The sequence below is a fragment of the Gallinula chloropus genome (assembly GCF_964237585.1).
Source record: "Gallinula chloropus genome assembly, chromosome: 2".
Classification (NCBI taxonomy): Eukaryota; Metazoa; Chordata; class Aves; order Gruiformes; family Rallidae; genus Gallinula; species Gallinula chloropus.
In genome coordinates this window covers 126,193,267-126,337,445 of record NC_140086.1, presented here as the reverse complement: position 1 = coordinate 126,337,445, position 144,179 = coordinate 126,193,267, and the positions used below count along the sequence as shown (strand labels likewise).

Genomic DNA, 144,179 nt, shown 5'->3' with positions numbered 1-144,179 from the left:
ATTTTTGAGTTTTCAACCTTCCACTTTCAAAGAACACACTTTTGTCAACCTTTTATCAAGACAGAAGACCGATCTACCTTCTGTCTACTGCTTCATTACCTAATCAATGATAAGATCCATCTCACTTCAAGCATTTCATACCCTGACTAAATATAGAACCCACATCTGCAGGAAAACAGGCTGGGTGAAGCAAGTTGGTTATTTCAATTCTGTTCCTGAGCAGAACTTTTTTCTGGTGGGTTTTTTGTTTGTTTAATAGAAAAAGAGATAGCTAATATTTATGGGGAAAAGAAACCACTTTGGTGGCTGTTCCTGTCCAGAATTCATACGGTTCAAAGCAACATCAAATCATGCTACCTTTGCCAATGATTAGCAGAGGCTGCTTGGAATGAGCAATGATAGACACTGCTTTGGATACAGCTGAGTGTTCAGCCGTGCTGATGGGAGGTGGCAGGCAGCATTCCACATACCTGGAAGTAAACAACATAAAAGGGGCTCTTTAAAAAATACAGAACAAGACATGTCGCAAGATAAAACCTATTGTTTGGCATAAAACCACAGTTGCTACACACCAGGTTACTCACAGCATTTAGCAAAACAGGATATATATATATATACACACACACACATTTAAAGCAGACTTTGAAGATTCCCTTGCATGTTTCTTTAATCTTATAGGTAGTGGTGTTCCAGAGATTTACAAAGTGACATCACTGTATTACCATCATATTAATTCATTCCTGGTTTGCACATTTCGTTGCCACGTGTTATGATGGAACTTTCCATTTACAGCATCTCAACCCTGTGGCAAATTATTTAATCTACTGCTCTTTTTCTTGTTTTAAGAAAATAGAGAAGAAACTACAATTTCTTTTATTCAGTGATTTGAATGAATATAATCTTTACGCACTTGACAGAGCTCTTATTCACCTGAAGAGTCACAAAATCCCCAGGTATGTCAATATAGCAGGAACCTGGACGACCATATATACTGGTTCTTACAGCCTAGAAAACAGATCAGCACAGTTTTTACCACTGTTTGAAAGGATTTGGAAAAAATCTTTATGCCTAAAAAAACCCAAGAAAACCCTTCTGTAGGCAGAGAGGGAACGTACTGCTGAGCCACTACAGGGGAAGCTCCCATGGACTGATTTATACCAATAAATTCAAGTTTTGATAGCTCTTTACATTCCCCCCTATACTCCAGCAGAAGTCTTTCTGTAGATGCACAGTATCAGACTGTAAATTCTTTGTCTAATTTACAGTAAGTGCATTATCAACTGTTGTGTCTGAAAATACTAAATTGAACTTTCATGCTGAATTCTTCTATTTCAAGTAGCACAAAGAAAACCCAAAAGAAGTAAAGTCTACATTTTCTACGACTTTTCATCACAGTTTATCTGTAATAGGGAGACGAATTTGCACTTATGGAAACAGTATTACTGTATGCTTAATTTATGTTGACATGGCTGAAGTGTTGCTGTAGCAGTAGCAAGAGACTTTTGTAACTCCTTCTGAAGCATTGAGATAATGATGTGTTTTCTCTCGCAAAAAACCCCAAACAAAACCCACCAAGCCACCAACCAAACCCCAAAAGCAAACACAACCATCTTCACTATCCCACCTCCAAATCCCCTTCAAATTATGAGAGAGCCAAAAGAGCTGAAGTTTGTAGAACTGCATTTCTAGTTATTACATCTCTCCCCAAAAAGCATTTATTTCATAAAAATTTCCCATCTCTGACTGAAGCTAACAGAAAACACAGCAAGGATCAGTTAGCATCAGGTTGTATCAGAACCTATTTCTAACCTGTCCCATAGCACAGTTCATAGGAAAAACTTCCCTGGTTGTTAATTTATTCAATCAGCCATCCTCTAACATCTGTAGGATCAAACTATTTACATAACAGCTATATAACCCCCCCTCAATTCTTATGTGGTAGGAAACAGTTGCTAATTTAGTGAGGTTTTGTACCTTTTCAATAACAGCAGGAATAACATCTAGACTGCTTGGGCGAACAGAGAGTTTGTTGTACAGCCTACCAGCTTCAACCTGAATAAATGCATAAGACCATTATATTGATTCATTAAAGCAATTTCCTCATTTCCATCTCTTTCCAACATGAATAAAACAGAAGAAAAATGCCAAATAGAAAGCAACAAGTTGAAAACTCCCACATTAAAAAAATGCAGTTCCTCAGCTGGTAGAAACTCAAAGCCATACTCATTTCTCTGAGCACTTAAGTGTTTTTTTTTCTAGAAAGTGGTGCTTCTTTTCTTAGAAAGCTTCTTGTGAATTCTTCCATCTCAGAAGAGACAGACAACAGGTGTACCACCCGAGAACTTAAAACAGAGAGAGCATGGACTCCAACATGACTGTGGACCAAGACATTCCAAATAATCTGCTGTGTCTCTGCAGTGTTAGCTCCAAACCGGTAGATGGAGCAAATGAACAGCATTATAAGATCTGTTACAGAACGTGAAGTGTGTGGGATTGTTATTCTTACAGTTACGGAGAAACAGCACCACTTACTTAACTGAAATATTTCTGTTCAAAATTGTATGTCTGCCTACCTGTGGAAATTCTTGGAAAGCTCCCATGGTTTCCTGATTTCTGTCAGAAGAGCCTCCAATAACAATCAAAGGCCTAGAAAAGCATGTAAAAAAAACCAACAAAAAAATCCCAACAGAAAAGGCAACCTTATGCATACATACATCTTTCATAACTGCAAATACATCTGTAAATTGTCCTGATGGTGAAGTCCCGGGGTGTTGTGCACCTCAGCATCCCCAGATCTCAAAAGTAATATAAAGAGACCGGTATGATACAGGAGCAGACTCTCAGTACCAGCGTGTCAGCTGGTAGACTTCCCAGCAGCTTTTGGCTCTCTCCTTTTAGGACAGTCTGGCTGTATTGTGATCTGCATCCAGCATAAAATTTTGGCTGGCTTGGTTTTTTATTCAGTTCAGAAAAACGAACTGAATGTGACCGTTGGGGCAGACAAGTGCTGGAGCTGTCAAGAGGACAAGGAGGAGGAGTGCCCGGCCAGGAGAAAGGTGTGGAGGTGACATGGGGCTACCTACGTCCCTTTTTGAGGTAGACTGTGCTAGATGGGTGTAACCAAACCCCTCAGTGTGGAGGGTAGTTTCATCTCCTTTCCTTTGCTTGGGCTACTCCTGCTCCTCCTTGCAACACTCCTGCTCTGTAGCGCATGCCCAGGTATTCATGCTGCTGTTGAGTGAAACAGGCACAGTTAACTCAACGGTACGAGCAGAGTTTCTACTCAAAGTAGCTCACACAGCTTTCTGAACAGCCCTCAGTGGCAGACCAGCTAGAGCTGCCATGTCTCAGCGCAGGCTCGTGGGAGCAAACGCTATCACTCCGTACATCACTGAATTCAATACTTAATCACCGCTCTAAACGTCTGCGTGGGGAGCAAATATGGATTTTAACAATGCAGTTGTCAATTTGTTCATATATGCAACACAGTAACTCAAATTACTGTGGATTTAAATTTAGAAGAATCCTCGGGGACTCTCCACAATCAATGAAGCGTTACAGGCTGAATATCGACTTCATTTTCAAACGTACCCATACAATCAGGTATACTGACAGAGTTTTCAATATATGGGGTAGGACAAAAAGGAGACTTTTATCCATGAGAACACAAAAAAACAACACTGATTATTTATAGATTAAGAATTCTCTTCATATTACCCACAAGAAAGAAAAAAGAGGTTCTATGGTAAATACTGCAGTGCTCAACAGCTCCAACAAGCAATTATTAGAATTTTAAAGGGAAAATGTAGTTAAATTACCAGCAGTTCATGGTTGCATTTGCCATCCCACCAAGGGCATGTAAAAAACCTGGGCCAGACACTACAAGACATACTCCTGGTCTAGGGCAGAACAAACACAAAAAAAGAGGAGACAGAGAAAAAAAAAAAGGGTATGTGAGCACAAAGAACATAAGTCACCAACAAAAAAGATACATGCTGAAATATAGAATATTGAAGTTTTACTCATGTCATCCAAATGCATGAATGGCAAGGGGCTTGTATGAAAGACTAAAGACAGACATGGGAATCAGAAGTCATTTAGGTGTATCAACCCAATTGAAAAACCAAGTGAACAGTTGTTACGTGCCACCCACATGTCTCTGACATATGCAGGCTCATCGTAGCAGCTCCTGACTTCTTTGATTGCATCTACCCCATCATCTAGCTTTTATATGGAGTTTGGAAAGCCACTTGAGAGAATTACAAACAGAACTCCACCTCAGCACTATGTACCAGTGAAGAAATCTCACAAAGGAAGAAGTGCATCTCATCGAACACAAATTTTATTGTAGTTTAATTCAGGCAGGGGCACTTGTTTTTTCAGATGATGCAAAAATGACAATTCTTAACATTCTTTAGTAGCTTTACAGACTTTATCAGAAAAAAAAAATATCAGCTTACTTCCAGAGGATTATTCAAAAGAAGAATTACAAGGCTGTGTAACACAGGCATCATGCTTGCTGACAGAATAAGGAGTGATCACTGGCCTGTGAGTGTGAGCGAGCAGATGCCAGATGTTGGCTTTAAAGAAGGATCCATGGGATACCCAAGAACTACAAGTCACAGGACACAGAGTACTTCCCAACATCAAGAGTAAAATGCGGTATAAAAGAGGAAAAAAACCCTGTATTTTCTATCAAAAGCAACACAGAGGAGACTGGAGGGCATATGATCAATCGATCAGTCTTTGCATTGATAAGGTATTTGCTGAGTAATACACCCAGGTGACCAGATTAAGATATAGCAGGACCACCAAGTTGCAACAAAAATCCTGGTGGTGTTATTTCTGCCCGTCATGCCAGCAGTGTTCAACTACCACTCAGAAATTAAAAGAGAAAATTAAGGAAATTATAAGAGGAAAACATATGAGCTTCAGCACCTTCTTGTTCCTTCCCTGAATCACAGCTATAGAAATATTGATAACTTCTATTGACAGTTATTTCAAAATGGGACATGAATTTTAACTGCTCTACATCTGCACACACTACAAAAACACCCAGCTCCCAAACAGAAAAACATTCCTAGCTTCTAACTGTTGAGTCTAACACAGCTAATATTATATTATTATAAATATTAATAAATATGGAATGTACCTGCCAGTCAAATATCCAACAGCAGATGCAGCATAACAGGCCTGTGGAAAATACTGGAGTTAATGATACAGTTATTGCTATATGTATTTCATTATATCTTGTACATAACTTTTAACAAAAATACTGAAAATAGACAGGTACAGATTTTGCCTGGATCATCAGAACTTAAGTGTAAGTAAAAGCAGCCCACCCCTTCAGCCTCCCAACCGTAAGGTGTGTTCACAAAGGCTTATATGAAAAATCTCAAAACTCATCTCCACAATCCAGGCTTCTGGTGATTCAGGATATTACATTAGGAATATTTATGTTTTAAAAAATAAACACACCCCCAACATAAAAGAAAACCCCCATAACCAGGGAAGCTAAATGAACAGAACAACTTAAGAAGCTTCTGCTCTCTGCTGCCTTCCTGGCTACGATGGAAGAAGGATTTACAAGAGAAAGGAAACGAGCAGAAATCCAGCCATGACTGGAATGACTCATCCTATTTCAGAAATTAAGGAGAAAGTTGAAATCACAGGCTGGAGAAAGATTAGGGATTTAAGATTAAGAAATTAAGGAGAAAGTTGAAATCACAGGCTGGAGAAAGATTAGGGATTGCCTTTTACAAGCTGAGCTGCTGAAGTGCTTCTCACTCCCATTTCTGGTATCACCCTTAGCTTTACCTCCTTTGATATTTTAAAGAGAAATTGCATTTTGAATGATTTTCACAACAGTAATGACTACAATGTGTGGAAGGTGTCCCTGCCCATGGCAGAAGTATTGGAACTAGATGATCTGTGAGGACCCTTCCAATCCAACCACTCATGATTCTATTGTGCTAATACAGCTTAGAAGCAGTACTATTACACAGTAAGTTTTTATGCTACTCCTGTAGTGATATTCAACTTTCAGATACACACTTCACCTGTAACAAGACAGTATGTGAATGAGTAGAAAAAGAAGTTGACCCAAGAACTCCAAATAATTTACACATGTGACATTCAGAATTCAGCAAGTTCTAACACTTAATGGAAAACAAGTAATTTTGAAAACTGTGGTTTGATTCTTCTTAAAGTAAGCTCCTGGCCTTATAGCCTGCCTTTCATTTTGAAACAGAGTAGGGATCTTGGTTTTTAGTTTTATTTAAGAACTATTGTGGTAGGAAGAATGAGTAGCATAAAAGCTCCTTCTAAAAGTTTACAAAGCTACTACAGATTTTCCCCCAGCCCAAAAATAATTCTAGGTAACACAGCACATTAGCAATCCCAGCTTAGATGAGAGAAAACACAGGCTTATTATGAGCTTTTACACAGAAGGAGAAACTGTCTTTAATATCCTCATGCTCCTACAAATACAGACCAGCTCTTTGAGAAAAACACGAGGCTCAGTAGGGGAATAACAATTAGCCCTTCTTTTCTTTGAGCATTAGGATAGGGAATTCTTGACCAAAAAGTACATTCTACTTCTTAGAAGTCTCTGACACGCTGAAGAAAATTGTCACTAATATTAAAGAATTAGGTAACAGTTTGATGACATATCTGTGTGCAAAAGTTTAGAAATACTTGGAGTAGGTGTTACTGAAAATCTTGTTAATGGAGATCAAAGCATGGTGTTGAGTTCCCATGGCAATCATTTTTTTAGAACTGAGTGGCAAAATAAAGCACAGAATTTGGGTTCATGTACAGTCATTGCCATTAAAACTTTTACTGCTTCATTCTGCAGTAAAGCAACACAACTAAATCTGCCTGTATCTAGAGGAAAGGTCATCAATAATTTGAAGGTATACTTAGAAGATTTTTTGGTGTGAACAGTAAGAATGAAACCTATTTTACTTATGAAATGTGCACCCCCATGATTAAAAGATGAACAATGGCTTTCATATTCACTGTTAAGGTCACACCACAGTTGACCAGCTGAAACCAGATCTTTATTTTCCTCAGACAGGCAAGAAGGATGCAGGCATATAAAACAGAAATGACCACCAAACCCACAATCAGCGTTAGGAAGAAATGTAGGAGGTCCAGATGCAACTCAAAAGTTGCAACCACCTGTGAGTGCTGGGTTTGAACTGTAGCCAAAGCAGGGGCTTGTTGCTCCCATACAAGTAGAAGCACACTAAGCAGGGTTTCATTAAATTATTCTGTTTTCACCTCAAGCATAAGCAAACCACCACAACACAGCTAGTAAACAGTTAAGTGTTTTTGTACTCAGCAGGGTCAGGTCTGAAACCCCTATGTTAACTGTACCTAATGCTAAATGTTCCTGTAGGGCTTGTCATGAGAACTTGTTGTATGAACCTGAGCTTGGTGCATGTGTGTTTTTTGTTACAGCATACATCTTCAGTGCCTTGCAAGCATGGCCACAAGTTGAAAGCAGCAGTCCCAGAAGAGTAAGCAACTTGCTGGTGGCCAATTACTGGTACTGCAAAAAGCACAACTTTGAGAGCTGGGAAGATGCTGCTTTTGCTTTAGGAAGAGCAGCAACAGCTAAGCAAGGGAGGGAAAAAACCCAACCAAACAACAACAACCAACCTAGAACAAAAAACAGGTATGCAACAGAGTAAGGCACCTGTCCTGTCCTGGGAACCAAACACCCATCCAGCACCACACAGTCCATAGTCCAGGCAAGGAGGGCAAGGGTAGGACCTGTTCAAAGACTGAAATGTCTCTTGGATCAGAGGGGTGGAGAAAAATGATCAGATTTTGCTAGAGCTGCCCTGATTCCCATGACAGCTAGCACCATTGGCACAAACTAGGCTGCACTGGCTCCAGCATACTGTATGCTCAGGACTTAGAATATGATTATTAAAAAAGAGACTGCTCTATGTCGTGATAATTGTTATTAGAGATTAAGAACTAAACATGAGCAATGTGTGTTGTTAATGAATAACAGTCTAGTAAAGGGTTTAACACAGAGCTGAGTTATCGTTCTAAACAATCACAGCAATCTCTCATTACCCAGGGACAGATACACAAAACACACACCCCTAACAAGTTGCAACAGAAACAGTGTTCAAGGGGCATGTGGGACACAGGTTAAACTGCCTCTGGCAAACTTATGCCATGGTGCAGGGCATGGGAGGTTAACTCTAGACAGATCTTGGTAGTACTACTCAGCTTTTAACTTCATGACTTAATTTGGTCTAGTCTAGCAGTTTATTCTGCAGCTTTATGGACTTTTGTTGTGTCTGGCCCAGAAATGAAGCAGAAATGCAATCCCTGGAAAACCACTGTTTTCCATATACATGAGACCATACACAGCTGCCTTCACCAATAAAGAAAGCAGCTGTATATGTATCTTCCACAGCTAGACCACACAACCAATAGTTTTAACTGTTGTAAGTTTATCACATGTAGTACTGAGAGTATCTTGAATATACTCTGTATAAAGTTTTACCCTCTCCCTTGCCAAGCAATTATTCCCATGTCTTCACAGAGGACAAAGAATAAAAGAAAACACACCACAAGATACATCTTCATTCACCATTTTCCATTCTTCAAAGAGAAACCCTGACATTTTGACATAACAACAAGTCTTCATGTTATTGTTATTCCCCTAAGAAAAGTACCTCATGATTTACACAGCAGAATTCTTCTTGTCTTCTTAAATTTAACAAAAAAGAGCCTAGTAAGAGTGATAAATAGGACAGCATGTTATTTGGTGGTGCAAAGAAATCTCTGTTAATTACAGACACACACACAAAAATATCAGCATTGGTGAGGCCACACCTCGAGTGCTGTGTCCAGTTCTGGGCTATCCACCATAAGAAGGACACTGAGGTCCTTGAACAAGTCCAGAGAAGGGCAACCAGGCTGGTGAAGGGGCTGGAGGGGAAATCCTATGAAGAGTGGCTGAGGGAGCTGGGGATGCTTAGCCTGGAGAAGAGGAGGCTGAGGGGAGACCTTATCACTGCCTACAATTACCTGAAAGGAGGTTGTACAGAGGTGGGTGATGGTCTCTTCAGCCAGGTGACAGGACAAGGGGAAATGGCACGAAGCTGCACCAGGGCAGGGTCAGATTAGATGTCAGGAAAAAAAATTTTCACTGAAAGAGTTGTCAGGCCTGACTTAGGGATATGGTTTAGCATAGGACAGGAGTGGTTGGACTTGATGATCTTAAAGGTCTTTTCCAACCTTGTGATTCTGTGAGTTTTTAAAACAGATTAAGGAAAAAAAGATACTATGATAATTGACAATAGGACAAGTTTATAGCCAGGAGAACTTTCCTTTTGGGGCACCTCAGGAAAGGAAAGGAAAAAAAAAATCTACCTTTTTGGGCCTGTACGTAATAACTTCCAAGTAAAACAGTCTTCTAAAGAAAAAGTAGCTAAGAAAGCTCTAAAAAAGGATTTAAAATACCAATCAGAGAGAGAATGATAATACTGCTGTAATATGGAAGGGAGGACAAGAAAATTATGGTAGGGAGAAGTATCTTGGAAAGTCTGTGGAAAGCTACAGTGCACAAAAATCCTGGATGAGCCTCCCCCAAAAGTGGAAGATAAAATCTGACAATATGTTTTTTGAAGCCAACAAAACTATCAAAATTGAAGTAGAATTCTGCAGTGGAATGCTTTGCTTAATTTTTTTTCTCCTTATTTTCATCCTATCTTCTCTCCCTTACTGAAGGAAAGCATCTAAAACTTCCCCAATGAGAAAAGGAGGGAGCACTTCGAAGTGGAGGCAGAAAAAAGCAGCACCCAACCCAAAGCCACCAGTGCTCTCCCTTATTCTAGAATGAAGTAACTGCTTCTCTGTCTTCAAAGGAACATTCAGAGACCACATTCTTCCAGGTAAGAAAATGTAAATTCGATTTTGTAAACAGCTAAAAGAAAGAATTGGTTCTACTGCAGGTTTATACTTACAGCTTGTTCATTTCTCATTCCTACATATTTTATTCCAACTGCTTGGGCTGCAATTGCGATTTCAGTGACCGGAATACCCACAATACCAAACATGTATTCAATTTTCTAGAAAGAAAAATGTTAGAAGAAATCAGAATGGTTTTCAAAGCACAACTTTAATAAACACAGGAAAGACAGCTGTACTAACTATACAGGCAACCTGACAGTTAATTGTAGCAATAGATATATTTGCAGAAGTTCACAGGTCACTGTGGGAACATACACAGTGACAGCTGGTGCTTGCAGCTCAGTTCTCTCTAGCTTTTCCACTGCCTGTAGGCCTCCGGAATCCAGCGCTTCCCCAGCTGTTCAGCCCAGCTTCTCAGCCAACGTACGTTCAGCTTTTTTAGTTGACTTGCTTTTCACCTGGGATGTCCCCACTACACCACCGTCCTGCCTCTCAGTACATCAGCTCTGCCTCCTCTGAAAACTCCTCCTGTTTCTTGGCTTTCACAAACAGGTACCAGGAAAGAAGGCCCAAGGGGCAGCTGGAAGAGCCCCAGGCCCAAGCAGCTTCTAGAGGAAAGCACTGTGCTCTGTATTACAGCTGAACTGTTTGCGCAGGGCAGAAAGCCTCCCGAGACCCGTCAGTACCGGCTGGGCACCACGGCCAGCTCAGGGGCAACACCGCCTTTTGGTAACGGGGCAGGAGGGCAGCCAGCAGTGCTCGCTGGCGAGGCAGGCGTCGGGGGAGCTCCTCCGAGGGGGACGACAGGGAAAGCGGCGCAGGGGTCACCACCCCGCGGCGGCACGGGCAGCACCTGCTCCGGCACCTCCCTCCCTCCCTCCCGCAGACCGCCCTGCCCGCCCCGGAAGCTCGGCAGCGGCACGCAGGTGAGTCCGGCGGCGCACACTCGCTTCTCTCCATCCCCGCGGGCACCCGTGGCCCGGCCCGGCCGACCCCTGCGCCGCAAAGGCGACGGGAACTGTCCCCTCCTGCTCGCCGTAGGGAAGCTGCTCGCTGGCTGCCCCGCCCACGCGCTCTTACTTGAGCCTTGAGGGACTCGGCGATGAGCTGGGCCCCGCTGACAGCCTCCCCCTCCGCACCGCTCCCTGACGCCATTCCGGCTCCGCGCGGCCCCGACCGCAGCACAGGCCGACAGCCGCCCACCGGGGAGGCGGACAGAGCCGGACCCCCGGGCGAAGGTCGGGTGCAGCAAACGGGCACGCCGCTCGGCCAATGAGGCAGCGGCAAGGGCGGGCCCGAAGGCCGCGAATAGCCGCCTCTGACCCCCTTGGCAGGCGGCGCGGGGACTGGCGCGGAGGCTTGGGGGGGGTCTCCCATTGGCTAGAGCAGACACCCAATCAGGGGAGGGGAAGCGCCTGCCCCTTCCCACGCAGCCGTAGGCCTGCGGTGGCGTCCAACGCGGGACAGCCGCCAGGGGGCGGGAGCGGCCCGGCTCGTCGAATGGCGTGGGGTCGCAGCGCGAGGCTGGCGGCGCGCGCGGCGCCGGGGCCGGCCGTCGAGCGGCGGCGCCGCTGCCAACCGCCGGCTGGCGCGCGTGCCTCGCCTCGCGGCCGGTCTCAGGGCGGGAGCGGGTGGTCCGAGTTCCCCGGGCGCGGCTCCCTTGAGGCCGCGTGTGGCAGCTCCGTCGGGAAGGGCGGCAGCCTCCGCCGTGTGACGCTCCGGCTTTGTGGAGCCGCTCCGAGCGCTCGCGCGGGGCAGGGTTTGGTGGAGATCACAGAATCACAGAATTGTAGGGGTTGGAAGGGACCCCGAGGGATCATCGGGTCCAACCCCCCTGCCAAAGCAGCTCCCTAGGACATATCACTCAGATAGGCGTCCAGATGGGTCTTGAATATCTCCAGAGATGGAGACTCCACCACCTCCCTGGGCAGCCTGTCCCAGGGCTCTGTCACCCTCACTGTGGAAAAGTTTTTCCACGTGTTGGTGCGGAACTTCCTGTGCTCCAACTTGCAGCCATTGCCCCTTGTCCTATCCCCACAGACCACTGAAAAGGGGCTGGCCAATTCCCCCTGCATCCCATGCTTCAGATAATTATAAACTTTAATTAGGTCCCCCTTTAGTCTTCTCAAGGCTGAAGAGTCCCAACTTACTCAGCCTTTCCTCACAGAGATGATCCAGGCCCTTAATCATCTTCATAGCCCTTCTCTGGACTCTCTCCAGATCTCTGTCCTTTTTATACCAAGGAGCCCAGAACTGGACACAATACTCTAGGTGGGGCCTGACCAGGGTAGAGTAGAGGGGGAGGATCACCTCCTTTGGCCTGCTGGCTATACTCCTCCGGATGCACCCCAGGATCCCATTGGCTCTCTTAGCCACCAGGGCACACTGCTGGCTCATGGCCAACCTGTCATCAACATAACCTGGCGCCAGCGTTTGAGAGGAGAAGCGGGAAGGTAGAGGAGACATGTCTCCAAAATCCCTCTCAGAAGCCCTCTCCGCAGGACGGTGATCACCATTTCACTTGGCTCTGCCCAGCCTGGCCATGCCAAGCTTGCACGTGTCCGGGATGTTGATAAACACCGTCCCCCCGCCTCTGACTCGGTGGCTTTGCTACCGTTGAGTTCTTGGAGCTGAACCACTAGTAACGGTGGCATTCAATTCACCCTCGCTCTGTCTGTAACTTGGGAGGCAAAGCCTACTTCAGAAATCCCCTGTAATGTGTACGTTTTGTAAAATGTTGTATTAGAACAGGCAGCATTCTTCAAAAATTCACTGCACCACTGGATAAAAGCCAGGAATCCAGAGCAAGGTTATATAATGCATTGCACTCGGAATAAGCGCTTTTTTTGTTGTTTTTTTTTTCTTTTCAGAAAAGGAAATGCAAGTTGCTGTTTACATTGAGCTATGACTCTTGCTTAAAAAATCTCTGTGAAAACCTATATAGTGAAATACTGTATTAAAATATAGTGCAGCGTATAAAAGCAATAGACAGGAGTGATCAGTGGAAAAACCTTGAATTTCACTGTGTTTTTACGTCTAAGTAGAGGTCTTTTGCTATATATATATATATTAGAATGGCAGCAACATCACAATTCATGGCTATCTCTCAATATAACAAAGGCTTTTAATTCTTTTTTCATAGCAGATACCATGCTTTGCCTAGTAATTACTATTTTTTATATGACTACAGCTAACCAGGCATTTGCTGTCAGTCACGTAAAAGGATCTTGACTAGTGCTGTGCTCCTTCTGGGGTTTTTTACAGTCTGTTGGATTCTTCTGAGTATAAAGTGCTAAGCAGCAGGATATCTTTGCCTTTTCCTGTGTATATATCTAGGTATGGTTAAAGTTGGGAAACTTCTAAATTTACAGAGTTTCTGAAAAGCGAGTGGATGCTGCACTTCCACAATGATGTACTGAGATTAGATGGTTCTGAAAAACTGAATAGGAAAGCAGTCTGACTCATGACTGGTGAAAAACTTGTCCAAATTGGCATCCAAACTTAACCACCAGTCTTTTTATCTGTTGTACAAAACTGTGACTAGAATACATGACAGTAATACTGTTCTGAGGTCCTTAAATTTTGGGTGAGACGATCTTCCTGAAGCATTATCTGCTGGGCAAAAGACCACATAAATCACAGGAAAGAAAAAGAGTTTAAATTATAAAGCATTTCAGTTCATGAAAATTCCTTTAAAAGTCACAGCTCCAGTGAGGTGACAGCTCTGTAGACACCAAACAAATTAATTTTTCTTCAAGGAAAGTGTAGCAATTTCTGTTAAGGGAAAAAAAAGCACAACAGAATGTGGCTGAGATTTATTTGGAGTCTCACAGCGTAAGGGCTAAGCCATAATTATATCCCCATTTTGTCTGGAAAGGTTACTATCCCCAAGCCCAGCCGTGGAGCTTGTCACAGCTCTCCTTGGTAGAAGCAATCCCCTTTAATTAGCAGGGTTCTGTTGTTCAAGCTGTCAAATAGGGAAAAGGCTGAGCATTTATCTGAGTGCACTCAGTCCCATTGACTGTGGGACTAGCAGTAATCCCAGTAAGAACTTGGAGGAGTTAATTTAATTATTATTTTAGTTGCCCAAGTTCAGACAGATGAAATTGTGTAGTTGGATATTCAGTGCTAAAACTCTGGTGGATCTAGAAGAGCAGGGGATTCAGGTTAGTACTTTGAATGTTTCTGACCACTGGAAAATAAACTGTGGCTGAAAAATGAAAACTCTCCAAGCATGTCTATAACATGTAACACTTAGTAGAAGCCCATTAGTTGTTAATATTTTTTTTTTTTTTAATGTTAGCATGTTTGGCTTAGAAGGCAAAAAAGGCTGTTATTCTGATGCATTGCAACTCCATCCTGTGATCTGGAACTCTCCAACTTTTTCCGTCACGCGTAATGATGAATTTAATTACATCTTAGTTGACAACTTTATTGAGGAATGGTTGACTAGAACCCATTCCTGTCCTAAATAGGCATTTCAGCTCTGAAGGGATGACAAATAGGAAAGTTTTGCCAGTGAAGTGCAACACTGGGTTTTCAGTGGCTTCCTTACAGTGAGAGGCTTCTCACCTCTACTTTCCCTTCCCCTACTACTGCTTTATATCTTCATGTGTACTTTAGTATTTCAGTTGCAAAGCTGAGCTGCACAGGACAAAGTAGAGTCCTCTGCTCTTGGTACACATTGCCAAATCACCCGTCCCCTCCCACCCCCCCCAAGTACTGAGTGTTTTCCTCAAGATGCAGACTAGCAAGGGAAGCTCATTGTACATCACCTCTCAAAACTGATTTATAACTTAATTACTTTCAACACTGCTGTTTTCAGAGATGCTTTATTCTGTTGTTATTGTGCTTTAGGTAACTTAAATTTACCCCAGAAGGCACATCTGTATGGACACATTGGCAAATTAAAGCTCAAGAAAAATACATAGTTGAGCTTAGCAGCATCTAATAAGTTAAGTTGCTCCTGGACCTTTAATAAGTGTTATTATGTATTAAAAGTTGTTGGTTGACCAAACAAATCTTCTGCCTCCTGTAAGCACTAAGGTTATGATGTTCCTGTCCTACACAGGATTGTGTTGCTATCAAACCAATGTTGGAAATAGCTCGTAGAGCTCATGGAAGTGAGTAAGTGGCTTAAACTAAGATACTACTTACGAAATTCACTCAACGTTTTTATAAATGTTGAGAAAAGCTGGACTGTATGAGACAAATGAGTCTATTAATTACATACTTAGAGTTGGAATAGAGTGAATCCATAATCTGTCATCAGGAGAGGCATTTTAATGATAGAAAGCTAGATAAATGCAGAAATAGTGTGTGGTGGAATTCTTTTGGCAATGATCTGTTTCTGTATTGATAAAATAAGTTAAATCACTACTTGACTCCTAAATATATTAGTCAAAATAACTTTAGGTAATGATATTTTAAAATACATTATTCATAACCACATAGGGGATTAACAGCAGATTTGTGAGCTGCTTTTAGTCAAAAAGTCATTTCCCAAAGATGTTTTGATATGTGGTATGAAAGAGCTATAAAGAAATAGTAAAGTTAACTGGAAAGCGAAACCAAGCAAGGAGATCAGTAGAACTATACATGAAGCTATAAATGTTTTAAACAGGGCAGCTATTTCAAGCACCAATGTAAATAGATGGAAGGTTTTCAAACAATATGCACGTGGTCATTCAGGAATTTAATACCACCACGCTCAGTTCAAACACTGCTAAGAATCTCTGTTACAGCCGGTGTTTAATTGTAAATTTAAATTCCTGGCACTGTTTCTTGCTCAAGTTTCCCCCCCACCTGTTGGGTTTTTTTCCCCCTCTAGATTCATGGCCTACACCATGGTGGATCTGTGCTGGAAACTGTCCCTCTGCTTCTTCTGCTACCAAGTTGTCTCAGGCAGAGTGAAGAGGGAGGGGCACTACGTTGCTGCCGTGTACGAGCACGAGTCCATCCTGAGCCCTAACCCCACAGCCCTGGTTGATCGACAGTCTGCGCTGGAGCTCATGGGCAGAAACCTCGACATCTATGAACAGCAGGCAGTGGCTGCTGCACGACAGGTATGCCACAGCCCAGTAGCACTGGGCAGTCAGTCTCCTATGTATGTATATATAGAGAGAGTAAGATGCTATTTGAGGATAATCTTTTGCATTTGTGTTCCCAGGCAACTAACCCCATATTTATATACATAACTATGGTCTGGTTTTTCAGACATTCTGACCTGCCAGCAGCTCTGAAAAAACTCAGGCCAATTAGCAGCTTGCCTGACCTGAGCTATTCCAAGCTCGGAAAAACACGCCTATAGTTAGTGCGTATAGGGAAATTAATGTTCCATTTTTGGTCTGAATGCATAGCTCCTTTCTGTTTTCTTAAATGGAATGTTTTTATTGAAAGATTGTCTTACAGGCAGCTGTCTTTGGGTTTGATTTTATTCCAGTGCTCTCTATGGAAATTTCTGAATGTTTCTAAAAACTAAGGAAGTTAGATGCTTTGGAAATGAACGTTCCACCATTAACAACTTTGTGGAAGTAAAGTTTTCCATTCCTTTCTCCTACCGTCCACAGAATGGCCCTCAAGTCTACATACATTTAGAGAGACAGATTAGTATTTCTGGCTGTTCTTATGCAGAGCTTCCTTTCTCTCCCTCCCCAAGAAAACCCAAAGCAGGTTCTAGTGAGAAGCAGCAGGCATTACTGTCCCTACACAGGGAACTCGATGATCTCAAAGGTCTTTTCCAACCTGGTGATTCTGTGAAGAATTGACTTGCAGGTTTCACAGGTGCCATTTTCAAATAGAAGAATGAGAATTTTTGTATAATGTGAAAAGTTCAGATAGCTGGGCATCACAGTCTGGAAGCATAATAGCTAGTCTTATGCAGCACTGCATCCAAGACACATAAATTATCCCAAAGCCATAGCACAGATAAGACATTTGAACTGACTTTTGAACAGTTGCAGGAATTTGAGTGATGAGTGATTTAAGAGGAATCACCCCATTTTGGGGAATAGACCTTCCTGAACTTCAGGTGGAGCCAGTCCACTTGTGTCTGAAAACAATACTGCCATAATCCTATCAAGCCAACACACCAAACTGTGGTATGTAACCCTAAGTGCTGCACAGGTACAGCATCTTTGACAGAGTTCATCTGCAAACAGCATAATTCTGAAAAAAAAAAGGAAAAAAAGACAAGTTTTAACATCATATCAGTCTTTGATGTCGTTCTCCTCACTCATGTGAATGGAACATACTTCTGGTAAGATTTGGGTGAGGTCTGCTCCTGTTTGAACATTCTTAAAATAATGTCAAATACGTTATTTTTCATGTATATGTGCCAGTTTAGATGAGCTTCTTTTGTACAGTTATACCTGCTGTGAAGTCAAAGAAAAGATTTTCCAGCCACATTCATAACAAAACATTCTTGGGTTATCCTTCCCTTTCCTTCCCTCTTTTACCCACAAGGTTCCCTGTTTTTCTCCCCGCCCCGCCCCGCTTTGTATGTCGGTTGTGCTTTGGCGACACAGCCTGGCTTTGTTTTACATGCAGGGGGCACAGATCATCGTTTTTCCTGAAGACGGAATCCACGGCTTCAACTTCACCAGAAGGTCCATTTACCCTTACCTGGATTTCGTGCTGCACTCACGCTCCATGAAGTGGAATCCATGCAGAGAGCCCCATTTGTTCAATGACACGGAGGTAAATGTAGGAGGGGTTTCTGCACAGAGGTGGAAGAACTGAATGCCAGATCTGTGCTCCAAGTGGGAAACTAGCTCTAGGAGTTTTGCTTTAGGGAAGTAAGGAAAGAGTTTAACAACATACAGTACCAGATTCTGTTTTCATAGACTCTCAGTTTATGCTGGTTTTATTCTTAGTAGAGGAAGATTTTAGATACATACATGCAAGAGGATTAGCTTGTCTATGAGCTTTCTGGACTTCTCATCTCCCACTCTTCAACCTGTGAAATGGTAATTACTTTCTACTAAGATACGTTGTTGGTAGTGTGGGGTTTGATTTTGAACAACATACTTGTATATGAAACAACATGGAAATACACTTTTGATGCCTTCTCATTACTCAGTTTTAATGACATCAGAACATTCTGACCCAGTGATTGTGTGCAAGATGATTAGCACAAGTAACAGGACTTGACCAACTTGGCACAGAGCAAGTGTGATTACAGACATGACCCACAAGTTAGGAACCCAGACTGTTCTGAACCCAATGTGAAACTAACCACGCTGAGTAATACAGGCTGTCTGTTCCTACTGGGGTTACAGTAGTCAGTGTAACGCCAGTTAAGTAATGCATGTGCCTATTAAGCAGAATTTGCATGGAGGCCTTACTTGCAGTCGTCAATGGTGACTGACTTTGGCATAGGAAGCATTACTACCAGTGACTGTGCACAAATGAGCAAAAACTTAGTTTGTCATTCAGACCCTATGTGGAGATTGCTGTACTGGCCCTTTGTGGTGTGAAAGAAACATCCCAGTAATACTGCAGTCTGTAACTTTTTTATTTCCCTTCTGTAACTAAGCCATATGTATCAGTTTACATTTCTGCTTCTCTAAGTTGGCGCTAGTAAACACTTTTTTAAAATTTAGACTAAAATCATCTAGTTCCAGGAACAAGTCATTGCAGGGCCTTCCTTGTTCACTATTCATCATTGTTCAGGGCTCATTATTAGAAGCCTGCTGTTCCAAAGGCATACACAGATCAGTGACGCATCTTTGTCAAAGCTTTCAGTTGACTTTCGGTGTTTTAAAGCCACTGGTGGCAGGAGCAAGAGCACCAGTGGCTTTAAAGAGTTTATTTTTTACTTCTCAGGGAAGAAAACACAGATACTAATTGCAAAATAGCTTTGAAAAAATTATCTGAAATACTTTTCAGGCTAGAAAACTACCAACTCCAATAGCTTGTATCACAAGACCCATCAGTACATTTAAGTTTTACAGAAATGGTCAAATGTGTTTTGACTTCCAGTTGAAAACAGTAATTTGAAAAGTATTAAATATGTCATAGCTGCTTAAGGAAAACTTCCTCCTCCATGCTCTGAAGCACTTGCATTTCTCCACGCTGTTCCCAGGTTCTTCAGCGCCTGAGCTGCATGGCACTGAAGAACAAAATATTCCTTGTGGCAAACTTAGGAACTAAGCAGCCCTGTGAGCAGCCCGATCCTCACTGCCCCTCTGATGGAAGATACCAGTTCAACACCAACGTGGCGTTCGATGGCGATGGCGCGCTGGTGGCCACCTACCGCAAACGCAATCTGTATTTCGAATACGCTTTTGATGCCCCTCCAGAGCCTGACTATCAGCTCTTTGATACCCCTTTTGCTGGCAAGTTTGGGATGTTCACTTGCTTCGACATACTCTTTTTTGAGCCTGCAGTGAACCTCATCAGACAGTACAATTTGAAACAAGTGGTATATCCAACTGCCTGGATGAACCAGCTCCCGCTCCTGTCTGCTGTAGAATTTCAACAAGCTTTTGCAACAGCTTTCAACATTAATATTTTAGCAGCTAATATCCATCACCCTACCTTGGGCATGACAGGGAGTGGCATATACACCCCAGTCAAGTCATTCATCTACCACAACATGGAAAGTTACGGTGGCAAGCTCATAGTAGCAGAGATTCCTGTGATTAGCACAGGCTACAAAACCAGCTTGGAGAGCAATGAGCGTTTCAGTGAGAACCTGCATCCTTCATGCAAGACTTTTACAAGTGCTCCAAGGGATGATCAAATTTGCTTGAAGGGAGGACAAGAAACCTGTGGCAGAGCATCAGAAAAAGGAAGTGAACAGTTACCTCCCACATTTCATGCAGAAATGATGTATGACAACTTCACTTTTGTTCCTGTCTGGGGGGAAAAAGGAGAGCTCCAGGTTTGTGCCAATACCCTTTGCTGCTACCTAAATTTTCAGAGAGCTGTTTTAACCGACGAGTTATATGCTTTGGGAGTTTTTGATGGGCTCCATACAGTGCATGGCACATACTATGTGCAGGCCTGTGCACTGGTTAAGTGCGGTGGTCTCAACTTCAGCACTTGTGGGCAGGAGGTTACAGATGCCACTGCTCTGATGGATTTCCAGCTCTGGGGAAATATGAGTACCCCTTATATCTTTCCTTTACTGCTGACATCTGGTATTACCTTGGACTTTGCTGATCACATGGGCTGGAAAAACAACCACTATTTCATGAGCAAAAATAGAACATCTTCTGGCCTACTGACAGCTGCTCTATATGGACGATGGTATGAAAAGGACTAGCACACATACTTGACTGAATCAGAAAACTGCCTGTATTTTCAGAGTGTGTATTTTAACATAAGTTGTACTGCCTAGACCTTAATGTGTGTTTGTCAGATGACTGACTAGATTCCATATTTGAAGTAAGCAAAGTACTTAAGAGGCTGTAAGTGCAGTCTATGCCTGGTAGCTTATGTCCTACTAGAAGTAAAAGAACTACTTTGCAAAGGTAAAGTCTTGTTGTAAAGTGTTGAAATGTTTTATATTGGGAAAATAATATTTCTTGTTTCAGCTGAATCTGTTCCTTCTAATACTTTGATTTTCTGAGTTCCTGTCAAGGAGTACAGCAACAAATGGAAACAGGTTGCAGAAGGAAGAAAAACAGGAAAGGGAACGAAGATACAAATACCATACATGACATGCATGAAAATATATCTGCATACGTACATATAGCTTGTGTATGGTGAGGTTCTGATTCCTGGTTAAGGTGCCATGCTTTGGGTTTTTTCTTAACCCTGCCAGCTGAAATCATTCCCATTTACTGGTTGTCTGTAATCCCATCAGAAAACTCCCCGAGTTCTCTCATACGCTGCCAACAGTAACTGAATGTTACAGTGGTGAACACCTATGGAACAGCTAAGCCTGGGGGAGAGGGTATCAAATGACTGTGGAAAAACTAGGCTGCATTAAGACATAATTTCCAGCCTACTGTGCAAGGAATTGGGTTTAAAAAAAAAAGTCATCAGTGAATTACCAACAACTACGTTATGTAGTGTTTAAGTACTTTAGCTTCCCCTGTTTAAAAGAGAGGTCATTTCCAGACTATTTTGACTTTAGGACATCTTACATATTATTCATAAATTAATTCAGTAAGAGCTATGAAAAGCACATAATGAATTGTGGGACAGCAAGGTTTTTACATAAATACTTTGTGTGCCAGATGGCAGGTTCCTGCTGCTAAATGAGTAAAACACACCATTGTTTCCAGAGCAGTAACTAGATTAAGTGCTATAAATACCGTACTGCAGTGACAAACTGTTCTACTGCAGTGAAGAAGCTGGGAAGAGAATATTCAAAGGATATTAAGTTGGGGTTAAATGCAAAGAAGATTACAACATTCAAGCATTGTAATTGTGCGTGGTCCTACTGGCTGTTGTGACTTCACCTGAGTAACAGCTGTTGAGTAACGGGATAAGCGCAGCCCGTCCTTTGGGGAGTCCTCACGGTGCAGGTGCTCAGGCTGCCAGGTAGATTCTGGGGACTGGGAGCAGCACTGGGGAGCAGAGTGCCAACGGGAGAGCTGAGACTCTCCATTTTGGTTGTCTCTGTCAGTTCAGAGATTTGTTCCAACTCAAACCATTATGGCAGCAACGTATATGTGTGCTGAAGGGTGCTCAGTGAGCTCCTGCTTTCAATAAAATCACTTTCAAAAAGCAAAAAACCCAAGAAACTGCTGAATTTATACCTCAAGGTTTCTTAAATATTTACACCAAGTGTATAAATATTTATGATCTTGGGCGTAGGCAATGCAGGTCCCAAGTCAGGGACAATAGTTCCTGGTACCCACAGCAGATCGGTCATGGCAGAAGAGATCAGAAAGTTTGAATCTGGTTAAGATGTTAACAGCTTCTCAGAAAGACTGTTAAAGTTTTAAGAAAACTGTGCAGACAACTTGAATAACAAAATTTAGCAAGAGTTAGGAAATAGATGACAGGACAGGATGTGAATCCATAGATCTTGCTTTAAAACTGTTTAAGGTATTAATACATTCTATTAACATAAAATTTGAGACCTTAGTGTCTTAGAGCTTTGTGAACTAAGGGGTGGGGGGAAGTAGAGGAGTTAAGATGTAGAGAAGGAAAGCAGCTTGTAAAGAACTGACCAAAACCCCATTCCCCCATTCCCTGTCCCTCCCTGAGCCATGGTAGTGGGTGGGAAGAAGGGAGCAAAATCATGACTAAAGTGAACTCTGCTAAGGAGGAAGGGGTGGGGAGAGGTGCTTTAAGATCTGGTCGCACTGGTTTCACTCTGTGTGCAGTGTAATAAATTAGAGAGTTTTCTTTCCTTTATTCTGTGTTGAGTCTGTTTTGCCCATGACACTGACTGTAGAGTGATCCCTCTCTGTCCTTATCTTGAATCCTAAGAAACAAAAAACTACGTCACTGAAGGAAGAAACCTCTATTTGTAATCTACAGATAGCATCTCTTGCATCCTTTTGGAATAGCTCCATGCTGGCAGACATATTAACCACAGCTTCTTCCAACTCACTCCAAGCAATGGGAGGAACCATCTTGCAAAACTGTGGAAAGCAGTTGGCTGTGCTACTAGGGGGTTTAGTCCCTGCTTATCTATTGTCCTCCAAGGGTTTCGTAGGATTCCTGGTGGAGGGTGCAAGTGATTAAATATTTGGTCTCCAGGAATTAGGTACCCTAAAGTACATGTTCTGCTGTATTGATGTGGTAATACTTTCCAAGCCTTTCCATCTCCACCATAATCCTTTAGGAATACAGTCAAATGAAAAATCTCCTCTTAATCCCTGAATTACAGGGAGTGGACACCCACTTGGTATGGAAGTGTTTTGACAAGGAGCTTTTCCTTTACATGGGTCAAAACACAAACTCCAATTTTGGGTTGTATAATTTACATTAAAGTCTCCTAATTTTAAGGCACCTGTATAATTTTTCATTATGATTACGGTTTTTCCCAGACTTTGTAGCTCAAATTTGGGACTGGTCCCATTCTTTGTTATTCTTACAACTAGATGATGTCAGGATACTTGACATCACTGTACCTGTCCCCCAGCACTGTGTTTTTCCACTAGGGAGCTGCACCGATTTTTGACCAGACAAACATTCAACTCCCTCAGTCTCTTGAGAACATACAGTCTTCTCTCTGCTATCTGGAACCAGGGAATCTTTTGAGGAGCTATAGGGCCAACTCCAATTAGTGTATGCCACTGGTGTTCCAAAGAGGGGCAGTTCCACGTTTTCCTTAGGCAGTGCTGCACATATCCAACAATCAGTTAAGTTCAAGGCTCGTCCACTAGCTTGTGTCAGTTGTACATACGCATTGTCCTTCCAGGCAGTTTGAAAGAACCGTATTATTAAATATGTACAGTCATTTTTCATGTTACCGTCTCTAGAGTTTCAGCCTTAAAGATCCTTGAGGTTCAGAGGTCCACTGCTCTCCTGGGGCTTTTACGCGGGAATGATGGATCCAGGTAAGTCACTCTCTACCCTTAGTGGCTGTGAAAGTTGTTAACAGCCCCTGGTACAGTCCATCACACTTTTCCTGAAGAGGATCACATGGTCAGTAGAGGTCACTAAGGATACCTTGCGGACAAAACTACTACTGTCTGTGAACCAGGAATCTTGAGCATCTTGTAAAGGTTCTTCCTTCAAATCGGGTCTGCTAGAATATACAGCTTCCATAGTATCCAAGCAATTGTGTGCCAGGGGGTTGGGTTGTAGTTTCGCTGAGGAAGGAAGCTGGATTCACAATGTTAGTTACTTCACTCAGACTCCACAAGAATAGCTGGGTATTTCAGAAATCTGGATGGGGAAAGCCAATGATTTCCCTTTTGTTCCAGAGCAGCAGGCACAGTATGAGAGACCATTCCCGTCATCTTCTGGCCCAAAGTGAATTTTCAGGCTTCTTCAATGTTAAGAATCACAGCAGCTCCTGCTTGTAAACACCCTGGCCATCCTCTGCTCACTTCATCCCGCTGTTTAGAGGAGGACACCACCGCTTTTCTATAAGGTCCCAAACGCTGAGCCAGGACTCCCAGAGCTACTCCTTGTTTTTCATGTGAAAAGAGCAAGGAGGGTTTAGTTACATCCAGCAGCCCCAAGGCTGGAGCTCTCATCAGTTCCTTTTTAAGTCTATTAAAAGCGTTCTGGGCCTCTTTTGTCCACACCAGTCAGACAGAATTAATTTTCAAGAGTTCATAAAGAAGCTTTGCTATTATTCCATAATTGTAAATCCACAGCTGACACCAGCCTGTCATTCCCCAAAAGTTCTGAGCTCTCTTACAGATGGCTTCTTTTCGCTCCGTACCCAACTCCCGTTGTCCTCCGGAAATTCCATGTCCCAGATAGGTTACTCATTGTTGTATCACTGGAGCTGTCTGTTGAGAGACTCAATACCCACTTAGTCCAAGACAATTCAATAAGCTGCCAGTCCACTGGATACATTCCACTTTGGTTTCCGTTGCTACCAGCAGAACATCTACATACTGCAGAAGAGTTCCTTCTTTAGAAGGAAGCTCCCATGTTTCCAATTCTTGTGCTGATTTCCAAAGATTGTTGGATTTATTTTTATTTTTTTAAACAAACGTGGGCTAACACTGTCCAGGTAAGCTGGGTTTTCCTACCAGTGGTAGGACCTTCCCATTCAAATGCAAGTAACTTTCGATTTTCTTTGGCCAATGGCAAGCAGAAGAAAGCATCTTTTAGATCTAGCACTGTACCACCATTCTTGGTTCTGAGAAATCAGAAGAACATTTTTATTACAGTGGGGTCGCTTGGGAGGTGGGCAAGGCAGATTCTTCAGTTAGCAACGTCCAGCACGTGCACTACCACAGGACACTCTAAAAGTAACAGCCCAGCCTGGGAGGTTAATTCCAACATGGCATTTTTCTCCTGCAGAAAATTCTGAGAGCTCAAAAACCCACAGAAGTTCCCAGAAGCCAGAATACACAGAAAGCTGAGCAGGGACGGTTGTTCTCATTACTAAACTCCGTTTGCCTTTGGATTCTTTGAGGATTAAAAGGGTTTGTCTTATTCTAATACACAGCTTCAGTGGTCCAGCCCAGGCTCACTGCTCTCTTGGTCAAATTCATTGTTTGGATGAAGGTTGTAACAACAACTGTGCTCTATTCGTCCCAACGAAGAGAGGATTTCTTTTGGAAGGATGGAGGTTCCAGTATAATTTTCTGGAGATTAAAAGGCTGAGGTACAAACACATTTGTATTTGATAAAACATCCCCACCAGCCACAGGCAGCATTATTTTACAGAAACAAGGAACCTTCTGTTCTTTGACCTCTCATTAAGAAAGTGCCCTCCGACCACAGTAGTGTGTTCCTCCAACAAATCACGCTCCCTTTCTGGAACAAGACCATACTCGAGCAACAGTCCCGTTACCACTTACAAGGCTCAATTAGTGTCCTGCCCATACTGTCAGGCAGTAACCAAGTTGTTTGGGTTTGTTTCGTTTGTTTTTAAACAGGAACAACCAAATACAAGCAAATTGCACTAACTGAGTAAGTTCGAATGATGAGATAAAGGAGATACACAAACCATTTAACTCAATTCCTAGAGGGAATTGACAATTTGTAATAAAAAGAAACAGACCTTCAGCTCTAAAAAGCTCACAAAACAAAGTAATGCAATTCAACGCAGCAAACAAGTTGTCTTCCTCAAGGGGTGAGCAGTAACGGAATGGGGGAGAGGCAGGATTTCTGGCTGACATAAGGAAACAAAGGTGTTCAGCAGCTGTTTTCTGTGTTTGCCTGGATCCAAACCTTTAACTTTTAAACCAACGCCTTTGCAGCCTTTTCTCCTCCATCACCCAGGCGCACAGGGCACACCAAGGATTCCCAGTCTTGCTGCCCTGCTGCTTTCTCAGAGATACAAGCATCCCCTCCTATGAACTGCCCTGGGGTTACAGACACCTCTCTCTGAGGTAACAGGTCACCCTGGAGTCAAACAGAAGTGAGCACAGATAGCAATGAACTGTATTTAATATCCTCTTCTCCCAGTTCCTCTGGAGCAACAGAAACCGGACAGCTTCATGAACTGAAAGAAGCGATTCTTACCTTTTAACTCACAGGAGCGCTGCTCAGCCTTCCCAGACAGGTGTTCCAGGAGAGAGAGAGGAGAAAGGAGTCTGTGCAGCTTCGGCCACTGCATCTGGACTGTATCTGGTGAGTCCCGAGACCGGCCAGTAGGATCTCCTGAGTGCTCCGCTGAGGGACGTACGTCTCTCCCACACAGCCCTGCACTTGGGAAGATTCAGAGAGAGGGAAGAAAACCCAGAAATCACCATCTCCCTGAGGTCACCTAATTGTGCTCACACGCAGACTGTGCATGGAAACAAAGAAGGCGGGCACAAACGGCTAAGGAAGTAACACTTGAATGCAATAACAAAGCAACTTAACATCTAGAATGACTTAAACAGCTCACCTGCACTTTAGAACTAAAATGCTGGCAAAGCCTTTGTGAAGGAGGTTTGATGAATTCTAGCAATTCGACAAAGGAGACATTGTTATTACTGCTTAGTAGATACAAATACATTATTCATCAGTAGAACTCACATTTGGGTTTTATTATACTCCATAAAATATACAGGAATCTTGAAGTACTGAAAGAGTGCAGGTAAATACAGTCTTCAAGCAGTCACTATTTCTATGTACATGCTCATTAATTCTTCAAAAAACCCACAAAGTTATCAAATAGATCAAAATATTGTCCCGTGTTTCCACACTATGTTCAGAAAAACCAGCTGATAATTTACAAGATCATAAAGATTTCCAGTTGCACAATACAAAAAGGATAAAAAGGAAATTGGAATCAGTTTGTAGTAATTTATTTGTACTTTACCAGGACATGCAAGGATTCCTTGCATGTACATAAACAAAGTCACTTGAAAAGTAACAGTTATAGTTAAAGCAGAGCCAAATAAAGTAAATATTCATATTTAACAGACAAAATTTCAGCTTACTCATGTCAGTTTTTCATTCTTCAGGCAATTAAAAAACCCATAGTAGTCTGTTATAAATAAAAAAAATAAATTCGGGCAAGTCTGAACTACATTACAGGGACCTGTTTCTGCTGTTTATTTTCTAAATGGAGCACAACAAAGATACACAGCTCTTCCCACAGACCAGACACTGTACTTGTTTTGTTTTTCTCTAATAGGGAAATATACTTTTTAAATTCACCTCCCCACCCCTTGCAACTCCAGGATTAAAGAAAAAAAAAAGTGATGGGGATATATCTATTTTAATCTTACATACAAATTCATGACGTAAGGGAGTGGACAAATTACTGAAAAGAACTCTCAGTCACAACAGGGCTATCAAGACATCTTCTTTCAATTTTTTTTTATGCAGTTTCATAGTTTCCAAGTTACTCATGGTTTCTTAAATAAAAAAATTCTCGATCCAAAACCCAAAAGTTTAAAACTGTGCAACAGTTTCTGCTTCCCTCCCCCATGTCCCACCCCTTCCCTTGTTTATTACACTGTACATTTTTCACCCTGACTTCACCTTGTTAGCTGGTTTAATTTTAGTCTTATAAAAGTATCACAAGTTTGTTTTCATTTTACCTAAAAGAAAAAGAAAACAAAACTTACAAAGCACATCTGCTTTCTTTCATGGTACACTTAACAGCGTCGGAAGGCTTTCAGATGATTAAAAAAAATAAATCAACATTTAAAACCAAATCTAAGCTCCTTTTCCAGAAGTAATTAAGGTTTGGTTGAAACAACTTCTCAAATAACCTATTCCAGTTTTCACAAAAATGTATTTAATTAAAAAAAAAAAAACAAAACCAACAAACTCTTTAAGTTATTTGGTCCTTTGGCAATTTGCAGCACAAACAATGCCTACTGTACCAAACTCATTTATTGCCTTCAAAATGGTTTTCTTTTTATTGATAGTATTTAAATCTAGCATCCTCTGCGTTGTACAAGAGCGTTGTTCCTTTACATCAAGTAGGGTGCCCAGTCTGCAGAAATTACTCCCGGCACCAGAAACAGAATGGTAGAATACAGTTAAATAAAAGTTTTGACATTCTTTATTTTATTTAATTTTTTTTTTTTTTGCCATGGATTCCAAGTACTTGTTCAAGAATTTACGCTTCTTCTGCAAAATATGCTCTTAAAAATCCTTCTAGAGTCTCACAGATTTTTTTTTTTAATATGCAACCACGATAAAAAAAAGCCCATCTTCTCAAAGGTCTGTCCTCTGTATTCCAACACTGATGGCTTTTTTCAAAAGTCTGACCTTCCAGCATGAGGGGTCACTCGTCGGACCTACAAAATGTGACTTCTAATAGGTCTCAGAATCCGAGTCATTGAGTTCATCTTCTTCTGTGTACGGGTAGCCACCTTCCCTGCCAATGTTGTTGAAAGTACAGTAGGAGCTGTGGTCACTCCTCATGATTGGCAAGGAGTCGAAGGTGACAGTTTTTGAGGTGTTGGTGTAATGATTAATGGCATTGAACGTAAGGGAAGGTATCGTGCTGCTCGATGAAACAGGCATCATCGTGGCCAGAATGAGAGCTAGGCAATCAGCCACGTCCTTGTTGGGTGCACAGGCCAAAGCTGGTGTGTAACCTAGAAAGTAAAACAGGAAACACAACCTTAAAGACAACGTACAAGCTTCTCTAAAATCATGTAATCTTTCAGCTACAGAAATTTTACATTGTTTAACTCTGCACTGTTTAAAAAAACCCAAACAAACATTAAGATGTAAAATTTAATGCCTTATCAATTTGTAATTTTTAACTTTAATTTACAAAACCATGCCAGAAGTCAGTGGGCTTTGGAACACAGATGGAATTTTGTTAAGCACAGTCAGACACTCCAGGCCATCAAGAAAATCTTGGGTATCAATACGGTGAGGAAGGCACCTGGCTGAGGAGAGACAACTAATGGCAGCCAACAGTGATGGGTGAAGGCACACGGTAGAGCGCTACCACAGAAACTACTGCCCAACATGGTAGATACTGCTTCACCCAGAAGCTTCCATCTATAGCTGTTCATCACAGTCATTTAAATAAGGCTGCCCTACCTCAGGAACAAGCTGGTGAGAGCATCAAGGCCAGTTAACTGAAAAGGCAGTGTGTGTATACATACATACTTTATGGCAAGGTACAGTAATCTAACTATAAAGCCATGTCAAACTTCTATTTGAGGGGTACCAATTAAGAAATCCATTGAAGTCTGAGGAAATGCCAGCTGGATTGATTAGCAGGCATGGGCTTGCAGAGAGAAACTATGCCTCTGGGTTGCCCAACTGGTCTGGCCAAACTCCTCCTGCCAGGCAATGCTATTGTGACAACCCTCAAATGCAGGAGGCCTTGAGCTGCGGAACGATGTGCAGTCAGGTCACGTAGCTGTGAGATCTCTTACCATGGCCCTAATAATGCTCCAACATTTCTCCTTTTGCAGCTTCCCTAGGTACTTGCCTCTCTACTCACGAAACATCAAGAAAACCCCTTCAAATGAGAATCTGTGCATTGCTCCTGGCTCAGGCTTAATCATTCAGCAAGGTGCCCGAGGGTAAGTTTTGGCACAGGTCTGGGTATATCCACAGCAGCGTGGCACTCCAAATGGTGGTGACAACAGTGGCTCTAGAAGCGCAGCAGTCGTGTAAGTACAACCACAGAGAACAGCTAATCCTGCTGCCAAGCCCAACCTAAGACCCCGATATCCTGCTCCCCACGGAAGTGGGTGGCTGGGTGACCTTGTAGGCCCCTTGCAGTACCTCACTGCACGCAACAGGCCACAATGGCCTGCAGAAGAAACCACGTATTTTGGTACATCTTGGGGGAGGGGGGGCTGAAGTCTGGCACTACCTGCACTCCACAACTTACAGGTGTACAACAGCCAGGTAAAAAGCACACACAGAGTTCTAAATAAGAGATGGCTTTAAAGCAAACCACACAACGGATTTCTATCCAGACCTCAGGAAGACATGGAGAACCAGGCAATGCCCATTCTACCAGCAGGTGTTTCAACTACAAAGGCATCATCTTTACTGCAGAAGCAGATCCAGAACCAAGTTTTAGGACAGAGCTCAGGAATAGTTGCGTTGTACAACTGCACAGATGTTTTAAACACGTAGTGGCATTACAGAAAACGTAGCTAGAACTTAAGAAAACAGCAAGCAGGGGTCAATCTTGCAGCTGAACTACTGCCTGCTCAGGACAGACTGTGCTTAATGCTTGAATGCTTGGAAGAGAGTAAGCCAACAGTCCCTGCCCAAAGGAGCACACAATCCAAGGAAACACACAGACAGTCCAAGCAACAGGGCCATACAGAGGTGCTGTGCAGCAGATGTTTTCATGTCAGTGAGGTATCACAGCACTTATTGGCTCAGAGTTAAGTGACAGTCTGCAGAAGAGATACATTTCCTGAGGATTCAGAAGGAAGGGTCAGAGTTGCTACTCTGGGATGAGACGGCATTTCAGGCATGTAAGGCAGAACAGAAGGCTCAGAATTGATACCCAAATGCACACAATTTATTATCTACAGCTGCTGGAGATTGTATGAACATGACACACAAAATAAATTTATTCAAGCTGGCCATATTCAACGTCATTCCTTTCACCAACATGGTCTGACAGAAGTTCAAAGAAGAAAAATGAGTGGTTACCAACTGCCTTTTCAGGGTTGGTTTTGGTCATCTCCATCCCGCCTCCCTTTTTTTAAAGGCTGCTTCTTGCTAAGATCTTGTACACTCATGTTCCTTCTGGAACTCAAACTTCTGTTTGAGGTCAACATCAAAAAAATTAAGTGCCAAGATATCGATCAAACAATTACTTGCATCTGTTAAAAGTTCTTTAAAAGCAGTGTTTATACTAATATTCCATTGTAGGTCTTAAGCTCTTGGCTTTCCTAAGTAGGAATGAAATACTATGTTTTTATTCTTGCCTTAAACATGCCAAGATGAAGCAACTGCGTGCACTACAAAAGACTGACATCTGCATCCTCCACCACTTTATTTTAGTCTGTATTATTTTAAAACTATAAGACCAAATGATCGTTTTATGTCCCTTAACCTCAAAGTGATCATTCACGTGAACGAATGGGCAACAAGAAGTACAAATACTTTAAATTTTCTTTGAAGATATTGGTAAATATACTGACTCTTTACTCAGTTCTCATATAATGTTCCCCATAATCTCTACTTGTATCCATGTGAGCCATCACACAACAACAGGGCCACTATCTTCACTTGTAGAAGGGGCAATAGAAGCAGAGTGAGGTGAAGCAGCTTCCTTGTACAACAGAAAACAGAGCCTGGGTGATGGACACTGACTTAGGAGCAGGGCTCCCACAGAACTAGGAGCCCCAAAGGCACCTACAGGGAAATCATGGGTTTATGAATGTGGTCAGTGTAAAGACAGTTCTCAAGATAAACTGAATCACGTCTTATGCTCGGGAAAGAGAAGACAATAATCGTAGGCATGAGTCATCTCACAAGCATTACAAGAAAAATTCCTTCCAGAAAACTAGAAATTCCTTCCAACATAAAGTAGAACACAAATACAAGGAAGGCTTGGAAAAGAACTAGACAAGAAAAGCCACCCACCCACCCCTTTTTTATAAAGAAAGGCTGGCAGGCCAATGATCACTGTAATCCAGAACGTAAGAGAAACCTCCATGCTCTGTCAGTCTTCAGAGTTGGAGAATGGCTCCTCTCACAGCCATGCTGGCACACTAATACAAGAAATAGAAGCCAGACCGTACCAAGAAATTTACTTAGCCTAGTAAGTGGGGACCCCCTCCCAAATAATTGAAATGTTGGCTGAGTAACCAAAAAAAAAAAGAAGTTCAGATGGTGTCAAATGAAAGAAACACCCAGTAATTTAAGACAGATAAATAAATAATGTCATATTCAACAGAAATGTTGTAAGTGTGGCAAAGGTTCATCCTGAGAGGTGTGGGAACATGGGAAAAGAACTGAAAGATCTGAGTGGGAAATGATACTGAGCTGAGAATGAGCTCTCCATGTGATTGCTGTTTGTAAGCAGTACACACTGGACAGTTAACTTGCTGTTTCAGTTGCATTTAATCTTTGAAGAATCCAGAGGGTTATGTTTTTCCTCCCAAACATCTCAAAAAGTGATTTTACCACATTGAGAGATGCTCTGTAACAAAAGGAGCATGAATTCAAAGCTAGTTTCAGATATCTTACAAACTATTTATAAGCTGAAATGCCGATCATTGGATTGCTGTTGGGTTTTTTCAAATTACTGTACGTTTTCCAGTAATTTTCTGTACCCAGGATCTAGCAGCAGAGAACCATTAAGTAGCTTTACCCAGATGTAGATACAAATAGAGACTGCTCACCAGGAAGTCAGTGCAGCCTTTACAGCAAAGAACAGCTGTAAAGACAAGGAGTGGATCAGGATCACCACTCTGTACCACTGAGGTTCTGCTGGTTACAGCTTCCATATATCAGGACATGCCTGCCTGTAAAACACTAACTAGAACTTTACTTCCAATTTAATCTAAGTCTATCTGAACTTATAAGAACTATGCTAAAGTAAGAGAACATCAGTGTTGCAATGCAAAATATTCCAGTGCCTATTTCTTCAGCTTGCTTTGCTAAATGGGTACCTTTCACCTCCCAAAGGCATGAGTCCTCCCCTTTCAAGCCTTTCTAATTAAAAAAAAAAAGAAAAAAAAAAAGAGTAAAAATCCAAGTGTCTCCCATATTTTCACTTTATTAGAATAAATCTGTGGGTTTTTTTTTTCTTTAGAAACACTTATGCTAAAATCAAAGACAAGGAGACTTAAAGCAGAACCTGGCTATCACAACTGCCAGCTTTTCCATATAATAGGAAGTGTACACTGTGGAAACAAAGAAGCCTTTTGCCACAGCTTTAGAAAGCCTGTTGACATATGAATACTTCTAAGAATTAAGGAAGAAACTACAGTGACAGGTGAAATAGTGGTAAGTCGCATGAAAGTTCCCCTTGCTCTCTCACAACTCAAAGTATTCATTGCTTTGATAGTCTGTGCTTTTAAAGGGCCACATGCACCCACCAGACAAGTAACTCACTATGAGTATTCTCCAGGCTGCCTGAAACGTTACAAACAAGCCAACTGCTATTAGGAAGAAAGAAGCACAGTGAGGAACAAGATTAGGTACTGCTGAAAATTTAAAATACAAGCAGAATTAAAGAGAAATGTTAACACGTTGCAGTTGGATCCCCAGGCTGGCAGAGAACTGTGACTTCTACCCAGGCAGCGTTTCTCTCTGTTATGGCAAAGCTCTGCCCTACCAAGGGACTGGCTGGCTGCACATGAAAAACCCACAGAAACATCTCCTGTCAGCATACTGGTGAAGAGAAACAGAAATAAAAAGAGAGATACGTTTTCCAATCTTTTCATTTCAGGGAGTTTCATTTAGCAGTTACCCCGTGACAGATTTTAGGCAAGGAATGATCTGTAATAATGAGGAATGATCAGCCATGTCACTTTTAAGCAGTGCAATTTGAGAAACACACAGAGAAAGTCACAGTAAACATCAAGAGAGGAAAAACTTTCCATGCTGGAAACACAATTGGAACTATTCATTAGGCACATCCCTTCTGGAAAAAAAAACCCACCAAACAAAACACCAACCCAAAAACCACAAAGCAAACCCAGCTTCAGAAGACCACAGATGTCTTAGATGAAAATATGCAACTAAGAAGTCAGGAGATTAATTTTCTTTCATTCTTGCAAAGTATGGGATTTATTCTCTGTGATAAAGCAGTTACTTTTCCTTACTTGTGTGTGCCAAAAATCTCAAAACAGCCAAAAGCTTGAGACCAGTAATTAAGACCTATAATGTCTACTTGCTTTTAAAAGCTAACACCAATAAACCTACTGGGACAAATGAATGGCAGTTCAATCCAGCTTCTTAACAGCTGAAAGTTATATCTTAGTTTGAGTGTTACATGTCTTTCTGACCATTTCCAGTATGGTCTGACCATTTCCAAAGCTAGTGGATTCATAGGGTATTCATTACTGAACTACAAATGCAAAACCAAACATTTCTATGCTGTAATCTGCATTACTCCAAAAGTCTTCTCTCTCCTTACAATTCTGCTGCTTGGCTAAAACATCCCATAACCAACACATCTTTTATTATGGGGGAAATTGCTTTTCAGTGAGTTGAGTTTAAAGCCACAGTTCCTTACGGGGAAACAAAGTGAATTTTTTCTTACCATTTTCATCTACAGCAAGTACACTTGCTCCCTTCCCTAAAAGCTCTTGAACTACAACCGTTAGTCCGTTCCGAGCAGCAACATGCAGAGGTCTGTGAAGACAAGAGAACTCAAATATAAACCTCAGAACAAGATATTTAATGAGAGGTGTCTTGCATCTAGTTACATTATGTTATTTACACATTATATAAATACTGTAGACGTAACTACTAAGACAGGAAAAACATCAGATCTCTTTTCTTATTGCAAAGAAACCGTACAACTGCACACTTTATTCTTTCCATGTCACCACACAGCAAGAAAGTAGCTACTAGAAAAGACTTGCCTGCTTATGAACTTTATCACATTAAAAACACCTAGTGCCCTACTGCTGATAGATCCTTCCCTGAACTGTTGTAACAGATACCATCACATCTGAGAGTTACTGCATACCACTGGCCATCGCTGTCGGTCGTATTTTATTGCACATAAATGCTTGTAAGAAACACAGAAGCATTTCATCAAGCTGCTTTTTAGAAACCACTATATTCCACTGGGACTACAGATAAAATAAATTATTTTGCAATATAATATATGAAGCAAGAAAAGCAGATTACTTTTCAAAGCCTCAAGCTATTAACCGTTGCCCTGGTTTACAGTGACCTGATCTATCAAGGAGAGTGTAGCTTTACCTCAAGTATCTAACTGTATCTTTTCCAAATGCAACAGTTTCTCATAATTGGTTCCCACAGGCTTAAATAAAACCCTGCCATCACTCAGCAGGAAACAGAATGATCAGCTTACTTCCCTTGTGCTTTACATTGCTCTTCATTCGTTTTGAGATTCTTAAAATTGTTTGAATTAACTGTGTACTATATTTTGATTTGGAAACAACTGTCTTACTTAGAGACCAGAAATGCAAAAGATGTAAACAGAAGCAGCTGTATCTGTGGTGCTCATATTAAAATATTAAAATTCAAGAACTACTGCACACGACAGATACAATGAAAAATGTACTGTAACTAAAATAATTGTAATACAGATGCTAAAACTTTTAATGCTTATCTTGCCACAAAGCAGGATGCTGTTTAAGCTCTTCAGAAAGTCAGTTTAGTTATTAAAAAGCATTTGCTAAACCAGGAATACTCCAAACAACTGTTACAAAATCTTGCAGTTTATATAAACACTTCATGGAGGTGTGAGTAGGTACCTATTTTTCCCCATGACATCTCTTGTTCAGACTATATGAGCCAAGGCATGTGGGTGGAATTACAGGAGCCTGTGGTAGCATGCTTTCCCACTTCTGTTCCCATTTCAGTTTTGCTTTTCCTTCTCTCAAGACATCCCTGCTTCAAGCCAGGAATGAGGCAATTGATCCCTTTCCTGCTTTCTGGTTATTTCACACTGCCTGAGGTGCACCATGGTGAGCAGCAAGAGCAGAGGAAGAAGTATTATTATCTTAACTCCTTAGTTCCAGTGGATCCCCAGGAATAGTTGAAGAACTGTAGGAGTCTGAATGAAACCTATTCCAGAAGGAATGCAGGGCCAGAGAAATACACAAGCTGCTTACAAGTAAAGGTGGTTTTTTTCCTAAATGATCTGTGATGGTGTTATTAAAGCAGTCTAGCAATTCATGTATGTAACTGGGCTACATAGGCAGCATTTGACACCTGGTATAACACAAATGCATTTGTTAAAAGGAAAAAAAATAAAAGAGTCATTTTAACAGCCCATCCTGATATAAATTCCCCAGTATGATATATCACTACCTTTTTAAAAGTTTTATTTATGACTGGCCTAAGAAAATAGGCTTAGTTCTGCTTGAGAGAAGATCTTCAGGAAGCATAAGAATACTGGATTCTCCATAATATTTAATAGAAAATAGTCTTTCATCCTAGTAGGAATAGGGGTGTCTTGCTAACAGAAAGCATACTTAAGAATAAATGCATACTTCAGATAGGGTTTTTTTTATTTTTTATTTTTTTATTAGCTAGCTCTTCAGTTTGCCTTGAATGAGCTGTTAACTGAAGTGAATGTTGGTTGAAAAAAATTAGATAATTTCTAAAATTGAAAAATATTGTTTTACTTGTAATCTTGATGGAGTACAGCAATTCCACACAGGATTCCCTGAATCACAGTACTGTGAGATTTATTTATCATCCCTTTCACCCAGCCAAAACTAGGGCTTCAAGTATGAGCGGAACACCATTTCACTTCAGGTTGCTTCAACTCTTGATGCCTATTAAGTGACTAAAATTCAACCAATTTTGAACCCCCCCCCCAAACTGAACTATACTCCCCTCTACAAGCCAGACTCACAATAAGAACTCATCTGTAAAACACACTCACTGCCAGTACGTACGTTTGCAAGGCTGCGTTGGTGGCATTGATGAGGTTTCTGTCCGTAATCTTCTCCAGTATTAACAAGGCACTAGTTTCATGACCCTTAATACAGAACAAACATCTGTCATCTATCAAATATTCTACAAAAATTGCTTTGAATGCCTTCAAAGTAGCGAGTTACTACTTGCAAACAGTGCTTGCTAACACAAAGCTCAGCGCGGGTAAGTCAGGCTAGGCACGCACCTTGCTGCAAGCCAAATGGAGTGCTGTGTTCTTAGAACTGTCTTGCAAAGTCAGATCGGCTTTAGCACTGCTAACCAGCACCTCTGGGGAAACAAAGATCTGTATTAACTAAAAACATATCTCTTAAAAGTCATAATGGCTTACATTTCTGCAAAATGAAAACATAACTTGACAAAATACATCCACAAGAACGTTAACTGTAAGGCAACTTTACCCCTCGTAAGATTAACAAAGAAAGAGCAGAAATACTGAAAGCTTTCTCTTTACCAACTGTGTTTGTCTGTCCATTTTCTGCAGCCATCATTAAAGGTGTTTTCCCAGTAGAATCTACAGCATTTACTTGAGCATTGTGACTGAGCAGAAGCTGTAGACACTCAACATGATCTGTAAAGGCTGCTGCATGAAGGGGAGTCCTACAACAGATCAAAAGACAATAGGGCCATGTTCAGCCATGCTCTCTACTTTATTCAAAGGGGCATCCTGACTGTGATCCTGCAACTACAAAAGACTTGGCAATCCCTCCCACTGATCCTTTGAAATCAGTACTGCTGAGCTGCGACTGCTGCCTTTAGAAAGACACCTCTGTGTTTCAAGTTATTCCCTCTATGTGGTTTACAGGAGATACAACAGACTCAGCAAAAATAAAACATGCATAAAATACTACCCACCAAGGGATACAACTTAAAACGTGCTCGAATTTGCCTATATAATGAAAAGTCACATCAAGTTTATTGAATCAGAACAAAATTTTTAAAACGACAAAATTTATTTCTAGTACAGAATATAAAAAATTCTGCAAAGAATAAAAGCAGATGGAAGGGAGAACCAATGTAAATAGCAAACACAACCCCTCCAAATGATCACAGAATTTAGCAGAGCACCTCTATTACATTACAAACATTCCTCCACCGTGTCTTTATACTCTTACCTTCCTTTTGAATCTGTAGAATTTACAATACCAGCACCTAGGGTATCAATTAACATTTCTGCAGCACCTTCATTGTCATTTATCCTATAAGGAATCAAACAGGCTGTTATTTACAGAATGATAAATCTTTTGTTGAATACAGCAATGAAATCTGTGAAGAATAATTTTGCACTTCCTTACACAGCACAATGCAACGGAGTGAAAGAATTTCCTTCCATTTTCTGGAAAACTTCCTGTTCCAGGAGGAGCTCTACACAACTGTCATGACCTACAGCAAACGTAAGGGGTAGGTATTAAAAAAAGGAAGAAGGTGTATTTATGGATTACAACAAAAAATATGTATCTAAATTAAATTAAGCAACAGTTTATTTGAAAGTTGCCAAGACACACTGGTTATATTTGATAGGGGCACATTTAGGAACTGACACATTTTTAGAATCCTGAAAATTAAACTGACATTTAACACTGTGAGCTCTGTGAAATTTAGAAGGAATCTCATGCTATGTGAATAACATCCAGAACACTTAATTTAGTTCTTTACACCTCCACATTTCAAACTCCTCTGTATAATCACCACTTGGGTCTACATGAAAACATCTCCACTATTAAAGTGTTACTTTTGTTACACTGTCTTGCCTAAACTCAAAGACTCAAGTCAACAGTCATAAGAAAAGCTTAAAAAGAACATGTGCAACCTATGATACCATTATTTTTGAAGTTCTACTGCTGTACAGGTAGTTAAAAACTGTAACTACCTGTTTGCTCTTTGATGCCCATACAGAGAGAGCCTTAGTTCATTATTCACTGATGTCTGGAGTATTTGTATTTTCACAAATCCTGTCAAATTTTCATTCTACAAAACCACGCAAATTTCAATTCTGCTTTATTTAGACACTGGATACTCTGAAAATGGACTAAGCTCTAAGAGTTTAGTTTTATGAATGTGATAGAGTTGTTTCTCTAGTTCAGATTATCAGTGTGTTTACCCAGTTGCCTTAGCTGTGAGGACAGCTTAGTTGGCAAAAATAAATGCTAAAATGAAGCTCTAAAACCTTCCTTTATCATGTGACTCAGGTGAAATAAAGGAGAACCTCTACTATGTCAGAAATGAACACAGAGAAAAATCTTTAGCCAAGAAGCTTAATGAATTTTCTACCTTTTAAGGGCTCCCTCACCGCCAAATCCAAGAAAAGTTATCAGTTAAAAAAAAAAAACCCCAAAACCTTACTGAATCACTTTTATCAACTTTGGCTTCTTATGCCTAGCAAGGCTGATTTGAAGCAAATTCTAAAAAAGATTTCATCTGAAACGGTTCCTCCCTAGACTCCCTGTGAAGGCTCTTTTGAAGGCTGTGCTGCACTTTTCTATTCACATGTACTATATGCTGAACTTCTTGAAAGACTCCGTGGGGCACAAAATTAAGAAAGCAGTTTCTAACAAAAATGTAGTAGAAAGATGAACATCTCATGTTATGTATTAGATGTTAATGCATTCCCCCAAGATAGCGTGTCCCTCGTATCGTCTCACTGAATAATATGAACTGAGAGAGAACAGGCTTCATGTATTGCTTTTGTAAGCAGTAACAAGTTCTGTCTCAGTATCAACGAATACATTTAGGTCCATATTTTAACTGGAACATATTTACCATTATAGCAGGCCCAATGCAGTGATGTATAGCCGTGATTGTCTGCTATTGCAGGTACTGCATCCGCGGATGTAGCTGACTGCAGGAGAGCTCCCAGAACACCTATATGTCCACACGCAGCTGACAAGTGTATAGGGGTTCGTCCCCTACAGTCTCGTAGTAAGGACTTAGCACCATGCTGGAGCAATGCCTCCACACACTCCTCGTGCCCGGTAACTGCCTGCCAGAGTCAGACAGGAAACAGCAATTTGCAAACAGGTATGTAAGCCAAGGTGTATAATACCTAAAACAAGGAAACTGCAGGCAATTTTACATTTTTAAGTAATAACAAAATAAGCAGCTATTATTTTTATTCATGGAAACAGTCATTCTGTTGGAAAAACAGCAATGTATTACCATATTGATGACAGACTAATTCCTTGGAACAACAATGACTGAACTGTTAATCTCTAGGGCTCATTCAATTGTCTTATTTCGCACAGACTATAAAAAAAGGAGTATTTGGCACATACTTTTATTCCCCCCATCAATATTACCCCCTCCCATAAGAAAAAGCGGTATTCTGGGACGTCTCCAGTCAACCCTTTACAGCAAGATTAAGGAGGTTCTATGAGTCCAAAATGATTCTATGAAAACGACAACAGGCAAAAGCTAGCCTTCTGGAAGCAACTCAAAAGACAACTAAGAAGGTCAAGATATGAATAATGAGAAATTCATTAACACTACATATTAAGCCTGTATTTGAAATCAATATGCATTAAAACTAGAAAGGACAGAATATTCTCTTACCCCTCTATGTAATGCCGTCCTTCCCCACTTATCTTTGGCATCGACATTTGCTCCTTTGTTAAGGAGTGAATAGACGCAGTCGGTGTGCCCGTTGAGAACTGACAACATCAGGGGCGTCCTAGGCAGACAGTGAAAGAAAGTGTAATCTACTGAGAAATTTAACAGACCAGCACTCAGCTGAAATATAACAAATACTTCTGGACAAGGCTGTTAAAATTTACATAAGCAATCATTTACTCTAGCACTACCTTCACTCGGAGAATGCCCTTCATATTTGTTTTTTGGTTCAAGAAAACAAATTGTAATTCAGAAGTCCTTATTAAATTACTAGCATCCATTTTTTTCAGCACTTGGGCAATAAGACACATTTTAGTTTCCTCCTAACTGAGAAAGAATATTTTTCACTGCCATTATTTGTTTGTTGCAAAATAGTTGCATTTGGCCTAGTTCAAATATCATCTCCTTTTAAAGTAATAGATTTATAATATTTAATAAAATAAAAACATTTAGGCTTTCCTTTTATAAAAAAAACCAGTAACTTGTGAAGAACAGAATGTGTATTGTTTAAACTCACTGTCCATTTCCATCTTGAATGTCCACTGCATTCTGTGGTTCTGCATTTCCTATCAATAGCCGCAAACATTCTGAGTGACCATTCGTAGCTGTAGAGCATCAGAAAGATACAGGGTTTCCATCAATTGCCTTTGAGTATAAAGCTCAGACTGGCAACCTGCTCAGACTAAAGCCTGTTAGTTTGAGAACCTACCATAGAACTTTACCACTGCTATGACTTAAAACCAAAAAAAAAATCTATGAACACAAGAAAACTATTTCAGAAATTCAGCACTCTCAGCTCTGTAGTGTTAAAAGTAATTGATTCCAACTGTCAAGAGCCAACTGGTATTTGGGTTTTTATATGTAAACAGGGTTGCACACATTAACCATAATTACAATATATATACATATACAATATCCACAAGAAGGAATAATGACCTATAGTATTTAGCATAACTGTTGCTTGTTTTAAGGCGCAGGTAAACACATACCTGGCTAACCATACAGAGATTTTGTTAGCAGGTGTAGCACGCGCATAGTTATGAAAGAATAACTGAAATGACATTTAAAAAGAGGGGAAGGAAATGTAATGCCTTGGAGTAATTAGCTAGTTAAACAAAATGAAAAGAAAAAAAATCACATTTAAATGCAACTCATGAGAGATAGTTGGAAGGGACATTATTTCTGATGCACAGCTGCTGCATTCAATCCGTGTAAGAACAGCAGCAATTCATGCTTCTCCAGCAGACAGAAATGCTAACAGAAGTTGGGAGAAGCTAAATCAAACAGAAGAATACAGTTTGTGCTCATGGACAACAAATTAAGTGGTTAGAATGATGGTGTTTTGTACATAACACTCTTTTTGCAGCAACATTTCTGTTAACACCATAGTTATAAATGTCAGTCTAAACAAGCCTATTTTCAGAGACAGGAAAAAATAATAGGAAGGTAGCATGAATGTTAGACTTTGAGAAAGGTAGGTATATAGAAATATTCTAGGAAAGGCAGCAAGAAAATATTGCAAAGGATTGCTGTTATTTTGAAAACACTTAGGAGTCATTAAAATCCTGGAAAAAACCCAAAATATACTTTTCATGTCTCTTCTCAAACTGACAGAATTCTCCAAGACTCCAGTCATTTTAGAAGTATTTTACTGCCAAGACAGGCAACACAATTCACATATCTAAATTTGGGCCTACAGTTTGGGCTGTGTGAAAGACGAGGAGAGAAATGGGAATGCGTCACTGGCACCTGTCAGTACAGCTAGTCTGGCTAGTTGAATGGACAAGGCCAATGCACCCTTCCAGACAGCAGTGTGGATCAGCATACCTTACGCCAAAATGATTTATTGGGATGGCACCAGTTGCTACCCACAACTACTTTCTTACACCTTTCTCAGCACAGTATGTATCTTAAAAGTCATCCTAAACACCACTTCTCAGAACATTAATGATGGAGACTTTGAAATGTAACAATGATCTACTTCAAAAGCCAAAATTTTAGATGTTAGTGATTAGCACATACCTGCAGCATGTATTGGTGTCCTCTTGACAACATAATCTTTCACCAAGATTGATGCTCCCTGATTAATGAGCACATCTACACATTCTACGTGTCCTTTAAAGGCAGCAAGATCCAGTGGTGTCCTTCCATTATTATTCCTCACATCAAGGTCCAGCAGCGACTGTACCAGCACCTCCAGAGCCTGATGGTGGCCATGATAGGCCTACAATGGTAAGAAAATTCTTCAGTGTTCCTGACCTTTGCATTTGCCCCTTTCTTACCAGGATTACATAAATAACACTGTGAAGGTAGTATGTTTGTTTTAACATGTGGAAGACCTGCTGATGCAGTGTGGAAGTAGTTACAGTAGCTACAACTAATTAAAAACCACTCCATAGTTTCAGTGAGAAGGTTGCTGGGTTTTTAAAATTTTATTCTTTCAGTCAGTGACTGAAACTGCTTTCAGAAAACTGCACGCCTCCAGTTTGCATAGCTACCAATATGTAGTTATAGTTACATCACCCTCAGATTATTTCAAGTGAGGAACATATGCAGAAGTCAATAAAATTTATAACTAAGAAGAATGCAGTATAAATTACAACTTTACAACACAATTAACATAACTGGTAAAACAGTAGAGACTTAGGGGGTGAAATGGTTGAGAGATCAGAATGAATACACAAGGATAAAAGACTGGCACAGAGAATACTCTGTAGGTATGTGCCAAGACAGATGTACGGAAAACAAACATCTACAACTACGGTTTTAGAATTTCCATCATAAATTTTAAACGTCTACTCACAGATACATCATCTCTGCCCCCAGACAAAACTAATTTCCAGTCTTTTCTGACTGCTGTCATTTGCCAGTATCGAGGATTACTTTTTACTTTGGCCATGTATATATGTATGTGCTGCATGAGACTTGCTAGAAGCCCAGTGAAAAGATGAAAGCTACATATCAAGCTGATTACTCTGTATGTTGAGTATATTTCTACAGACATTTTCATCAGGTCCTCTCCTACATTACTTTCTGTGCAAATCTTTCTTTCAGTATTAAGGTCAAACATTTCTCATGCTAAACAATGATGATGATAAAAAGAAGTCATCACCGCTTACAGAACAAGTCTTCTAAAAGTCTATTAGCATAAATGGTAATGTAAATCATAATCAGAAGATACCAAACAAAAGCTGTTCCATGAAGCAAGTCTCAAGTGAAATGCTAAAAATGACCTTCCATAGCTCATCTGGGAATATTATGGTATGTAATTTTGCATTTCATGTATTGTTGTTGACCTAGTTTTCAAAAAAATCCATTACGAATAAATCTATGTGTTTCCTCTCAGATGAGCAATCATCAATAAATAATTAAATACTCACAGCTAAATGCAGTGGACTTATAGGTGCTCTGTTGTCTGAATCATTCAGCATGTCAGTACCTGATGTTTCCATTAGCTTAGCAGAGAGAGAAAGTCAGAGTGAGTGCAAAACCCCCCTTCACCTCTACAAACATTCAGCAATAACCACTAGTTTCCAGTACACACAGATTGAAAAAATGAAGGATAAAAATAGCAATGATAGTAGAGGATTACCATTTCCTCAGGAATTCTAGATCCCCTTCAACCTTTTAAAGTTTGAATTGCAAAGACTGCAATCCCTCCGCTATGTTCACCTCCCCAGCACACTTGCTAACTGTTGTTTAACAATGAGATATTTAAGCCAGAAGCAAATCTAAAATTATTTTTCCTGCAGCAGCCATATGAAATACTATAGGTTAAATGAATACAAAGGCAATACAAGGACAGGTGAGAGGAGCTGTAGCAGGACCCGCCCCCACAAACAACAAGTAGGCATTTAGATCAGGTGAAAAGTCAGCAAGAAAACAAAACTCAAAGCCAGAAGGCAGGACTGATGTCTCAGAACAGAAAAAACACTTCCCAAGGGGAAGAAATGGACCCCAAAAGAAGCACAAGCATTATAAAATAGAATTAAAATCTGTATGCATACATTCCTATTTCTTACTTCCAGATGTGTCCCAAAGTTTTAATTCTGGGTCCTTTTCAAGACCGTATTTCACTTAGTACACTAGCAGAATTAAAACATTTGAAGTGTTTGAAGACGACCAAATATACTCAGATTGTTAAGTTCAGATCACACTTTTATCATATGGTCATATGAATGTTTAAATGAAAAAAAGGCTTAAAAATAACTTTCTATTTTACAATTCTGATTTGCGACTAAAACTAAATTGCGACCGAAATGAAAAAAATAGATCTATGCATTGAAGAAATGGTTGAATAAGTCTAAAAATAAGCAGGGTTTTTTAAATTACATGCTCCCTTTTGCCATACAGTAGTAATAACACAGTGAGAAATAATACACACTTACAACATCTAGAGGCGTTTCACTTGCAATCTGCAATTAAAAAAATTCAGAATTCACATCTGGATATAAAAGTATGATTTATGTAAAATTAACTAGTTGTATAACACAGAGAAGGTAAAATTAGCATATCAAATAACAAAGAGATTTTGCAATGGGATTAATAAAAAACTACCTGAGGTTTTATTATCTAAAACTCTGTTATGTGGCTGTTAGTTACTGTAACTACATGAAGTATTTTAAAAGGCACCCTTACTTTACGGGTTTTCCATACATTTCAATTTGTTCCTTCAGATGATACTTCTGAAATATCTTAACACTTCTGAGCGAGATAACCTGTAGTTATTTTATTTCAGCCATCAGGAAAAAAACTTAGCAGTGTATCTTAAGTTAAGAAACAAAACAAAACTAATATCCCACATCCTCAACCGGTTATCTCTTCATCTCAGCGCACTGTCTTTTTAAGCCAGTATCTACCATCTTAACTCCTCACCTTGCCCCTATTTTAAGAGTACTGAGGGCTTAAATATTTATCCTGACAGGGGCTGAGAACCACTACTGCCCTAGCTTACGGATGGAGAACCAAGGTGGAGGAATACCCTGGCCTCTGCATCATACCCTGTAAGAGCAGCTGTTACAGCTTTCATCTATGATATGTTTTCTTACCAATTCAAGACATAAGCGATGACCATAAGCAGCTGAATAATGAACTGCATTGTATCCTTGTTTGTCTCGGATCCCCGGATTGGCATCGTTTCTTAGCAAGTATTCCAGGCACCTATTTAAATTGACATACGCAACCATGTATCTAAATGTTCAACTTCAACTTCACACTAAGTGATAAATTGTTCCAATTCAATTGGAAAACAGAATACAGCACACAGGAACACTGATTTAACGTACAATATTGGCTAGGACTAGAGAACACCTAACCCATTACACCAAGCGTTAAGGTCAATGACAAAACTTCCCAACTTTGAAAGAATCCTTTGCTGCAGACTTCCTGCATCCTCTGCATTACCTGACTTAGTTAAAGCCAGCATTTCATGGCCATCTTCCTCTTCGTTGATACAATTGCTTTCACCTTTGTTAATACAAATGGTTAATAGTTCTGTATGTTTTTCTGTATGGGCACATTCTTCTGTACTTAATACAGAAGCAAGAGAACCAATAGCTGAGGTCTTCATGGCAGGTACGCAAGAGTCTTGGTATGTATACACACGTACAGTTCCACTGCCGGACACTATTTACTGATGTATTTATATAGTAACTGCACTTAGTTGTTGGCATGCTTACATCCTACCACTCCTTACTTACTTTACACAAAGTTGTAAGGCAGAACATGATCAGCACAGTTTCAACCACAGACACTCAGCCCAGGAGGATGAAAAATAAGGTAAAGTCAGGCCCCTCTCCTGATTTTTCTCTTTTAAGAAACTCCATGTATGCACACTAAATGATTCCAACCACTAACCCTACTTATTCATCATTTTATGTTGTCTACCATTCCAGCAACACTTTGCAAAGTCACCATTATTACCTTGAACTTGCTGGTGAAGCCATTTGTTTATTTGAAGTTTGCTATGGCTATGCTATGATGTCATGCAAAAAAACATGCAGTAGGCTATGGCAGGGTTAGGCTTGAGAAGCCGGAATCCTAACATGACCTCTGATCAGTGCTGTTACAAGTAGAAACTTGTATCATTCAAAACCCTGGAGAAGATTCAAACCTTGGAAAAAGAGAGGCAGAAACCCTACAAAAGCAGCCACCACCTGAGGCATGACCCTGCAACATCAAAACTCTTCTTGCAAGGAAGGGCCTGGAGTCAGCAGATGGAACAGAGTGAGTTCATCTGCTGAACAAGATCCAGTACCAGCTGTGATGAAATGGAAACACATTTCAACACAAGGCAGCTGTACGGGGTGAAGGGCTCAAGAGCCTCATGAGCAGCAATAGACCTGCATTTGCTTTTCCATCCCAAAGGTTGAAAATAACAAACCAGGTGAGTGAAGATGAAAGGGGCAAGAAACTGCAGGAAGATCTATGACAAGGAAGTGTCTAATTACTAAGTACTCTGTCTCATTTCAAAGTTGACAAGAACAGGAGCGATATCAACGTGCGCTCTCATGATTTTCTGCCCAGCATAAAAGGACTTAGATTGGTAGCAATAGAGGTAAGAATTCTCCAGGTTTAAAGAATAACATCTGTAACACAAGGGGTAAGTAACTTTAAGTTCAACTTATCTAATAAAAAGCTACCTGTAAAGTCTATCTATGTTTTTAACCAACTAATTGGTGTTTTACTTGCCCAGTAAACAAATGTCTGGATTTCATGAATGGCAACCAGGCCTGTAAGTTTTTATTTCAGTTGAAACAAGATGAGATTTCTGAGAATCCAAAGACAAGTCAATGTCTCCCATCGAATGAGAACTACTCTCCCTACATTTTAGTTGTCAGCTCATCTTTCTTTTTTTATCATCCATTTTGTATTAACATTCATGGCTCATTAATAAATATTGCTGGCCTTGGCTATCTAAACTTCTATACTTGTGTACTTTCTGTATTTGTGGGCTCACAAAAACCTCAATACACTAAATATACTGTGGGAAGAAAAAACCTACTAAAAATCCTTGAGTACCCAACGCAAACCACACAATTATGTTTGCTATTTCTTCTCATCCAGAAAAGAGATTAACCTTGCATTTTTTGCATACTTACCTGCCCTCAAAAGACCTCTTTAAAAGGAGATTGATCAAACGTTTTGAAAGCCCAGACCAGTTACTTTTGCGACCCATTTATTAACTGGTGTACTGTCCATTAAATAATTCTAACATAGAAAGTGGGTGAGTTTTCTCCTGTAGGATGCTGCTTAGTTTATCTCATTCTACACTCACATTTCTTTCTCAAGTCTTGTCAAAATAAGGCCTACTGGTGTTTGTTCCAGATCAGAAGCACGCGTTAAAGATATAAAAGAAACACTTCCAAACAGGAACACACAGGAAAATAATTTTCAAAAGAAACATCCCTGTCCCTAAAATCTGTCTTTAAAGATGTCTGAACAAAGACTATAAAAATGCACATAAATATCTTTGGAATGCCTATGAGGATAATTTCTTGACTTCTTTTTCTTGTTGCCCGGGCTTTATATTCCAACTCTGTGATAATTTTTAGCTTCTTTCCTATTTTGAATATGAGCTGAGCAGTACTGGTTTTCCAGCTGTTACTAATCATCCTCCTGCATCAATATAAAAAGCTGCTCCTCAGGCCATTCTGCTTTGCAGCCTGTCTTCCTGAGAGCCAACTGTTAATCAGGAGGGCGATATCGCACGGGTGCCAGAGACGATTCTTTGAGCTATCTCCCAAAGCTCTGCAGCGTTGCCATCATCATTCTTGCTCCTGCCTTTTTGTAAGACAGATGGCAAAACGATGTCATCTGAAGAACCATTATAGTTTGGAGGTTTTCAGAGCAACTGTGAAGCTAAAATTAATCCTAGCTCAACTTGTAAGAGGGCAATTAAAGTAAAATTATGGCAGCAAACTCCATTGGGAATTGAAAGTATATCTAAAAAGCAGCAGACAATTTTGTTTCAAAATCTGGCTTTACATAAAAAGACATGTACTTTAAATATTAGTTGAATGGCCATGAAAGTGTTCTTTCTTTATCCTTCAAAACCCACCTGCCAATTGTATGCCCCCTCATTCCTACTGCTACCCTCACCGTATAAAAAGCTGCTGCATTAAGGAAGATGGTACGGCACTAAGTGGCACCTGTCCAGCAGGGGTGTCACCACAATGCGACGCTGCACGCCAGCTTGTTTTGACCTGCTTATGTGAATGTGTGTGCACCCAAGTGATACTCATCTGCTCAATACAGACATTGCCTCGTGCTTTGGTAGCCCCATTAATTTTGTGCTGTCTCTATGAGCTTTACACATAAGCACTTCAGTCATTAATAATTGCATGAAATATAACCATTTACCACAAAACAAACACACTCAAGAGACATTTATGGATTTAAGAGAGTTTCTCGATGCATTTCATTAGTAAGGCAGTAATTACCTCACAAACATTTATACTAACAAGAGATAGAGTTGTGATGCCAAAGAAGAACTGTTTAATCAAACATCAAATGGATAAGGTACCTTATATTTGAAGTCGAGGTAATTTCTATCCTGATGTAGGCCTACTGTAACTCACAGTATAGTTTTACAGTGTATTTTTGTTTAACTACACAGATTTTAAGGCAACATCAAGAGCCCTCCACAAAATGCACCATCCCTCACCAGAATTTGATTTTAAAGCAAAATGACCCTACTGCTTGCAACTGTCGTAACAACCCCCACAAACGATATTTACTCAACCACTAGACAGCAGGTGGGCTTGAAAACTCTATTCCAAACAAATTCCTTAACTGGGGCACCTGCATTATAAGGCATAACAAGAAAATCACAATACATTTTACTACTGGTCATTTTTCTCAGAAATACTTGCTAGATAAAATATTTTAAATGCAGTGAATGACCCAACCCACTGAATGCTTCGTCTTTAAAAAACAACAACAAAAAAATGCATCTGGCAAATCTAAAGGCAGAACATACAGTTCCCAGCTCAAATGTTTCTAAGGACCAAGGCTTCAGGACAAAGCATGCCACTTACTTTCCATCTGTGTCTGATGCAGCTGCGTAGTGCAGAGGTGTACAACCCCTCTCATCAAGGTCGTTCACACTAGCTCCAGATCCCACAAGGGCAAACAGGCACTGATAATTACAATTGGCAGCAGCATAATGGAGTGGAGTTCTTTAGTACACATTTAAATAAAAAGTACAATGGTAAATAACAGCAAAATAATAGAGAGACAGAAAAAGCAAAATAAAATGAAACTTAAATCCTTCTTAAGTTTTTAAGCAAGTATTTGTGAAGAAGAATGCATCTTTACAATATTAAAAATTGGGGCCATGTTCTAGGGGCCATTTAATAGTGCAGAACAGTATCTAGGGGACCTATTTGCCAGCCAAAATATGAACAAACTTTGTCTTAAGGGAAGCTTAATATGAATTTTCTTGTGTAAATATATAGAGGAAGATCAAATTTACATCAGAAATACTATTTTTAGTTCAGTAAACTCAAGCCACATGGAAAAACATGGACAAATTTAAGAACTGCATGGCAACTAAACAAGGTAAAAAATCCCTACAACGAGTAAGTAGATGTTTTCAACAAACAGATCAGAATTTTATCTAAAACAAGCATTATTTGTTTAATTTTAACTATAGCAGATGTATTGTTAAATTAAACTTTTAAGAATATACCTTGCCTTCTTATTAAAACAAATGATAATCTCAGAGGAAACTTATTCCAGCTTCAAATACATAAACAATTCTCTAAAACTGGTTTGGATAAAATTTCAAAAGTTCCAAGGACTCAGAATGCTATTTTCTGTTTTTAAAATACCTCAATTTTGAGGAGGCAGAGAGGCACTTTATAGTATCCTACCTCTTCCTTCTCCCTTAAAATTCTTTTTCCCATTTCTCTCCATTTTTAACTATTGTAATCTTTTCCCTCTCCTGCCATTTTCCATATAACATGCATATTAAATCAAAACCACAATGAACATAGGAAAACTTTCAACGACAGGAGTTGTGACAGATAACTGTTCCTTTCTCAGGAAAGAATGGAAGTGGAATTTAGAGCAAAAAGCAACTTTGGATCCATAACATAGTCAAGGCCTACTCCTGCTGTCCACATCCTGGAAAAAAATCATATTTTCCATGATGTGATGCGGGAACTTACACAAAGTACTGATCATGCCATCTAAACTTAAATCATTCTATACTAAAAATAGAAATGTGATTCCAAGAGAGTTCAGAGCATGAATAAGGAAGCAGAAAGGGACAGATACAATGAAAGGAAGACAGTGAAGCAGTTATAATAAAACAATGGATTTTTTTGCTTTTAAAAGAAAGGTAGAAATAACAGATTTATAGATTTAAATAACGTATCATTTGGAGAACATCACTAATGTCCTTGGATGAGAGCAGTTTAAACTCATCAGATCCATGCAGTAAGCAAAAAAAGTCTCATAAATTGCAGCTGAACAAAAGTCAGCTTTAATAAACAAGGCTAGACACTTAACAAAACACAATAAACAAAACATGTTTGCAAGCTTTGATAGCATATGCTGAAGCACAGATTAGCAGAGACATGGCATCTTAAAAAAAACCAACATCTGAACTGGAACACACAGACTTGCCCACATAGCAATAAGCTACTTCCATAATACTTTTAACAGCCCTTTATGATACGCAAGTGTAGAATGTCTTACCTCCCAAATCTGTCCTTTTTGTTGAAGTCTGCACCAGTATTTAGCAGGAGATTTAGGCACTCCAAATTCCTATCAAATTAATGCATTATTACTTGTGATTGCAAATTTTATTTCCTTAATATTGGCCTCTGCAAATATCAGAACTGCTACACATATAAATCTCATACGTTGTTTTTAATGGAACTGAACTATCATATGAAAATTTTTGATAAATATATTTTTGTATGTAAAATAAATGTCATAATTGCAGAACCAAATTAGGAAAGAATATAAATTATTTCAAGTATCTCTAAATAAATTTTATTGATGTCAAATGGCATGCATACAGCACATAAACATTAACTTAATTTAATAGACATTTCAATTATTTAAGGCAAACAAACAATAACACCTGCATGCCACATGCTTTTTGCTACCAGGATTCCAGCACAGAGGCGAGTTTTTAAGGTGTGGATTTTTAAAGGCCAAATATAAGTTGCAACAGAAATATTTCAAGTATAATTCATTTTCAATACAACATGATCATCTTAATGCATGTACAAAACTGCTAATTGTTTAAATACTATCTAAGTAAATTTCCTAAACTGGAGATGAATGAGGGAATGTGTCACAAATTATGTGTTTTTATATGAAAAGATAACATTTTAACCTTAATCACTTGCAACATGGATTTGGATTCTTCCGACTTAGAATGATTACTTAACAGTATTACTTAAACAACATTGAAACAGAAAAATGAAAATATCAGTATCATGGAGTTCTTGTGTCCCACAAAGTGTATCATGAAATTTATTACCCAATTCTTCCAGGCAATTTTGAGTAGCTGCTATAGAAAACCTACAATACAATAACAATAATCAATACGGATCACAACTCAAGTGATGAGCAAGTAGTTCTGACTACTTCATCCACCTAAGCTCTGGAATTTAATTATGGATTTTAATTTAGTTAAGATTTATCTTTTGCTTTTGGATTTGGTAAAAACTTATTTCCCAAAGTTGCTGTTCTCCACCTCACATCCTACAGTGATCTTAGCTGGGCATGCCATCTTTGAATGCTGTAAATTCTAAAAATTGTATCACCATCCATGGGAATCTAAAATAAAAGTTCACTTCATCCCCAAGCATAAACCTAAGGTAAAGCTGATGATACTTGGACACTGTACTCCAATAATTACTTATTGAGCTGAATACTTAATTTAGATTTATTGTTTGTAGATAAGAATCCATCTTGAAATTATTTTGACGTTTACATAAATTCCACAGGGAGAGGGCAGGAAAAGCACAGAGAGGAAATAATAATAAAAGGAAAAGAACAGGAATGATCAGCAATTGAAAAAAGAGCACTAAATTTGAAAGCATGAATGCTTTTTTACATACCCTCCAGCTGCAGCTGCATGAAGACAAGTCCTGCCAAAGTCATCTGGTGTGTCAATGTCAAAACCTACAAATCAAGTATTTTGTAAAACCATTATGTAACACCACCTTCCACAAAGCTCCTCTCATCTACAAGATGAAAGAGAAATGCTTGCTAAGCAAACTTAACTGCTATTTGGAAGAAGGAAAAAAAAAAACAACAAGCACTTAAGCACTAAAAATTTACTTCATTTGAAACATGTCCTTGCTACTTGTAATAGTTTGAAAAACAGGCATTCAAGTAAAACTGAAAAGGATAAGTTGAAAGACAATTAGCTGCACTGAGGCAAGAGGCTATACACTTTTTCTTATCCTATTTGCCTGATAACATTTCTGCAGAAGTTAGTACTGAATATAAAATGTACGAAGGTAACAGGAAAATTTAAGGATATGCTAGAATTTATCAGTGTTATGCAGACATATATGTGTTTTTTAAATAAAGTGGGGATTCAGCACTACTAAATCCAGAAGCTACTTAAATTTCATCCTTGAGTTTAGCTCTTTAGTGCCTGAAAAAGAAATCTGTTAAGCTGAAGTCTGTAAACAGCAATTACTTACAGAGTAGCTCTTTACAGAACATTTTAGTTTTCTCTTCCCAAAATCTGTGAACTATGGAACTTCAAATTTGAGTCCACAAACATTAACTGTGCAATTCCACACCTAACCATGTATTTTGATAGGAAGATTAAGATTTGAACCAGGTTTCAAAGCTACATTTTCAGTTTGAGAAAACTACTATATTCTCCTTAGATTCTCTCTCTTGTGTAACAAGACTTACTCATTAAATCTCCAGTTTTGATACTTTTGCCTGGGAACACTATTATCCCCACCCCCCCGCCCCTTTAAGAATTATTCAACAACAATAAATAGAGAACAACACAGGATGTGTTATTCAAGATTGCTACTATTCCAGGCTGTTTTCCTACACCATATTCTCCAACACATTTTTAAGTGCCACTAATTTCTCCTTCTATTTCAATAGGCCGTGATATACAGGAAACAACTCATAGTTTACAGCTCTGATTTGAGAAGCAGTCTTTGATGCCTTTGCACATCCCTAGGGTGCTAACACCACTACATAAGCTTCGTTCAATACTGGGACAAAGCAGACTGATGACTCTTTTTCTCTCAAGGTCTGCATGTGAATATCAATGAATTTAAAAAGCTGATATTCTTATTTTACATAAATGAGACTCTTCCTCAGAAAACCAAGAAGGGCACAAAGCCCGCAGGTAGCAATCCCCACACCAAGAGCATGCACTAATAAGCTGTGAGCAGTATTCAGTCTTCCCAGTCTGCAGGCTAACCATGAAGTCCGTATCTGCCCCAGGCTGGATTTACATCCAAGTTTGCTCATCCTCTGCCAGACACCACTATCAAGCCTTCTGGGGGTATTCCTTTGCCACACGGAATCGCTTCCTTCTCCCCAACCCTCCGTCCCGTATTTTTCTCTTTCAGAAAACCTGAAGTGCCTTCAGATTAACGGGAGAACCATTCAGTTTATTCTTCTGTTCCTGAAGCTTTCACAGTCCTTCAGACAAATGTAACTTTTCAGAACTGCAATGGTTCAAACAGCTCAGGGTTCATACCAAAGCAAAGGGAAGTAATAACCTTACAACCCTCCTAAATTTAGGGGAGGAATCAAACAATGAAAGCAAAGTTCAGGTTGCATTTAATTACCAAAAATACCACCAATGCAACTGTTTCTTAATGTAGCAGTTCAGACTCTTCAGAGCTATTAGGTGACTATAGGAACCAATGGGAATAGACTGATCTGTACAAAGCTGAAGACAACAGAGAAGGGAAATGGGGGATTGCTTGATGAAGACTGGAAAGTCTTTCTCCTTCAAGTTGCATTATGGTTTGAACCAGTCATCCCACCTCTATTTCCAACTTAAAATGCACAAACACAACATTTTAAAAATTACAGATGCATTATTTCAGTTTGGATGATTTTTAATTACTTACAAAAAACATTGCATTTACTTTAACTACGTACTATCCATTAAAAAAGCAAGCACATGTCCCAGTCTACTAATAAATCATGGAGATTTTTATGTATTACTTAACTGTATTACTAAACTAAACTTAATTAAAAGCTATTCTATGGACTAAAACCCCCCCTTGAAGTACCACAAGATTTTTAAAGAGTATCCTACCTGATGAGAGGAGCTTTCTGCAGCAGTCTGAAAATCCACTTAATGCTGCCAAATGGAGAGGAAACATCCCATGTATACCCCGCCTAAGATACACCATAATCAGGTCTCACAGTTTCATTACAATTAAAATAAACCAAACATGATTGTGTGCCAAAATGGGTTCAGCAAACTACCTAATTAGAATACTGAGCCTCAGGAAAACTTCCCATATGAAATACTTTCTTACACGCTGCAGGATGCATTAATTCAGTGCAACAGTCTATTAAGGCTTTCAGAGCTTTCACTTCAAATACATTAGAGGAAAATCAAGGGTTTTTTTTGTAGAAATTGCAAATATAGCTACTTGAACCCACAGTATAGGATAACACACAAAGTATTACAAGCTGAAAACAACATTAAAGCAAATGTACTAGCCTTGTTAATATAATAAAAACAATTTGAAATTCTCTCAGCTTGTATTCATGTCACTGAAGTTACCTACTTTGCAGTGTCAGCACCACTCGTAATCAGAGTGTTGATTAAAAGCTCGTGGCCATATCTAGCTGCTATGTGCAAAGGAGTATTTCCATTCTTATCTTCACAGTCTATTTCAGCTCCTATAATAAAAAGCAATTTCTAAGTAAGAATATATGTAGGCATATTTTTTTAGAAAAACAGCAAAATAGAATAAATGTTAGAATATCCAAAACAGAGAGAAGCATTTTATTATGTAACCATATGGGACAAACTTTCTGCGACCTGGATTATGGAAGAAAGATTTATACATTTTTCTTGCATTCTGAAAAAAAAAAATCAGTTCTTCAATGTAAATTATCAAGCTTTATAAAGCAAATATGCCAGACTCCACCATTAACTTAACTACTTCTGGAGGCTGGATATGAAAAAAAATTCAGTACACTGTTATCAATACAGGATGAGGAATCTATTCATAATACTGGAAAGCTGATGGCAACACTACTCCCTCCCCCCCGCCCCCCATTTCCCCTTTTTACCATTCTGAATGATGGTTTGAGATCTTGAAAATCTACCATGGATTGCTGTCATGTGCAAAGGTGTTTTCCCATCTTTACTCTGGAAAACAAAAAGCAACCCAGTGTTTAATTATGGCCAGTAACAGTAATCCACCAGAGCTGACCAAAAAACCTCCAGGACATTCTTTTACTTTCTTCTCTCTCCTCTACTCCCTCCTTTAAATCCTTTCTATGCAATTCTGCAAGACAGATGCTGGCAGTGACAAGTCAGCTTGACATGACAAAGTTCTGAGAAAAGCTGCTCTTAATCACCCTTCCAGCTGTGGGGGACAGCTCAGTGATGCCCACTCACTCACTCACTCACTCACTCACTCACTCCTTTATGACAGTCACTCTCAAGAGAAGGACGACAGCACACGACTTTAGCAGCAAGCCCATGGCCAACTCCTCCCTTGCCCAAGACCAAAACAAAACAATGCTCTTTAAATTGAGTTTGTTTCTTGACAGTTCATAGCTGTATTTGCTATAGAGGTTTACACTTTATATTGGAAGACAATACATTAAAAGCTCACGTGTTTCATGGAAATTTCTGCAAAGTGGTATTTCTAAGCTATTTATCATAAACCACAGGAAATCCTAGGGTAGAACTACTCAACCATAATAGGTACCATACGTTTGACACACATACCAAATGTGCACTTAGTCACTCACCCAGTAAAGATGCCCTTCAAGTAGGCCAACCCTAATGCATAAGGGAATTGCAATTTTTGACAGCGCAAAATCAAGACCCTTACAAAAACAGTTTTCTGTTATTATTACTTCAGGATGATTCCTCTCCCCCACCCCCCCACCTTTATCATAGATAAGGGAAAGTTTGACTGGGGAAAAAGTTCCTACAAATGCACCCAGAAAACTGCAAACAAGACACAGAAAATAAAAGCACTCTTGGGGGCACATCCATACCACATCTTTAAATTTTAAACACTGCCTTTTGAAGAGTATAAAATGCTCACTAAAGACAAAGATGATAAGGGGAACATATGTTATGAACCATATGTACTGAAATATCATGAACTGCTGTCACGTAGAAAAGTATCTCCTCGTCTTTACTCTTTGGAACCAAATGGCAAAGCATCTATGGATGTGTTCCTGGAAGTCTGCTGGAGACCCTTTTAGACAGAGCTAGATGTGGAATTTTTACTTATGTTACTGCACAGAGCAGAAACACTAACTAGAACAATGCAATTCTGAGAAACATTGTCTTCTCAGAAAGAAACAAAGCACCTGATACTGAGAGCCAAGCTATGTCCAGATGTTTCATATACCAGATTTTTTTTACCATAAATAATCCAAAAGACACATCCACATATCAACAGCAGATGCAAAGAAACACAGAAAACAGGGTTGAAATCCACAAGAACCAGACAACTGATTTTACTCCTGTCACTGGACACTTTAAGATAAGGCCAAATAAACACATCATAAGTGACCACTGCCCCAAGCAATCTCTATGCTCTGATTTTCTTACCAACTTTATTCTGACGCCTGTGTTTTGTCTTTCTCCCCATGGTTCAGGTCTACTCTCTTTATCCAACTATTCATTTTCTCTGTGTCTAATTATTTTCCTCCTTTAAAGCAATTGCTTGTGTCTGTTTCCCTCACTCTTCATATCGTCTTTAATTTAAATGAAATTAATTAAAGAGAAATTTATTTCAGAATCAGAAATTTACATGAGAATCAGAAATCAATTAATTTAAAGAGAAATGATTGCATCAAATAAGCTTAGTTGGAGTGAGTGACCAAAAGCTTCTTTAGTAACTACCAGCAGTCTCACTGGCTCGGATATGCTATTACCAAAAAGGAAGGCTAATGAAGAGTAAGAAGATGGAGTGGGAAAAAGCAGACATAAATCTCACCAAGTACATTAATGAAGTACCTTAAAAGGACGGAAGAATGAGGTGACAGTATTAGAAACTGATGAGCATGGCAGTACAGTGAGAACCTTCAGAAGACAACTTGAGTAAGGCCTTGCAAGTAGTAAATCATAGAATCATAGAATGGCATGGGTTGGAAGGGACTCCAAGGATCACAGAGCTCCAACCCCCCTGCCACAGGCAGGGCCACCAACCTCCAGGCCTGGATCTACACAAGGATCTTCAACCTGGCCTTGAACACTTCCAGGAACGGGGCATCCACCACCTCTCTGGGCAGCCTGTTCCAGCACCTCAATAACAAACCACAGCATAATAATGGATTTTTCATGTTTACTCTGCTCAAAATTTCTTAAAAATTTATGTAATACACATTCCTAAAACAATGGATTTGATTATCCATGGTGCCTCTCTCCAGTCTGTCTCCTTTGCATGCCAGGAATAACTTTACACAGAACAGCAATAAAATTAAATGAAGATGATAATTTCTATGTTGAAGCTAAACTGCTAGGTATAGGATTCCATTCAGAATTCCCTTCTTGGACACCTCCAAGAGAAGCATGCACAGAATTGGAAATAGTAGCCGAAGCATTCCTTAAGTACTGAAACAGCAAGGTTCTACTCACTGAGAAAAGGGTTTGTAACACTGTTTCCTGAGATGCCAGGAGGTTGGACTGTGTAAGTAAAGAAGCATCTTCAAAACTTTTGTTTCAATTTCTTTTTTTTATACCCTTAAGGGCATAAAAAGTATCAAATACTAGCTACAGCTGTGGCATTTTACAAGATCAGATAGGAACAGAGCATAGCAGAATAGCTGTGGTCTAAAGATAATTGTGTTTCAGTAAAGGCAAAAGTCCTGTGTGGTAACAGGAAAGAAATCACCCAAATTTCCTCTGTCACTAGAGAAAACATACTTCACATCAGAGCAGTAATCGCTGTTGGACAGAAATAATTAACACACAGCACAAGGTATTCTTTTCAAGTGATTACTCAGATATTAACTGTACTCAGACCACCAAGCTTTAATGAGGGTCGGGGGAAATGTGGGTCTATCACGCCACTGCATTCCCCCAAGTGAAATCTCCCCCAACAACAACTCTCATGTCCCAGTATCACAGTGGAAGTAAAATATTTTCTCTGTTTAGGTCACTGAACTTTCCAGCAGGAAAGGAGCCCATCAAACAACTGATACAGTCATTACATACTGATTTCAATGCGTTACTCCATGCATGAACATCCTGAACAGTGAGAGCGTGCTGTTGCAATGAGCAATACTTAACAGGATTCACTGTTCTACAGTACTGCATGGACACTGAGAAGGCTAGAAAAACAAGTTTGAAATTATGTCCTCCACCTACAGAGGTGATAAAAAGTGTATTTATTAGAGGTTTAAAATGTCTACAGCTCATTATCTTCTGGTACACATTCCCTTATTGAGATGAGGCCAACATCCACAGATGCACCCAAGCATTCACCCCTCCATCTACCACCAGAATAAGAGTGTTTCCTTTTTACTTTCCCCACTAGGTCACCCACAGCCCAAACCACTCCAATGGTACTGTCTAGTTACACCAAGATTGCCATCCACACTGACTGTTAGCTCTAAAAACACAGAAACAGTTGCACAAGGCAGGGAACTACTGAATCAGATTGCAGGAATATAATTATGATGAAAAATAAATCTTATGACAATTTTAAGAATGACTTTGAACTTCAGACTCAGTATTTGGAAACTGAACAGGCCTGGCTTCAATAACTACTTACTAAGAATGCTCTAAAAGCACCCCACAAACTCTACATATTACTCTTAACTACACAACATAATCTAATTCAATTTTCACTTTTTTTGAAGAGGCTGTTACTCTGATTAAATCCAAGATTTGATTTATCCTCATAGGCCTTTCCAGGGAAACAGAATTTGACTTGGAAACAATTTTATTTTGCCTCAGTTCTAGCACTTTTCAACAGTGCAAGTGGTAAGTCTTCATATACCGAGTCAGGCTGTTCACAGCTCCAGGTGCGAAATCACAGGGCAAATGAAGTCCTACTGGTATAAATCCACAGAAATGCTATTAACAGAATTACAATGGGGACACATGTTGGTGTGGAAACAGGATAAATTCTGTTTTCAAGCCATAATTGCTTGAAATCCCTACATAACCCCTGCTTGCTTAATTTTGTACTTACCAGTTTTGATACTTATTAAATCAACACGTTTTAATTAAAGCCAAACTATACTATAGCTAAAGCTGCTAACCCATTCCACTGTAAAGACATTTTCTTCAGTAGCCAAATCTTTATTAAGCTCTTAGGCTTTAGCTGAAATTCTCAGCTCTTTGATATCCTTCAGGCTGCATTTCTCAGCCCCATCACTATCTCGTGTTTCAGAAAAAAATACTCTGTCATCTCAGAGTAAGCTGCAGAGGAAACCTGAGTTTACCCATACTAAATCTTCTAAGGATTTTTTTTTTTTTTACATTACGGGAACCACAAAACTTATACTTTGGATTTTGTAACTTAAAATTGAACAGGAAAGAAGGCAAAAATACCTTTCTCTGATAATAATGCATCTTTTGTCACTTCCAAACAAAAATTCACCCACAGTATAAACTTCAAAGAATTCAGGAACTCTGGCAGCCACTATGAAGATATTAGGCACTCTCTGCACAACTTATGAGGTTACTTAGTGTCATAACTGACTAAATACAGCCAGCATCCACAGCCTATACTATACACAAAGACTTGCATTTTAAGCTCAAACACAAAGATTCTAGTGATCTTTAATACTGTTTAATTATCCTAACAACATGTTGGAAGCATTGAATTTTCATTCCTAACCTACAATTAAGGTGTATTTGAAAACAAACAGCCCAAAATAAAAGCCCATTATTTGCTGCACATCTTTACAAAATGAACCCCCTCTACACTCCTCTCTTCTGCATTGGAAGTCACGAATCCTTCCAACCCATCATACAGGGAAACTCTAACTCTTTGCTCAGTAATATTTATGTTTCTTTTTGTGTAAGTAGCATATATACATAATCATTATATTTAACACTGTGGGACTAATTTCATGACAGAAGTCAGGGCAGGCCTGTAAGGCTAAACCCTCAGACAGGAGAAAAACCTGAAAGGAGGGTGTAGACAGCCAGGTGGGGGTTGGTCTCTTCTCCCAACTAACAAGCACTAGGATGTGAGGAAATTGCCTCAAGTTGTGCCAAGGGAGGTTTAGATTGGATTTTAGGAAAAAAATTCATCAAGAGGGTTGCCAAGCACTGAACAGGCTGCCCAGGGAAGTGCTGGAGTCACTGTTCCTGAAGGCATTTAAAAGATGTGTAGATGTGGTGTTTAGGGACATGGTTTAGTGGTTGGACTTGGCAGTGCTGGGTTAATGGTTGTGTCTGATGACCTTAAAGGTCTTTTCCAACCAAAATGATTCAATGATTCTAACTCCAGTCTGGAATATTACATAGAGCAGAAAGCTGGCAATGAAAATAAATGGACTGTGACCTGTGTATTTTAGGACAAGCTGGCTGTAAACCCTGTAGCACAGCTCCTGACTTCTCCAGGGCACTTTGATGATAAATTCTTCCACAGCTGAGTATAAGTATGTTTTCATTAAATGACATGGATGTTTACATATACGTAAAAGTGAGCAGGGAAACACTTCCCCCCACTTCCCCAAATCAAATAGCTTATTTTTAAAGTACAAATTTTCAGTGGGCCACATATTTTGTACTAACCATAGATATTTAACTGTATTTTAGAATTAGCAGAAAATCAGTGTGTGCATCTTACATGAAGTTAATTCCAAACCCCACAATTTTACTAGACATTTCAGCTATTCTAATATTGAACTCTTACCCCAATTGTGTGGAAATTAAAACTCTATTAAGCAAAAGGATAGATAATTCTCTCCCTACGAAATGCAAGCAACGGTACAGGCAATTAGATGCATTCTTAGAATGTTTGGACTCATCATTCCACATAATGATTTCCCCACTTCCCCCAGCCTGAAGCCATCAAGACACCAGATACTGACACTGAATATTTCTGAATCCAGTTAAGTTTTCATTACTACAATAAAAATCAACTTAATACAAAGCAGATGTCATCACATCTCTCTCACATCTTGGGACCTTTCTCTCTACCTGTGAGAAGATAATAGAAAATTTATGCCATATTTTGCTGTTGTGATGTGGATTAGAAATTCTGCCCACACCAAGACTGGATTCCAAGGAATCTTCTGCAGCCAAAGACTTCTGACCAAGCAGAGATGTAAAAGGCATACAGACTTTGCTCACAAAGTGTTTATGGAGTAATTAAAACCCCAGTTGTTTAAGACTTTTCACTGGCCTAATCTGCTTACTTTTGTATTGTAATACACCCTTCACAAATCTCCCATTAATTAGATTTTACATTATCAGCTCTTCAGCTGCTCCAGCATGTTCACACAAATTCGTCTAAATTTTTTTTTTTTTTAAATAAGCAACATAAAAGAAGTCAAACAAACACGTTCTTCAATTTTTTCCATATGATTTGCTCTTACTCATATAGACGGACTAGGGAGCCAAATAATATGGACTTCTGACATGTAGACACAGTCATGACTGACCAGACAGTATCGTCATCTTTCTTATTTAGCCTTTTGAGCTATTTACTACATCCCATTGAGGTTTTCAGATTCAGATCAAGTTTCCTGAAGCAACACACCATCTCATTTTTTCACAGAAGTACTCCATTGATCAGAGGAAACTTATAAACACTACGGTAACAAGGATTTTGAAAAATCACCTCTGATAAAGACATTCTCCACCTTTAAGAGTGGATGGATGGCTTTGGATTCACCTACCTTCATATTTACATCTGCTCCATTACAGACCAAAAGCTCTAAACACAACGCTCCATGTGTTGATGCAGCAGCAAAGTGCAAAGGCGTAAACCCCTTCTCGTTCATTTGATTCACATTAGCACCGCAGTCTATGAGTTCATTCACTACAACATCTTGCCCGTTGTAGCAAGCTACATGGAGAGGAGTATTTCCATAGGCATTTGGTTCATTCATCTACCAGAGGAAAAAAACCACCAAGATTAGTTACCAGGCAAAACCCTGTATTACTGTAACAAGCACAAAGAAAAATCTCAATGTCATGAGACGACTTGGTTACATTTTGGATCTCTTCAAAACCAGGCATTGCAAGCAAGTTCTGGATGTAGTACTTTGATTGAAAAGGGGTTGCTTTACAAGCCAGCCAACCTCCTCCAGTTGCCCCCACACCAGTCTCCTGCACGCCACTCGATGATACACACGTACGGGAGAAACATCAGGGGCGGCCATTTGCACGGAGCCCATGGACTGAGCACAGCACGGACCTCGATCGCTGCTCAACAGTCAGTATTTGTGGGCTTAGACTAAAGAGAGAGGTCAAAGGGACCGAGTACCCCCAGAACAGGCTGTAGGCATTTAAATGTGTAACTCCTCGAGGCAGCGTGCATATACACCTGCAGACAGACTTTTCAGTGATACTGAGGGCCTGCAGGTTCTGAGTACAACAGGAATCCCAGTTATGAACAACATCTAAAATGCACTTGCATACCCTTTGCTAAGGAATTACAAGAGGTGTCACTGTTTAAGTATCCAAGTTAGAAAACAGCAAGTGATCTCTAAACCAAGCAAGACTCTAAAGTATGTAATTCCTCCTTTTTTGGGGGGTGGTAGGTGGGGGATGTGTAAGATGTATAAAGTTAGAATTTGTTTTCATGTGCAACATGATACAAACTTCTGATCTATTTCTCAAAATACGATTTTGGCAGCACTCCCCAACCTTGCAAGACTAAACTGTGATGCACACTTTCTAAGTGCAGGTAGCGTACGGCCTTTTAATTTGCATTTCAATATTAATATAATTTTAATTCTGTACTACTGGAATTTCTCACCTACTAAAGACATATTTATTTCCACATAATGCTGCAACATCAGCAAGGCTCCTAAGTTACCTTGAGGAATGAGGTTTTATAATAAAGAAAGTGCATGTGAATTAAGATCTTTGGAAACACTGTTGTCACTATATAATAACACCCCTACATCAAGAGTGGGCTACACTGGTAAGAAAAGCATTTCAAACAACAACAAAAAATACCACTTTGTTTTATTCTTCCTTACATCAACTCCAAGGTCTAGAAGATACTTGACTACACTAATCATCCCACTAGATGCTGCAGCATGTAAGGGTGTATACGATTTCTTGTCTTTGCATGTCACTTCAGCTCCATGGGTCACGAGTAATTTCACAACTTCAATATGACCTAAACAAATAAAGACAAAAAGAATGAAGCTGCATTTTATATTTACCAACCCAAGTTTTCAAACTTAGTAAGTGTACAATTGTTGTAACGTGTACAAGAAATTATTCATTTGGACCTAATCTGAAAAATAAAGAATTATTCTTGAATTCTAATTGCATTGTGAAGATTGTATATACACACACACACGTATATATAAATAGAAAAAATCATCTCCAGAAGGGAGTATTTCCACGTATGTCCTCCAATAATCATAGTTTTATACTGCAAAAATAATTTCACATATTACAAAATATCTTGTCTTCTGCTTACCCTGAAGGCTTTTTTTTTAGGAAGATTTGAGACCAAGAGGTGACATAACTTTGTAATTATTAAACAGTTACTGCAAATTTCTCTTAACAACTTGAGAGACAGTGTGACTGTCAGTCTTTCACCTTCACTTCAACTGCAAACATGCCTGTTAAGGTTTTTAATGTCTTCAGCAAAAAGTTACACAAATATGAAAAGGAAAAAAATTTCTGTTTTTATATAAAAAAACTTCCCCCCCAATCTAGCTTCTATTACTTGCAAAACCTTTAAAATGTTGATAAAAATCATAGAGGATTTAGGAAAACTCGTATTTTCAAAACTGACTCAGGCATTTGAGGAACCATAGCCTTTTGGAAGCATTAACTATTCTTAGGGCAGAGAGTATGAGTTGAGCAGGGTGGCAGGGAAGGGATGACCTGGGGATGTTCCAGGTATGAAGGCAGAGAAGGGAAGGGAGGTTGGGGAGCCCACCCCAAGGTAGAGGGCAGCGGCTCTCACCACCACACCAGCTTTGTATCTGGGCCAGGAGCCCCAGCAACGCCCCGCATCCACAAAGGGCAACCCAGCTTTCCCCTTCACCATGTCGCACACTCCCCCACTTGCTTGCACGCAGTTGTGCTGTGAAAATGAGGTAACCAAGAAACCTGTCCTTCTTGCTCAGTCGTTCATTTAACTGCCAAACAAGTCAATCAGCTGAAAACACACGGATAATCACGACAAAGTTGGTAGAACAAAGGAGCCTGTTTCAGTTAAACAGACAAAGAAAAATTCAGCTCTTTACCCTTTGTACAGAGAAGCATGGAATTCTTTGTTTCACCTTTCAAGTGACACCCTTACCTTAATTAAAAGAGCAGTGGTGGGCACACTAAATATTATGCTTAGCCAGTCAGACATGTAAGTAAAAAATATTAAATCCAGCCTTCAGATGAAGTGCTTCACAAAAAATGAAGTCTTTCCTTTCTTGATGACTTGGAGAACGTGCAAACGTTTGAATAGGAAGTGCCCACCCAAAGGACTGCACAGCTCTTTCGATAAACGTTCAGTCACCACGACATGTAATTTATGCTGTGTGCCCACAGACATACAAAATGAGGCTTCACCTAGCTATACCCATCAGAAACAGAGCTGAGCCAGGGCAATGGAAGTGCTGCAATATTCCACTTCTCAATTACTTCACTGTGGCGGGAAAGAGGAGAAAGAGAAAGAAAAGCACGATGCTCATCTTCTGACCCAAATACAACGGGGACAAGAATGAATACCAGCCCTCTATGAGAGACAGAGGTGCAGAAGATACTGAGAACAGTGAAAGGAGCAGAGACACTAACACAACAGTGGCAGAAACACTTTAAAAAAGGAGGGAGAAAAAAAAACAACCCCCAAGGAAAAAAAAAAAATCCCTGACCTGCATGGAAAGCACAAGCAGCAACCAGTGGAAGAGGCTCAAACAGAAGAGCAAGGTGCCTGAAGTGGGAAGCGCGGAGGAGACATCCCGATACGCTAACGCGCAGGAATGAGAGTCCATTTTAGTCGCAGCACTGCAGCTGGACAGCAATGGAGCTGGGTGAAAAGCAGGAAGGAAGGGGAACAATGGATATAGCCCTAGAAAGTTATTTATAGTAGAGTGACGAAAAACTTAACTCTTTTTTTTAATTCTACGGTCAGTTTTATACGGTAGGGAAGCTGTAAGGCTTTCTTCAAACAATGGGAGCAGTGTAAAATGGCTCCAAGTTGCAAGAAAGAACGTCAGAGAGGGTTTTTTCCCCTTGTTTGAAGTATTTTAAAAGTGTTTTTCTACTCCATTGTCTACGAGGCTATTTAGAACAACAGACATCAGATAAATTACATTTTTCTCACCCAAACTCTGTTCATTAAGAGAGTTTCCTGTTAACAGCCTAAGAAACAACACTCACTAATTTGAAATAAATGTAGCTTATCTGAAAAACAAAAGACTTTCTTTTTCCATCTGGGTGAGCACAAGCCAGAGAAAACGTCTGTCCTCTCTCTCACTGATGCTTGTCAGATCTCTGCCATCTCATCTGCAGGTTTCATTCAACAAAATTTTGTAGATCAACACCTTGAATAAGGCAGCAGGAAAGCCTTGTCACAGAACATGCTCTGCATATGTAACCAGACTGCAAAATTTTAATACAAATTACTGCAATTGGCGTGATAATGGAGACTGCTCTTGCAACATCTCAGTTAATATGCTATCAGTACTTGATGTGCAATATCACAGAGCTTCAAACTGTAAGTTAGATCATTAGTGCTGTACAGATCACAATTAGCAGGTCTTCTCTTCTGAAGACAGCCCAACAGAGTCCTGTTCTTTTTAGAATTCCATATAGATTTCACAGCCTTATTTTACATTGCTATCCAACTATTTCAGACCTGTGACTAATGTGAAATTTGTCGGAGACTGAGTTCTAAAAAGAGAACAGCTAATGCTGCTTTTGTGCAAATCCAGGACTTGTGAGAAGATCACTATGGAACTGCTGAGATCTTACAAACAAGACCACTTTTTAAAGTGTGTCATTTTGCATTTTTAAAGACCAGAATTCCCAGTCCTTGGATCAAAGCACATTTCATACCATGCACAACTCATTGTCTACCCCCAAAACTCAGGCTAATGTTTTTGGTGACCATGTTTAGAAAGGTACTGCCCTGCATGCCACTGCTCTTTTGTTTGGTTGGAAAGTGTATTTCCAGTTTTAAGTTGCTACTTCCATTTGCTCTTTCATGGCAAGACTGGGAAAGACCACTTGGATAAACCTTGTAATTCCTCCAAAGCAGTTATTTTTTGAATCACAGATGAGAAATCTGTTTAATTAGCAACCTTAAGTCTGGTTTTAAGAACCACCCTCCCACACACAGACACTACAAAGCATTATGCCTATTTGTGTTTAGTTTACAATAATGAACATTAATAGCAAACTGCATACTGAAGGGCATTTTGACTAACATCAGACCTCCAAGGCAGAGTTACCCCAGACTTGAGATGCCAACGAAATGAGTCCATGTCATTTCCTAGTTTATGTGCATTTCTTTTTTGATTTAATGTCCGACACACTAAAACTAGTCTGTTTTACTCAGGGAAGGGGTAGTATAGAAATTACTCTCCTTACACATTAACTTTTTTTTTTTTTTGGTCAAAAAGACAAGGCACTCCTCAATAAACCACAGTTAAAGGTTTCACTGAGACAGTCTTTTCTGAGGGGTATTTCTCTCCTATTACTTGAACAAAATTGTTCAAGTCTTCATCTCACCTCTGAAAAAAAGCTGCTGCAAAGAACAGGACCATGTTCTTTTCCTGACTGTTCTCTTTTAAGTTTCATAAAGACGGTCTCTTAGGCATACAGCTTTGTATTTTCTAGAGAATTTAATGTTTAGCAAAATACATCAAAATGTAACTGGAACAACAAATCATATATGATCAAGTTGCAGTTCCCCATCTCATCTTCAACAAATTCCCAAGCATGGCAGATTCATACAATACTGGTACTACTTCCTTTGTTCTTCTCCCTTGGCTGGAGAGAATTATGAGGGAATAAGCTAAAATATTACACAACAATCAAGACCATGGAATCATCTTAACTGTCTTCTTCCTGAAATTAATCCTGAAACTTAGCTGTTCACTACTCACAACATGGCACAGAATGCACATGTTCAAGGGCAATTTTACGGCATTTTCTGGAAGTTAAAAGAAGTGTTTTGAGCAGGTACGACACATTCTGCAATGACAATTAGGAGTTGCATGTGAATTACTTGAAAGTGATTAGCCAAAGCTAGGAAGCCTTTGTCTGTATGAGCCCAGAACTCTTAATCTGCATTTTCTATCATTCACCTTCTGATGTTTTACATTGCTCATGCTGTGTATGAAGCTTGAGGCACGAAGCTCTACTATTTATTATCACTGTGCTGAAGAAAACACCGCCTACCACTTAATAAAATGAAAATCTGATAAAAGGCAACCAAGTACATTACCCTGACAGTACCGCCAGCACATTGATCAATACCATGAGAACAATCATCCTCCACTCCTTCAAACACATTTACAAGGCAATTTGAAGAATACTATTAATGGTTGTCTGGCAGGCACAGAGATAACCTCAATGCCTATCATATAAGCATTTATTCCTAGAAGTGTATAAAACCACTAAACAGAGTGATTTACTTTCTTTTCCATCACAATAGTAATCAGCAGAAATATGTACATACCCATATATGCTGCCCAATGTATAGCTCTTCTGTCTTTCTTGTCAAACGCATTAATATTGGCCCCTCTAGACAACAGTAAGCTGACCATCTGAGATAAATAAAAAAGAAATCCTCTCTTCATTATGGGAAATCCTGCTTTAAGTTAGACAATGAAAATTACAATAGAAAACAAGAAACATGCCAAAAGCTTGAAAAAGCTGACTGTCCATCTGAAGTGACTGTAAGGAACACAAAACTCGATGTCAAGAGAAACTTTCCAATTTAAATATAACAAAGTTGGAGAATCTTTGAAATCTTTGGGCTATTGCTAAGGGATTCACTAAAGGATACAACTAAATGAAAGCTTATTGCCAATTTGTGTCTAACTACCTACACGTGACTCTCTAAAATTCAGTGACTCTGTGCAATTCCAAAGGGAATTTCTCAGAGGTCATTTTTCAGGGTTTGAACACTAGCAAGTTAGAGCTTACTACATGTATTTCCTCCACATTTCAGTGAGAATACATTCCATATGTTCATTACCTAATGAATAGAAAAATATGTTGTATTTTCTATTTCAACTCTATCTAGTCCTAGTTTAACTCCAGTTAAGTCATCAAATTTGCTTCTGCCTTAAGAAAGGTGAACACCGTGATAACCTTCCAACTAAACCATGTAACATGTATCTCCCACAACCACTCCATGCACAGATGCATACAAAAGACAAATTCAAGTTCAAAATCACAGGTGGTTTCTTAGAGGGGATGGGAAAAGCATTTTTAACCGAGAAACTAAATGTTAGTAATGTATTGGACAAAACAATGGATGGGAGACAAGCTAAGAAAAATAACTCATACCTCAACGTGTCCACTGAAGGCTGCATGATGCAAAGCAGTTCTACCTGCTCGATCAGACACATTTACATTGCTTAGAAGAGGCACCAGAGCTTCAGCACATTTCACAGCTTTATTTGCAGCTGCTATATGTAGGGGTGTCTGCCAGTTTTTATCACGAGCATTGACATCCGCTGAATGCTTTAACAACACCTGAACAGCATCCTGAAAGCATTTACAAAAAAACACAAGGCACTCAATAAAGATTTGAACTGCCAGCTTTAAAGGCAAGGACAGTTTATTGGACTAGAGACATTTGCAACTTTTTTTTTGTAAACATCATCTTATGCTTTGGGGTTTGTACTTCATCAGAATTCCAGATTTGGGGATGTTCTGAAGAACATGAGCAATATACTCCATATAGGATTCAACAAAATAAAACATTTTCAGGGTTTTTAAAATCCAGTTCCTTAAGCCAGTTGGCAAAATCGGTTTGTCATCATAACTAATTTCCAAAGCTCAATACACCTCCTCAGGATTTTGTCCATTGCTAACGATTAGGGAGGCCCTATGAACTAATAATGCATTTTCAACCATTTGCCAGGCAAATTTTTGAACTGTCAAAGTCTAGACGTGGCAAAGAGAAGGAAAGGTTATTAAACACACATTTAGACAACCCACAGATAAAACAGAGCATGGTCACAAGAGGTTTCAACATATACTGTTACAAAACTCCTGCAAACCATTTCAACATGTTGCATTGAATTCCATCTCTCAAAAGATTATTCATTTCCTTTTGTTAAATCTACAAGCTGATGAGTTATTTGTCAAATTTTCACAATTCTTACATAAGATAAACAAATCCCACTGAAATATGTGCATGCAGTTGGAATGCATTAATAAAAAATAATTGATTGGGGACAGCCACCTGATGATGAATACTGTGTTTTCTATCAATTCTGTGACCTTCCCACAATTCATCAAGTGCTTTCAATGACTTCCAACTCAAACAGAGTGTGCAAACAAGTGGTTGGCACTTTGAACTTCAAACATGCTATCAGGACTAGTTGCTGGAAATTTCAAATTACACTGTGGTACAATAGCTAGTTATTATTTTCAGCTATGAACAGAATGCTGCATAACACTAAATAACACTTGATTCAATTTACTACAATAAATTAGATTGAAATTTCTTCTACTGCCAATAAAAATAAAATAGGAACATAAAGGTGAAAATACTGCATCACAGGCTTGTAATTTAAGTGAGAAATTTAATAATTCTTCTGTTCTCTAAAAAATTGATTTTGTGCTTTAAAAATCTAACCAGTATTTTGTTTGGTCTTTTTTGAACCAAATATTAAAAAACTCCACCCATAATCAGAAAAAGGGATTTTTTGCTATTCACCTTTCTGTAGAAGGAAGGACCATATTACTAGTACAAAAATAGCATATCCTATATTTGTTTGCCCATGTGCATTAATAAATTTAAAGAATCAGTGAATCTGCTTAGGGTTTGGTTTTCTTGTAGTTTGCTTTATTTGTTTTCATTTTGTTTTCCAAAGCACACAATGCACCCAAATATAAAGGCCTGTTGTGTCACCATCTTGGCATGAAGTTGCATGAACTTGCACAGTCGACAGCTAAATTTGTAATTCCAGGTATTTTGCATGTTTGAATGTTCCTGCTTAATTGCAGCTGTCCCTGCTCCAAGACTAAGTCCAGATGTTTTACTGAAATCATTATCAAGAATTGTTTAGGTACATCTTTTTTCATCTAATGCTCATAAGCCACGTAAGTCCATCAGCTGGAAACTGGTGCTTACATGTATCAAACACATATGTGGGCTTGTATGACTTACTGTGTTTATAAAGAGATAATTCTGACAAGTGTCTATGATTGCTCTTTGAGTAAATAGTCTGACTAGTTTACATCTGGTGTTCCCTTTTGTTTAGCATTTTGCTTAAAATATTCTAAATTAAAATATATATATATATAGACTATAACTATATAGATACAAAGGTTGCATTTCTTGAAGTTATCTTTTAGGTTCAGTTTGTCCCCAGCACTGCTCTCTGCAAGCAGAACTGATGTAAGGAGGTTTTATTGTCCCTCAGCTCTGAGGAATACAGCATTTGGTGCTCTGGTCAGCTCCTGACTGAGCAGCCTAAAAATACCTCAAGAAGAACTAAGAGCATTTGAGAACACGGCACCCTCAGAGAGTCATTTTCAGCACTGTTTTGGATACTGCAGTTTCCACACAACTTTGCCATTAATGCCAGTGACAGAATATTGCAATTCACCTAGGGAATTCAAAAGCAAAAGCTGCAACAAGGCTTGTTTAGACAGTCTGTGGATCATATACTTGAAGTTCAGCGCCTGCCAAAACCAAAACATTCAATCCCATCTTCCAAAATAATAATTTACACAGAATCCTTAAAAGACCTTGATTTTTTGAGACACACTGAAATGAGCTTTGATTTGACTCAGGATCTCAGAGGAGATGGTTTTGCATAAAACCTTCCACACAACAAGCTCAGCATGTCTCTGTTTGCTTTGATCTTCTACAGGCATTTAAAATTTTTATTAAAGCATTGACAATAGAGGAACAATAACAAATTTACATTGCTATATTCTTACAATTGTGTAACTGGTAAACTTCAAAAAAAACTTGGTACATATTTAATTTATTACTTTAAAAAGTTATTTTCAATACCATCATTACTCATTAATCAATTTTTTTTTAAAAAAATGTTTGTAGGTGTTCTAGAACCATTTATTTCTTCAACGTCTGAACAGAAAAGTGTGTTAAGGAAAAAATAAAAACCAAAACAAAGATTATGCTATAAAAAATTTACAAAATCTGAGTTTATCTCTACTTCACTCATGCTGAACCATTCTGGTTACCTTAAGAAAAATAAACTGGACTTGAGAACGCTGCTTGTGGAATCCTCTCCCAGGGAAAAGGCAGCCAGCAAAGCTGAAAACTGCAAGTTTTTAGGGTTTTTTCCCCTTTTCTTCTACTCGGGCATGTGAGATACATACACACACACAAACACACACACCCCAACAGCTTAAACAAAGTGTTGCAAAAATGTTCTGCAATTCCAAATGTTGGGAGTTATTTCACTTTGTAAAAGCCAAAGAAAGAATAGAAGGTAATTTAAGGTGTCTTATTTTAACACAAAGCGATCACCAAAAAAAAAACTGATCCAAAAAAACATACCTCACTACAAGATGCCACAGCTCTGTGTAAAGGAGTTAACCATTTGCTGTCTTTGGCATTAACTCTAGCTCCTGAAACAAAAAACAACAGAAATTTATAATATATTTACAGCAAGACTTCAATATTTTCAAATACAGTGATAGAACTATTGCAAGATACTTATTCTAGGTTCATTATTACAGCACAATGCCAAAAGTGGAAAGGAGTCTTTTTTCCAGTTGAAGTCCACCTGAAGCTGAAGTTTTGAGGAAATTCTTTTAACACTGCACCTATAAGACTCTTCCATCAAAGTGTACTCATCTTTCTACATCTACTTTGTGTCCTCTGTAACCCTTTGCACTTCCAATGGCACATTAAATACTGTTGGGTAAGAAAGTTGGGCTCCTTGCCTTCATTCAGCAACAAAAATATCATACTGTCCATCTGTAGCTGACATTCTCCACTAAAACAGAGAAAGTGGGGAGTCTGATGTGCAGAACGCTGCTGCTTCTTCTACTGGGACTTTGGGAGTGAATCTTTTCTACTCCACCAGGTCTCCTAGCCCACTTCAGCACCTTCTGGACCTTCCTTCATGAGCTAGACTGTAACCACCCCAGCTCTCTGCTTCTAAAAGAGTATTTAAGAAACAGCTCTCCTCGTCCCAGGAAAAAGGTCACACAAACATCTGTAAGGGACCTGGGTTTTGATTTTAATTTTTTTCTTAATAATAAAAGGAAAGAAGGATTTGGGATTCCCCACACCCCAAGGGAAGCAACTGAACTACATTTTAACTTGCAGTGAACAAGCAAGAAAGCTTTAATTATTAAGCTTAGTAATTTAATTTCTTATTCCTATATAGACACACACTTCTGTGTGTATGTATATATACATGCATATAAAAACATTTTATGATTTTTATATAGGATTTTTTATAACTTGAGTGCAAGTTTAGCCATCTTTATTTGGAAACGGCTAAAATCTTACAGAGATGTCACAGTTCATAAAAAAATGTTACATTTTTGAAAAAATAGTTTGGAAACACTGGTGGAAAGAGCTCATAGAGCAACATGATATCACATGGTAGCATCAAGGCTACATAGTCAGAGTTTATGAACTTCCCAGGCTAAATATCACATTGCTATGCCAGAACCAACTTTAATTCTTTTCTATGCAAAGAACAGAAAAGGATGGAAGGTCAGGAAGACACAAAATGTCAAACAGGCTGCTGGTCAGCAGGATAGTCAGCTGAGACACAGGGTTTTTCGATCCAAGTCTCCCAGACCTGCACCAGCAAAGAAGATTACAAATTATTTTCCCCCTGTCCAAATGAACAACCTGATCAAGATACTTATCAGTCTGTACAAAATCATCGTTGTATATACTAAGAAAACCAAAGATCTGAAGTCAATTCTCTGAGCTAATCAGATTCTAGTCAATCCATCCATTTTACAGGCTTAGGAATGGAAGCTGATGCTGGATTCAAACTCTCACTTTGATTCCAGGTCTTCCAAGCACAAGAGAGAGACTGAGGTCTAACTGCTGGCTAAAATTTCAGGGATTTCCCTCTTTCCTTATCCAAATTTCAGAAGCCTCAGGCATCATCCTATTTTCCAAGTTGACAAGCTTTTGAAAAATAACTTTGAAGGAATGAGAAGAAAGCCCGAGTTCATTTGAATTAAACTCCCTCAATCTAACAAAAGTTAGAGAGACCTCATCTTGCCATAAATACCTGCTTTTGTCAATCCCCCCAAGGACCTAATGTACTGCACCACATTGTGTACCACAACTTAATGTACTGTATCAAATTCTGTATGGAACTCAAGTAAAAATAGAAGTCTAAAAGTCAACAGAAATGTCTTAAGTTTTTTTGTAATCCTTCCCAAAAGGCAATAACTTGAATGAACAGTGAAACAGTAATCAATATATTTCAAATATATTTGTAATTCTTAATTGTCTTCCAAGTTACTGTTAGCCACACTTCTTTTTTTTCTTAAAGCAGACAAGACAAAAATAAGAGCCAAAACGGTACTCTAAGCTCCACCTAACTTCATGTCTACAGCCAACAGTCAAGCAATGAAGACTTTCAAAGCCTAACTGATTTTAGGATACAGACGTCTCTGAAGTGTTTTAAAGGAATTAAGAGAGTTATTATGACACTAATCACCATCCAGATCTTTCTCAGGAAAAATCTATTTGCAAAATTTGACTTCAGGTCAGATCAATGCAGAAGCCTAAGACAGGGGAAACACCATGCCCACCAGAAGGGGAGCAACACATTTCAACTCCAAGGAAGCAGCAGATACCTAAGGTCTAGTGCAAACGTGCTTAAGAGTCCAAGCTGTCTTTATGGGTCTAGTTAAATTGTTCACTGACATTTCTGGTACTTTAATACACAGCCTGAAAATCACAACAGAAAAGAGCAGGAATAAATACAAAAACATAGTGTGCAAAAGGTTTTCCCTGTGGTAGGTTTATCAAACTTGCGAGGATTAAATTTACTCCAGGTCAGGCTCTGAGCAACCTGATCTAGTAAAGATGTCCCTGCTTACCACAGAGGGTTGGACTAGATGACCTTTAAAGGTCCCTTCCAACCTAACACATTCTAGGATTCTATGATTCTGAAGGAAAAGATTATCTGAAAGTGTTTGTTGTTTCAGGTAAGAAAGAAAATCTTTATTATCGAAAGAAACATCTAAGGAAATAAAGTGGTATCTAAAAGTAATGTGGTCCTTTCAAAAAAAGCAAAATCAACACAACAGTATCTGCTCCCTAAACAATAAGTGACCTTCCACCCTAAGAAGAAAGGTATACAAGCCTAAGTCTAGTATATGCCATAGTTAAATCAGTGTAATGACACTAAAAGAAGTTATATTTTCAAAGGCACAAAAGATCTGTAGATTCTCTAACAAAAGAAAAAAAAAAGTTGACTTTTGAGAAAAGATCTGCATTTCTGATGGACTTAGTTAAGAAAGAACCACTAAGCTTGCTTCCCTGCCCCCAACAAACAACTCTTAAAGGAGTCCTAATCTTGGTAGATTGAGAGACAGTTTTTAAGTAATAATCAGAATAATCATACTACCAAAACACATATGCACTATTAATGGGAGAATCAGAAGATCTATAGCTCTAGATACATTAAACAAAATAGTATTTTAAATTAACAGAGATACTTCCCCCTTAAATTTCCTCAAGAAGACATGCTGCCAAGAATGATTTAAATTTCCTACCAGGGCTTCTCTAAACAGCCTTGTGCCTGAGGACATAACATCCCTCTAGGCTCTTTACTCCCTAGCACATGATTTGGGGAAGATGTTACTCACTGTCCCTTCAGGTGCACCATGAGATACAAAGCTCCCTCAAACCTATCACAGTCCTACCACACAACATTGAGGAAGTTTACTGCCTTCATCCTCTAGGGTAAAGCTCTACTACAGATCACTTCAAATAAATATTAGAAAATATATTACAATTTTAATGAATATTTTTTTGCTTAGAGAAAAGTCAGTTTAGACATGCTTGTATGCAATTCACTGTACAACACTGCTGATGAAATACTATCTCTGTGAAGCTCAACCTGCTGACGTGTTAACCAGGGTGTTTCTCAAATTTCAAATGCCTTCAAATGCCAGTTATGCAGCAGTTTGCTCTTTCAAAACATGGTGCAGTGTACCTCAAACCCCAATTTGTAAAAACAAAACTACAAACAGAAAGACCCCCCCCAACCACCACACTGCATCTTCAGGGGCCTGGTTTCCCTTAACAGCTTTATTAAAGCTGCTCAAGTATTTAATTTGTTTCATGTAAAACTTCTGACAATTCAATTCTTTCAGTGCCACAGAGATGGCAGGGGGCTCACCACAGGTGTCAAACACAATAGCACAACCCATCTATCCATCATCTGCTTGAACTTATGAACTGATGAGGTAAATGACACTGCCCTAAAACTGCACCTTCCACCCAAACCAACTCACTCTTCCACATCAGTGCGCTAAACCGAACAAGATCTTCCCTTTCACCACCAACTTTGCTACCATGACCTAGTAAGTTACACATCTGGGCAAATATGCCCTGAAAAGGGGCAGGGGGGTGAGGGAGTGCAGGGAAGAGACAGAAGTATTACACATTTTTCTTCCCTCCTTATTGAATCTAGCATTTCAGTTTGCAAAGTTGCATTGACAAGGCTCACAACTAGAAAGACACGCTTTACTTCATAAATCTACAACGGAAGCTACCAAAAACCCAAGTGATGGTTACTTTGAGCAAATTTATGTTCCAAGAGACACATTTTCCAACTCAATACATGCACTGATTTACAGAACAATCCTGGAAGCTTTAATTGTATTGGTCTGTATCTGGCAGCTGCACATCTAAATGTGCTATTCGCCACCAATACCTGGCTTTATGTTTCTCCAATCCAGTTGCTACTTCACTGGTGTCAAGATCCTTACATTCTAGTAAGAACTAGTCTCAACCATCTCCTGAAGAGGCAGGCAATGAATGTCTGGGCAGGAAATGCTGCAAGGAACAGCCCCACACCTCCTCCTTCCTCCATAAATTGCCATATAACTACATACAGCCACATCTCAGCACATCACCTCTGTGTGCCTCTCCTAAGAGCTTCTGCTGTGACTCTCTTCCCAAGCTTCTTCCTATTTGCAAATGTCCTCAGAAGACCAACGAATGCATCAGCTACATTACTTATGTGTCACTAGTTGGAAATAGATTCAGAAATGAATTACAACAGCTTTGCTCACAAGACTGAATTGCCTTCCACTGTTCTGTTTGTAGTCTGGGTTTTTAGACTGTCAAGGATGGTATTTTCCTTTGTTATTGTACAAGATGTGCTACTGATGAACAATATCATAATATAAGCAAATAAAGCAAAAGCATTTTCATTCATATATGCAATACAGACACCTGATGTTCAGCAGTTGAAGCTCTGAAAAGTTTATTTAGGAGTTAAAGACGTAAATAAGACCTTTAGATTGCATTTCAAAAAGCTAACAAACTTTGCCTTAACTACTGGTATACTGAAATAATTTTAGGAATGGTCTGTGCAAAAATTTGGATGATCCCAGGTATAATCACTGAGAATAACAAGCAGTCCTATTGTAAATAGGGTCTATGTAATTATTGTCCTAAAGGCTAGCTTCAGAATTTTTGCCTTTTTAAGTGACCTGCTTTTTACCCAGAGAAGATGGCCAGGGAAGTATTTAAAGTGGCAAGCAAAAATTCTCAGACTACAGTGCAGAACGAACAGATGGAGAAGGAAACTTTTCCTTAGATAGAAAAATATGTGAACATTCAGGAGGAGATACAGAAAAAAAACCTGTAAAGTAAAAGAAGTTTTGAGATATGAATTGGAGCAATCAGTAACAGAAATCTAGGGCAATTTCCTATTGAAAACTTGGAAAAATATTGCTACAAAAATAATGAGTAAAACCTTATTGAGAGAAGGCTTCTTCCTATTCCTATGCTAAGTGTATAGCAGATGATCTACAGAATAGTGAATAAAAATCTGAGGGACAGAACTGAAATCTCTTTTGGCCAGCTACCATGATGATACAACAGGTTTTTCATTGTTAAAACAAACAAGCATGAAAAACAAAACAAAACAATCACACCTTGAGATACAGGCAGCAAAAGGGAAGAAAACTACCATCAAGTCAAAGTCATCCTCCCAAGCTTCACTGCCTTGTCAATATAAAGTCTGTTTCCTTTCACAATGTCATAGTTCCTCCTACATCTCAGTCATCATCTTCTCACGAAGTTCTCAGACTCCTTGAGCTAGTGAACACTTCTATCTTTTCATAAGTCAGCTTCACTTTCTCCCTCAAAGAGCATCAGAGCTACTTTCTTCACAGCAGCTGACTCTTACTGCTGCCAGAGGGAAGTTAAGACAGCTCAAAAAAGGAAATGGTGGCCAACATCACTGTCAAAAGAGGAGGAAGTGGCCAAAAGATGCACCCAGTGAAAAAAGGTCCCCAGTAGAACACCTGTGGCATGCAGATACATCTGCAATCCAAGCAAAGGGAGCTTCACATGGCTGCTATTACTGCAGTGAGAGCCTTTCAGAGGTGACCTGTGTGACTGCCGTTGCATGGATTTTTTCATACTTGCACAGCTTCAGAATTGAAAGAAACACAGGTAGAGGAGTAACACTGGAGGCTCTTTTCTATCCCCCAAAATCTCTATACTACTGTAACAATAATTTTCTAGTGTCAGCACGATTCCTACATTTTCCAGCTGACCCAGAGGAAAGCACACCAAAAACTTGTGGGCTGCCAAACCTTCATGAGACTGAGTTTGACCATACACTCACGTACCCTGAGCTCCATGCAGTGAAAATTCCAGGTTAAACAAACAGAAATGATGTTAGTGTTGAAGTAATGATGCAACACAGTAACTAAACGTATTCAAAAGAAAATAACAGATAATCAAGATGTTTATTTTCACAAATTATGTTGATTTCAGTGAAAGCAATAGCAGTCTGCATGGCATTTTAAAGAAAACACACGGAAAAAGTTATTAATCAAAAGAACACATTCTGGGATCTTACTAATCTACTCTGCAGAGTGGACTCTGCTGGCATTAAAAAAAAAGCATAGGACACACACAAAGACTGTTGGTTTGTTTTTATAAAGCATGAAGCCTCCCCATAGGAGTTCACATGCAAGACTTAACTGAAAGGGTTTATTTTTTTAAATCAGGACTTCTTGTAAAGAACAGAAAGTTGAATATTCAGTTAATTAAGACTTAATTATTTTACTTTTCTACTTCTCAGCAGTTTACCATCAAGTAGTTATAGAATGAAACTCAGTGCAACCATGCAAAGGGGACAGATGTATTTGTGCATAAAGTGCACATACATTATAAAAATAAAACTGTGATGGGTGCTACAACTCTTCATAGAATAGCACAAAAAAGAAAATATTTCTAAAATTATGATTCTCAAGTGACTAAACATTTGTTCCATCATTCTGTATAATATAAAAGCCCATCTTTATGCCTCTCTCATTTACTGCTCACCTCCTTACTGAACATATTTAGGAATGCTAATTGCTTATGTAGCTACGATCTAACAATGAGAGATAATTTGAATATTCAAACTTCCACTGACCATAGGGGTAACAACAGTTTGCTGGCAAGATGTTCAGGTCCCTTGACCAGGTGAAAGACTATGATAGGAGAGGTCACAGAGCAACCTTGACATTTAGTGGACAGTATTTCAAGAATTCCAAAACTAAGCATGCTTGTAAGACTGAAAACCTACTCCTCAAAAGTCTGCAAACAGGCTGAACTGGATATATCTTCAGAATGTGCAACATGGGTTGCTTGGGTCTATATCCAAGTAACATATTGTTGGCAGCAACATATGATGCAAAATACATACTTGTAAGCAATGTGGGTCCCCTGGAGGGGGATGAAGAAGATGTTCCAATCAAATTAAAGAAGCTATGTCTAGGTGACATGTGAGACACACTTTAATAGAGAACAGTGAGAAATAATCAGGCAAGAGCCACCAAGTAGTGGAAAGATTACTAACTTCAGTAATTTTGAGATCTAGTTTGAAGAAAGAATAAAAAAAGTCAAAGCAAACTGTCTTTGTAGGATGGCTTGCACAGAAAAAAACTGTAAAGTGGTTCCTAACAACATCCCAGCAAAACTATATTACAGGGCATTACATTAGAGGGCAAGACAAAGCCAAGCTCTCACAAGGTAAGAAAGGCTAGGATGGAAGTAGCTTATACTATTTAAACAATCCTTCATGCAAATGTATGACAATAGGTCAGCTAAGGCCTCATACAAAATTTTTACATATAAATTTACTACACAGATGATACTGTTGTCCAGAAGCATTATTTATTCAAGCTATTTCTTCATTGTTCAAAATAAGCTCTTGCAACACTGCAAGTGTTCTCAAACCTTGCTGCAACAGATGTTCTTCATTTGCTCCCTAATGCTCATCTATTATGACAAAAATATAACATTATATATCTGTCTCAAAGGAGAGATTTGATTTCCAACTGAAACACAGTAGATGAATTTTCCATATCTTTATGAAAATTGAGAGGATAAATACACTTGACCTCTGTTCCCCATTATCCAATTTAGAGAGTCAGAAGAAAAATCTTAGCTTGCACATTCTGAAACACCTAGCCCTGATTTCTCAGAGAAGCAGCTCACACAGCACTTCAGACAGAGCTCACGCTTCACAAACCACAGAGATTTCAAATTCTGCATTCAGAAATGATGAAGACTAAATTGGCAGCTACTTGTTTAAGGTCTGCTTTAAGCAGCTTGCCTAAAACCAGAGCTTGCAAGCAGGTAATACAAAGATTAGTGCCCAAATACAGCACAGCCTTTTAAACTGCATAGCCAAAACAAGTAGACATCGCTTTTTCATCCTGCAATTCATGCTCCTCCTCATCCACTTTACAAATGTAACAACTGGCATCTTGCTGTACCACCCCCATTAATTCCCAGTGCAGCCCCTCCCTGTGAAATTCATGAGGCTGCCCTCCTACAGCAAGGTGCCAACAGGTAACTGAATGAAGTCCACAGCACAGCATGTGAGCACAGCAAGGTGAGGCCAAAGCTGCCTACATGTTCCCCTGCTCTCAAAGCTTTTGATTTTGCAACTATTTAATTCATTGTTTTGTTAAAGTAAATCTCAATTTTCACTCAGGCATCTCAATGCCTCCCAGTCTTCTGAACTATCTGCAGACACAGCAGCACTCCACAAGCTCTTCTCCGTACAACACAGCTCAACACTGGACTATTCATGCAGCCCTTCCCTCCTTTTCCTGCAGTTTTCCTTGTAGGTATCCCCAAGCTATGTACCCAAACAACATGACTAACCTTTCCTCCCCCTACAGTCATCCCCCAATCAGCATCTTCTCTCATTAATATCTGAGCTAGAATCCAGCTCCTCCCATCAACCCTTGCCCAAGAGAGAGAGAGATTTTCTTCAATCACAGTTCTAGTTCACCCAGAACACTGAAGCTTCACTCCCAGAACTAGCTGACTCCAACTTTGAAAAGCTGAAAATACACTTAGCTGTGTGGGAGTTCTGTGTGGTTTTCTTTTAATCACTGAGAAAACTCAAACAAGAAGAAGTATCCTTTCCAAATCCAATATCCCTTTTCAAAAGAAAAGGGGGCATTATATATTTTCAAGGGCATTATATATTTTCAAAGAGGACTCTTTTTTTCTTGACAAGGAAAAACAGCACCTTCACAGAAACACAGGTGAACTTTTGAGGACAAATTATCACTACAGAGTATTTCCATGAGAAATATGTTTATAAAATATACATAATGTGCTATTAATTAATGATAAATATATACAATCTTATAGAGTGAGTAATGAGAAGATTGTATCTTGTGCCTGGCAATTTCAATCAAAAGTTTGGAAGTGACTCCTGTAATTTAAAAAAAATGTTATTACAGTTTGAGGGGGGGTGTTGGGGGCTGGAAATGGCCAGTTTTACACAGGTATGGCATGCCAGTAAGCAGACTGAAGATTAAAGTAATTCTAAGGTACTGTTACAAGTGTTAATCTTTCTAATTAACCTTAAAATTCCACATCATGGATTCAGCCTCAAGCTACCTGACGTGTAGATTCGTCCAAGATGAAAGACAATCCAGAATCTCAGTCATGAAGTTCTGCTTTCAGACTTTTGATTTAGTTTCAGGAGGGGAAGAGGGGGTTGGGTTTTATTTTTAATTTTTTTTTCCCCAACAGAAACATACTGCTTTACAGAACTTGTACTCTGTCTTAAGAGAAAAAAAGATTTTAAGATATTCAGTTGATCCTAATTATATTCTGTGCATTTAAGCCAGCAGCAAAGGATACTTAATAATAATAACCAAGTCTTGATGCCATCTTGTAAGTTCAATTTTAATTTTTTTTCTGAAGGCCATCTCAGAACCAAAGCAATGCTGCTAACATCTACCTATAACATATACACTACTACTTTTTTTTTAAAACTAGAGTTAAATTACCTAAGGTAGATCAAGTTATAAATAAAAATAGCTATAACTGAGAAAGCTTTCTACAAAGAAGTATTTTAGAGCAGAACTACACAGTATTATAACACTGCTAAGTCTGGAACCCAAAATTTCAGTACAAACAACTTTAATTTCTAGTACATTATATATCTCAATAAAAGCTACACAGACTAAGAGGTACACAAATATTTCTTTGGATGTGCATAGAGTTATTTTTTTTCCATTAACAGGAACAGAACATACCAGATAAAATAAGTAGTTCAATAATTTCTGCATCTCCCAGATAGGCAGCAGCATGTAAAGGGGTCCTTTTCTCATTATCCTGTGGCAAGAGGGGGGAAAAAAGGTTTTATTTAAAATAAAAAAGTATGCTTTAGCATTCTGTATGACTTATGAAAAAACACTACATAAAAGTGCATCTTCCAAATACTGTACATTTTATATTTTAGAAAACATAATTACTCTAAAGATTTAGTCACATTAACTGAGACAAGCATGCTTCTCCCTAAGGACCTCTTAATACCTACATAGTCAGCTAATCGTTTCCTGGCATACACAGATTGACAGATGCTCATCACATCTTTATGTTAACCCATCAGTTAGAAATCACTATTCACTGGTCTCCAGAGACAGGAACTGGAGAACTGTGCCCTACAGTGAAAAACAGCACATCCTTTTCATATGCAACAATTAATGAGACACAAATTTTTCTGAAAGCTTAAAGTTAGTTTCAGCTGTTAGTTTTTAACTAGAAAATAAGAAAGATGCTGGAGTAAATAGGGGTAATACTGAAATCCAATTTCAACTGTTTTGTTTACTGTCAATAAACAAAGAGAAGGTAAAGATGTAATTTGTTTTGCAGAAAACACTGTAGATTAGTTCAGGCTGATCTAAGATCCTTTAGAAGGTCCAAGTGGGAGAACTTACTTAGCCATACTCCATACATATTGATGAAGATTCACTTTTGAAAGACTATTACAAAATATTTCTCAGCTCCTTCAGGATCAGTGCTCATTTCCTCACACCAGTTTATAGCTTAATCAGAAAAATAACATCACTTTCACATCACAGTGAGTGATAAAAAATGACCAAGCACCAACCAGCTTGATCTCTGAGGAAAAGTTGCTGAGAAATCAGAAAAGAGACGGATCAGCAGTCGTTATCTGGTTCTGGCTTAAGCTCTGCTCAAATGCCTAGATCTTTTCAGGATCATTTCAAATACACTGGGGGTGAGGGATTAAGATTATAAACAGCAAGAAATTTTAAGTCGCACGACATTCCTATTAATTCAACTTTTGTGTCACAACTATGGTACAATTAAGGCACATTTTAATTATTTTCTTGTGAAAAGTGTTCCTCTCCCTTGCCAAAATAATCTAATTCAGTGAATCCCTACTTGAGACCTAGCAGCATACAAGAAGAAAATGACAGCTCATGGGAGGAGAGACCTGCTAGCAAAACCAGAGCTGAGACCTGAGAAGTCACTTCTAAAACATGAAGGACAATGTCAGAACGTTCAGATGCCACCACCACACACACACACACACACACACACACACACAAACACACAAACACCCACCCACCACCGCAAACCACTTAACTCTGTGTTTAGAACCTGCCCAAAAAAAGTTACAGGCAGCACCTTATGAACATTTCCTAGCATCCTCTTTGAATATCCATATGAGTCATTGCAAGCTGAGCAGCACAGACCCGGCACGGGTGCACCCTGAATAAGGAATCGATACCGCTCGCTTATCGCTAACACTACGCAAGGCCTCGCAGCTAACACCACGCCAGGCCTCGCAGCTAACACCACGCCAGGCCTCGCAGCTAACACCACGCAAGGCCTCGCAGGACCCAATCCCAGATGACAAAGACAGCAGCCAGTGGCACTGAGGACTGGCCACCTGGGGGGTGGGGGAATGAATAAAATAAGACAGGACATACAAGGGGAAAAGTCACACACACACTAAGCTCGCTTCCCCAGCCCAAGGGCAGCAGAGAGCGGCCAGCAATGAAAACCAGTTTCATTCCTCCGGTCTGGAGGAGCAGAGCTGCTACAGTGAGTTCGCATTCTGCATCCCCATTTAAGCCTTTTTGACAGTGCTAAAGGGCCTCTGACCCACAGTTTAGGGAGCACAGGAAAATGACTGTGGTGTTACACTACTTGCAATTTCATTGGAGAATTAAGGGGGTAAAAAAAAAAAAAAATTAGAGAAACTGTTGAGCATCCTGAAACCACCAAGATAAAAACAGGAAAGCAGCTCAAACACAAGCAATGTTTCCACTCCAGCGCTCCCATGTTTCCAAGCCGTGTGTTCCCAGTCATGCAAACACTTCAGTTAGGCCAACAGCTTGAAAACATGCAAAACCCAACTCCCAGTTCTGCAGCAGAGAGTACAAACTGGGAAGGGATGGATGGATGGATGGATGGATGTGAGGGGCTGGTGGAAACCTCCCTGGCTCCACAGAACCAGGGAAGCCCTGCTGGGATGCTCACAGCTTGTCACCACCTGGGCCAGCTCCAGCACTTGGTATTTTAACAACCCCAAGCTGAAGGGTCTCTCAACCACAAGTATTCAGCATGCTGAAGGTGATCTGGCAGAAGTTCTGAGGGGATTTTTCCCCCCCACACTTTCCCAGCTGGCACATCCTTGCAAACAGGTATTTTTTTTAATTTAACTTTTCTGTGAGAAAGTTTTTGGTTTGGTATATAAAACCCCTGGTTTCCAGGACTTCTTAGAAAAGCAGAAATCCTGCATTCAGCAAACTCTCATCAGTATGCCAGGTCTTTCCTCCTATTAAAATAGAATTTTAACTTTGTTCCACCTGAAGTTTGAAATTTTATTGGTGAATTTTAATAAATGAAAACTGGTAAAATTAAAGAAAATTCTGTATTTTAAATGCTAGTGAAATACTGCTATATAGATCAACTTTTTATTAAAAAAATATTTAATGAACAAATTTAATCTTCAAATACAAGCTACTGCACATAAAGTACAGTAAATAACACTAACTAAGCCTTCAGTTTTAGCAAGCAACTTTGGAAGCAGGCATCTTGTAGCACTGATGCATCATATGAATATAAATACTGGCCCTAGTGTTGCTCCTTTAATCTGATAAGTGACACTGCAAGAAACATTTCAAGAGAGGAGTTTGTACACACACGTCCCTGTTACACAGGATGTAAAAATCTAACACTGTTGGTCCTATTTCATTCTGAATACCACCGTATTACTGTGGTACTGACAACACAACAATGCAGGTGCTGTGCCATCTTCATTTTCCAATTCAAAAATCTGCAAGGCAAATGGGACTACCCTGCATTGGCTATAATCTGAGTATTAGGCAGGTTTTGCTTAGTGGAAAGAGAACGCTTTTTTTTCCAGTAGAAACCACAAAGAAGTTTATATTCCTAATAAGAAACTCCAAAGTTTAATTCCAGATATTGGAAGCTAAAAGGTAAGAAAAAGGCTCAGTCCTTAAAGAACCAGTTTTCAGAACAGCTCTCTGTCACAAAACCCCAACATCATGTTTACCTGCATCTCTGGATTGCGTTACATAAAACCCCATTCATTTCAATCTGCAGTACTTCCATTTCCCAAGTTTCTCAAACATTTCACCCACTCAGGAGTTTCTATAAGGTTTATGACACGAGCAAAGAGCACAGCAGAAGGCCTTCTGACTCTGTTAACCCCAAATTTGGAATAAAGTGACAGGGATAGCGTTGTTGCACTGGAACAGGTTGCCCAGAGGGGTAGTAGATGCCCCATCCCTGACTCACAGTCAGGTTGCACGGGGCTCTGAGCAACCTGATCTAGTTTAAGATGTCCCTGCTGGTTGCTGGGGGGTTGGACGAGATGGTCTTTGAAGGTCCCTTACAACGCAACCCATCCTACAATTTCCCAAGCTTCTTCCTAACTCCCCTCTACTTTACCAAACCCAGAACAAAGGTAATGCCAACTTTGCTTCATTATAACTTAGGCACAGGCTTTAACTTTCTCACTGGTCATTTCGTGGATTAAAACTTCTCCAATGGACAAATCTGTGACTAATTTAAATATGCAGCATTCAAATCTACCTATGCTAAAAGTAGTAAGCATTCTTTGAGTTACAAAAAATTATTCTATGTTTGGGTTCTCTCTCAGCAACTGACTTACAACTACATCTAACCACGGTGAGTTTTAAGGAGCTGGGTGCCTTAAGGGCAGATCTCTGGTACTCTGTAAATATCCAGGAAGACTGGCTGCCATATCCTGGCTATGGCTTTCCCAGGAGTATATTACAATATAATTTCAATTTGCCTTTCAAATAGTTCAACATCTACTGTATTTTTTAGGAAAAGCATGAATGCAACTTCCCCCTTCATAAAAACTCCTCTGCTCTTCAAAACCAATTTTTGCAATAACCCTTGAAAATATGCTCATTATTTTGTGATCACACTTAAAAAATCTCATTTAATAAGTGTTTTCTGCTGTATCACTTGTCAGCTGTCTGCTTCAATACCATCTGTTCCTGGAAGAAATCAGCCCCAAATACACAATCATAAATCTTGAAAGAACTTCAATTCCTACATACACCCTGCAATATCTTTAATAAACACCTCTTGGAAGTGAAACTAATTTTAAATGCAACAGTTTATCTTTGAGAGAGGGGACTATTCAGTGTAACTCCTGGGTTCGCTGATAATGTGCAAGAACCCAATAACCAAGTGTTTCCAAATCTTTGATAGTGTCCCTGACCACAGAGGTCTTTCCCGGTGTGACATCCAAGAGTCACTAGAACACTGAATTTTATTTGCAGGTTTTGCTACATTTTTTAGAAATAACATTTTGTAGGGCAAAATAACTGTCTACTCACATTTAAGTATTTGGTTTCTACATCCAACTTTAAACTTTAGAAAAGTTTAGTTTAGGTACAAAGTTCTATAACTGAGGCCACTAACTCTTTGGAGGTATGTCCAACCACAAAGTGGTATCTTAAAACCACGTAACTTTAGAATCTGAAAGTTAGCTTACTATTTGCAACTGAAAAGTATTAGGCATTCAAAACTCTTAAATCTGTGGCATTTTGTATCCCTACCTTAAATGTAATTAATCTGCTAATTTCTTTTTAGTTTTTCCCCAGTATTTAATTCACAGAACTTCGCATTGCTAAAAAAATAACAAATTTCTAACTGACTTTGGCAAAAATAATTTTTAGTAGTAGACCTCTATTTTCTCACCATAATTCAAATTTAAGATGCATCTCCAACATAGTGAGGAAGGTTAACAAGCTACAATAATAGTCTTCTCCATTCTTAAAAACGGGGAAAGCATGCCATTAACCACAAAAATAATACATATTCCAGCTAACCACAAAGTATCCTTTGAAGCCAGATGATAGGTATATCATAGTTGAAATGACCAGATTTGTCATGCTGACTCCATTTATTTCTTAAACTAATGCTCATGCTGCTATTTACATAAACACTTGTACTACATTTGAAAAACACATTTAGAAAGCACAGTATTAAACTTCCATTGAGATGACTTTACCACTACATGTTACATTTCAGGACACAGCCTCTTCGTGCTATCTATTGGGACAGAGCACATCTAGACTTCTGAGCAGTCTCAAAAGACTGAGGCAGGATCTTTGCCCCCCTTCCTCATTATGACAGCAGTAAGCCCTGACTCCAGAGACCTTGTCTGTAGTAACGACGGTCACTTCAGCCATAATCTGCCAAACTCCAGTGTTGTTTCTAGTTAAGATCTTCAGTACCAATTTAATAGTGCATGCTCTTTTGACTACATTCTAGATAATCATAAAAAAAAATGTCACACTGTGGATTAAACCACTAAATCCTTTATTTTGTGAGTGCCACTGCATCTTGTGAAGACCCCAGAAAAAGAGATGGCAGCGGTAGGTATACCCCAGAAAAGATAAGTCAGAAGAGAAGTGCGTATACAAAAATCATCAAACATTCATTTATATAATAGTGACACATTATATTGGAATATCTGCTTGTATTCAACCACTTCTTCTTAAAAATTCCTTATTAAAAACTATAAATAGCTCAGTTCTATCTAGTATTTTTGCTCTTCAGTAACTCCTGAAAATACCTTTAATAAAAATTGTACAAATACTATCAAGAGTTCAGGTTACATAAGCAAACATCAGATGCCAGAGTACTCTTGTCCAACTGGTAATCTGGCCTTTGATACTGGAGACTCAGTAGAACAACTTGACAGGAAAGGGATGGGAGAAAATCTGCCTTTTATTGAAATTTTTATTCTTTTATTGAATCCCAAACTTTAATGTCCATAGCAACTTCGGGAAGTGTGATTGTGAATGCAAGCTGGCATTACACTACACAAAAGACTGGCATATAAGGAAATTGAAGTTCAGAACAATTAATATTGTTAAATAACACTGTTCTGGACATCTTTTCATAAAATTAACTCTTCATACACTAGCTGTCTTACATCACAAGCATTAGGCACGAAACACTGTTCGGCTGTAACTCTTTGAGGCCCAACAAAAGAAACACAAAAAAGTAAATAGAAGCGAATCACATTTAGTGCAAGGAACAGCTATTGAACTTCATCTGTGATTATGATCGCTGGACCACACAGTCAGCTAAACTCTCAGAGAACAAGAGTAAAAATTTCTCATTTAAAGATGTTCAGACAGTGTGATTCAGTTCATGATCACACCTTGTTTTCAATAAGACCTTTCTGAAGCACTTAGTCTTCAAAAATATTCTGTTTTACTAAGAAAACAGTAAAAACCTTGTAGAATAAAAAGTGTTTCTTTTTTCATTCGGTTTCTGGAAGGCCATTACTTTTGTCTGCCAGCGCAGACGTTATCTGCTAGATAATGAAGTTACATTTCCTACCTTTGTTAGAGGTTATGTTATTCCTAAAGGTCAAAAATTATCAATAACCACACATATGAGGACAAGAGGGCTTGAGGTGCACATTGCATCCTTATTTCTCACAACTAAAGAGGAACACAGCAAGAAAACATTTTGACTTGCAGTCAAGTGTTACGAGAAACATCTGAAATAACCAAATGCCTGTGTATTTCTCCACTTCCAAGTAACTCACCTAAAAACCATCTCTCTTAAATTTGTAAGTACTGAGTCAGGGTGCCTTTTGGAAATACACATCTTCTCCTAGCTTTTAACCTTTATGTTCCAGGCAGGTTTTGTAATCGCTGCTGCAATTCTCACTGGTCAGTTTCAAACTTAGGTACAAAACAAGCACAGCTTGGAAGAAAAGCTGAACCTAGACCTTTATTTTGTAAAAATATCTATATAACTTCTTTTTCCCAAATTAGTAAGACTAAGATGCATGGTGAGTGAACTCAAGCATCCATTTGGGCATCAGAAAAGGACCTGAATAACTGAGCAGGTTTTGGGAGGTGCTCCCTTTTCCCTGAAGTTCCAACATCAAGAATTCAGCCCATTAAATCACTAATAAAGGGTACTGAATTCCTGCCCAATACAAGGAATTAATAAAGAGCTATTCTCTACCCTTTGATAAGTGCAACTTGATCTCACATTACAACTGAGGCCTTTGGATATATTTTTCCTTTTACTCAGGAATTAAAATAGAGCCACTTTTAGGGCCAAGACTATTTGCTAATATACTAGATCACTGGGTGGGAAAGGGGGCCACACACAGGGACAGAGCAAACCACCCTACCGTTACAATTACTAAATACCCACAAACCTCCAAATCATTCAAGACTATGCCATTAAAACACCCAAAACAAAACCCAAACAAAAAAACCCCCAAAACCCCAAACCAAAGCAAACAAAAAACCCCAAACAAAAAAACACCCACAAAAAAACCCCACCCAAAAAAAAAAGAAAACCCCAAGCCAACAAACCCACAACAAAACAGATACAGTATTACCTTATTAAAAAAAAATACTTCTCCTTGGCTTCACCCTTCCCAAATGCCAGGTATATGATTTGTAAACATTTACCTGGTGCGTACAGCAGGAAAAAACCCAGCTTGTAATCGAAATGCAGTTACTGATAAGAAAACAGATGAATAAACCTGAAACTATTTTTGAAAAAAAAAAAAAAAAAAAACCAACAAAGCAGTGTGAGAACAATGGGCTTTCCATAATGAGAGTACAGTGATGTGGAGCACATTACGTAACACGGGCCGCTCTTGCAGAGCGGGCTGAATGAGGGGCAGTGGCTGCCTCCTCCTTACTCTGTCATCTAGATGTAATAGTTAAGGACACAAACAAGAAAATATGCCAAGAAAGAAAACAGTACAATGCAGTCTCTGTTTTTGCTCCAGTGAAAGATCACACCACACTAGGCAAGGTATGCAGGTCTCCCATCCCAGTTTAAATCCACCACATTACGTTCGGGCCAATGACACTTTTGTTCAGAAAAGCTGGAGTTTCTGCCTTTTTCATTGCAAAGGCTGGCACTAGAATGGCAGCCCCACACGTGTCTGGTGTAAACCAGGTACTCATCTCACCAACAGCAGCGGCTTGGTGACCGGAAAAATGGGGTTTTCAGGTCGTGTGTTTCATGTTAGCACCTCTTCTTGCAGCAAGCTAAAATTTTCTGCATGTTAAACATTTGCATAAAGTAAGGTCATCTGGCTGCAGCACACAACAGTCCTGTTAAGAGACTCCTGCACTATTCCGAGCATCAGACCCGAAGTGGCATCCAGCACCGTCTGTGCCAATACAAATTGCTAGGCAAGAAAAATCCCACAGAACACTTCTGTTCTGAAGCATGAAAATCAGAGTCACTACCCGCCTTCTTCCCCCTCCCCTCCCACCCCCAACAATAAGTGTCTGCAACAGAACTCGGAAAGTCCCCACACTGATCACAAAAGAAACAGAACAGAAAGCCTCTGCTAGCAAGGACCAAAACTCCTCCAGAAGTGCTGGTAACCTCAGGATCAAAGTGGTTTATTTGCACTATTCCTTAGGCTAAGTGGATAGGGGATAAGCTTAGAAGATAACTGTCATTATAGGAAGAGCTAGCAGCGACTAAAGCAGGACATTTGCACTCCATAGAGACAGCAAGTGAGCATCATGTAATTTATGTTACCATAATTACATACAGAGTATGTATATAAACCAGTACTTCATGCAAATAAAAAATGGAATTAAATTAATGATCAGAGAGGATGATAATAAAGTAGGACTTAAAGACTGAAAACAGAACAGAATTCCACTGTATTTGGAGATGGGAAGGTACAAGCTGTTATCACTGGCCTGAGAACATTCCCCTCAAACTTCATATCCCAGACAGAATGCTCCAGCAAGGACTTGGAGATCCCTCACTGCAATGAAGTTCCACTTCATTTGTCCTCAGACCTGCCACCAGTATGAGCCCTTCCAGGCCCTGCAGCCACCTAGTGCCAGTTGCCAAGAGCCTTCCTCCTCGGACAGTGATGGGATAGCCCTCCCTACAACACACAGCAAACTTCTTCCCCAGTCTTTAATATACATCCATCCTTTATTAGAACAGTTTTAAGGAACTTAAAAGCTGTAGCTACCCTGCATAGAGCCTGTGCACAAGGGCCAAACTGGGCAAAGGAAATTATGGTGTTCACTGATAGTGCATGAGATACTCCACAGTAGATATGTAAGATAGCTTTAACCACTTGCAAAGTGCAGAAAATTGTCTTGTTCAAAGGCATGTTGCACATGCATGAAGTTTTCACTCAGACTGACTGCAAATCATCAGTAAATTCAAATCCCATCTTGCAACTACCAGCAACACATTCTTTAAGGACTGTGTCGATGTTGGAAGTTAGTGCACATTAGGTCTATGGAGCTTTTTTCTCCTCTGTTCTTTCAGTGGGGATGTTCTGTTCTCAAATACCATTCCTTCGCGTGACAGGCACAGCAACTGCCAGAAGTAACCCCTGTAAGCTCCAACTATTCAAGACCTTGCCTCTAGCTTGTTTTGTAAAAGCAGCAGGAAACGCAGAACTTCAATTACTCTTTGAAGGTTAGAGTCTTAAGAAATAATCACTAAAAGTAAAACAGCAAATCAGACATGATCTATAAAATCATTATCACTAAGAACCGTGCGGAGACTCAAAAGCAAAATTCTTGAAACACATTAAAATTTCATCTAATCATTCATGGTTCTCTACACCAATGCCAATTTTTCAATGTTAAAGAAGTAATAATGACCAAACAAAACCTGCCAGTCAAATCCCCAATTACTGTAAAACAGATTCAGAGTACAGCCAATAGGGTAAAAACACTGCCACGCAGACATCCAAGCTTGTTTGCCCAGTTTAGCAAACAGTATAACCACATTAGCATAGTACTGGGCAATCTTACTAGACCTGATGAGGAGGATGTTTTAATCTGAATAGCACACCCTGCTAATATTAATAATTCATGCTAAGTCTCTCAGGACTATTTCTCATTACCTGTAGAAGACAGCACCATGCCACTTAAGCATATTCTTCTTTTTGAGAGCTACAGTCCACAGAATCCACTGCAGCGAGCAATTTGCTGATGTAAATCAGATTATCCCCTAACTGTTGAAGGTTTGTTTGCATCACTCAAGTAAGAGCGGTAACTCGATACATCTGAGTATCTCATTCGCACAGGCTGAGTACATCCGTACCGATATGAAGTGAGGAATTATTCTTCTTTGGCATGTCAGGATTCTCTCATTAAGAGTTTTGATTCTGAAGAAAAATGACTATAATTATACAGATTTTGTATTTAAAACATCCTGAATCTGTTTCTAGACCAGAAGAGGAACTCAACATCATTTGGACACATTTTATATTGAGGCTGAAACACATGATTCACTCTAAACCGCTAAAAAGGAAATAACACATCTGATTATTCACTACAGATGACATGCTTGAAAAAACATTCCACATTAATGAACAGGAAATCCACAACTTCAAAGTTAGCAACAGTAAATAACTGCTAGTTATGAATTTCAAACTTCTTTAGGTAGCTTGGTAGGTACTCACTACAATATACAACTTGCAACAAGTTTCCATGACACTCAGAAGAATTAGGTCTCCAAAGTTCTCCATTTCTGGGATCAGTCAGGCTTCAGATCCATGGGATCAGCCAGCCTCATATCAGATCCTTTAGAAATGGGAGAAGCATTCCTATAGGAAAAGCTTCCCTACATTCCCTGCAGCAAAGTTTCTTCTTATCCCTCCAGATACATAGTATGAATATCTGCATTTCTAAGAACTGACTTAATTCTTCACCAACGTAACCCCTGGACATTCCAGTATGGCACTGCTGAACTCTTAGTCTACTCTCTTCAAACCACCTGCCACTAAACATGCTCACGTTTGAACTGAGGTGTTTTTATAAGCTTACTCTGTACCTTGCTAGTGAAACACCACACCCATTTGCCTGCCTTATTCACATAATGCTCTTCTAAAAAGCCAACTCCTAGACCTTGCATTGCAAGATACTTCAGCATCCCATTAAAACCAATGGGTGGCTGTAAATTCCGAGCAGGCAGAACTTACTCCTGTCTGCTCAGGGCCACACACACTCTCCCAAAAATCAGGATTCTTCACAGAATTATCCTGCTGTTCTTCAGACGTAAAGAAATGTCAAAGAAGTGAAAGCTTAATAAAGCAGGAGGGGAACCTCGTGAGTCATCATCACTTCATCAGGCCAGTCACGCAGGAAACGGGGGTTCCTGCTTGTGGTGGAAGCGTTAGGAAAGTTTAGTACAGAGACTATCCAAAACCAGAAAGCAGCATCCTACACTGACGTTTGACAACAGTCCAACCAAAAGTTTAAGGAGAAAGAAACATCTTGCTCTTGTTCTACAGCTGTATTTAGTAGAAGTCCATGGGTAAAAAGAACAGAGAATGAGTGCTACCACTAGTCTATGAGGTTATATACCACTTCTCTCCCATACTTATGAAAAATAAACATACATACAGCTCATGTCAAAGAAAACATACCAAATTAACTAAAGCCATTAGCTATTTAAAACACCTCTAATTACAAAACCCTCTCAATTCCTACAAGAGATCTGTTCTGAGTAAGAGAGAGTTGGATTTATGGTTCTTTAGATGGGTAACCCAAATCCTTCAGTAAGCAGTCAGCAGTGGAAGCACCAGAAGGCACACTTGGCTCACTTTGTGATTTATGCCCATCCTGACTTGTTCAGCTCTCCCCAAGGTCTTGCTGTCCCCCCATTTGCCCAACACAAGATCCCTGACTCTGCTCCAGCACCCCAACCTGGGTTCCAGGCAGGGGCTGCTGGGCAAGAGCTGCTGCACAGTCAAATCCCATGTTTCCCAGCCATGTTTTTTCTTTAACTGGAGGGATTCCCATTGTTAATATTTGTTTATACAGCAATGTTTTATTTCCTCTCTGACCTCCTCCTGTTTCAAAGGACTGTCCTCACTGTCAATTAATGATATGTAGTCATTAGCATTAGTTAAACTCCCATATTCTTTAGTAAATACCTATATACACACGTACACACTCACATTTTATTTATAACCAATGTGTGCCTGTGTCTATATACACACACATGCACACATGTACATACGTGCCTTTTCAGTATGCAGGTATCCCTTTGCAGGAAAACTCACAGCAAGTCACTGTGCTTAATAATCCAAAGGATGAAGCGGAATTAAAACAACTACTACTACCAAACTAAGTTCTAACTCCTCTCATCATACCCTCCAAGCACCAACTTTGCTAGTGGAAATAGAACTCCAAAGTTTAACAGACTTTTAAAGAGATAATTTGGAAAATTAGCAAGCAGTTTTAAACCTACTTTTTGTCTTGATCTGATTGATAAAACCTGAAGCTGTAAATCTTGAGAAGCACACCGGCTTTAACTAGCACATTATAAACCAGGAAAAACTAATATGTGTCCTCATTCTAAATCTGAGAAAAAGTGTTCTCAACCATAGAAAATATGCAAATATTTCTATGTGCTTCGTAAATACATCAAAAGTCACAATTTTTCACTGAATACTTCTTTGCTATGACTAGAGACTCAAAACATTACATTTTTGGGGAGAAGGTCTTAAGTTTAAGATTGGGCTTTTAACAGATCTAAATTGTGTACTCCTCCAAGATAGTATTACAGCTACACATCCTCAGTGTCAGTCTAGACAGTTCAAGTTACAATAATTACAGTGCCTGGTTATTAAATTCTTGTCTGCAACTGGAAATTAGCAAGACATGATTAAAAAAGAAAGTAACTGATACCTTTAAAAAAAGTGGAGAGACAAAAAAAAAGCAGGGTGAAACTCTCTAGCAATGGCCACAACTAGTAAAAGTTCATACCCTGACCTACTGCGATAGGAACTAAAAAAATATATATATAAATTGTGCTCTTTAGAATATTTTATTATTTTCTGTATGCCTTTTTAATTCCTTCTTCACATTCCAATCAGCAAAACAGAAATTAAGAGCGCTGCCTGCACAATCTGTCCTGCCACAGAGCACAGTAAAGATGCTGCTCTGCAGTGCTAAATACATTAGCAAAGTTTTTGTTGCCAACAGAAAGAGTTCTTCCTGCAAGTGTTCTAATGTTGCCTCCAACAACCTGACAGTAAGTTGCCAACACTGGGTCCGATGTGTCCCGAGGACAGAGGGACTAGTTAGCAACCCCATACTCCCTCAGAAACACAGCTTGCAGAGTTAAAAACTCTGCACAACTCCTGCTGACCCTTTGCTATGTTATCCTAGCTTTTAACTACCATTTGTTCTCACCAGCTTTGACCAGAAAAGCCACACAGTAGCTTTGCTTCAACTGCCAGAAGCTTTATTTAATAACAAGAGGTGTTATAGATTAATTGACCTGGAAAATTATTTCCCTGGAAGCATACTGTGGGTAGACCAAATCACAAACCATTACGAAACATCACGACCCTTTTTCCCTGATCAGTGGTCACAGTATTCCCGAAGTGGAAAGGAGCATGATGAGGGCACACCTACCTTCCCATTGCTTCCACCTGCCCCATGCAAATCTCTGTGCAAAACTGTCCCAAGCTTTCCCAGCTGTTTTCAAAACTATTTCCACTCCCTGTTTAAAACAGCCTCCCTGAACCTCCCCCAGAAGCACAGAAACACAGTATTGCAGATGAACCCCCACTGTTTGAAAAGCATGATGTATTCAACTGCCCTGAGGGATTTCTTCCAGTTGTCCCGACCAGCAAATTCTTACACTAATGTTGACTCTTAAAATTACAAAAGGCACAGGTAACTCAAGGCCTAACTCAAACACTTCATGTACAGAAACTAACACAGAAAGGTTTTGAGAAGCATAGATATGTCAATGTAAAATGAATTTGCTTTTGTAGTTGTCTGTATGCACATTTTTAATAAGCAAAAAAAAAATCATGTTAGTAATTGGTAAAACGGCTACAGAAAGATAATGAACATAAAAGTAAAAAGAACCCCTAAAGATCATTTTTACATCGTTGCACATTATGCCTTTTTGTTTACTGGTTTGTAGAGCAAGTCCACGATATGCAAGGTTCTTTACATTGAGAGGTATTTCAATATAATTGCTAAATTGGACGGCAATTACAGTTTTCCACATAATGACATATAGAAACATTCTTTTAATGTATGGAATAGGTACATAATTTAATTGTATGATCATGTGGAATTCTACTAAATTTAGTAGGATGTTCCATACTTCAGTCAAGTAATTCAGGCGTTCCTGTTCTACACTGCACTCAAGTCTGCTGATATAAGCCACAGTTCAGCCCACAGAGCTAAGTAAAGCCAGAAGACCATCTATTCATTATCTTTTTTTTTTTACTTTTTAGCCTCTTTTAAGGCTTTGCTGACTGATGGCAGCATCACAAAGAATCTTTCTTGGTTTTTAAACTGCGCTTTAATTTCATTATTCATTCCTCAATTACTAGGATATTCGAGGCCCTCAGCCTGATTCGCCTGGTTCCCGGACCCGATGCTGTATGAGAAGTCCTAGTCTTGTCACTAGACCAACAAACCAATTTTCCTCCTCTATGCAGTGACCTGCAGAGTAAGATAAATTAAAAAATCAACAGGAAATCAACAAGATGTCAGAGCTTACCCTAGAACAACATCCAGCAGCATTCTCCAAGCACACAAATAACAGAAAGTAGTTACGCAAACCTGCACTTGGCAGGGCTGGGAATGGAGCCCACATCCCTACTGCAACAGTCATCCACGCAGCAACCCCACTGCTTGAAATAACAGAGTCAGATAGAAACACTGAGCCCCCCTGTTTGTACCTAGCATTTTGGTGCTACCAGGTCACACATACCCCTTTGTCAGTCCCTGGGATTCATGGGCAACATTTCATTGCTAATACAGGTGGGGAGTAGGGAGAGCTGACAAGATTGTTTAGTTCTATGGCTTTGTTTTCTTTTCCTTTCTTTCCAGAACAGCTGGACAGGTGAGTTTTTCAGCTTTTTGGTTTTGTTACTTACTACAGAAAAGAGCCTTTAAATTAAGAATTGTGCAGTGGGATGGCAGTCAGTCCAGAATAGAAACCATACAAATAACCCTGACTGCTATAGTCCTTACCACGGTATGTGGAATTTCATTTTCCAATCTTACATATTCTGTTGGGAACCCCCCCCGCCCACAAACAACTCAGATGTAAAGCACCTTTAAAACAGGTTTCATAGTTTAAATCTATTTTAATCTCACAAAGCAGTAAGATACAGGTGCTCAGTGTTTAAGTTACTTACCATACATGTCAGTAGAGCACTTTTGAACACTGGGGGAGATCTGTGTGATTTTGGGATTCTTTGAAAAAGAGCACTTGTGCAGCTTTAGCTCGAGAAGAGCAAGGGGCACGCTGACACCAGTTCCAGGGGGGATCAGATGTTCACCCCCTCCACTAAGATCAAGTGCAATCGGGTTATAAAAACTGTGTATTGGGTTACCCAAAGTATTACTTTTCACAGCAAGAAATATTATCCTAATAGTGCTGGGAGGAGGAAAAATGGTTCTGATTTTGAAAAAATAATTTGAATTATCAGATCTGCAACCTTTAAATCATTTTTGACAGTATTCCCTCCACATTCTTAACAAACAGCTGAGACAAGATATTCAATTTTCGTGATCTTTTAAAATGATCATACATCATAAAAGTATTGGTTACAAACAGAAATAGCAGAGTTTGCAACAGTAACAGGCCTCCAAACCTTAAAAAGCCAAACAAACAAATCCTGATTTATAAAAGTCAATGTTGCCTTGGTTAGCTAAAACGAAGTGATGAAAAGTACCTAAAATTCAAACCAGCAGCAAGGCCAGGGCATGTTTATCCCTGTTAACCAATAAAAAGATATTAAATGTGTCACTTATGGCACAAGATTTTCATTACTGCCAAGTCTCAGAAGCTCAGGATGGTACCAAGAAGTATTATTATTTTAAAAACATACGTATACAGACACACACACAGAGAGCATAGTAAGAGCCATGCATGTAACAGAGATTGCATCAGGCTTGACATAGGTGACTGTGTGTGGCTGAAGCCTGATTCATGTAACACGTAGCTAGCTTCTCAAGCTTTCTTGAGAGGAAGAAGCAACCCCTTCCCCTCCATTTTTTCCATTAATTGGAGCCTGAAGAGAGTTCACATTCCAAGCAATACATCTGAACAAAAGTTCCTATATATCAGCTTTGTCTATAAAAAGCTGCCTATTTCCAACCTGTAGACAAGGTAAGCCTTTTTGAACCACACTGTAAGCAAGCAGCTAGGGATACACTCAATTTGCCCTTTTCAACAAAAGATTACAACTGCAGAGTGGAATACAATATACACTTTATAAATCTAGACTGAGCCCACAACTTAAGAAGGCTGGCATGGCATAAGCAGAGATCAATCTTCTTCCTGAAAAAGCCCATTTGCTATCAGTACCATCATCTTACAGCAGCTCATGTTATAAAAGGCCACCCCATCTCAGAGACTCTCTCAGTATAACACTATGGCAGAAGACATCACCTATTTTAGGAATAATGTTGCAATACAGCCCAACCTGACAGCAATCCTGAGATCATACCATAATATCAGAGAGTCAGCACAGCCTAGCTTTGGGAACAGACTCAGCTGACTTAGCTTTGTAAGATTATTAACCCAGCTGCAATTCATGTTAAAGATAACATACCCTGAAAGTAAAAAAGGTAAATAAAGCTGGATGGTAACAGAAGGACAATTTCATCAAGACACTAACAGCTTTCCTAGATGAATGTCACTGTCACAACAAAGACCTGCAACAGTTCATTTCTGGGCAGAATTAATTTGCAGAACCCTGCTAAGTCTCCAGTTACAGAGTCCAATCCATGCTCAAGGGAAGGGAGGAAGGAAGGAATCTCAACTATTAGAATACAAACTGCAAAATAATTAGTTGCTCTTCAGAGGGGGAAATGATTCTGCAGAGGCATTGGAGGGAATGACTCTGGAATTCAAACTGTACTGAAGTATTTGGATAGCAAAGTGGAAAAAAAATTCCAACATATATACACTGGTCTAATACAATCCACAACAGTCAAAAGAGCTTATCACGATCCTTCTCTTTATTAGGAAATACACACAACCACATCATTTCTTCACTTTTTCCCTCCTCCTGTCCATATCAATTTATAACACATAACTAAAGGGACAACTTTGGATCTAGACTTTACAGGGATGTATGATCTCCAGCCAAGTACACAGAGAATTAAAAGCTCAAGAACACCATCACACACATACTCTCTCTCACACACACAAATTGACTCAGCAGTTTACATAATTTCTACAAAACAATGGGAAAATTTATAAGCTTGTTTAGTCCCAACAAAGTGGTTTTAGTGATATATCTGAATATAGTATTAATTACTGTAGTAGGACTAGGAGTGCCATGACAGGAAGGAGTGGTCATGTGTGGTAAGCATCTGCCTATGCTGCAGAAAGTGGCTGTGAAAAAACAGCCTACTTCTTCTGGAGGGTTACTAAACACACCTGGGGTGTCAGTAGCCTAAGATGTACACACATTCTGCTAAAGGGTGAAATGAAAAAAGATTTAAAATAAAGTAAATTTTAAAAGCCTCCAGATTCTGGATATTCTTATTCTACGCACAACAGTTTTCTTCACTTGAACTATCAGGCAGTCTGAAGTAACCCTCTGTGAAGACATGAAATAATGATATACTTTCCTGTTTAAGCACATCTGCTGACTTCACATTTAGGGGCAACTGTTCAGCAAAACTTGAGATGGAACAAAAGCCACTAACTGTATACATACTGAAATCTAGTAGAGGCTTTTGTAATAGATGATAAAAAACCCCAGGAAGATACCAACCTAACTTTGTTTACAAGCACTGCAGCTAAGCCTGACTTACACATGGAGCAGTATAAATGAAACAACACAGACTAGCCAGCTTTAGACAATAAAAAAGGCAATGTGACTACAGCGAACACATTGAGGAGACTGGAAGGCTACACAGCTAATGCTCTCATAACTAAACAGATGATTAAGTCTTCTGAAATTATATAACCCATCATAAAAATCTTGCTTATGACCCTGCAGAACTACTGAAAAAGGAGAAGAAAAAAAGTCCAACCTCATCAAACACAAATTTAGATTTGACAGTAAGTTTACTTATGGTCCTACACAAGCTCTTCAAGACAATGGGACGGCTCCTTTCTACTTCAGCTGGCACTGGCCGGATACAAATTCCACAGAATGCTTTTAAATGTCAAAATACACATACCAAACTAAATATTTGCTTTTGTTTTACATCTCTCAAGAAGATAATGTAAACAATTATCATGCTCTTCCACTGGACAGTAGTGCCTTTGCTTGTTTGATGCATTTGGAGGAGAAACAGCTAGATACAGTCTCACAGTGTTAAGCCCTAAATGGTTTATGTCAGTTTGCCTTAATAATCAAAGCAATCTCTAATTGTGAAGAGTTTATGCTACATTATCTTGCATAGTGTCAAACATGCATGTTAGAATTTTAGTAGAAGATAAACATAGTAACATGTGGTTGAAATCTTGAATTTCACCCAGTGGAACAAATTACATTTCATTTCAGTACAACTTTGAAGTCTGCAGTGTCTGGGTGTGCAGCACCCCAAATAGGACATGTAAACACAACTTCTATTTTTTAATTTATCAAGTTAATCATTAGACCTCTCCCTTTTTTAAATCTAGTATTAAACCTATCTACTGGAACCCCATGTGTATACAATATGCTGTATTTAATTTTAAAAGAATCAAAGCCTGCATAGCATCACACTTAACCAAACTAACTTTCTAGAACTCTGATGCAACTGTATAAACAAGCTTTTCAGTTTCCCAAACACTGCAGAACTAATATCTGAATTAAATACAGAATTAGGTCCTTGCTATCAACACAAATTTATAAAGCTACACCCTTTTCTCCTAATATTAAGTGTAAGTATAGGCTTTCCCTTGCCTGTTACATAAAAGCAATAAAATTTACAGCTCAGGAATTAGCAAAGTTTTAAAATGATTAGTACAGCAGAAAGCTATATCAAAATCAACGTGTATTCAAGGTTAGTGATGTTCGGTTTTACCTGAAAATTAACATCTTCTTTCTTAAATATCAGTGCTCGAACTTCATCAGGATCTCCATTAAATATAGCTTGAACCAATGGTGGCTGAAATGAAGAAAACCCACATCTTAGAACATAGACCTGATTGAGGTTTTAATGATACACATAATTTTTTTTGATACATACAACAAACACAAAATGATGACAAAATAAAACATCCCAGGCAGCAAAATAAATTAAAAAAACCCCAGCAACAGTATTTCAAATTGAAGAAATTCCAATTTAAAAAACCCAAAACTTCAAACACACCAATGTGCTCATAAATCAAGTCATTGTATTTCTTAAAAAGCAAAAACCCCCAAACAACCCAAAAAACAAAACAATGACCCAGAAGACTATCTTATAACAGCTGAAGAGATAACTCCTTGTAATAAATTACATCTGTTGCAATGTACTGCAAATTCTATGCAACCAAAGGAAAGAAACCTCTCCTGCATTAGCAAGTAACTACAGTTACTAGAAGTTTTTCACCTGTTTAGACAGAGTGGGAGAATAAAATGCATGAGATAAGTATGGCAACAAATTCACACACACACATCTATTACTAAATTTAGCAGGATTTTCTTAGCAAGTAAGAAAAGCTGCTGAGGTATGCTAGCAAGATTTAAGTCAGCCACTTGACAAAACAAAATAATTTAAAGCCATGAAAGCAGAGTCCCCAGTGTTGATCATTTCCAGAAAGTGGTAACTTGAATCTAACAGTTACATCAAGATTATGACTTGTGCTATTTTTTATTTTAGTTTAGAATTGCTCTTGCTTGATGTACACCATCTACTCTAACAGTTCTCAAAATAAGCACAGCATATTATTGCAATACAATGATTACATCAGTTTCTAAAGTGGTACTGCACAAATATACCCCTGAAGAATGAAGAGCGGAGCAGGGAAAAAAAACCTATTTACTTCAAATACAGTTTACCAAGCCTTCTAAAAATCCTCTGCTATTATACAAGAGTTCATATCTGTTATTGCTGCACCATAAGTAGTTACATGAAAAAGAATGAGCCCTTGCAAACATTAATTCCACAACTAAGTTTCAGCTTTTCTCCTCTTTAATATAGGTAGTTTTCACCACCTTGTCTTGATTCAACATCATGCATATTCAAGTTAATCTTAAGAAAACTACTACTGGTATTTGCAAAAGTATTATAAGCAGGAAATATGCCAACAAACAACATGCCTTACCAGCACGTTTCCAGAGGGCGATGGACGTAAAGATATATTTTCCTGAGAAATAAATGTGGGAGAATCATCTTCCTCCTCCTCCAAAACAACAATACAGACTCGACTCATTCGATCCGTTTGAGGAAGCCAAGGCAAACAAAAAAATACCAGCAACAGTAGTTTTGGAACCAGATCACAGGTATCAAAACGGGGACCATAGAGGAAACACTTTCACCTGTTCACGTGCCCTCACAAACTTGTGAGTGCTACCGCTGGTGTATTAGCATTTAAAAAAGGACATTCTAATCCCTCCTTACACTTCATTTTCCAGGTTTAAACACCCCGAGATGTTCAAGACCATGCCAGGAAAAAAAAAAAAAAAAAAAAAAGTTGTTTCTTTTTAAAATAAAATTTCCCTAGGAATCCAAACCACAATAACGAAACCCTGGAGGAGCTGATAAAAATATCCCGAGATCCAATTCCATCCGAACAGCTCTGGCTGTCACACACAGCTGTCCTTTCACAAGCAAATTTGTCTTTGTTAATGTCACAACTTCCACAGCGCCCTGCTAGCCCCACAGTGAAATCATTGTTGCAGAAGACACGACACGGTCCTACCGAGGACGGAACAAGGAACAATTGCCCCGAGAGAGCCGGCCGCAGCTATACCCACTCTGGCAAGGTCAGTTCTACATCAGCCGTCGCAGGCTTTCTGGTGACTGACAGTAAACGCGCCTTCTGATCATCCTGTCATTCTACAGCTTCCTTTCTGAATGTCAAAAACAGTCCAGCCAGAAAAATGCATCTCGTTTCCAGCAGTGACTCGGGCCCTGCTTATAGAAGGAAATAATTCTCTCCCGTGCAGGGAAAATATCTGCAACGTACAGCACGGCTGCAGCACATTTACATGCGATGAGTCAGACCACAGGGACAATGAACTCCTTGGATAATATTGCCGGTTGAATCCAGCCTCCCCAAACGACAGCAACGCAGACAGCGTTACTCCATCAGGGACACAGGCAATGCCGAGCGTTCATGCTTCCTTCACCGGGCAGTAATACTGTTGAGGAAGAATGCTTCAGCAAAACAAGCTAGCTACTGCACACAAAAGCTCCAACTACTGCCTTAGAGGACTTCTCCAAAAGCAGTTCATCACTCAAGTGTTTCTTTTGATCACCATGTGAATGCAGTTCCCATGATAGTCTTCATTCAGATTGAGGGGGAGAGGAAAAAAAAAAGGGGAAAAAAAAAAAAGAAAAAAAATCAGACTCTGTACATCTTCTCTGAGCCAACTTCTTTATCCGAACATCTGTCACTGTGCCAACCTGATTCTCCTCTTCAGTTACAGCTTCTGCTTATCAGTTTTTCTTCCCTCGACAAATTAAAATTATACAATCAGCAGGCAGCCTCACAAAACTTTAAAAAAACAAACAAAAAAAAAGCCTAATTGTCCGAGCAGGTCATTAAAAAAATAAAAAAGCCTGTAGGAGCAGAGCCCAAACCGGCGCCACGGCAGCACTCACGCTGAGCAGCAGCCCCGCGAGCAGCGACTGCAGCCTGGCAGGATGAAATGCCTAGTAATGCTCACATGTCACACTTACCCGAGAACCCCGCCACTGCTCCCACTGCAACTTCCTCTGGCACCAAAAAAAAATAAAAACCCGCCTTTTTTTTTTTTCTTTTCCCTTTTCTGGGGCAGTCTTTGCAGTTACGTCTGTGCCAGTGCTGTGACTAACACAGCTGAAAACGTAAAAATCCTATAACTGAAGAAAGAGCGACTGTTTAATATTTTCCACGAAAAGCCGCAGAGAAATCTGGTATACTGGCTCTGCTGAATAACAATTCAGGCTGTAAACAATTCCAGCATTCTAACTGCTTTCACATGGCACTGGGCAGAGCAGCAAAACGGTCTTCGCTTAACTCCTCGAGGACAAGAAACTCTCCAGATAAATACTCTAAAAACTAAATCAAAGAAAAATCTCTCTTTAAGTGATCAGTTGACTATTAAAAAAAGCCACTTATTAATGACCAAACCCATGTTTTTTTGCTACTGGTATACACAAACTTATTCTCAGTTTGAAAAATAATTACACTGAATAGAATATTAATATAACATAATAAAAAAGAACAAAATAGAAAGCCGTACAAGTCGCTGAATAAATATTTCAGCTTGAATCTGCCTAAATGATGCTGGCTTGTGGGTGTATTATGTAAATGGCTTCTGTCAAAGTTGCTGGATAAGCTCCAGTGTTAGAGGAAGGGAGGGAAGGGGGGTTGGTTGTTCCTGCTGTGCAGTGTATGAAGGCATTTCTAATGTCCTCCAGCAGCTGGTAAGATCCGAATTTGTCAATGGCAAACAAGTTTCTAGCTTTTCAATAAAGCATTTGCACCCAGGTATCACGTACAAATCCAGGCAGAAAGACAGGTTTAGTGGTATATTAAAAGGTTCGGATATTAATAGACATAATGAATTCCCACCTTGGAGGGCCACAGGCAGGAAGAGCTCACGTTACCGTTTTTTTGAAATAGTGTCTGGGACAGCTTCACTGTGACATGATGAATTGCTTAACACACACCTACTGACACCTCACGCAGGTGAAGGTTTTTACAAGTGCAAAAGCCCAAGCTACCCTAGGCCTCCCTGAGCTCAGGGCCGCTGGCGTGGCAGAATACAGCACCAGCCTGTGATTCACCGTGAAATTTCAGATTCAGACTTCCCGAGTGTTCTCATTTACAGCATGTGACTAACAAGCATCTTTATAAATATATTGTTTGTCATATAAAGTCCAGTTGTTTTGGAATGTTATACTTTTGGTCTTAATTATGGAAAAGCAATGGTTTGCACACTACACCGCTTCGTTACAGCATTTCAACCATTTATTGAAAACACAGATTCACAGGAATACACATGACAACTCACTCTCTTCTTGGCCACAGCAAAACCAGTTTAGAGACACAGACATACTCAAGGCTCATCTATGGCAACACCCTACTGTCTGCTAAGGAACACAGCAACCCCAACCTAGAAAATGCTTTCTATTTGTGAAGAAAGCCCAGAGGAACAGATACTGTAGCTTTACTTGCATAACTGAACAGTCACTGGGGAAAAAAAAAATCCTATTTTAATTCTACAAGCAAAGTACACTGAGGAAACTCATACTTGGGTTTCATACTACACGCACACATTTGAAAATGGTTTTCTAGCTAAGCCCATATGCTTAGTGTAAATGAATGCTTTGAGAGCCGGTACATTGATATAGTAAGCAAATGCTAAGGGTTCCATATGTTTTCTTTGGAATTACCAGCTGGGCATTTTGCTAGATAAAAGTAATGCCCAATTAATTCAAATGATCTGAAACTGGTCCGTTTTGAACTTTGCAATTAATACTCCAAAGTTCACTTAAAAAAAAGCTAGATATTATTTACCTTTAAAGATGTATAGAACTTCACACTCAGTTAATTGTGAAAAGTCCAAAGTTACAAATATTTGAATCTACTCTGATAATTATTCCAGAAATCTTACATACAATTAAAATAAATTTGATAGAAACTAATTTCCAAAAGCAAGTCAACATATTATATCTTGCACAACATATTTTTGAATGGTAACATTACTATGGCCAAAGAGTTAAAGGCCACTACGTCACAGTTTGCATTAGAAAGAGAATCAAGGCAACTGAGTCAATATTATATTGATTTTGATAGCAATCTAAGCTATGTAAGTAAGCAGGAAAAAACCCCAACCCTACTCACGCTATGGAACTGTGTGTGTGCAACTAATTCCAAAACCAAAGGACAACCCAATTCTAGAAACATTTAAACTTTTGCCTACAATGAGCTTGCACTTGGAGGTTACTTTAAAAGAATAATCTCGCCTTCCCATTCCCTTCAAGTGAAAGTACTGGCTTCACCTCAATGCACACACCACCTCTAATCATCATCTCTTCATTCAACTTAAAAAAAAAACAACCCACCAAACTTCAATAAAAAACCCCCGTATCCTGTGGTGTGCAAGGTACAAGTTTCTAAAGCTACTTAACAGCTAATCTGAAAGCAAAAAGCTGAAGGTCACAATTCTACTGAAAGATACCAAACTAAGGTTTCATTTTTTCAGCAGATAATCTAGACAAGTAACTTTCGGTGCAGGAGAAGAGAGAATAGTAACAGAGAATGAAAGCAAATTGAATAGGATTAATTTAAGCCTCCTCTCCACAAACTAATTTAGGAATCACAAGGTATCTTTGTAAAGGTGTGAAGAAAGAGCATTGCATCTCAAAAAAAAACGCTTTTCAGTTTATCTTAATAAAACTTAAAATAGCTGAAGACAGCAGGTCATCAGTATCCATCTACTCCAAATGTCCCATATTTCCAATAAGAAACCTTATTAAATGAGTAGAAGAAAATAGTCAAAAATGGCCTGACTTAAAAAAGACACAAAAGAATGCCACACATCTACTGGGGCTCAAGGGGTGATCTTAGAGCCTCCAAGATACCTGTTAACAAATAAGATCTGCATACCTAGCTCTAGAATTTTAAAGGAGCGCAATGCAGAAAGAATAAAAAGAATAGTCAAGTGGACAATAGTGAGGATGTTTTTGCAAAAAAGCTTGTGTGTTGACATGGTAGCTTATTTCAAATAAAATCCAAACCAACCCAAAACAAACAGTGCTGTAACTCAAGCTACACTTGCCTTTAAGTAAGTCAACTTCTAGAAGTCGTTCATGGGTGCATATTAAGAGAATGCATGACAAGAACACAACCTAGGGGTTAAAACATGGATGACAGGCAGCCATGTCTACACCAGAGAGAAAAAACACGAACTCTGAATCAGCTAAAAATAGCAACCCTTTCTGCAGGTTCACCCTTTTCTCCAGGAACTGATGAGCGGAAGTCGGTAGCAGCACCGCTGATGACAGTTACAACCTCACCAAAGCACATTCAGGGTCAATGAATCTACCCAGGTAAGGATTTCTCCCTTGCCAACAAGCACCTACCAAATCTTTTTTAAACCAAGATGAATTGAAACAGTTTCATTTAGTATTTTGTATAATTTAGTATCTAGCAAAGGAAGGAAACTGTTCTGTCAGGTTCTAGTAAAAATGAGAAATAAAAAAATTAGAACAGTCTTATGAATTATTTTTTTAAAACAATCTGTATCAGCTCTGTAAGGCAAAGATCTAATCTATGGATTTCTTCAGAAGACAAAGATTGCTTATAATAGCTACAGCTGTAAGTGCATTGGCACATCCCAGTATAAGCACGTTCTTATATAGTTTAGCTAGAATATTTACTGAAGTTTTGCCCACATATAGACAGAGATTCGTGTTCAGCATCACCATGAATATAGGCTACATTACTTCTAGAAGCCTTGTGAGTCACTCATCTGAACTCCTCTGCTGTTTCCTCCCCACTCCTAAGGGAATGAGGTGGAGTCAGGAAAGAGAACAGTGTAAAGCAACAAGAAATTACTACCTTTCTTCCCAATCTCGCCCTGTTTATTTCACAGCACATTCACAGCTGGGATAGAGAATAGCTTTAATCTCTCCACATTTCTGTGTCCAAGGACAAACAAAATAGCTTCACTCGCACCTCCTGGATATCATAGGCAGTTCTTTTTCTCATGCAACTGTATAGCCTCTATTAAATCTCCAGAACTGTTTTATGTAGTCATTTATTCTCTTTGAATTAAGACTTTTCAATTAATAAAATCAGGTAACTGAACAGTCATCTCAGGAAAAATTGAGATACGTATACGACAAAGAAGAAAAATAATTCAGCATTCCTTGTAACTTTTTCCTATTGGAGCAGCATAAGAAAAATGAGTAATATAAAACGTCTATTTGTGATTGGCATGTAAACTTAACTTGTATACTTAATTAAACTGTAACCTTTGAAAAATACTTCAGAAATATCACCTGATCAAAAAGCAATAAAATATCTTAAAAAGTCTACTAAGCAATTTTTAAAGACTTCTTGGAAATTTACTACATCTGAACAATACACCAGTAGAGAAACTCTTGGCTGAAGCACCTTACAACCGTCAGAGTACAAAGCTTCTGTTGGAAAATGGAGAAGACATAATCTCAAAATACCAGCTCAGTCAAAGAGAGAAGCAGGCAAAACACTTCAGCATTTGTTAAACCCACGCAAACCCACGATTATTAGCTGTACACTTAAGTTTGGGGTTCTCTTGCAAGTATGACAGCTTTTCAAAACTGTTTTCATAATACAAAAAGCCCACAGGCTGGTTACAGGTATTTTCACCTGTTTGCAGAGCAAAAGCAGAAGAGCCACTGAGAGTGATAACACGTCTGGCCTCCTTAGTTCCTTCCAGCTCAGACCATGCCCACAGCCAAGTATTTTTTTTTCTGGCACTGAAAATGGCATCAATTACAACAATAACCATGGAATCCTTCCAGGAATCACTACCGAAGGCAGCAGTTCCAGCTGCACACACCAGCTCTGAAAGCAAAGTTGAAGGAAACAAAACAAAAATCAAAGTCTCGGACTCAGCAGCCCCTGTTTGCTCTTTCACGTGTCAACCATCCTCTCCCAGCACTACCCAGCCAGTTGCTGGGAGGTGAGACTGGACAGGAACGCAACAATAGTGGAGGGAAAATAACAACCCAGAGACACTGGAAGACATCGTCCCGCTGTCACAGCTGGCACTGACAGCCTGGTGCTTCAGGAAGCAATGCTGTGACATCTTCCCAAGGAGAAGAAACAGATAAAGCCAGCTCAGCTGGAGTAAACAAACGAATGCAGAATTCCTAATGGCAGTTTTATATCGTCTATTGCATTGCCTTGAAAGTGTTTATACCCACAGAGCACATGCTCTTATAAATTAACTAAAACATGACCCTCCTAAATTGTATTAGAGCTGCTGATAAAACAACTAAGAGAATTCCTTTTGGGCACACGCGCACACCGAGAAAAATTAGTACATCTGCTTTGATCTCCTCTGCTGCTGATGTATGGTCATGCTCTGAAGAGAAGCACAAGAGCTGCTGATTTTATGTTTTTCCCCTTTGAAAATTTCTTCCTGCAGTACTGCTTCTGCAGAGAAAACAGAATCAAGCTCATCATTTACTACCAAAAACCTGCATGAGAAAAGGTCAACGTAACATCGTCTCATTTTCACCATACAATAGGCTGCCATTCCCGTCCTCAGTGGGTACTCTGGGGCTTGCAAATGCCCTGCATGGCCCGGGCTTCAAAGACACATGCTATAATGCACAAGATCACCACAGATCTCTCAGAGGCTGCATCCCTTAATATCAGCAGATCTCCCTGGAGTTTTCTAAAGCACAACACAGCAGGATTAACGGCTTCTTGCTCTGATGTGCTGAAACCAATTCCCTGTATCCCGAGGAAAAGAAGCACTTCTCACTTACCAGATGCCAAACAAAACCCCAAAACCAACAGTGTGATCTTTCACTGTTACACAGGAAAAGAGCAAGTTTGAACTTCCCTGGATTTGGGTGCTTTTTTGGTTTGTTTTTTAACAAACTGCTGTTTCTCCAGCAAATGATTGGGAACACATTACATTTGGTCTGCAGAGCCAGTCAGCTTCCTCACTGAGGCTTATTTCACTGTATGGGCTATCACACAATAACCTTTACCCTCACTTTGCTTTTTTCTTAACTTTAGGTTCTTTTGCTGATGGCTGGAAACCCCCTTAAAGGAAAAGCAGCACTATGCAGCGCGCCCAGATTCAGCACTGGACAGTGCTGGCGTCGAGACTGAAAATTAGGAAATGCTAGCTGAAGCCAAGAAACTTGGAATAAAGTTTACCATTTCCCCATTAAGACTCTGCTGGACTGCCATACTGATGAGCTTCTGAAGAAGCAAATGTAAGCCAAGGAGCTTTCTAGAGATGAGAGTTGCTCAGCTGCCTATGAAGGGCGACCATCTGATTCTTCTATCACTAGCTCCACTCTAAATGATGACATATAAAAGCTGTCAGTTCAGCTTTTTTCATGAGCTTGGGATGACAGACAACTCAGTTACTCCTTTCCAAGTCACATCAAGGTTATTCCTTCCAATAAATACTGTTCTTAAACGCAGATGTGCCTTTCTCTTCTTTTTCCTCTTTTTTCCCCCCTTCTTTTCCCCCTAAAAATTCACTAGTTAACTGATTTATTATGTCTCAGCACTGTTCCAGTCACGCTGGAGCACGTGTCATTTTGAGTTGTGCTCCAAGCTATGTAGAAAGAACAAAGGGACCTGAATTTGCCTAAGACCACATGAAACTACAGAAGAGATCAGGGTTCATAAAAGACACTTTCATTTTAGCAGATTACAACAGTAGCAGTTAGCCATATAAAAATACAATATGAACCCTAGTGTCCTAAAAGACCTTCTGTAAACTTGAAAAATGATTCTTATGACTGAATTTTTATCCTGCACCACTTGCAAAGTTTAGGCAGAAAAGCCATCAGTTATTCCTGGGCAACCTTGTGTAGATCCAGGCCTGGAGGTTGGTGGCCCTGCCTGTGGCAGGGGGGTTGGAGCTCTATGATCCTTGGGGTCCCTTCCAACCCATGCCATTCTATGATTCTATGATTCTATGCCAGCCAGTAGAAGGCTTTTACAGTTTTACGTCACCAACCACAAGTACCCTTGTGTGTAAGTTGCTGTGGTTACAAAATGTTTGCTTTTATACATTCATCTGAAATTTCTATGGAATTCCCATACGGCCAAAACCAGCAGCGGTTGGGAATGCTCCACCAAATTTAAAAGCTTGAGTCAGAAACACATACAGCTTCCACTCTGACTATTATCTGGGAAACACTAAAAAAATGATTCATACCATTTTGAGCCAGGGAAGGGAGGAAACAAAACATCACATTCAACTATTTAAAACCTTCAGTGATGACTCACATCAGCTTAGGACATTTCCAGAATCGGCTGCTTTTCTTAAATATCAAATTGCTTTTGACTATTGAAGAAAATACGTTGTTGAGCATTCAAGAAAACAAACAAGAGCAACCTGCTTTCAACAGAGCCATTCAACTATCAAAGGAAAAAGAAAAGGGGAAGAGTTGGGGTTTTTAGCCCTCCCAAAACAAAGCATGAAACCCCAAAAGGCTGTGGATCATATCTTTGTAGGCCAAATCCAGAAAGACCAACAACTCCCAACTGATAATTATGACTACTTAGTTTGATTTTAGCTGTATTTGCAAGAATCAGCTTGGAAGTTTTGCTACTTCCATTTGTTACCCATCCTTTGTCATCCATCTTAGTGGGGTTTTGTCTTAGCCTGTGTTTAGTTTGCACTCCAAGAGCTGTGTGATTACAGCAACCAGCACTGCCAACAAGTTCATCCAGTCACGGGGCAACCAGATATAACGAATTATGAGTGAGGAGTAACAGCCAGCCTGTGAAAACCTGAGAACAGAGAGCAGCAATGCATCCAAAGAACCATTATACAGCAGTCTCCAGTGATTCAGTGACCTTGAGGGGCAGCAACAAGGGTTGGACTAAAGAAAAAAAACCCAAATAGAAGCAACTTTAAAATACTGTCTGCTTGTCTCCGACCAAAAGGGCACCAGGAAGGGGACACTCTGCATGGAAGCATTTCCTGTCTAATATGTGCCACATCTAGCCACCTTAGGGAAGGCAAGTAAAATTAGCTTTGAATGTCTGTCTGCTATTCATTCATAAGCAGTACATTCTATCAAATTAAAGAAATAAGCAATTATCAAGACAGAACACTATATTCAGTGTGACAGAGTGATAGCAGCAAACATTTTCTCAAAAGACCACAAAATTTCTAACATTTAAAGCATAGTTCTTAGATTTTCAAAGAATTGTAAGATGTGTTAGGTTGGAAGGGACCTTTAGTGGTCATATAGTCCAACACCCTGCAGTAAGCAAGGACATCATCACTAGATCAGGTCACTCAGAGCCCCATTGAGCCTGACCTTGAATATCTCCAGGGATGGGGCCTCCACTACTTCTCTGGGCAACCTGTTCCAGTGATCTATCACCCTCATATTGAAGAATTTGTTTCCTAACATCCAACCTAAATTTCCCCTTTTCTAGTTTAAAACCATTACCCCTCATCCTATTGGTGCATGCCTTCATGAACAGTTCTTCCACAACTTTCTTACAGGCACCTTTCAGGTACTGGAACTGCTGCTATAAGGTTCCCCCAGAGCCTTCTTTTCTCCAAGATGAACAAGCGCAACTCTCTCAGCCTGTCTTCAGAGGAGAGGTGCACCAGCCCTTTGATCATTTTTGTGGCCCTCCTCTGGACATGCTCCAACAGCTCCCTGTCCTTCCTGTGTTGAGGGCTCCAAAGCTGGACACAGTATTCCAGGTGAGATCTTGCCAGAGACGAGTAGAGGGGCAGAATCACCTCTCTCAGTCTGCTGGCCACAATTCTTGTGATGCAGCCCAGGATGTGGTTGGTCTTCTGGACTGCAGATGCACATTGGTGGCTCATGTCCAGGTTCTCATCCATGAGTACTCCCAAGTCTTTTTTCTCAGGGCTGCTTTCAAGCATATTATCTCATAACAGAGATTGTCCCAACCTAGGTGCAGGACCCTGCATTTGGCTTTGTTGAACCTCACAAGGTTCACCTGGGCCCTCTTCTCCAGCCTGTCCAGGACCCTCTGGCTGGCATCCCATCCCTCTGGCACATTAACTTCACCACTCGGCTTGGTGTCATCAGCAAACCTGCTGAGGGTGCACTCAGTCTCACTGTCAATATCATTAATGAAGATATTAAACAGCACCAGTCCCAGGACACACCCCTGAGGAACACCACTTGTCACAGTCTTCCATCTGGACTTGAAGCCATTGACCACCACCCTCTAGATGCAACCATCTAGTCAATTCCTAATCCACTGAATAGTCCACCCATCAAATCTGTATGTCTCCAACTTAGAGAGAAGGATGTTTGGGGGGGGGATTTTCTTCATCAACATTAGGACAATAAAATCTACTCCTTCAAAAGACCTATTCTCCATTTTTATCACTACTGAAACTCTCCTAGTAGAATGTTTTACAAGTCAGTAACAAGGGGGGGAGGGAAGAGGGTGAAATACTAAATGACTCCAAAATTCCCAACCTTAAGAAAGGAAAATTAAACCCTGCTGCCTTTGAAAGTTTCTGTTCAGATTTTCCTACTCATTAGTCATGCAACAGTCCAATTTGCCTACATTCCAGGCTCTTCCTGCCCACCCAACTAGGAGAAGAGTGATGGTGGGGTGGGGTTTGGTGGTGAGGACTTTTATTTCCCCAGGATGGGAAGGGAGAGGGGGAATACACTGATTCTTTTTCTTTAAAAGATTTTCTGTAACACAACTGAAATCAGATTTGCTTGCAGAAGACTCTAGTTGAAACAAACTGAAGCAGGGTAATACTAAAAATACTAACTTTCCTACCAGCACAATGCTTTTAGTACAGATCTGGGTATGTATGAATAGGCTGTGACCACAGAAGCCACAGTTCAGCTGGCTCCTTCACATGTGGGATTTTGTTTCCATACATATCAGAAACTCAAAATACTACATGCAAGTGAGCAAAATTCATTCCAGTTGCTATGGATACCACTGCTTTTATGCATTTTATCTCCTTTCAGTATGTAAACACTCAGCATCTCTGTATATGAATTCTTCAGATTCTCTTTAAAATAGCGTGGGTCAACAGTTACCTCAGGTACCAAGACTTGCTGTTTGGAGGAGGTTAGATTTCCTACAAGTTTTTAGGAATCCCTTACACTTCCCTCATGTCCATGCTAGAACTCCTTTCTGGCAACTGGAAACACTCTGGAAAACACAGCTGGATAAAATCCACATACTCACACACACTTACACACACTACTACGGGATGAGAGCTCATCTGAATCTTCTGCGGCTGCCAAAACGGATGGCTTTTCCCAAAACTGAGCAAAGGGAAGGACAACAGCAGCCAAGAATCTTATCCAGCTGCTCCAAACCTTGCGATGGGTCTTCCCCTCAATGCCCAGTAAGGAGTCTGCACCCACGAGGGCTTTTACACATCACTTCAGGATAGGAGCATCTAAGCAACATTTATTCTTAACAGTTACTTTTGCTATCAATTTTTCAGTTCTGTCTGGAAGATTAAGCAGCACTTTCCTTAAAAGGCTGAGCAGTCTGCTACTGAACTCAATTTTACAAAACGTAACACAGTATTAATTTAAGAATACTGAAAACAGTTTTAAAGCTTTACCATCCCAGAAGTCTGTTTGTTTGTTTGGGATCTTGGGTGGCTGGTGGCTTTGTCAGTTGTTGTTTTTATTTCTTTTTTTCAAGGGGCATCTAAGGAAGTGGATGAGTCTGAGTTTAACTGCAGGCCACAAGAGAGACTCTTCACTCCTCCCTTCCCCACACAGCCCTCACATATTCACATCCCCTTCCTGTGCCAGCACCGGGGCTTGTGTGATCCAGCCGCCCCATGTCGTTTCTTTGTGCTGGTGATGGCTGGAGCCAGCTCATCCTGGGCTGACAGCTGACACACAGGCCGTGGGAGCGCTCAAAACTACTCACTGCAACCGACAGGCATTCAGCCCCCCTACCACACCCATACGCAGAGCTCCCTTCAGCAAGAAAACACCAGCACTACTTTATTCCTTATGCTTCCCATACACTATCTCAAAACAGCCTTCTTGACACCTGCACTTTCCCAGACTTGGACGCTGCCACAGCCTCATGCATCACTCACGAAATTCTTTCCAATTACACAAAAACTTGCGCACGCAGAGAACTCAAGTTTTCCTCCCATGATTCAATATATAAATCACTCTCAGGAAGTTTCCTTTAAAAAAAGTATTTCACAAGATAGAAATGCTACAGATTATGATCAAACTGTCTCTGCAGGCCTAACAGTACTCATAAAGCACGTGGCAGTAAAAACAGGCTGGAGAATTTTAGGGCCCTGTTTTCAAACATCACGCCTGCAGAATCCACTTGTGAACAATTTATGTCTTACCATAGAAGCAGAACAAAGTAGTTACGACTTAACAGTGGATTTAAAAGTTAAACCTGTGGTTGTGTGTGTGCCCAAATCAGGTTACTTTAAGGGTAATTTCTTCCAAAAATCTTCCCAATAATTACTTCAATCAGTTACTTATTCAATTAAGGTGACACTTAGAGAAGAACCTGCAAAGAAAATTCTGGCATTCCTAAAGCCATCAAAATATTTTTAAAAAAGGAGTACATACTAAATCAGAAACATGGTATCAAAATTGGATGTATACTATCTGTGAGCAGTATTTTAAAGTATTATTTATTTTAAACATTGAGAAAATTAACTTTCTATATATCCATGTCTCTCAAAAGCCATAGACTGAGGTATCTTAGAATCTCCAAATGACCAAATCCAAATCAGCAAACATGCAGGCATAAAAAAAATATCTGTTCAAGTTTTTTTCAGAAATGAAGCCACAGAACTGGAATCATAGAACATACTACTGAGTTGGAAGGGACCCGTAAGGGTTACTAAGTCTAACACCTCATATCCAAATGTTTTCTACCACTTTTTGGCAATGCAACTTTTATAAAAGCATTTCTGTAAAATATTAATGTACTGAGCTTTATGAATATATTAAGAACATTTTAACATTTGTAACAAAAGTCAATGGCTTAGATTATTCCTGTTTGTTTATATCTTAACATAGGAAGCTGTACAAAGTCTTCACCAAAAAACTCTACTAACACAACCAAGCCTACTCAAAATGTAGGACAACCAAGACAGAGCACCACTGAACTCATAAACTGTTCTGTAAACTAACGCAAAATCTAAAAATCCATCAACAAACTAACACATCTTGTTTAAAACACATCACACGTTATTATGAAAATGCAACCTCTAAGTGATGCAGATAAATTCTCTGGAGTCGTGACTCAGCTGCTATTGCCTTCTCTCCCGCAAATGATTTCAGATACTAGAAAATAAAGGCAATCAACCATTTTTTCAGAAGGCACGGTTCATCTCCCAGACCTCTCCTTGGATTTACACTGCCACCTTATGGCCGTTGAAAAAAAACCTAAACACCTCAAAGTCGTCTGTTTTTCTCTCGGTTTCAAAATCTACAATACACTTTTTCTTTCTTAATGCCACGTTGTCCTCTTTAGAAATGTACAGGACATCATTTGCTCTATTGTTGATTTTTTCTTAATAAAAAAATACTTAGCATGTTTTGATGAGCAAAGAGGGGTGTCCCATTTCCTCCATCCCCCCCAAACACCAAAGCATGGAACACAGAACAAGAAGTTACTTCTCTCCAGCTTTAGCCCCTCCAAACTGCAGAGGAGCAACCACAAACCCTGTAACACCTTGCAGAACAGAGTCCAGGAAGGAAAATGCAACAAATGTCATATAAAGAATGAGATGGGAAGTTTTCTTCTCCACATGACAGAAGCTAGCTCTGAGCAATTGTTCGGGGCTATGCAGAAGCCCTTTACCCTTCTAAGTGCATGAAAGCCTTCATAGTTACACACAATTGCCATAAGTTGAATTGGAAATGGTGATTTTTGTTAATATCCTCACATAAAGTAGCAATAAGCGTTATTTAGCACTGTTGTATCATAAAAAAAAGGAAACAGAAAAGGAGACATTCCTTCCAGATTCTCATTCTGCAGGAGTGTGTTACCTTTCACTTTTACCAACAGGCTAACATGTACATAAAAAAACCTTGAACAACCAACCAAAAAAACCCCAAAAACCCTTAAAACTACCCCAAAACCCCACAAAAACACACCTCTGCCATTTTTACTTTCTTGATTGTGGTAGGAGAACAAAAACCACCCCAAAACCCACACAGGAAGGAAAACGTCAGTAGTAATCTATGTAAAATAGTCAAGTCCCACATTGTACATCTCAAGACTGATAAACTACTCCTACTAAAGTAAAATGATAGTCCTCAACACTGAAGAATATTAGGATAGAATATTATAATAGGCCTATAATGCCTATTTGCTAGGGGTATTACCAGTCTTCTAAAATACTCTAGAACTAATTTAATTAATATTATCCACAAAATATGCAGAGGAAAACTATTTATTCTTTTGAAATATTTATCTTTACCTAAATAAGCAAGACAAAGCCACTTAAAGGATACTGCTATTTCTTAAAAATGAAGAGAAGCTGCATTTATGTCATTTCTTTAGAGGTACCACTTCAAACGTCTTGATCTTCCAAAAAAGAACACTTGAATTTTGTTTTCTAAAGTATTTGTAGCATTCCTGAACACAGTATTTAAATCCTTGGGCAAAATATCTGAGGCTTTGTGTTATTGTTTTTTTTAAATAAAACTATTGTAAAGTAATGTAAAAAAACCCTTTACCTCATCTCTTCCCCATACCTGAAGGAAGGGGAAAATATTCTCAAGTATTTACTCAATACAAGCTTTGTTTTACATTTCTTTTGAAGTGGAATTACTGTAAAATTAAAAACAATTCAAGGAGGACAAAAAGATTTACTTTCCATCCCTGAAAAACATCCCATCCTTGTCACACACTCCTGGCTTTCACAGAGATGGAACAAACAAACTGCCAGTCAGCATATTTCCCCCAGCATATTCCACTCCCACCCCAGTCGAAAAGAAGCAGCTGGTAAATTCCATTCATCATGGAAGAGGGTATATTTTTCAGTCATTACTATCACCATCTGGTCATCAAGAAGGGAAATAGCACGCCTACTCTCATTTATAAAAGGTTAATAGGTCCCCTCGAAGTATGTGCTTAAGAAAGAATCCAATGGAACACACTTGCAGCTAGAATTTATTTTGCTGCACACATATATATTAAAGAGCTCCTAGCAACATCTGCAAAAATACTGCCATAAGCATCTGGCTTTGCAGCTCAGCCAAGCTTCAGATTCAGGTTTTCTCCATCAGGTGCCAGAATCAGTTAAAGATCAGGGCTAGCCTTTATTATTATTAATATTCAAGGAAAAATAATCAGCTGTTACTAAGATTAGAAGGAGAAAAACAACTTCAGCTCAAGCCAAGCTTACAGTAATTTAAGGTATAGCCCCACACTATTTTGTAGCTGGTACATGAAATTTTGAAAAGTCAGAGAAACATGCACCATTGAGGTACTCACTGCACATAAATCATGGGTTTATGGTTTGTGGCTTTAGTATTATTGTGCTGTCAAAATCAAATCCAAATTTCCTTGAGTCAAAGTCTCTTTATCTCCATAATAGAAATGTTTTCAGATAGCTTGTAGCTGTCTGGCAACCCAGGTTTCTAAATTTACCCCAGAAGAATTCCTAGCCATAAACAATTCCCATAACATGTAAAAAGTGAACTAGTAAGCTTCGTCCAAAAGCTAATTACTCATCCTTCAGCAAGTGCAGCTTTGGGAAATATTTTAGCTAGCACTGTGTTTTTAAATAAGGATATGCATCACTTTTGTATCTGCAGAAGAACAAACAAGATGTAGCAGTAACTACGGCTGTTTCCTAACTAAACCCCTACTAAACATTATCTTTCCAGCCATTTCACCGCCAAGAAAGACATAAAGAGGAGAGGGGGAAAACAACATTCCTCCCCACCAGATGCAAGGCAAGACATCTTCCCCTAATAGTTTGATTTGCGCTCTAACTTGTTCTAGTTAGAGGACAATTCAGGAGAGAAAAACCCAACACACCTAAAACTGGAAAATATCTGGTGAGGGGACAGGGCTGCAACCTGAAGCTTCACACAGGCTCCAACTCCAGTCAAACTATGGGAGACATCTACAACACAAAGCAACCTGGCCTCCGGGCTCCTAATACATGGGGTTAAGGAATTACGGGGAGCTGTAGCTCTTCAAAACTATAAAAATATACAACTGGTACCAGCAGTGCAGAACAGAACCCACTTGGTTTGTATAGGTACTTGAGAAGATTTAACAGGATGAGTCAACAGGTATAAAATCACTTGACTATACAGGGAGAGACTGGAGGAAATCCTCAGGGAAAATGAGTCAAGTTCTTTGGGGTGCTTCAACAGCACTATGAACAGTTTTACAACTGGAAAACAGTGAAAATGCAGCCACCTTTTTTCCTGTGAGGATCAACTTGAAGCAAAGCCCTGAGAAAGATAGAGTGCCTTAAAAATGAAGCAGGCACCTACTGGGTTTCACAGCACAGATGCAAAAGTTGACTGCACAGCCTCACCAGAGCAGGCAGAGGTTCTGCAAATCTCAGAATGTTCCCTACTGAGTGATGTTTATTTTTCATCAAATTACACTTTTTTTGCAGAGTTTTTTTGTTTGTTAATTTTTAAGGTCAGTATTTTTTTTTGTTTAAATATATAAAAAAAAATTGTTCAGATTAAAGAAGAAAAAAAAAAACCCAGAAACACTCAAGCTAGCTTTCATCTGAAGATCAACCCAACTGCATGATAGGAACTTCACCTATATTCATCTATGTAGCGATACAGGTATTTTTCACACTTGGTAAGCAGTTTACCTTGAGCTTTAGCAGTAAAAAGCAGCCTCTCAACTAAAATAAAGGTTTATTGGGGCAGCAGGGGGTGAGGGGGGAAAGGGGAGAACGAGGAAAAAACTCACAGCACTCCAGAAAAACCCCCAAACCAACCCACAGCACCAATTCAAACCCTGATGCTTAATCACTAGGTTACTAGGTCCAACTTTATATCCAAAACTAGCAACTTTCTGGGGCAAGCAGATGCAGAAAGATTTAAGGGCAAGGCACACCTCTTTGTTGGCAGCAGATAAAATTGTAACAAAGGGTTCCTTATAGAGGAGCCTTTTGAAAATATCAGCCACAGTCCACAATAAATAAATAGGTGCACAAATTGAACAGTTGTTCCAATAAAGATCTGAGAGACTTCTCTGTCCTTTGTCTCCTGAAGCTGAGCACAAGTTCAGCTACATATTCAGATGAAATCCTGAATGTGAATTTACCCTGAAAAAGACAGAATCACCCTAACCATATAACAGCTATCAGAAACCAAACACCTCTGTGCAAACCACAGCAGCTTCACAAACATTCAGACAAACCAAACGGAGCACAGTGAAACCAATTAAGTCCCTGCTAGCCTGGGCAGGAACACATGCCTGCCTCGCAAAGAGATCTTCAGTCTGATAGTACCAGTTTTTACAATTCTGCTGTAAATGCTGCAAGTCTCCAGTCAGGAACGGCCACAAGACACTATTAAGGTCTGTGATTAAAGGGTCTTGAGGAAGGAACACCCCTCAGGAGGGAGATGCCCTCCCAGGTGCCCTAACTGGAGTGCCCCCAGCAGTTGGGCCCAGCCCTGTCCATGGTGCTGCCCCGGAAGCAGCCCAGCTGCTGGGGACACAGGTCTGCTGTGGTGTTGGGGGCTGTGGAAAACAAATCACTGCCCCTTTTGAACACAACTGTGGAGCTCTGAGATAGCTTTGGGGCTTGATTTTGAAAGTCACACCATTGGCAGGGGGCAGGAGGGAATGCGTAGAGAAAGATGAATTAAATTACAAACAAGAAATGTCTTAAGGAACCAAAGTTCACAGCCCACCTTTAAGGCAAAAGCTTCCAGCAACTGAAACTATTGTTCATGACAACCCTTCCTCATCCAGTAAAAGAACGTTGTTCACTGTGAAGTGAGCACTAAAACTACTCCTCTTACATCATCTATCTGGCAACAGTTTCTCTGCTTAGAAATCTATCAAATTACCATAAAATTTTAGAATGCAAAGATTTACCCAAATCGTTCTATGCCATTGTTACTGCTCCCAGAACCAGATGCTCTCACACAGAAATAGTGTAAGCAATGCAATTTTCTGGTATTGGTGATGTGTATTACCACTGTTGTGTCAGAGGCTGCACTGTGGAGGTACAAGAACAGGGTAAGACCGTGCTGAGTGAGAACAGACTCCCATTTTCTAACCTAGTGGTGGCATCACAGAAATAACCATGCAGGTGCTGCTTCTTTTAGGGTAGATGTTGGCTTCAACATAGAAGCAGTAAGATTTAAAAAAAAAAAAAGAAAATTAAAAATCAGAACTGATGAACACGCAGCCTGTGGATTAAAACTGTCTTCTTCAGCTTTCATTCAGTAGTAATTGTTAGGAGTCTGAAGTGATCGACACTAGCTTCTCAGGTATATTTACTTTTGAAATAAAGCATCAAAAACATGACTTTTTGAAAAAATAATCCATTCTTCCTCAGTAAATGGAAATGGAAAAGATGACATTTACATCTCCTCTAAGCTCTAATGATTTTTTTCACTATACTAGGTTCATAAATCCTTCCCTCCATGAGAGCTTCAGCTTACTAAGAGGATTCTACAAAGATCAGGTAGCAATTTATAAGTGTTCATTTTACCCTTCTCCTCTTATATGTGACATTTGCAAGGAAAGCCTAGCCTTCAAGGATGCCTCATTTCTACCCAGAAAGGGAAGGGGGAGGTGGGGGGTGGGCTGTGGGTGAAGCAAACCTCAAAAGAGTCAGCTTTCATAGTGAAGAGAGCATTTACAATTAAGGCACATGGGAAGGTAGCAGCTGTGGTAAGCAGGTTCAGGAGCTGGTTTGGGCTGGGAGAGTTAATTTTCTTCACAGGTGCTGTGTACAGCAGGCACATGAGGTTGTGTTTTGGATTTGTGCTGAAAAGAGTGTTGGCAATACAAGGATGTTTTCATTCCTTGTTGAGCAGTGCCTACACAGAGCCAAGGGATTCTCTGCTTCTCACCCCGTGCCACCAGTAAGACACTGGGAGGGGAAACAGCTGGGGCAGCTGACCAAAGAGATATCCCACACCGTATGACATCATGCTCAGTATATAAGGCTGGAGAGGAAAAAGGAAACAACATTCAGAGTGATGACATATGTCTTCCCAAGTGACTGTTACACATGATGGAGCCCTGCTTTCCTGGGGATGGGTGAACACCTGCCTGCTTAGGGGAAGCGGGGAATGAATTCCTTGGTCTGCTTTGCTTGCATACTCAAGCTTTTGCTTTCCCTATTAAACTGTCTTTATCTCAACCCACAAGTTTTCTCATTTTTACCTGTCCAATCCTCTCCCCCAACCTGCTGCAGGCAGACTGAGCAAGCAACTGAGCCAGCTGGGGTTAAACCATGTCAGTACAGAAGCTGCCAAAAATGAATCTTAGCATTGCAACACTGTTTAGATCAGCCCTAATGATAAACTAATTACTTAGGTCAGAAAGCAATCCTCAGTCACCTTTCCAAACTGGACAGCGTACCACATGATGTATTCAGTCCCAGTATAGCCAAGGACAAAGAGGTACTACCATGGTAGTTACATGTCCCCAGTATTTTCTTTGTGCTGCCACTGCAGTTATCTTACTGTCCCATAAGCTGACCTAGAGAGCACAACTGGCAGAGAGCTGAACCTGGTTTTTGCTAATTCAGCCCACAGACCAGCCTACTGTAAATTCAGCTGAACATCAGTGCAAGAGGACAGCTAGGAAACTCCCAAGGGAGGGATAAAAACTGAGACAACCTTTTCTAACGCAGGACTGAAGATTCTTTTTAAACAGCACTTGAAGTAGCTTTGCTAATCTTTGCAGATGTATCTTGGCTAGTGGTTTCACCTACAGTTCGGGCCTTTAATCACATTCCCAAATAATGCTGTAACTGAAGTCTTATTTTATGTTCTTAGAGAGAAAGTATAATTTCACTGCTCAGCAATTTTTATAGAGCTCAAGTCTATAAGGCCCAGATGATAAATAGTGTAGCTTAATCAATAGTGCTTACCCAGGGGCAACACATCATCCTTTCTGTACTTTCTTGTTCTGGTTCTGGCTAGGACAGAGTTAACTTTCACAAGGAGCCAGCACAGGTGAGCTGAACTGGCCATGGGTGTTTTCCACACCTTGTGACCTCACGCTCCCCATAAAAGGGGCTGGTTGGGGATGATCTGAGTGCAGGCTGAGCATCTGGTCACTCATCGGATTGGTAAAGTGCTTTGTGTTATCACTGCTTGTGTATTCTGTCACAAGTTCTGCTGTTCCTGTTTCCCTCTCCCTGTGCTGTGTTAGTAAACTGCCCTCACCCCAACTCTATGGTCTGCCTTTGAGTGCCCACTCTCCTCCCCGTCCTGACGAGAAGCAGAGGGGTGAGTGGCACGTGGGGCTCAGCTGGGGCTAAGCCACGACATTTCTGCACACCCTGTCATTCCAGACCATATAGAGAGCTCAGCAGAGTATGAAGTATACAGTACATCTCTGACACTGGAACAGGTTGTCCAGAGAGGTATTGGAGGCCCCATCCCTGGAGACATTCAAGGTCAGGCTTGATGGGGCTCTGGGCAACCTGATCTAGTAAAGGTGTCCCTGCTTACTGCAGGGAGGGTGGTCCAGGTGACCTTTAAAGGTCTGTTCCAAACTAATGCATTCTATGATGTGTGAGCTGCACAGCTATAAGGTCACCCTCATGACCTCATCCCATGACCACTCCCACTCCACCTGCAATACTCTCCCCCTTACCTATATCAATATCCTTCACCTTAGCAAGCAATTTTTGCTTAAATTGGCACAATGAAGCATTTTCAGCAGTCTGAGTATTGGTCAGCGCATTAGTTTAATAAACTTATGTTTATAAGATTGTTTGCCAAAAGATCCTTGAAAAGAAATGTCTAATGGGATTGAAGCTTGTTTCTAGAATACTTCTGCACATCTTCGGAGCTCACAAATACTGTTATCTTATCTCAGCACTTTTATACTTGACCTTTGTATTTGTCTTTGTGCTTGTATTGTTTTGGATTGAAGAGAAAAATCCACACTTCACTCTTAAAAGTTTCTCAAACTATTATTCCCAATAACTAACAGAAATCCAGCATCCCTAAACAGCAGAATGATAAAAGAGCTTTGTTTTGATGGTTCTTCTACCCTCTAAATTTCAGTCAGACTGCCCAGTCACGTTAATAAAAAAAGTAATAGTCTTAACTTTTTAAGGTGAAAGAAAGAAAACAAAGAGCATGATTGGTGGTAGTCACTCTAAAAAAGCAGCAATATCAAGTTTTGTCACTTGGTGGCAGCACACCAAAGGGAACCAAAACGTTCGAGCAAGGCCACAAAATTTATCAGCACATACTCCTTTACATCCCTCACACAAGTGCCAGGATTCCTGGAAGGCTCTAGTTTCTTCACAAATTTAAAACAGGCACCTAAATCTTTTAAGGCTACTGACTTCACATTCAAGTAGGTATTAGAGGATCAGTATTAAAAGAGCTCTACACTCTGTCTTTCTGACTGAGGCTTACAGGTACAGCTACCTCCATCAAAATTGCCAAACACATGCTAAACAGGGTTCTTGGGCAGGTATAAGCAGGGCAAACAGAAGCAATCCTTTAATGCTTGACAACCCAACGATGCGAACTGTTCATTCACACAGAACTACACTGGGGACTCTGATGCAGGATGCACCATCGGTCTGGATTTGACCTTCTCCCGGTGGTATCAGAAAAGGCTTACCAACACACCAGAGAACTCACTGCAGTAATTTAAACTTCTCCTTCCAGCACCTCTTCCACCAGCAGAAACTGCCTCCAGCATTACCCATGAACGGCGGCACCGCCTGCAGCAGGCGCCTAACAGCGCTGCCACCCTCAGCGGCAAAGCACCAGAGCTGACGGGCCTCACTCGCTTAAATTATTGACACGAAGCAAAGGTCAGGTATCAGATTAAATAATTTAACATCCACACATCCAAACGCTTGAAACTACTACTGCTGAAGCAGGAAAGAGATCTAATGAGAACACAAAGATCTGTTGGTTTCCTTCTCCTCTTACAGATGTTGTAGCAAAGGCTCGTTTACGACACGGGTAGCACAGGAGAGCTGTCTTTTCTCTCAAACTCACCTGTACACAGGCATCTGCAAAGACACACTATCATGCCTTATTTCTGTAAACACATGATAAACAGCTTTATTTTGCAGTCTTCATACTCTACTTGCCAAACTTACCTATGGCTAATAAAGCATTACTATATGCTACCTACCACATCAGTAACACGCAAGTTGCAATGACAGTTCTTTTAGCTTGATTTTCTCTCTATTAAATCTTGATTAGTATTATTCCAAGATTTAAAAACAGAGTAATTTTTTTTAATAATGACCCCACATAAAAGCAACTAACAAAGTCTTAATAGTACTGGGGGTTTTTTGTACCACACATAAGCTGGTATTATTCAAATACCTGACTTCTGGAACAAGGCAAACTATTTTTCAAGCTTTGGGGTAACTGAGTCATCACTTTAAGGCAAACATTAGGGAATACACTGCACCTGAATCACAGAAGAGCGACCACGATACTTACAAATACAAAATAAATTTAAGTAGAGACAACAAGCTTTCCCTCCACCTCAACAAACACCTTACTGCTTTCTGGCGTAAGCCTTTTAATTCGATCAGCTTTATTAAAACTACCCTTTCGTCAGGACACCCATATGCACACAAAGCGATTTCGCCTAATCCAGCGCCACAGCAGAAAAGAGAAAATGGAGACCAAGAGGGAGAGAGGGAAGCGAACCTGGAGCGCCCGGGGAGCGCCGGCAGTTCGCCATCAGAGGGAGCGCCGGCCTGCAACACCAGCGCCCGGCGCCCAGGTGAGAGCAGCTCTGGCGCGACTGTAAACACCTCCCCGGGCTTTACGGGAGGGCTGGGCCTCCTCCGGAGTTTTGCTGCTGAACAGCGTGTATGGGAAACGGACGAAAGGAAACAAAGCCCGCTGTTGAAAAACAGCTACTACACCATTTATATATATACAGACAGAGACATCCATAGGGCAGTGAACAAAAAGCTGGTACGTTTCGCCCATTTAAATTAGTAGTATTGAAGGTTGGGGGAAAAGCGTTCCCCATCCTTCCTCTCAGCTTACTTATTGCCTTTAAAAGGAAAGAAAAGATGATACTGTATGACAACACGGAGCTTGACTTCGGGTCTGTCAGAAAGGAAAAGGAACAAAGTGAATGAATGAGGAAGGCACTTGACGCTACACCAGCTGCACTTTATCCAGCGCTCTCACTTCCCCACTGCTGCTGCTGGTGAACACACAGCACCCTTCTCAGCACTACCTGTGAATGCACCTCCTCAGCCAAGGTGTGGATAAAAGAAGGGAGAATAATCCTATTTTTAAATAAATAAATAATGTCTATATATTTTTTTATATATTTTATATATATATATATATATATAAAAAACACCCTTCCTAACCACAAAGTCTGTAAGTTTACTTTTCTCTCCCTGCTGCTAAAGAGGGAAGAGAAGCCCTTTTTCATGATATTCAGGTGGTAATGGATAAGATGGGCTAGTCAGCACTGAAGCTTTATTAGATTCAGTCTATTTGAGCAAATTTGGAAGCATTTTCCCTTTTCATGTCCCACGTTGCAGAATACACCAGCTTCATAAAAACTACTTTTTCTGACTGTATTTCAGAGCTACTGAAGAAGTAGCAGAGGAGGGTTACAGTACCTCAGGGTATTTTCTAGATGGTGGAGCAATTTTCCTAGCTAATCTTCACTTTTCCTATTTAAAAGCGGCCTCAACAAAATCAGAAGTCTGGCATCTTTTGAAAATTAAGTCAACTGCATTTTAATTGGGGATGGGGGACAACCACGACGACAAAAACACCCAACCCAATTGAACCATGTTCAATTTTAAAAGGAAAATCAACTACAATCTGATTGAATTACAGCAAAATAATTCTAGTTGGGGTGGGGGGAGGGAAACACTATCTTTTTCACAGGAATCAAAAGCTGGAGGCACATACTTGGTGTTAAGCACCTCGCCTGCTTAGGACAAGTGTAAATGAGTCATACCATCTGTAGTCACATTCAAAGGATAGTCTGGCAAGATAGCAGGGAGAACACAAAGCAATATGATGCTCTGCTCAATGTTATGGAAGCAGTTAAGTTGGGGAGTAGAGGAAGACTTACCAGTTAAAATGAGAACTACCTACAGTAACAGACACTTCCTTGTTCTCTGAATTTGTAAGTCTTTGTAGAATTCTACCCAGTAATATGTAGTACTACAGAGATACCTACAGACTCACACAGAAAGACACTGCAGAGGCTGATTAATGCTGCATTTCATGTGAATATATTTATCTCACAGAATAATGCAAGACACACACAAACAAAGTAGAACATAAATAGATTCGAACAAGAAGCCATTCCAGAACATCAATAATTCAGAAAGAAGCTATTTAAGATAACCATTTGTTACAAAGAAAAGACAAAATGCATTGGCAAAGAGGGGAAAAAAATAACAAAACAATGAACTGACAGAATCAACACTGGCGAGCAGCCTTCTGAACCAAGTTGTGCTGAGCAGAGTAAAAGCAGTAACAGCGTCTCAAGAAACAACAAGGGTCTCACAAAACCCTAAGGGTGTGAATAATCCCAGCAAAGGGGGTGGAAGTCTCATCCAACAGGTTGATTTATGGCACAAGGTGGGCAAAGCCAAGGTGCTACAGAAGGTTGCTATTCCCAATGCAGCTGCGTGGGTGGGAGACCCAAATTCAGGGAAGTGATAACCAAGGTGTAAAGGCTTATCAGGAAACAAATTACTCACACTGCAAAGATGTGGAAAGTTCAGGTTTCTTTGTTTTTAAAAGTCCTGGAAAGTTAAACTACATTGAAGGCTAAACTTAACAGCAATACTTTTGTCTTAATAAAAGCAGTACATTTTAAAATACAAAATTAAGCTTCACTTTGGATCTCAGGAAAAACAAGACAACAGATTTTGTGCCTCACGCTCCATCTTTTGCATCAGATGAGAGTCTGTAGCACTAAATGAAGCTAAAGAGCATTTCAAGGTAGCGCAAATACATAGCTTATTTATGATGGTTACATTTAAACTAGAGTACTTCCAGGAAGGACAGCAAGTTCTCCCAAAGATATTCCTGGATATTTCGGGGGCTGTAAGGGGGAGAATAGGCATCCATCTGCTGTTCCAAAATCATGGTAATTTGTTTATATTTATACCGAGCTTTGAGGAACATCAAATGTACAATTAATTTAAAACGGTATCTCACTTTCTCCTACTAGTTTTCATTCCTTCATCTTTTAGTTATATGAGAAAATTGTTCCGTATCTTAAAAAAAAGAACAAACTCATCCACTTATGTTGGCTCATTTTCTTGATCCTTAAGATCATGCATGTTATTTCAGAGCATTCTGCAGGTTGCATCAATAGCATTTACAATTCCCAGCCGCTTGAGCAGCAGCAGCAGATATTCACAAGGCTATCTGCCCCCAGTAATCACAGTTCACCAGTTAGCTCATTAGCATAAACCCAATATCATTGATATATATGTCTGCCAGGGAGATGGGTTGATATGGGGGGACAAGATGACCTGAGGCAGTAGGAGGATGCTATGCCACACCATTTCCTCACCGACTACCTCTTTACCAAGGGCTACCCCTCAGAGGAGCATCACAGGCAAATGAAGCAGTAACTCAAGCTGTTTCATTATGAATCAGAACTGTCACAGATCATAGCAAAAGTATTATACCATTTTTAAATAAAAGCAGATTCAAAAATAGATTTAAGAGCACTCCTGCTGTTGAATCCCACTTAATGACTTGCTATTCAGAAAAAAGCTTTGAGCTTGAACAGTTCCCCAGCATAAAACAAGAGGTGAAATAATGAATCCACAAGCCTGGAGAATCGTGAATCTATGAAGCATCCCGAATGACATAAGCAAAAACATGTGTTGATCCTCTGATGTTCAGGTAACTATTAAAAATGAAAAATGGCTAAGACAGAAAAGGAGGGAGGTCTTCCAGAGATTCCAGAAATGTTAACCTACATGTTGTTTCAGTCTGTGCACATGTATCTCTTTGAAAAATAACTGCATATATGAAAAGCCATATCAAAAAATTTCTTACTATATACCTGGGGTAGACACAACTTTAAAACAAACACACAAAAAACACACAAAAAAACCCCAACAACAAAACCAACAAACTACTGCAGCTCAGATACCACCTTCACAGTCCTCAATCTCACCCTCACAATTCTTTTTGTTAAGTACTTCAGAAAGAATTTCAATTTAAACATTTGGGAAGAAGCCAAAGTGAGCAGAAGACAAATTCTGATCTGACATAACATTAAGAGGACAGATAAAAAGGTAGACAATAGTATTGCTCCTTAAGCTGAAGGAGCAAATCTTTAAATGCTATTTTGCACATCTTTTAGCAAGGTAATTATGTGGCTAAAAATAAGGTAGCGTGCTCTGAGTCACAGCAGTTCATACATAAATCAGCCCATCAAGAAAGTTCACAACTAGGACAGATTTTTTAGAACCCACAGCTACTTTTTCAAAAACTCTGTACTTTAAGACCAGAGTAGAGTAATGCTTCCCCATCTGAACAGATGCTTATCACATTCAAGGAAGAGATTACAATTCAAGAAATCATGTTCACAGACATTAAAATCAGAGACATAAAGGTTCATAGCTATTTAAGTCTATCTTTGTCCACAGTAGGTTACCTCTCAAAGGTTACAGTTGGCTACACAGAAGCCTCAGTGCTTTAAATACAAGAGGACTGAGGAGCTAAAACCCCTCAGATTATTCCTATGGCACAGTGACTTTCTGGTACATTGCTATCACATATTTTAGAACATCTAGGGGAAAACAACAGTTAAAATGGGTACTGGGTAGATGGAGGAAAGCATCATGTATTTTAGGTATCCACCAAGAAGCAAAGATTGGACTCGACCAATAGTATTTATAGCAGGGGAAGGTGGCAGTTGCTGAGGGAATCTTGTACCAACATATCTTTACGAATTTGGGTTTTAATTCATGGGTTTTAATCACCACAATTTGTGTTTGAATTTTAACATTTCCAGCCAACCCAGTATGAAGGTGAGAAAAACAGGAATGTTAGGAGCATTTCAGATAATACTGCAAACTTAAGTTTTATGTTTTATTATAAAACCTATTTCAAACAAACAAAAATAACTTGCAAAATGAAACTAAGTGACAGGAAACATTCAGCTCATGCACTAACAGGAACAAATCGTCACAGGTAAAAACCTCTCTGACATTTTTAAAAGAGTATTTTTGGAGTAATTTTTGAAAGCAAAAATAGAAGAGTGCATCCAGATGGCCTCACTGGATCTTTAATGAGGAAGTGCTACAACACATATGGGATAACAATGCATGCAGTCATGTGTCTGCCATGATGGCCAACAACACTAACAGGCGATGTTGAACCTGGAAGCAGCCTGAGCTGCAGTCATTATGCATTGGTGGAGTTCTTAGTCCTGAAGGATACGGGCAAAGCAAAAAGTAAATTCAGGACCCTGCATTTTAAGAAAGCAAATTTCCAGCTGTTCAAGGAGTTAGTCAATAGGACCTTCTGGGAAACTGCCCTCAGGGATAAGGGAGCAGAACAGAGCTGGCAGATCTTTAGGGACACTTCCCTTAGAGCACAAAAGGTCTTGACGCCCAGGGTAAGAAGTGAGAAAGGGAAGGGAGAAGGCTGAAATGAAGGCATGACTGAGTCAAGACCTGCTGGTCAAACTAAAGGGCAAGAAGGAAATGCACAGGCTATGGCAGCAGGGATAGGTACCCTGAGTATAGAGATGCTTCCCAGGGATGGGGTGTAGGGATGGGGTCAGGGAGGCCACGGTACAGCTGGAGCTGAAGCTGGCAAGGGTAGCAAAGAATAGTAAGCTATGTCAACCACAAAGTTGTAGATGCCCCATCTCTGGAAACACTCAAGGTCAGGTTGCACGGGGCAACCTGATATAACTGAAAGTGTCCCTGCTCATTGAAGGGAAGGTAAAGTAGATGACCTTTAAAGGTCCAAACTATTCTATGATTTGGTTATATCTTAATACTATTGACTATGTCTTCAAAAGGCCATTTCGAAAAAGAGGTAGAAAACCAGAAAAGTACATGGAATAAGCAGCTTTTTTAATATACTTAAGTCTGCATTTTCATATAAACATTTCCAGCACTGCTAATGCACATCCTTTTTTTGTTGTCTTAACAGCCTTGGGGCTATTGTTACAGGACAAAACTATGGCTTTAAGGTGGGACACCAGAATAGTCAAAATCAACCGTTTCCCTTGGCACAGTGTTGTTAACTGTATCCATAGGGGCTTTTGTCGCAGCTCAGTGATCTAAAGCTTTTCTTTCCCCAAACGTAAGCTCTGAAGAAAAAAAATTTTTAAAATGACTGGTAGGGGCACATTTGCAGCATATGGATGCTGCAAAACCTCACAAGAGGCCCCAATCAGTCAATGATAGGTCATATTTTGGAGCAAAGAGCATGATGTGCATTTTCCAGTTCAGCCTGGATCCATAGGAAATGCAGAGGATGCTTCCACACACTTCAGGATTTTCTTCCTCCAGGGGAGAACACAGTTGCTTGGACAGGATGCACAGTTCAACAGGCAAACATCTTTTTTACCTGCACCCTGCCAACTGCTTAAAGCTTAAGTCATGACTCACTTCCACGTGAACGTGAGAGGAAAATTGGTGGTGTTACCTGCCACGCACAAGTGCTACAGCTGATTCCACTATATTAATACAGCCTGCAAAGGCAGCTGCCTCTGACAGCCAGGAGCTGGTCATCATCTCTCTCAGGTCAGAGGACAACTTTGAAGTTTATCAGGATGTGGTTGTTACAGGAAAAAAAGTGACTTTTGTAAGGCAAATTAAGGAGTAAAACACTATTAAAAATATTATTACATTTCACAGACAATGGAACAGTGAAAGGGGTGTGAAAGAGAAAGGTTAGCTGTTGCAGTTAAGCCTGTAACACAGACATTCCCAGGAAAACTAATCCAAACTAAGCAATGCCATCAATCTAAAGTAGATTAGTTAAACCAAACCAAGACCTTGCTCATCTATACTTAAAGTGGCCTTACATTGTCTAAACTGAACTAATTTCTAAAGTACATTCAGTTATTTCCAAATACCTAAGTACAGTGCTTATAAAAATAAATAAAACTAGTCATATTTTTCCTTGATAAGACAGGAATTGTCTATTGTCAGGAGAATTGTGCCACATGAAAACTTAATGTTTTTCATTTTTTCATGGGTGAAGAGGATTGAGCTTGAATAAAAAAAAATTTGCAGAAGACAACCTTCCAAACATGGAACTGTGAAGTGACAGGCACCAAACTGCTGTGATCCAAACCAACCAACACCAGAGACAAAAGATCCATCCTATAAAATGAATATTTCAGCAAACACACCCCATGTCTCCGCAGCAGCAAAGCAGGCGCTGCAGCAGGTTCTCTGCCCTCAGTCCTAGACTGCTTGAATCCCTCCGCAGGGAGAAGCAGGCGCCCACTAAGTACTTGGGAAGACTACACCACCTCACCAGGTGTATCCCTCTTCAGAGCAGACTGCTTGCTTGCTTTACAATTTTTCAAGTAGTTTCTACCTGTGTTTAAATGAAGGGCAGATCCAGTCAAACCAAAGCGTGTTATCTTGGGGTTTATTTTTGCTTTTTGGATGTGTTTTAAATAGCACAAAATAATCTTTATGATACGTTAATTACTTCGTTTTTATGACTTTTGCTATTTTTAATTTATTATTTTACTAGGGCATTCAATAAAAACATAAAACAATAATTAAGCTGGTTTAGTTACGTGCACCACTAATTAAAAAGCTTCCAAAGCCATCTTGAGTTAAGCAGACACTGAGTGAAGGAAACAGGACGGATAGTCAGTGAGCTGAATCACTCAGGGTTGGTCACAAGGTCTGTCAAATTTCTAGCATTAGAACAATGCTGTCAGACACCACTTCCCCAGAGAAGCTTTTCTTATCCCCAGCTCCTGGTTGTCAACACTGAACAGAGTAAGAGGAGTGATTGTAAAGACAACAGCATTTGTTCCAGAAGAGGCTACTGCTGCCCAATGCTGCTTTCAAGCGGTCAACTTTCACAGACTCGGTCCAAGTGCTTAGCTCATGACTTCTGCTGCTGAAGCAGTTCGGATTCAATCATTTGGCAACAGATACATACTACTTGAGCATAATTTTTTTATTTCTCTGAATGCAAGGGGATGCTACACTTAGATAAGCAAATCCATATATTTCCATAATGCAGTTTTTAAATCAAAAATTCTCTGTCCTGTTCTCTACATCCTCGAGCCAAATGTTCCCTCAAAGTTCCCACACTCCATGCCAATAAGCCACATGGAAAATAGATTAACCTTTTGTCTAGTCTTATCACTGAGAACCTCTGTAAAACTTTATACAAAAAGCACAACTGAAAGTACTCCATATCTCTTATAAGATAGGGAATATTAGGCACAGAATAGCAAAAAATTTACCACAAAAGTAATTTAATTCACCACTTGAACCTGATTTTTAAACACTAGTAGCCAGATAATACAGCACTTTGCATTCTTTTGATAACTTTCATTTATTATGGCATAGCGAATGAGATTCTGCTAACCTCTGCTATTCCCTCTCACAAAGAAAACCTAGAATCAGATATTTAAGTAAGCTTTCTTAAGCATCAAACTACTTCTCTTATTAAGACGTTGCAAATTATTAAGTGTTATTCAGTCTGTTCCCCCCTTCACATACCAGTGTTTGTTTATGTTTTACACTTTTATGTCACTCACATGGGTTTTGGCCCCTACTAGGGGCCAGTCACCTGCTCTGGAGTCCGCAGCAGGCTGCTGACCTGCTCATGAAGCAGCCCCTGAAGGACTACCTACAATTTTTATGCAAATATTAAAAATAATAATAATTTAAATAATGTTAATGAGCCGCTTCAAGAACAAGTGTGAAATAGAAGCTGTAACCTGACCTTCACTGAGTCTTCATTGCTTGCTTCTACAACAAAAAATTACAATGATTAAGACTACAGGCCCTAATTTAAATCTTCCATATTCTTTGTTTTTTAGCTCAAAATACTTACAACAAAGATATCTTGTAACAAACATAAAGGGACTGTTAAGTACAATGTTACTGTACCCTTAATCCCAGAATACACTGGGAATAATTACTAAGAAACAAAAGGCATGCCTTTTTTTTTAAAGCCAAGATTTGTAGCTTTATCATTGTTTATTCCAGAAAATTAAACCAGAGTTAAGTGCATGAATAGCCTCATCCATAACCCACTGAATTAAACAGCTTTACAACAGGATCAAACTGTGAAGCAGAATGAAGTGAGGAATAGTCCATCTTGATAAGGTTTTCATTAACAGCAATTCCAAACGCTATCTTTTCTAACTGCTGATAAAAGTATTTGCGCAACCGATGTGCTTATGTTGTGGTATCCGTACAGCCCTACGAGGTGATATGTGGAATATGAAACAGCAGTTTTACTACTATCTGATATTTCAATGTTCTATAGAGCAGAGACAATTTTTTTTCTTCCATTACAGAAGACTTTAATTTTATTTATTCATAGACTGACATGCTTCATTAATTGCTTTTTATAAAGAAGTGACCGGTTGCTATTTTAAATTTATTTCAACTCAGGCATTTTTCTATAACCACGTTTTCCTATTAGATATTTCCCTACCCCAAGCACATCTCTCTGCGCAGGGAGATAGAGGGATCACTAGTCACAACAGGCATGACTCCAAGCAGTCACTGGATGGTGTCCAAGAATTAAGAGCGGCACACACAGAAGCATACAAAGGAGTCAGGAAGTTGAAGGGCTTTCTGTCCATACATGTTTTTTTATGAGGGAATAGGCTGCAGCAAGTTCAGACTACTTTTGGCATAGAGTTTTCAGGTAACTGGACTACTTGAACACGATCTTACACTTCCACTGTAACCTCCTGAGAAGAGATGCAAGGCAAAAGAAAGTCTTTTTGATGTCATTTTCAGAGCTCCAGCTGTAAAACCACGAGTGGCAGTGAATGTGCTCAGCCTAAGGGTGGGGGGATCCCTAAGAAATGATGCAAAATGGGCACACGGTTCTCCTACAGGACACAGGAAAAAGCTGCGGGTCCTGAAAGGTGTGGCATGTGGTGAACATGTTACAGAAGTACTTTCTTGTTTCAGTGTTGTCACAATCACACATAATTAGCATCTAAATCAAGGCAATGTTACAAATAGAAGCAGATATCCCTAAAACTGCAGGTTCTCTCACAAGTAAAGAGGAATTCACAACCATACTCAATCCCAAAATCAAATCAGGAACAAGGCAGGAAAATTAAGCACATTGCTGAGTTTCAAAACACATTCTAAGAAGCTTCAGGCCAACAAATTTAAAGTTACTTTTCCAGAGAGAGAGGTCCAAAGTAGATCACACTCAAGTTCTTCCAGTCACCTCCCTGCCTCCAAACCTAAGGACACTAACAGAAGACACCTCTTCTGTCATTACAAGACTTCTGCAACAACGAAAGACACCAGAGTAAGTTTATCCAAGACAAAACACTTCTTTCTAGTTCCTACTCAGAAAAACTTTCAAGGAACAACTTCATAGTCATATACTAACCTAAATAACTTGACTCTCCCCACCCTTTTCACCACTTTGCAGAAGAGTAGAAGGAGCAACTGCTTAAACTCAGCTGCAACCAAGTATCCATGGCCTTAGGCAGGAGATCAGAAGCCAGCAAGTTTTAGTCATTATTGCTAGAAACTGTGCAAATGAAAAAAAAAAAAAAAACAAAACCAAACCACCAACCCAAGAAGCAGCATGTCAAACTCCATCTGAAAATTATGAAGCTCCTACCCTTTCATGTCAATATGCCTACTCCACGTGACTTCAAATACTGGGGTTCGTTCAGGCAATGAAACACCATTTCTTCTCAGCTCAGAGTCCTACCCTACACCAGACATGTCTTAGTGCTCAGCAGCTCTTGTACCTGTATTTCCTTCCTCGTTCTGTCAGCTGAAAATATTGGCCTCCACTATGGTAGATTATTCCAAGTCAGGTAATTAGCACAGTTTTGACTATTAATTAACCTCCTAGAACAAGTACAGAATAACAGGGAAAACATACCCTAATGTTTCTGCCAGTCCTGAACCTTGCTTGTTACAGGTCGTTTTCATCGTTGTCTAATGAAAAAACAAGACAGTGCAAACGTGCGCCAAAGCCGCCGCCGCCGCGCTGCGGCAGCCACGCCAGGCGCTACGCAAGGAAGGACCTGGCACTCCGCGCAGGCAGCCTGTGACCATGCACTGCTTTACGGCTGTGCTGCACGTCACTGAGCTCCGTGTGACAGCAGGACAGGAAATCTTGAGGTCAAATGACATAATTCCAACAATTCCTCCTCTTTTCTTCAATTATCCATCCTACTTTTAGTGGTTACTTTTCCCAAAAATAAGTGGTGTCGGGCAACATAAGGAAAGTACTAGTGGGCACTGCAGTCATGATATACATCATTTTTTCTTCTTTTTTTTTTTTTTTTTTCTAAAGGGTGCTTTTGTGATCATGTCTAACACATGTATTTCAGAAGAGCTAACAAGGGCTCTCGCAGTGTAGTAGGCTGAACTCCATCAGGCATTTCTGATCTCTCCTCTGCAAGCACATTCTTCCCGTCTTTGGGCTCACCTAACTGTGGCCAGCTGCTGCCACAAGACCCTGCTTTAGGACTAGAAGTTAAGAGTTCTGCTTGTGGTCATTCAGGAGCCACAGAGCCAATGTTCTAAAGAACTTATTCCAGAACCACAATCCCAAAACGACTTTGCAACACCTCCAACCAGCACGGAGGACAGCACTATTAATACCAGCAAGGCACGCTTCCAGGGAAGGGGTGCCGAACTTCTCTGACAGTCTCTGTGGACAGGGCTGGCATTACTATCCCTCCTGTCATTCCAAGAGATACTATTTCTTTGACTTATGTAAGCTCCAGTGAAGAACTTTACAGAAGGAAACAGCTGCCCCATGTAAGGGGTTGGATGTCAAGACAGGAAACCAGTGCGATACCTTAAATGCTTATGCTATTATCTACAGTCATTGCAACAGCAAAAGACAGCCTTCCAGATGAAGCTTAGGTGGAAATGCAAAGTTGGAATCAACAGCTTTTTAACAGTCATGCTAATCTTTCTGCAAAACTCTTCTACTTATGGGCAGAGAGTCACAAACCATGGTACATCTACTTCGAAGTTAGTAGCTATTCTTTAATTATATGTGCAGTAAGTTTAATACCTCAATGATTACTAAAGAAATCTTAACACATATGGAGAGCACTGCAGGAATTTTCTCAACGTTCAGCTGCAGAAACATCACAACTAATCTGTTCAAATGCAAACATTGAAAATATCACATTTTAAAAGCAATTATGGCTTGTTAAATGTTGATAGTCTTAAAAAAAAAAAAATAGGTAAAAGAAGCCAATTCATGATGCCCATAAAGCAAAAGTCCTTTCAAAAAAGAAAGATATGGCTGCATGCAGTTATACTGGCCCTTCCAAGATGGCAAATTTGGTATACTTGATCCAAAACCATTTTTGCATTTCTGGGTATAGAAAAACAGTAAAAGGCACTGTCTTCCCTGTCCTTCACAGTGTTAGTTTGAGATTATAGATGCTGAGAGACCGCCCTTTGGTTGCTACAGCAAGGTACAGCAGGTAGTAAAATGAACCAACGACTTGGAAGTCATTGCAACCAGAGCTTCACAGGGTTCCCTGAGACACCTGTTAGCTTCTGGTTGATCCTGGACTATGAAATTCATCAATACTGACAATCTGTGATATCCTAACAGCTTCTGTCCTTGTTCTCACTCTGGTGCTTTACAAATCCCTTCTTCGCCTTTCTTTTGCTCTCGTTACAAAGATCTTCAAAGAAATCCCCTCTTGAGCTCTATTTCTTCTAGAATAGATTAACTTCACTATTTATATCCCTGACTGCTGTAATTAAAATTTGCTAAACTGATGGTAAAAAAGAACAAACACACAACGAAGATCAAGTCATAAAATATAACTTATTCTGTACTTGAAAACTTCTGTTTCAATAGATTTCTCAGTTTGTGTTCTAAGTAATGTTAGAAAATAATCTTTAAATGGCTGTGCTTGTGGATGGAAAGAAACAGAAAACATAACATCATGGGGAAGGAGTAGAAGAAATAAATGAACTGGGTGGCTACTACAGGATCAGGAATGATGCAGGACAGTAACAGCATCTGCAACCTAGCAGGTGACAGAAGTGAGAACACATTCTCCTACGAGTCTTCCTTAATACTGAAAATTATCCCCCCCCGCCCACCCCAAAAGTAAAAACCACTTAAAATGCAACAGACACAGTAGAGCTGCTTTTTCTCCTCAAGCTGATACAGTAAAAGCTATCAGGCAGTACCAATACAGGGTTCTACTTTGGTAAAGAGACTGCACAGCAACATAGTATTAAGCCTAAGACCTCTTTCTATTGATCCAGATTTTAGCAAACCTAAGAACTGAACAGAACTCTGCAGTTACACAGGAAGAGAGGAAGGGGGATAGGGAAATCCATTAGTGTGCTATTTCTGAACTGTCTTTGTGCCACGACTTGGAACGTTTAATTCAAAACAATGAGTAATAATGTAACCAGAAAAATTATATTAGCATTTTGGTTCTCTTTATCTGCTTATTTTATATGTGATTTTCCTTAACTTTAACCTACCAACAATACTTTGTGGGGTGACGCTGGTGAGAGAATGAAGTGTTAGCAGAAGTAGAGAAAAAGCAACAGACACCTCACAAAGATGTGAGGCAGGAAAGAGTCCTAGAGTGCTCAGGATGAAAACAATGACTTGCATAGACTACCTGTCCATTATCACAAGCAATGGACAGAAGATGATGACCTAAAGATGGGACATAGAAAGAGAATACCAGTTACCCCATAACTTTAAACAAAGCTAAGTCTGGATCCAGTCTGAGCAATGGATTTAAATGACCACGGTATCCATTAGTTACAGACTATGTTAATATATAAATACAGAACTTCCTCAGAGTGTTTAGTTGTTTTCCTCCAGTTCAGCTCCCTATGGCTCAAATCGGTCCTTCCACTACGAGCTCGGTAGATCCTCTCTCTCTTGGGTGGCCTGCCACTGGATGACCAGGTTTCTGAATGGAAAGTTCAGCTTCCTCTGTTAGAGGTACCTGCACAGAGGCAGCTACCAAAATGTAGAGGATAAACAGTAAAAATCTTCAAACAAGGCACTGAATCTTCACAACTGCTAGAAATTGCCCAGAGAGGTATTGGAGGCCCCATCCCTGGTAACATTCAAGGTCAGGCTTGATGGGGCCCTGAGCAACCTGATCTAGTAAAACTGTCCCTGCTTACTGCAGGGGGGTTGGACTAGATGACTTTTAAAGGTCCCTTCCAACCTAACGCAGTCTGTGACATATTCTCTAAGTTCTAAAAAGGCTCATTTTGGCCCCAATGTTTTAACTTCTGCGATTTCACTGTCATTTTGTCATGCTGACTGGAATCTTTAGTTGTGCCTCCTCTTTCTTCATTAAGGTATTGTTCTACTTTCACTTTGCCAAAGGAAAAAAGACATCCTGACGTACCCACGCTTTCCTCTGCACCAGACAGAAGTACAGGGTTTCAGTACAAAGTGAATGTGAGCCTCAAGTATGACTGCACAAAGACCAAGAATAATTCATACACAAATGCTCATCAGCTGGAATTAGGAAGGCCATTAAGCGACAGTTCACTGTTTCAAAGTATGGAAGCATTAAACACTCAGGATGGCTTCACAACAGTTCAGGGCACAGTCAGAAATGGAAGCATTAAACACTCAGGATGGCTTCACAACAGTTCAGGGCACAGTCAGAAAGACCCATGTAAACAGGCAAAGTTACATACAAAACCTGAATATTCACTAAGTTCTCCTAGTATGGGTCAGTTTACAATTAAGAGGTGATCTTTCCTATGCTGGTGCAGGAAAGCTCCCCCTCCATGTCTCCCATACCCCCGTAAACTCAGTTCTGAAATTTAACAACAAAAGCTTCAAAGTCACTTGTTTTGAGTTTGGGATTTTTGTTTTACCCGAAACCCCCGTGTTAGAATAAACAGACCTTTGCTTTACACTTCTGAAATTCAAACACAGTTTCAGTAATTTATTGAGAAAAATATTTAAGTGTTGAGGCTGCCCTAAGTAGGTAGGCTTTAGTCATGTAAACAAGCTACTTACATGGTACTGTCCTACGACTCACGTACACACATTATTGTAGAAATAATCAATGAAAATATAAGATTATACTCAATTAACAGTAAAAAGCTTCTCACTAGTATAGGAGATAAGTTATCAGGTGCTTCAGCTAACAAGCAGTTCCTCACTCTACAAGGATGCTACATATCTACGCTATTTTGCCCCTTTCATTTGCATATCGCTGCTGTTGCTTCCGCTTTGAGTCTCTGCACCCACACAACTGGCTACAAGCCTTCTCCTTCCTCTCCTAACTACTCAATCCCATCACTCTTGCATTAGATCTAGTTTTTGTGCTGAAATGGGTCAGTGCTGTGCAATTCATTGACACCTGAGCAATCACAACTGAATTAACATGGCTAAACTGGTATATTCCCACCCCTTGGGAAGGGCGCTCGCGTCATTATGAAGGAGAGGAAGAATAACATTTCCTGATATTTTTTACCTTAAATATTAAGACTCTGTCCTCATTTGCATGAAGGATAATACCAAAGACACTTCTTCAAACACCAGATTAGAATTTATCTTCCACCCTCAACGACAAAGGAAAACAAAACCTCCAAGAACCAGCACTATAAGCACGTTCACAGCACTTAGCAATGGACTGCTTTGTTTATTTTTTATAGGCTTGAAGTGTTTTGTGATTTATATTATGATACAGGTTATTTAAACACAAACATTATAAATAACTTTGAAACAGTTAGTCACTGTAACTAAGGCAACGAGTCTCCCACTCAATTTCCAGAAATAGGAATAGAGGTAAGAACAAAATAAAAAGTTGGCAGGAGCAAGAAAATAGATGATCAGATATTAGTTTGACCTCAGGAAAGTCCAACTGAACTAGAAAAAAATAAGAGGTACAGCAAGTGAGAAACAAACTAGATTATGAGAGATGCAGTGGAAGATATGAAGTGTACAATACCAAGGATATTTAATTTCAGTCATCTTGTTCCACAATCCCTTTCAGTGAATGAAAACAGTGACAGCAATTTGCGCATGTAACGATCCACACCAGCAGATTGCTCGGTCAGAGTCTCAACAGCTATTAGTTTCCTACAGGAATCATGATATTTTTGTGGGTGCTAAGGAAGTCACTGTGCTTCACAGGCAAGTACACATTTGCCTCTTCCACCTCCCCCCCCCATACCCATTTGCCTCCTCCACCTCCCCCCCCCACACCAATGGTCATGAACCTTCGATACTATCTACATGAATAGACCTTTATACCCTCACAGAAGGCCACTGAGTTAACAGGATCTGCTGTAAGGATCTAACTGCAGAATCAAGGCTTGCTTTGTTTCTCCCACACCTTTTTTCTTTTTTAAAAAAAAACCCTTATTTTCTTGACTGAGAAGAACTGCTTGTTCACTAATCAGAAGTTCCCAAGTTATCATCAGGGAATCTGATCCCTCAAAACGAACCAGGTTCTCTGAACACATTCTAATGGAAGGGCTGGTAATTACCTCGTAAAACAAGATAAATGGAGTTCAAGTTACTCAAAGTTTTCCATCAATTAAAGAAACTTATCTTTTCAGTACACGTGAGTTCTTAGCCTGGGAACACGAGAATTAACAGTAATACTTAAGGTGTCTCGATAAGTATTACAACTTCCTAAATTAGTTATCTTGTATACAATTAAAACAGATTAGATGCGAGTTTTAGGAAGAATACATAGGTCACAAAGAGTGGTCCTCAACTTCAAGACTCCTGAAAGTAGTATGGTTTTTATTTAAAGTACTGTTTAGGTTTTTTTGTAGTAGAACTACTTCATTAGTCTATGTCTGAACAGAATTTGTAGAGCAATACCAAGTAATTCCATTCCCACCATAACCCTCCCTCATCCAAGAGCAGCAGCTCCTTTTCATCACCACAGGAGACCATTCCTCCTCTTAGTGTAACAAGGAACTAGTTGGGACATTTATTCTTGGCATGAATTCTGAAAGAATGAAGTCTAACGCTGGCAGTAATGAAAATAGCAACCATAGAGGCATTCAGAGCATTCACTATGACACTGCAAACATTTGTTTAACTGCCAATTGAACAAGATCCATCTTAGCTAAGAGAAAGATATAAATGGGCTATAAAGAAGTCAGTGCTCTCACTGTTCAAGGACTTTCAAGATAAGTGGTCACTCCAATATCCTCATGCAGTTGTCCATACTCAGATCCTTTCCACTCACATCTGACTTCTGGGAATAAATGCATTGCCTCATGCACAGTCTAGTAGTCACACAGAAAAATCCCTCAAAATTCCCTTCAAACGGCTATTATTACAAGCCCTAAGATTTCTTCCTGCTATGTATTTCAGATTCAGAGAAAACAGGAAATGCATAATGAAAACTATGATGTACGGAAAGGAAAAAAAAATTATCAACTATAACAATGCTGCATCCAATAAGCTTTGCCACAAATAGTTATATAGCTGCAAAATTACAGAAAACAGAAAGTTTTGATCAGAGCTTCGCATATTTAAACAAAGCTCTAGTGAAACTTAGGTTTATGCTAGGCCAAAAGATGACCTGTAGGCACATACACAGGTAAGGCTTGTAACAGAAAAGCAACACATGCTCCAGCTGTTAAGCAATCCAAATTTTACCTACCCACTAAGAAAAACTGGGCTGTCAATTACTCCTTATGTGTAAGAGAGACTAACTCGCAACCCTGCACAGCAAGAATTTACCTGCTCTAGGAACAGTTAATGTACCTACAAACTATGACTGAAGAGCAAAAACAACAGGTGACACTGAACAGTTCACTATGCAGCACTTCCGAGGCATACCATCACAGAGACTCACTCACAAACAAGAGACTCCTTTTTCTTTCCCTACCCCAAAAAGAGGGTCTGATAAAACACCGGTGAACCCTGACCTAAACTTTGTTTTCAGTACATACAATTTCTCACAGGGGAGTTCCAGCATTTCAGGAAGAAACAAACTTTTACAGCCTTCCGCTCCCTTGGCATTTTAGTAGTTAAAGTAGCTTCTCATCTAGAAAAACCTGGTATATAAGCACCAATCTATAAAGACACTATGAAGGCCAACAAACTGAAGAGCAAATACCTTAATCAGAAGGTACACTTATTAAATTTTTCATCTCCACCTTGAATGGCTTAACCTTCAGTGACAGAATTTGCAGGTTTGCTTCCTCTGCTTGTAAGCAGTTACATCCAACACTGTAAAATAAACCAAGAGCAACCAGAACAGTCTACAGATTCTAGCTTGCCACCTGAATAATTGCTCTTTCTGTCCCAGTGAAGTTTGCTGTCAAGCATTGCAGGCTATCTACCTTGCTCAACA

General features: G+C 39.6%; 3 protein-coding genes across 3 annotated transcripts in view; 1 reads left to right on the top strand and 2 right to left on the bottom strand.

Annotated features, from left to right (window-relative positions):
- The window catches only part of HACL1 (2-hydroxyacyl-CoA lyase 1), a gene marked incomplete at its 5' end in the record, with an annotated part of 21,208 nt that extends 10,111 nt beyond the window's left edge, over nt 1-11,097 (bottom strand). Inside the window, 8 exons of the mRNA XM_084279843.1 lie at nt 358-470; nt 911-1,005; nt 1,975-2,052; nt 2,574-2,646; nt 3,819-3,899; nt 5,153-5,193; nt 9,996-10,100; nt 11,023-11,097. Of these exons, the coding sequence (XP_084135969.1) occupies nt 358-470; nt 911-1,005; nt 1,975-2,052; nt 2,574-2,646; nt 3,819-3,899; nt 5,153-5,193; nt 9,996-10,100; nt 11,023-11,097 (661 nt within the window). The remainder of the gene's footprint in view (nt 1-357; nt 471-910; nt 1,006-1,974; nt 2,053-2,573; nt 2,647-3,818; nt 3,900-5,152; nt 5,194-9,995; nt 10,101-11,022) is intronic.
- Nucleotides 11,098-15,776: 4,679 nt separating this feature from the next.
- BTD (biotinidase) lies at nt 15,777-20,212 on the top strand (the record flags this gene model as incomplete). Its single annotated transcript, XM_084280561.1, has 3 exons — nt 15,777-16,007; nt 17,491-17,640; nt 19,028-20,212. The coding sequence occupies 3 exons, from the start codon at nt 15,777-15,779 to the stop codon at nt 20,210-20,212; spliced, it is 1,566 nt and encodes a 521-aa protein (XP_084136687.1).
- A 7,241-nt stretch (nt 20,213-27,453) lies between these two features.
- Nucleotides 27,454-103,022, bottom strand: ANKRD28 (ankyrin repeat domain 28; the record flags this gene model as incomplete). Its single annotated transcript, XM_084260021.1, has 28 exons — nt 27,454-28,529; nt 34,142-34,233; nt 36,483-36,565; nt 36,707-36,789; nt 36,974-37,119; nt 37,635-37,718; nt 37,815-37,902; nt 39,280-39,499; nt 40,069-40,186; nt 40,643-40,730; nt 42,148-42,349; nt 43,506-43,580; nt 44,514-44,540; nt 45,174-45,285; nt 49,164-49,304; nt 50,830-50,898; nt 52,209-52,272; nt 54,404-54,486; nt 54,885-54,999; nt 55,396-55,474; nt 62,158-62,370; nt 63,469-63,611; nt 68,133-68,220; nt 68,969-69,169; nt 72,168-72,238; nt 82,403-82,481; nt 101,690-101,773; nt 102,906-103,022. The coding sequence occupies 28 exons, from the start codon at nt 103,020-103,022 to the stop codon at nt 28,243-28,245; spliced, it is 3,252 nt and encodes a 1,083-aa protein (XP_084116147.1). The 3' UTR covers nt 27,454-28,242.
- Between the last annotated feature and the right edge of the window lie 41,157 nt (nt 103,023-144,179).